The sequence below is a fragment of the Bubalus kerabau genome, chromosome 7 (genome assembly GCF_029407905.1).
Source record: "Bubalus kerabau isolate K-KA32 ecotype Philippines breed swamp buffalo chromosome 7, PCC_UOA_SB_1v2, whole genome shotgun sequence".
Taxonomy (NCBI): Eukaryota; Metazoa; Chordata; class Mammalia; order Artiodactyla; family Bovidae; genus Bubalus; species Bubalus kerabau.
The window spans coordinates 68,790,544-68,934,722 of NC_073630.1; the positions used below are offsets into that span (position 1 = coordinate 68,790,544).

The 144,179-nt window shown below is 36.4% G+C and overlaps 1 protein-coding gene across 1 annotated transcript; it reads right to left on the reverse strand.

Moving 5' to 3' along the window:
- Positions 1-18,909: 18,909 nt before the first annotated feature.
- Positions 18,910-106,660, reverse strand: GABRG1 (gamma-aminobutyric acid type A receptor subunit gamma1). Its single transcript, XM_055588468.1, has 9 exons — positions 106,036-106,660; positions 81,522-81,670; positions 57,787-57,854; positions 37,958-38,178; positions 37,040-37,122; positions 34,298-34,435; positions 34,023-34,175; positions 29,687-29,898; positions 18,910-20,093 (listed from the first exon to the last, which is right to left on the reverse strand). The coding sequence occupies exons 1-9, from the start codon at positions 106,137-106,139 to the stop codon at positions 19,824-19,826; spliced, it is 1,398 nt and encodes a 465-aa protein (XP_055444443.1). The 5' UTR covers positions 106,140-106,660; the 3' UTR covers positions 18,910-19,823.
- Positions 106,661-144,179: the final 37,519 nt, after the last annotated feature.

Below are 144,179 nucleotides of genomic sequence, written 5' to 3' on the forward strand. Positions count from 1 at the left end.
TCTCCCCACCCTCTCCCTCTCCCACAGAGTCCATAAGACTGATCTATATAAATATTATCTTTAAAAATATTTTGAAGTATATGTTAGCCCAGTTTTTAGACTAAAAAAAATGAACAAACAATGCTTATAAAGTTAAGTAATTTGTCCACAGCCACACAGAAGCAAGTGAAGGTTAGGATAGGATTTCAATCTTGTATTACATTAAAACAGTTTCTCTTTTTTTGCTATACAACATGGTTTTAATTTTCCTAATTATAATGACTATCGCTGATACAACTTACCTAGATCTAGTTTAAAAAGAAAATTTTGGAAGTAGTTTATCTTCTGTATAGCTGTATATTTAGATGTATAGTCATATATTTCAGTTCAGTTAAGTTCAATGACTCAGTAGTGTCCGACTCCTTGCGACTCCATGAATTGCAGCATGCCAGGCCTCCCTGTCCATCACCAACTCCCGCAGTTCACTCAGACTCACGTCCATCGAGTCAGTGATGCCATCAAGCCATCTCATCCTCTGTCATCCCCTTCTCCTCCTGCCCCCAATCCCTCCCAGCATCAGAGTCTTTTCCAATGAGTCAACTCTTTGCATGAGGTGGCCAAAGTACTGGAGTTTCAGCTTTAGCATCATTCCTTCCAAAGAAATCCCAAGGCTGATCTCCTTCAGAATGGACTGGTTGGATCTCCTTGCAGTCCAAGGGACTCTCAAGAGTCTTCTCCAACACCACAGTTCAAAAGCATCAATTCTTCGGTGCTCAGCTTTTTTCACAGTGCAACTCTCACATCCATACATGACCACTGGAAAAATCATAGCCTTGACTAGACTGACATTTGCTGGCAAAGTAATGTCTCTGCTTTTGAATATGCTATCTAGGTTGGTCATAACTTTCCTTCCAAGGAGTAAGCGTCTTTTAATTTCATGGCTGCAGTCACCATCTGCAGTGATTTTGGAGCCCCCCAAAATAAAGTCTGACACTGTTTCCACTGTTTCCCCATCTATTTCCCATGAAGGGATGGGACCAGATGCCACGATCTTGGTTTTCTGAATGTTGAGTTTTAAGCCAACTTTTTCACTCTCCACTTTCACTTTCATCAAGAGGCTTTTTAGTTCCTCTTCACTTTCTGTCATAAGGGTGGTGTCATCTGCATATATGAGGTTATTGATATTTCTCCCGGCAATCTTGATGCCAGCTTGTGCTTCTTCCAGCCCAGCGTTTCTCATGATGTACTCTGCATATAAGTTAAATAAGCAGGGTGACAATATACAGCCTTGATGTACTCCTTTCCCTATTTGGAACCAGTCTGTTGTTCCATGTCCAGTTAGTTGCACAGCAGTGTCAAATTGTTTGCAATCCCATGGAATGTAGCCTGCCTCGCTCCTCTGTCCATGGAATTCTCCAGGCAAGAGTTTTGGAGTGGGTTGCCATTTCCTTCACCAGGGGCTCTTCCCAACCCAGGGATTCAACCTGGGTCTCCTGCATTGCAGGCAGATTCTTTACCAATTGACCCACTAGGGAAGCCTTAAATTTCATAGTAGAATCCTCAAACATTGTTCTGGATGCTTTCCACTTTGCCCTCTAAAAATCTCCAGTCTTATGATCTCTGGTCTGTGTCCCAGAAAATGGACCTATATGGATTAAGTCAAATGTCCTTTGCTTTCTGGCTTCCAGTTAAGATTTGCCAATGAGAAGCAATGTTGTGGCAATCCAAGGGTGGGTTAGAAAAGAATTTCCAGACACAGAGTACTTCAAATTGAGGTGAGTTTATTAAGGGTAAGGAACAGAGATAATGAAAGTGCTGCAAATCCAATGGGCCAGGGAGAGCTGACTGTTAGGAGAGAGGGCCAGCTCATGTGACCCATGGTCTGTAGCCCACGAGACTTCTCTGTCTGTGGAATTTTCCAAGAAAGAATACTGCAGTTGGTTGCCATTTCCTACTCCAGGGGATCTTCCCGAATGAGGGATCACCCTACATTTTTTGTGTCTCCTGTATTGGCAGCTGGATTCTTTACCACTGCACCATCTGGGAATCCCTTTCTTGGATTAGTAGCCAATTTTTATAGCCTAGAGACAAAATTCCTATTGGAAGGGTGGTGTTAGGTGATTGGCTAGGGTGCTATAGGGTGAGTACTGGGGTGGGCATTTTTGCCTAATTTGGAGTCAGGAAGTTGCCTGGCAAAGATCAGGGGGCTTTTGGCAATGGTTACAAAAAGACTCAGTAAGTTTCAGAGGTGACTTGGTTCTAGGCTCCACGCGTGTGGCCTTGGTTTAGGACTCCACAAGCACTTAACAGATGATCAGAAGGAAGAAGGGAAATGATGTTATTCCACAGGATCCTCCAACAGGGTTGCCACGAATTGCCAGTGTCCTTAAATGAAGATCATAGCACCTATCAAATGTCCCTTTGCCTACAGTTTTCTTGCTCTCTGCAACTACTCCCTCCCCTCTGATCCGTCCACAAGAGCTCTTCCTTTTGGAATTTCAAGATTCTGAAAGATGCCTGGGGGCTTTCCTAATGCTCACATTTCTGTAAAGTGTACTTTTGTTAAACCCTCCTCAAGGTACACAATTAAACAATCCTATCATGCTCCTGGGACTATGAAAAACACATTAAAACACTTTTAGTTAAGAGTACATATTCTTTAATCCAGTGTATAGTCTTGCCTCCTTTGTCAAAGATAAGGTGTCCATATGTGCGTCGATTTATCTCTGGGCTTTCTATTTTGTTCCATTGATCAATATTTCTGTCTTTGTGCCAGTACCATACTGTCTTGATAACAGTGGCTTTGTAATAGAGCCTGAAGTCAGGTAGGTTGATTCCTCCAGTTCCATTCTTCTTTCTCAAGATAGCTTTGGCTATTTGAGGTTTTTTGTATTTCCATACAAATTGTGAAATTATTTGTTCTAGCTCTGTGAAGAAGTGGTGCTGGGAAAACTGGTCAACCACTTGTAAAAGAATGAAACTAGAACACTTTCTAACACCATACACAAAAATAAACTCAAAATGGATTAAAGATCTCAAGGTAAGACCAGAAACTATAAAACTCCTAGAGGAGAACATAGGCAAAACACTCTCCGACATACATCACAGCAGGATCCTCTATGACCCACCTCCCAGAATATTGGAAATAAAAGCAAAAATAAACAAATGCGACCTAATTAACCTTAAAAGCTTCTGCACATCAAAGGAAACTATTAACAAGTTGAAAAGACAGCCTTCAGAATGGGAGAAAATAATAGCAAATGAAGCAACTGACAAACAACTAATCTCAAAAATATACAAGCAACTTCTACAGCTCAACTCTAGAAAAATAAATGACCCAATCAAAAAATGGGCCAAAGAACTAAATAGACATTTCTCCAAAGAAGACATACAGATGGCTAACAAACACATGAAAAGATGCTCAACATCACCCATTATCAGAGAAATGCAAATCAAAACCACTATGAGGTACCATTTCACACCAGTCAGAATGGCTGCGATCCAAAAGTCTACAAGCAATAAATGCTGGAGAGGGTGTGGAGAAAAGGGAACCCTCTTGCACTGTTGGTGGGAATGCAAACTAGTACAGCCACTATGGAGAACAGTGTGGAGATTCCTTAAAAAACTGGAAATAGAACTGCATTATGATCCAGCAATCCCACTGCTGGGCATACACACTGAGGAAACCAGGAGGGAAAGAGACACGAGTACCCCAATGTTCATCGCAGCACTGTTTATAATAGCCAGGACATGGAAACAACCTAGATGCCCATCAGCAGATGAATGGATAAGAAAGCCGTGGTACATATACACGATGGAGTATTACTCAGCCATTAAAAAGAATACATTTGAATCAGTTCTAATGAGGTGGATGAAACTGGAGCCTATTATACAGAGTGAAGTAAGCCAGAAAGAAAAACACCAATACAGTATACTAACACATATATATGGAATTTAGAAAGATGGTAACCATAACCCTGTGTACTAGACAGCAAAAGAGACACTGATGTATAGATCAGTCTTATGAGCTCTGTGGGAGAGGGAGAGGGTGGGAAGATTTGGGAGAATGGCATTGAAACATGTAAAATATCATGTATGAAACGAGTCGCCAGTCTAGGTTTGATGCACGATACTGGATGCTTGAGGCTGCTGCACTGGGACGACCCGGAGGGAGGGTGTGGGGAGGGAGGAGGGAGGAGGGTTCAGGATGGGGAACACAGGTATACCTGTGGCAGATTCATTTCGATATTTCGCAAAACTAATACAATATTGTAAAGTTTAAAAATAAAATTAAATTTAAAAATAAAATAAAAAAAATAAGAGGATTTTCAAATTATAATTGGGAAAAAAAAAAAGAGTACATATTCTTATCCTTAGTGTTTTAAGGAGTTCCCATACTGTTCTCCATAGTGGCTTATCAATTTACATTCCTACTAACAATGCAAGAGGATTCCCTTTTCTCCACATCATCTGCAACATTTATTGTTTGTAGATTTTTTGATGGTAGCCATTGACTGGTGTGAAATGATACTGCATTGTAGTTTCGATTTACATTTCTCTAATAATGAGCGATGCTGAACATATTTTCATGTGTTTATTAACCATATGCAAAAGTAGGAAGTCCAGAAACACCTGGAGTAACAGGCAAATTTGGCCTTGGAATACGGAATGAAGCAGGGCAAAGACTAATAGAGTTTTGCCAAGAAAATGCACTGGTCATAGCAAACACCCTCTTCCAACAACACAAGAGAAGACTCTACACATGGACATCACCCGATGGTCAACACCAAAATCAGATTGATTATGTTCTTTGCAGCCAAAGATGGAGAAGCTCTATACAGTCAACAAAAACAAGACCAGGATCTGACTGTGGCTCAGATCATGAACTCCTTATTACCAAATTCAGACCTAAATTGAAGAAAGTAGGGAAAACCACTAGACCATTCAGGTATGACCTAAATCAAATCCCTTATGTTTATACAGTAGAAGTGAGAAATAGATTTAAGGAACTAGATCTGATAGATAGAGTGCCTGGTGAACTATGGAATGAGGTTTGTGACATTGTACAGGAGACAGGGATCAAGACCATCCCCATGGAAAAGAAATGCAAAAAAGCAAAATGGCTATCTTGGGAGGCATTACAAATAGCTATGAAAAGAAGAGAAGTGAAAAGCAAAGTAGAAAAGAAAAGATATAAGCATCTGATGCAGAGTTCCAAAGAATAGCAAGAAGAGATAAGAAAGCCTTCCTCAGGGATCAGTGCAAAGAAATAGAAGAAAACAACAGAATGGGAAAGACTAGAGACCTCTTCAAGAAAATTAGAGATACCAAGGGAACATTTCATGCAAAGATGGGCTCGATAAAGGACAGAAATGGTATGCACCTAACAGAAGCAGAAGATATTAAGAAGTGGTGGTAAGAATACACAGAAGAACTGTACAAAAAAGATCTTCACGACCCAGATAATCACGATGATGTGATCACTCACCTAGAACCAGACATTCTGGAATGTGAAGTCAAGTGGACCTTAGAAAGCATCATTTCGAACAAAGCTAGTGGAGGTGATGGAATTCCAGTTGAGCTATTTCAAATCCTGAAAGATGATGCTGTGAAAGTGCTGCACTCAATATGCCAACAAATTTGGAAAACTCAGCAGTGGCCACAGGACTGGAAAAGGTCAGTTTTCATTCCAATCCCAAAGAAAGCAATACCAAAGAATGCTCAAACTACAGCACAATTGCACTCATCTCACATGCTAGTAAAGTAATGCTCAAAATTTTCCAAGCCAGGTTTCAGCAATACGTGAACCGTGAACTTCCTGATGTTCAAGCTGGTTTTAGAAAAGGCAGAGGAACCACAGATCAAATTGCCAACATCTGCTGGATGATAAAAAGCAAAAGAGTTCCAGAAAAACATCTATTTCTGCTTTATTGACTATGCCAAAGCCTTTGACTGTGTGGATCACAATAAACTGTGGAAAATTCTGAAAGAGATGGGAATACCAGACCACCTGACCTGCCTCGTGAGAAACCTATATGCATGTCAGGAAGCAACAGTTACAACTGGACATGGAACAACAGACTGGTTCCAAATAGGAAAAGGAGTACGTCAAGGCTGTATATTGTCACCCTGCTTATTTAACTTATATGCAGAGTGCATCATGAGAAACGCTGGGCTGGAAGAAGCACAAGCTGGAATCAAGACTGCCGGGAGAAAAATCAATAACCTCAGATATGCAGATGACACCACCCTTATGGCAGAAAGTGAAGAGGAACTAAAAAGCCTTTTGATGAAAGTGAAAGTGCAGAGTGAAAAGTTGGCTTAAAGCTCAACATTCAGAAAACAAAGATCATGACATCTGGTCCCATCACTTCATGGCAAATAGATGGAGAAACAGTGGAAACAGTGTCAGACTTTATTTTTGGGGGCTCTAAAATCACTGCAGATGGTGACTGCAGCCATGACATTAAAAGATGCTTACTTTTTGAAAGGAAAGTTATGACCAACCTAAATAGCATATTGAAAAGCAGAGACATTACTTTGCCAACAAAGGTCCATCTAGTCAAGGCTATGGTTTTTCCTGTGGTCATGTATGGATGTGAGAGTTGGACTGTGAAGAAGGCTGAGCGCTGAAGAATTGATGCTTTTGAACTGTGGTGTTGGAGAAGACTCTTGAGAGTCCCTTGGACTGCAAGGAGATCCAACCAGTCCATTCTGAAGGAGATCAATCCTGGGTGTTCTTTGGAAGGAATGATGCTAAAGCTGAAACTCCAGTACTTTGGCCACCTCATGCCAAGAGTTGACTCACTGGAGAAGACTCTGGGATGCTGGGAGGGATTGGAGGGCAGGAGGAGAAGGGGACGACAGAGGATGAGATGGCTGAATGCATCACTGACTCGATGGACATGAGTTTGGGTAAGCTCTGGGAATTGGTGATAGACAGGGAGAACTGGCGTGCTGCGATTCATGGGGTCACAAAGAGTCCGACACGATTGAGCGACTAAACTGAACTGAACTGATGTCTTCTTTGGAAAAATGCCTGTTTAGGTCTGCTACGCACTTTTTGGTTGGGTTGTTTTGTTTTGTTTTTCTGGTATTGAACTGCATGAGCTGCTTGTAAGTTTTGGAGATTAATCCTTTGCCATTTGTTTCATTTGCTATTATTTTCTCTCATTCTGAGGGTTGTATTTTCACCTTGTTTATAGTTTCCTTTGCTGTGCAAAAGTTTTCAAGTTTAATTAGATCGCATTTTCTTATTTTTGTTATTATTTCCTTTACTCTAGGAGGTGGGTCATAGAGGATATTGCCATGATTTATGTCAAGGCGTGTACTGCCTAGGTTTTCCTCTAAAAGCCTTATAGTTTCTGGCTTTACATTTAAAACTTTAATCTATTTTGGTTTACCTCTGTGTATGGTGTTAGAGGATGGTCTATTTTAATTGTTTTACATGTGGCTGTCCATTTTTCCCAGCACCACTTATTGAAGCTGTCTTTACTCCATTGTATATTCCTGCTGTCTTTGTCAAAGACAAAGTGCCAACAGGTGCATGGGTTTATCTCTGGGCTTTCTAGCTTGTTCCATTGGTTTATATTTCTGTCTTCATATCAGTATCATACTATCTTGATGATTGTAGTTTTATAGTAAAATCTGAAGTCAGGAAGCTTGATTCTTTCAGCTCTGTTTTTCTTTCTCAAGGTTACCTTTACTATTTAGATTTTTTTTTTCACATTTCCATGCAAATTGTGAACATTTTTGTTCTAGTTCTGTGAAAAATACTATTGGTAGTTTGATAGGAGTTTCATTGTATCTGTAGATCGCTATGTATTGTATAGTCATTTTCACAATACTGATTCTTCCAACCCAGAAACATGGTATGTTTCTCCATCTGTTTGTGTCATTTTGATTTCTTTCACCAGTGTCTTGTAGTTTTCTGCATACAGGTCTTTTGTCCTTTTAAGTAGGCTTATTCCTGGGTATTTTATTCTTTTTGTCACAGTAATGAATGAGACTGTTTTCTTAACATGTCTTTCTGATTTTTCTTTGTTATTGTAAAGGAATGCAAGTAATTTCTCTGTGTTCGTTTTATATCCTGTGACTTAACTATATTCATTAATTAGCTCTATTAATTTTCTGATGGAATCTTTAGGGTTCTCTATATATGGTATTATGCCTTCTGCAAGCAGTGAGAGTTTTGCTTCTTCTTTTCCAATCTGGATTTTTTTTTCTTTTAATTTCCTTCTCTTCTCTGATTGCTGTGGTTAGGACTTCCAAAACTATGTTGAATAATAGTGGCACCCTTATCTTGTTCCTGACCCAACAATTCCAATACTGGGCATATGCTCTGAGGAAATCATAATTGAAAAATATACATATACCCAAATGTTCATTGCAGCACTATTTACAATAGCTAGGACATGGAAGCAATCTAGATGTCCATCAACAGATGAATGGATTAAGAAGTTGTAGTTCATAAATACAGTGGAATATTACTCAGCTATAAAAGGAATGCATTTGAGTTAGTTCTATTGAGGTGGATAAACCTAGAGCCTATTATACAGAGTGAAGCAAGTCAGAAGGAGTAAAACAAATATTGTATATTAACACATATATATGGAATCTAGAAAAACCGTACTGATGAACCTATGTTACTGATGAACCAGCAATGAAGACACAGATAGAGAACAGACTTGGACATGGTGGGGTAAGAAGAGGGTGGGATGAATAAAGAGAGTAGCATTGAAACATATACATTACCATATGTAAAATAGTTCAATTCAGTTCAGTCACTCAGTCGTGTCCAACTCTTTGCGACCCCATGAATCACAGCACACCAGGCCTCCCTGTCCATCACCAACTCCCGGAGTTCACTCCAACTCATGTCCATCGAGTCGGTGATGCCATCCAGCCATCTCATCCTCTGTCATCCCCTTCTCCTCCTGCCCCCAATCCCTCCCAGCATCAGTCTTTTCCAATGAGTCAACTCTTCGCATGAGGTGGCCAAAGTATTGGAGTTTCAGCTTCAGCATCAGTCTTTCCAATGAACACCCAAGACTGATTTCCTTTAGGATGGACTGGTTGGATCTCCTTGCAGTCCAAGGGACTCACAAGAGTCTTCTCCAACACCATAGTTCAAAAGCATCAATTCTTCAGTGCTCAGCTTTCTTCACAGTCTAACTCTCACATCCATACGTGACTACTGGAAAAACCATAGCCTTGACTAGACGGACGTTTGTTGGCAAAATAATATCCCTGCTTTTGAATATGCTATTTAGGTTGGTCATAACTTTCCTTCCAAGAAGTAAGCATCTTTTAATTTCATGGCTGCAGTCACCATCTGCCAGTGGGAATTTGTTGTATGACACATGGAGTTCAACCCTGGGCTCTGTTACAACCTAGAGGGATGGAATGGGGTGAGAGAGGGGAGGGAAGTTAAGAGGGAGAGGATGTATGTATACTTATGGCTGAGTCATGTTAATGTATGGTAGAAACCAGAACAGTGTTGCAAAGAAATTATCCTCCAATTAAAAATAAATTTAAAGAAAAGAGTATAGGTTCTTTTTTTCCTTACTCCTCCTTGAGAAGAGACAGGGAAGATGGGAGGGATTATGGACACAGTACAAATGGTTCTAATTCTTTTGTGATAGTCCTTAAAATCCAGTTTACATTATAAACACAGAACTTACAAGCAAAAATCTTGAACCTGACATGTGCCATATTATCAGGGTCACCAAGCTTATGGTTTCTAGTTAACCAAATGGAATGCTTACTATTGCTTATTCATGTGGCATAAGCTTTTTTACTTGTCAGCTGAGAGTATTAATTTTAAAATGTGTAGCAAAAGAGTATTCTAATACTAATTATTAAGATTAATGTAAAGTGAGGTTTTCACAGTTTCAAAATTTTATTGAGAATAATCTTTTAAAAAGACAAGCCGTAATGAAGAGTTGAAATTTTTGCATAGTAATTTGAAGGTAAACAGTAAAAAAATTAAAAATCTAAATCTTAATATGAATATAAACAATTTTTCAGTAGTGTACTTGAATCAGTATTCAGAGATTTGATTTATGGTAAATGTTGAATATGTCATTATTAAAGTTACCTATTATGTAGTATTATATTAAAGATGCTTTCCTATTTAGTCAGAGTATAGAACTTTGAACAAACTAATTTTTGTGACTATTGAAATTGTAAATTTTAATTATTGAAGTGCACATACTGAAAGGCAGAGAGAGAGCACATGAGTAATGTGCAAAGTAAATCAAATATTTATTCCAATAAAATTATTCAGAAAGAGCTGTTCAGATTTTGATACTGTGAAAAATGTTAAAAGCAAGATAATACATTGGCAAAAACAGCTTTAATGAAGAAACATACTTTATGCTGTCTAAAGGGGGAAAATATTACAATTACTTTAGTAGTTGCATTTATCACTTTTCTTTTACTTAAAGCATCATGTGTCAATTTTAGTGGTAGCAGCACTCTTCTCTCTAGATTAATCTACTTTATCTACTTCAGAAAACATTGAAATAATTATGAAGCATGCATTTGAATTAATAAAACAGATTCACAACAGTTTTTTAAGCAGATTAAAAAAAAAGATCATAGCTGTGATTAATGTCTCTGAGAGGAATTGAGACTGTAAAGTACAGTGAACAGCAATGAATTGCATTATTGGGTTGGCCAAAAACCTCATTCAGATTTTTCTGTAATATCTTATGGAAAAACTCACACAAACTTTTTGGCCAATGCAGTATTTTTTAAAAATTAAGAAAATGCATTTAAAAACATGTGGTGCCTTTTAAATAGCCCAATAAAGTTATTTCAAAAAAAGGAGGCAAATTTTTTCTGTAAAGTGCCTGAGGGTAAATATTGAGGCTTTATGGACCACTTGATCTCTGGTACCTACTCAACTGGGCTTCCCACCTGCCAGTGCAGGAGACATATAAGGGCTGTGGGTTTGACCGCTGGGTTGGAAAGATCCCTTGGAGGAGGACAGTATGGCAACCTATTTCAGTATTCTTGAGAATCTCATAGACAGAGGAGCCTGGTGAACTACAGCCCAAAGGTTTGCAAAGAGCTGGACACAACTGAAACTCTTAACACGTATGCACACACATCACTACTCAATTCTGACAATACAGTGGAAAAACAGCCCCAGACAACACATAAATGAAGGGGTATGGCTGTGAACCAATACCTAGTGCTGTGATAGAGTGCCACCTTCTTTTCTAAAAGGTAAATGTAGGCATAGCTCATTTTATTGTGTTTTGTCGATCTTGTATTGTTTACAAATTGAAGATTGGTGGCAACCCTGGGTCAAACAAGTCTGTTGGTGCAAATTTTTCCAACTGTATTTGCTCATCCTATTTCTGTGACACGTTTTGGTAATTCTCTCAATATTTTGAAACTTTCCACTGTTTCTTTTGGTAATCTGTGATCAGTGATCTTTACTGTTACTCTTATAATTATTTGGTGGTGCCACAAAACATCTCATATAAGGTGGCAAACTTGATTGTTGAAATGATAACAAAAAATTGAGAATATTACATAAACCTAGTTGACAAAGCAAAGGTAGGGTTTGAAAGATTAACTTCAATTTTGAATGATGGTCTTCTGTGTGTAAAAAGCTATCAAATAGCACTCCCTACCCTGCTTATTTAACTTATATGCAGAGTACATCATGAGGAATGCTGGGCTGGAAGAAGCACAAGCTGGAATCAAGATTGCTGGGAGAAATATCAATAACTTCAGATATGCAGATGACACCACCCTTATGGCAGAAAGTGAAGAGGAACTCAAAAGCCTCTTGATGAAAGTGAAAAAGGAGAGTGCAAAAGTTGGCTTAAAGCTCAACACTCAGAAAATGAAGATCATGGCATTTGGTCCCATCACTTCATGGGAAATAGATGGGAAAACACTGGAAACAGTGTCAGACTTTATTTTTCTGGGCTCCAAAATCACTGCATATGGTGACTGTAGCCATGAAAGTAAAAGATGCTTACTCCTTGGAAGGAAAGTTATGACCAACCTAGATAGCATATTCAAAAGCAGAGACATTACTTTGCCAACAAAGGTCCATCTAGTCAAGGTTATGGTTTTTCCAGTGGTCATGTATGGATGTGAGAGTTGGACTGTGAAGAAAGCTGAGCACCGAAGAATTGATGCTTCTGAACTGTGGTGTTGGAGAAGGCTCTTGAGAGTCCCTTGGACTGCAAGGAGATCCAATCAGTCCATCCTAAAGGAGATCAGTCCTGGGTGTTCATTGGAAGGACTTGATGCTGAAGCTGAAACTCCAATACTTTGGCCACCTCATGCGAAGAGTTGACTCATTGGAAAAGACCCTGATGCTGTGAGGTATTGGGGGCAGGAGGAGAAGGGAACGACAGAGGCTGAGATGGCTGGATGGCATCACTGACTCAATGGACATGAGTTTGAGTGAACTCCGGGAGTTGGTGATGGACAGGGAGGCCTGGCGTGCTGCAATTCATGGAGTCACAGAGTCTGACACAACTGAGCGACTGAACTGAACTGAACTACAGAAATATAATTCTTGAAGAGTAAGTTGATATGGGGAACTCCATTTTTTGTCTTACTTTAAGAAATTGCTGCAGCCACCCAATCTTTATTAAACACCCACCAGTTCAGTCAGCGGCCATTAACATCTAGGTAAGACTCTCCACCAGGAAAAAGATTATGACTTGCTGAAGGCTCAGATGATGATTAGTATTTTTCAGCAATATTTTTAAGTTAAGGTATATACCTTTTTTAATAAACAAAACTATTGTACACTTAATAGACTACAGTGTAGTGTAAATATAAGCTCACTATTAACTGTATTGGGAAACCAAAAAGTTTATGTGGCTCATTTTATTGCAATATTCACTTTATTGCAGTGGTGTAAAACTGAACCCACAGTATCCCTGAGGCATGCTGTGCAGTCTGTATTATATTTGATTAGATATCAGGGTAAATTTTTAGATCACTTTTAGCACCTGTTTAAAATGTATCAGCTGACATTAAGTCCACATTAGATAAAGATTATGTTCTTACTGAATAATATAGGATTTCTGTGCCTCAAACACAATTGAGTAGATGTTTTTTTCTTAAGTTGAAATGCCTCTTTCGGAAAGCAATCTTGTTCTAATGTTGAAATGTGAACAATTATGTTGTCATCAGAGTAGTTCCTTGTAATTGAAAGAGAAGCATCTGTACAACTTAAGGTACATATGTTTCTTTAGGTATGTGAGCTTAGAGAATGCATTTAACATATTGATCCTCAATTTTTCCATCTGTTACATATAGCTCTTTACTTTGAAGACTAGGCTATTCATATATAATGCACTTAAAGTTTTAGACACATGGCAAGTGCTCAGAAAACGCTAAAACCTCCCACATCTTATTCAGTTTTTTATAGAAACAGCATTGGACGTTAAAGAAGAATCACAAACTCCCCTCCTCCGTTTTTTAAAGTACTATATTTTAGTGGTAGAGAATGTTCCTTCACTAGCTGTTTCCTCAAATGAAATAATACATTTTCATATCAGGGTATTTGGAATGGCCTGGGTATTAATCCTAGCTAATATATATTGTTCTCATTGATTCATGTGGGGAATACTATCTGGCTGTTTTGATTAAGATGAAATCACAGGTTGTTAAAATAATCCAGAGATTCATTGTCTTTGCAGTGAGAATCATGCATAAACATTAACTATCTTTGCCTAAGCTTTTAGTTCATTTAGCTTAATTCATTTTCTGATCTCTGTGTCAAAGAGAAACTCTTAAATTTATTTCCTTAATTGGAAAAAATGAGAAATAACATTATCAGAAATTAACTTCTATGCTAAAATCATAATTACAGATTCAGAACCAAAAAAGTGACCTATCTGTATGAAAACTGCAAAAAAGACACACTGTAAGAGAATGTAACTTTTTGTTTCATAATAAGTTACTGCATTTATTTGCACTTAGAATCATTAAAGGACAGCAGGCTGATAAACTGAGATACTTTTGGCACACACTCACAAAATGCTCCCCAAAATGATGTCAGAAGCTGACAACAGAAGCCATTGCAATCACAAGCCATAAAATTTTATTATACAAAGTGACTACGTATGGACACAAATAACTGTTATTACAGCGGTTTATCAAGATCCAAACCATTTACATTTAAATCCTCTATACTTAAAAGTCTTTTAATTAGTAACTCTTTTCAGCTTAACTGCATTATAGTTATCACAGGCTCATCTTAACTATTCACACAGATTCAAAGGTACCAGGTACATTCCCTTGTCCAACAATAATTTATTTTGAGACAAATATTTCAGAAATTGTTTGAGATTCAGAAATCAACTTCCTGGATCTGTCTGGTCACTCAGCCACTTATTTCTACTCACGCTTCTCCTTCCTTCCTCTCTTTGTCCAAATATAGTATTTTTCCTTAGTTAGAAAGAAGAGAAAGTTACTTGAAGAGAAAGCCCTTTCAGTGAGAGAACAGATTTTTACAAAATAATAATAATTTGGACAGATTGTACTTCAGGAGATTATTCTTTTTTGCCATCCCTAATGTGGGAAAAACTTAGATCAGTAGGAAAAATAAGCATTTGATTAAAATGTTACAAGTAACAACAAGATCATAATACATCCAAAATTACCTTGTAATGTTTTACTGTCAGTTTACACTCACATACCTACTATGCAATACAGGATCCCCTTTCCTACCCACAGCACGTCACTTAGTTAATATTGTCTGTTAATCACAGCTTCTTGTTTGCCATTTTTTTTCCTTTTATTTCAGGATCTATCTTTCCCCCTACTCCACTGAATTTCTATTCCTAGCATACTGACCTTCATTCTCTCTCCTTCCATGTATTATAGTAGAAGCTTCCTAACTGGTTTTTCTTATTCTAAGCATCACACACCAGTAGGATGAAACTTTTATGATATTAATAATGATGCTTCTGTACTCACGTAACATCATAAACTCCTCAAGAATTGGTATCACCCAGTTAAGTTCAGTAGCTCAGTCATGTCTGACTCTTTGCAACCCAATAGACTGCAGCATGCTAGGCTCGTATCACCCAGCCCTCTGAAATTTGTATTCTTGCCTCTCTATCATGGGGCTAGACCTATCTATCTAGCCTCATCTTTGCTTGTCCCTGTATGAATTTTAACCTTCAATTAAAACGAACTTTTATGTGTACCCAAATAAAAGCAAACTTTTATTTGATTCTGCTTCTTTATTCAAGATGTTTACTCAACTGGAAAATGTGTTCTCTATTAACCTCACCTATTGACATATTGAATTCTCAAACTCCCATTTCTAAGCACATATTCTCCAAGAAATTTTCTCAGAGTTACCCTCCCTCCCTTAGATTATATAACTCATCTTCTGATGATATGATAATTTTCCTAAGGAAAGTTCATTTTTATACTCCCTCTTGTACCTCATTACCTTATACATAGGAAGTACTGCATAAATATTTGAATTAAGTTAGGTTATTTTCAAAATGAAAACACAAGAAAAGCAGACCTGACCTTACATTGACTAGAGTAGTGTGGTCAATAGTGTCTGGAAACAACATTTAGAAAATTTTGTTAGAAGGTTGGGAATGGACTTTACTATGGTAAACTAAAAGTAAAGTAAATGGACTTTACTATGGTAAAGTTTACTATGCTTTGTCAAGGGCTCTACAGCAGCAAAAACCATGATGACCAATAGAAACAATAGCAGGTAAGTCTGGACTTTGTTTGGTGTGACAGAGTTACATAAATTTGATGATGTAAAGAAAAATAGCTTGGTCAGAAATTATTTTCAAAATGTTATTCTTGGGACAAATGCTAAATCATTAAAGGTCTATGGAACCACTTCACTTAAACTCCAGCACTAAGATCAATGAAATATTGTAATTGCAAATGTGGTATCTTGCTGAATTTTTCAAGAGTGAAAATAAGCACTGGTATAAAACTTTGGGAACTTCCCAGGTGGTTCAGTGGTAAAGAATCTGCCTGCCAATGCAGGAGACACAGGGGGCACAGGCACAGTCCCTGAATCAGACAGATCTGGAGGAAGAAATGACAACCTGTTCCAGTATTCTTGCCTGAAAAATCCCATGGATAGAGGAGTCTGGTGGGCTACAGTTGATGGGGTCATAAAGACTCAGACATGACCAAATGACTGAGCAACAAAAAATAAACTGATGATTTTATACATGTGTTTGTTTATTTATTATGCATTTATTCAATTATTGGTAATCAATTTAAATTTTAAACTCAAACATATCATCTGATCTAAATCTCTTGCATAATCAAAGTACGAGATGCCTTTCTTCACAACACACTTGACTTGAAATACAATTTCACATCTTACAGTTATGGGCCCCTGATATGGGAGTCCTGTCAATCATTATTTTTGATGTTGAATCCTTAGAAAGGATGTAGCTCTCAATATGGGTCTTGTTATTAAGCTGAAATATAAGATATTTTATGATTAAATTTAATATCAGAATATGGGAACACACTAAAGGGGGAAAAAACCCTGGGGGTTGTTTCTATATTTACCCACATTTATTGTGAGAAGTGCAATGCTAGTCGCTCAGTCGTGTCTGACTCTGTGACCCCATCAACCATAGGCTGCCAGTTTCCTATGTCCATGGAATACTCCAGGCAAGAATACTGAAGGGGGTTCAGTATATTTCAGTATACTGAAATACTGAAGCTATTCCCTTCTCCAGGGGATCTTCCCAACCCCTGCCTGCAATGGGGAATGAACCTGAGTCTACCTCATTGCAGGCAGATTCTTTACAATGTAAGCCACCTGCTGCTGCTGCTGCTGCTAAGTTGCTTCAGTCGCGTCAGACTCTGTGCGACCCCATAGACGGCAACCCACCAGGCTCCACCGTCCCTAGGATTCTCCTGGCAAGAACATGGGAGTGGGTTGCCATTTCTTTCTCCCCATATTTATTGTACTTTAACCTAAAGTTAATAAGTTTTAAAAACTCCTTAATGAAATCTATGTCTTTAAAATATAATGTATCCAATGAATTGTCTAATTTCTGCTTATATTAAACACCTTCTATATAGCTAGATTTACTCTTGAATTATGCTCTTTCCCTACTGAATTCTCAGAAAATCAAAGTTCTTTTTTTTTTTTTTTCAGAAATGACTTGAAATTTTAGGAATTTGATTTCAATTGAGTCTATCTATGCAGTTCAAAAATAGATGAAATATTTTCATGCACCCATAAATCCAAGAGAATAAAATCATCCTAGTCACGACTTTCCTTTTCAATACTTCTAGATCCTGGTAACATATTTAGAGGATAGTGCTATGTGAATTAACACTTCTCCAAATTATTTTAAGTCCCTCTGGTCCAATTATCCTTTCTCTATCTATATCTTTTTTTTTTTTTTGGTGTATGTTATTCGGTGTATATTTAAACAGTCAGAAAACACAAGTACCAGTGAATCCAATAAAATCAAGATGTAAGTCACCTGGAGAAAGAGGAGGAATTTTTTTTTTTTTAAGAATTCTTTCTTAAGATAATAAAGCTAATACTTGAAAGAAGAGAGAAACGGGGTTTAGACTGCATTTCCTTTTAAAGTAAGATTTCCTTGATTTCTTTAAAAATAATCTAATTGCATCTTCTTTTCACTCTCATTTTTAAAAAGAATAAAATTTGTACACACTTCCTTTTCTGATATGCATGTTTAAATAGAACTTCTCAGAATACCACTGGCTTTGAAAACAAATCACATGTCTTGATGGTATATACAATGAATGTACATAGAAAAGTATCTGTCATATTTTTATCTAATTTTTATCATATTTTATTTTCTCTTATTCACAATGTGAAAATTGTTAATAGTGAAGTCAAGTTAATGGAAAACTTTGAGAAAAGCAAAGTTGTTCATATTAATTTTTAAGAATTTTGAAGTATGGTCATGCTCAGATAGACTTGAAAGAACAGCAGAATTAAAACTGCCCCCATGATAATGAGCAGGCCAGAGCTTAAAACATGGAAATACCCATGATACATTTTAGTGAAATGATTTATTCTTCATTGGTACTTCATTTTTCATTTATCTTTAAATGAATGCTTACTTTAAGAATATCCGTCAATATGCAATGTTATAAAAATGAAAGCATGAGCACTTTGTAAGTGAATATATACATGGCCAAAGTTTAATTTGGCTCTCCATTCAAAAAAAGCAGTGTCGGTGGATATTTGGGCAATATCACTTAATTCATGGTTACTTTTCCCCAAGATTTATAAGCAAAGTGAAAAAATTTAGATGTAGGCTGGTGATACAAAATGAAATATACTAGACTGAAAAAAACCCTATATATTCTAAAAACCTAAGTAATACCATGCCAGAGCATAATCATGTATTCATTAACCACATGGTGTCAAGTGCACAAGGGATAGCTTCCTCCACATACCATAACATGGGTCAGGACCATAAAACACTTTGTCCTGATGGTTGCTGTTGACAATGGAACCAATTTTTAAAGGCTACCCTCAAGATCACCCTGGTGATTTTCCAAATGATTAGGTGATGGTGAATGAATAGGGAGTTCTTATAAATAATTGATATGCCAAACTAGTTACAGGAATATAGTAATTAAAGCCTGAGTTTAACTCATCTCTTAACAAAACCTCAGAATTGAGAGTTCCATACACTCATTTTCATTAGAGGTGCCTCTAACAGAATTTCACCTTTAATATAATTTCTGTGCCTGCTCACATTTTCTAAAAAAGAGAATGTCATTACAATTTATAACAAACTCATAAACCTGCCCAAGTTGAAATTTAGGAACTGGAAAAGATGATATGCAACACAGGCCTGAAACTGTTTTTCCAGAATATTATTGGTCTGAAAAATGTTAATAGAATGTACTTAAGACAATATCCTCAAATTGAATTTCAAATCATTTGCTGGATAATATTCTTTAGCCACATGAGTAAATACAAGCCCTGTTCCTCAATGTTAGTTGTCGTTAATTTAAGGAATATAGCACTTTTGTAGAAGGTTAAGAAAAAGTCATTTAATTTCAGGTTGGTAGATCTAAACATTTCAGTATTAATCTCTTTGTTCTTCATAAATGCCATGAAACAGAGAATAAAATGGTTAAATGTAATATTTTTCATTTCTTTTCACCTTGTATTTAAGTGTCTTTGACAGTTTCCATCCTAGTTTGCAAGCCACCAAACCTAAATATTTCATCAGGAAATGAACTAGATTAAAGGTAAGCTAAAAATTGGCTTTTTCTTCTTTAAAAAATAAAAATTGTAAAATTAATTTGTTTGGAGGAGTAAAGCTTCTTAGAAATCAACCCAATGAAATCATGGTTTACTGTTTTCAACTAGTTCTATTCCAAACAAAGCATAAATATAAAAAGCAAAAAAAAAATCAAATTAACAATATTTTCTAGGCAAAAACAGATTACATATTATTAGGCATTAGATTAGGCTACCATTACAAATGATTGGTTAAATTTAAATAAAATTTGTAATAAATTATTCCATCTTTGAAATATGAATCACAGAACTCATAAATTCAAACTCCTAATAGGATATATGCAAAAATAAAGAAAATTAAAGTACAAATATACAATACTATTTTAATAGACTGAATTTTGCAATAATCTGCTTTTTATAAAGTACATTAAACTGAAAGCTGCTACTGTATTTACCTATGAAAGCCATAAAATAGGTAAAATAACTATTCACATTTAAACCATTGGTTTCTCTGCATTTTGAATTCAAACTTCATGCAGTATTGAAGGACAGTAGATTATATTGGATTTAGTCAGACTTCTTTTTCATTTTTCCTAGTAAGTAGAATTTATAAGTAAAGATAGCCAACCCAATAAACCAGATTGAACAAGGCAAAAGCTGTTGGGAAAAATATTCGAGAATAGGAATCAATTTTGGCAATGCGTATGTGTATCCTCCCTTCCCTCCACGATCCTGTTCTGCAGTCTTCAAAGCAACAGAAGAAGCTGGCACAATCTTTGCCCTCCAAACACTGGTAGCCATAATCATCTTCTCCTTGTGGCAGAGAAAGGCTATTCATTGGAATCAGAGTAGATCCAGGATGGAGTCCAGAGGACATCTGAGTAAGATAATAAATGAGTGTTGAGAAAAAAAATAGCATAAAAAAGATTAATATGTCCCCTCAAGGTAAACTCTAAGAGTGATATGCAGTAAAAAAAAATCATATTTTGCAAAAATAAAACAAATATTCAATCCTAACATCTTTTTTAGACTATAATTTACCTTGTAGCATATACCAATATTATTTTATATTCCAAAGATTTTGAAGGAAAAAGACATTAAAAAATGAAATATATTTTATACCTTTAAAAAGATGATCTACTAAATTATTTTTGACCATGAATCTAATTCTAAAATGAGGATAAACTATATTTTCTATGATATTGTACAGTAAAATATTTACAATACTATTAACATGTTGGTTTGCTGTGGTTATATTCTGTACTGTATTTTAGTCATAATGAGAACAAATAATAAAGATTGACAAGTTGGTATTAATTTTCTTACCACTTAATACCTATATAGCATATGTTCCAATGTTAATCAGAGTGAAAGTGGTTAAAATACAAGATTGTTAGTATCTGATTTTGATAAAGCAGAAAATTTTAAGAAGGTGTAAATTAATAAAAAATATTTGAGGTCTGGAGTTGTGGATAAGCACAAAGAGTTAAAAACTCAGCCTGGAAACAACTGATATTCAAAATTTTGCTCATTCTACCACAATCCGTCTCATTCCAGTCCTCCCCATAGCTGGGGAAGAATTACATTAATGAATGCTTAAATAAAATGGCAGGTAAATTATGAATGAAAATTGCCATCTTTAGTAACCCTTATTCTTCAGGACATCCACATATTTCAGGGGTTATTTTACTGTGAATCTCACAATATAATATAATCAGTGGTTTTATTTTGTAAACACTGAATACAATGCTGACATTATAACAATTGTTTTATCCTGATTTTAAATTTGAATGAAAATGTTTATAAAAAATTTTCATCCTAAATTCTGAAATAAATCTCAAAACTATGAAAATTAAACATGGAATGAGAAAGATGTAGAAAATTAAGCAGACAAATGAGAATTTAAAAACATTTGGACCTATATTCAAATCCACTTTATTTCTAAAATAAACATAGAATCTGAACCAATAAATATTAAACATTCAGTAGATACAAAAAGAAAATAATCACATTTAATGATGTTTTTAAAAGATAAATCCATCACACAAAGTATACTATCCATATTAGAAACAAATTGTGCAGTCCAAAGATAAACAATGCCCTAAAAACAAATAAATGTGTGACTGAACTTGTGCACACGTATCATGAAAAACAGAAGCAATATATTATTATATGTTAATGATGATCTTCTGAGATTGATACTTGGGCATACTTGACTAGACTCCTAAATTTTAGTGGAGCACTAACTTATGTAAAAAATTGAGACAAATTTGTATTAATTTTCTTATCACTTGATACTTAAATAGCATATGTTCCAATGTTAATCAGAGTGAAAGTGGTTAAAAGATAAGATTTTTAGTATGCAATTTCAAGGCTATAAGACATAAAGCACATTCCCTTTATCACTCAGAACTGCCATAAATGGAGACAGTGTGTTTGTTGGAAGATATCAATTTTGTATGAGAAGGATGATCAAACATAAAAGTGCACAAAAATGGAGGAAAACTGCAAATGTTTCACTTAAAATATGAACCAATCCCTGGTGGCCAAAATCATGGAGAACATCTATTGCAGAGACACTTCAGATTGATGGTTTTCTAGTTTCCTGCTATCTCCCTCAAAATGCCACTAATCATAAATTGAAACTGTACTTCATTGAATGATGAACGTGACTTGAAGTGAATTTTGTATGTGCTAAGAAAAATAACTAAAGAGTTGATACAGTATCAGCAAAATAAAATATTTGTGATATACAGATTTGTAATCTGGAACCACTGAAATATGAATTGGAAAAGTATAAACATTATAAACTTTATTTATCTGAAGTACAACTGCATAGCCTACCTTATAATTTCTCAAATAAAGATCCTGATGTCCACCCAAAATAACAAACATTGAGAAAATAAAATAGACCTGTTTAAATAATATAAAGAAAACAACAATCAAATAGAATTTTCTTTTACTTCAAATGATGTAGTTTTGAGAATATACCATCTTTTTGTTATTTCAAAAAAATCATTAAGAATATAGCTGAACTTAACATTTTGAGAAATCAATCCCATTCTATTAAAGATACATATGTATCTGGTTATATACTAAATACTCTATTACTAATAGTTTAATCATATAGTTAATATACAAAATATACTTTAAGCACCAAGGCCAATACTTACTATTTAGATCATATACTACTACCATTGATAATATTTAGTATTAGCAATTAGCAGACATTGCAGACATTATTAGGTCATGTTATTGACCTAATATTGAATATTGACCTAGTGAAATATTGACTAGTATCACTATTATTAATTTTTCATCAAAAAGTTACACATGAGAATACTTAGTTAATTATCAGTCAAAATTTCAAATATTATGAAACTATATTAGTGTTAAAATAGATGTGAGGTAGATTTTCGTCAGAGTTGTCAATCTTGGTACTTCAAGAACATAGAAGTTAATGTAAATAATTATCAGAGGAAAGTATAAAATAGAAAGTTAAAAAAACAAACAAATAAACCTAATTCTGAGGGTTGAGACCAAGGCTGATAAGCAGAGAACTGTTTTTTCACTTGTACATTTATACATTGTTTGATTTGTTCATTTGTTTCAACCATACGCAAGTAAGCTTCTTTACTGTATTTCAGATTTCACCAATATCAAATAATCATTTCTGGGAGCTTTGCCGAATACCATTATAGGAAAGAAAGTTTATAATTGGTGAAACTGTGTATTGATACAGCTTTTCATTATTTTTGTGCTCTAAAAGGTAGAGGATTGCTTATTTATAAAGATATGATATATATTAGCTGAAGAATGGGCTGTGGGTTGGGTACTGTGGCCAAAACAAATACACACACACACAAATACCTTTCACACTGTATTTCCACTCTTATATTCTAGTGACATTCTCAGTAATATATTACATCTTGAACTTTTGCAGTAGTCTTTATCTCCTTGCTTCTTTGGTAATTCAAAAGCATTCCATGCTACTTACAATTGTCTTTCAAAAATACAGAAACAAATATGCCATCTTTTTGAAAACATTCATAGCTTATCAGTGCTGACAGGGCAAAATCTAAATTTCTTAACCCTGTGCTGGAGACTTCAACATCTTGGCAATAAACAACTTTTCTATCCTCAACTTGGCTTAATTTCTTTCCTAAGATTCCTATTTTTAAACCAGCATTGTCCAGAAGTTTCTACTAGTTACATGTGGCTATTAAGCACTTAAAATGTGACCACTGCTACTAAGATTTACATTTTAAATTTTTGGTTGTTTTTAGTTAATTTAAATCAACCTAGCTAGCGGTTATTGCATTAGACAAAGAGCTTGAGAAACACACCAGTCTACTTTTTATTCTTATATGTAAACCTCAACCTGGATTACATGGTTCCTTCTCTCAAATGTTCTTACTAATTTGTTTCCTGAAAACTGCAATTTATTCTTCAGAGAACTACTTCAAAGATGTCATGCTTTCTTTGTAGTTTTCTCTATCAAATTCCCACTTGGAAGAATTAGTTTACATACACTTTGAATAAATTATTTACAGTGAAATGAGAGAAGCCCACCCACTACACTGTCACTCACAATGGTATAGCTCCTTCTCAACACTATGTGCTTGTTAGTGTTTTACAAACTACATTACATAATGTCTCAGGATTCCTTCTGTGCATGAGACAGGCCACTTAGTTTGGACTCCGTGGTGGCTATCTCTATTTCAGTAAGAACATCTTCAAATATGCTTAACTTATATATGTCGTAGAAAATATTTTGCTGCTGAAAAGGTATTTGAAACCAGTTATCTAACTTATACTTCCTTACAGTGTCTTTGTTTACTTTCAATTTTTACATTGGACTGTTATTTGTACTGTATTTCTTATCTTCTGTTTATATTTCTAATTCATTTTTCCACAACTAGATTTACAGAGCCCTGAAAGCAGAGAACACATTCTGTCATTATTCTCTTCATAGTGTCTTGTCCATTCTTAGTCACTCAGTTGTGTCCAACTCTATGCAACTCCATGGACTGTAGCCCACAAGGCTTCTCTGTCCATGTATTCTCCAGGCAAGAATACTGAAGTGGGTAACCAACCATTCCTATCCAGAGGATCTTCCTGACCCAGGGATCTAACTTGGTTTTCCTGCACAGCAGGGAGATTCTTACTTCAGAGCCACTAGGGAAGCCCATCTTGTCCACTGTTGGTGAAATAAACTTCAAACATTTAACATTTCCACCAACTGAGAGATTACAAATAAGAAAGTTCCATCCTTAAATGGGTATACCAGGCTCCTAATATAGGTATAAAATAGTTTTCTGGTATTTTTATCATCAAAGGGCTGAATATTTGAGTTTTAAAATGAACAACTCTTTATTTGGATTGTTTACTACCATTGATTTTCTGAGATCTTTACCTCTTTCATAGGGGATCTTGATTCTATAATTCAGTATATTTAGTATACTAGATTTAACTGAAAATGGATATTGATACAAACATACCTGAATCATATTCTCAATGAATAGAAATAAAATCCTATTAAAATATATTCAGTTCAGATGCTCAGTAGTGTCTGACTCTTTGTGACTCCAGGGACTACAGCAGGCCAGGCTTCCCTACTGTCACCAACTCCTAGACATTGCTCAAACTCATGTTCATCCAGTCAGTGTTGCCATCCAACCACCTCATCCTCTGTTGTCCCCTTCTCCTCCTGCCTGCAGTTTATCTCAGCATCAGGGTCTTTTCAAATGAGTCAGTTCTTCATACTAGGTGGCCAAAGTATTGGAGTTTCAGCTTCAACAACAGTCCTTTCAATGAATATTCAAGACTGATTTACTCTAGGATTAACTGGTTGGATCTCTTTTCCATCCAAGGGACTCTCAAGAAGCTTCAACACAATAGTTCAGTTCAGTCGCTGAGTCATGTCTGACTCTTTGTGACCCCATGAATTGCAGCACGCCAGGCCTCCCTGTCCATCACCAACTCCCAGAGTTCACTCAAACTCACCTCCATTGGGTCAGTGATGCCATCCAGCCATCTCAGCCTCTGTCATCTCTTTCTCCTCCTGCCCCCAATCCCTCCCAGCATCAGAGTCTTTTCCAATGAGTCAACTCTTCGCATGAGGTGGCCAAAGTACTGGAGTTTAGCTTTAGCATCACTCCTTCCAAAGAACATCCAGGACTGATCTTCTTTAGAATGGACTGGTTGGATCTCCTTGCAGTCCAAGGGACTCTCAAGAGTCTTCTCCAACATCCTAGTTCAAAAGCATCAATTCTTCAGCAGTCAGGTTTCTTCCCAGTCCAACTCTCACATCCATACATGACTATTGGAAAAACCATAGCCTTGACTAGATGGACCTTTGTTGGCAAAGTGATGTCTCTGCTTTTGAATATCTTATCTAGGTTGGTCATAACTTTCCTTCCAAGGAGTAAGCATCTTTTAATTTCATGGCTGCATTCACCATCTGCAGTGATTTGGGAGCCCCAAAAAATATACACAATGGTTACAAAGTATCAATTATCTGGCGCTCAGCTTTCTTTATAGTCCAACTCTCCCATCCATACATGACTACTGGAGAAACCATAGCATTGACTTGGGTTCATGTACTGTTGAAGCCTGGCTTGGAAAATTTTGAGCATTAGTTTGCTAGCAAGTGAGATGAGTGCAATCATGCAGTAGTTTGAACATTCTTTGGCATTGCCCTTCTTTCGGATTGGAATGAAAACTGACCTTTTCCAGTCTTGTGGCCACTGCTGAGTTTTCCAAACTTGCTGGCATATTGAGTGCAGCACTTTCACAGCATCATCTTTTAGGATTTGAAATAGCTCAACTGGAATTCCATCACCTCCCATAGCTTTGTTCGTAGTGATGCTTCCCAAAGCCCATTTGACTTCACATTCTAGGATGTCTGGCTCTAGATGTGTGATCACACCATCATGGTTATCTGGGTCTTGAAGATCTTTTTTGTATAATTCTTCTGTGTATTCTTGTCACCTCTTCTTAATATCTTCTTCTTCTGTTAGGTACATGCCATTTCTGTCCTTTATTGAGCCCATCTTTGCATGAATGTTCCCTTGGTATCTCTAATTTTCTTGAAGGGATCTCTAGTCTTTCCCATTCTATTGTTTTTCTCTATTTCTTTGCATTGATCATTAAGAAAGGCTTTCTAATCTCTCCTTGCTATTCTCTGGGACTCTGCATTCAAATGGGTATATCTTTCCTTTTCTCCTTTTCCTTTAGTGTCTCTTCTTTTCTCAGCTATGGTAATAAAGACCCAGTCAAAATGGCACTGACATTCACAATAAAAGATAAATAAGAAAGAAATAAAGAAATACAGATGTAAGAAAATGGTAGAAGGATGAAAAGAATGATGAAAAGATAGAAGGAAGGAAGGTGGGGGATGGAGTAAGAGAAACAGAGAAGAGGTCCATTGTATAATATCACATGGAGAATAAGGTAGAAAGCATTTTTATTAACTTATACTTTTCTTAGAGAGGTCATTGAAGCTAAAAATCTATTGTGTTCAAGTATCATCTCTTTCTCCTGGAGGAGGGCATGGCAACCCACTCCAGTATTCTTGCCTGAAGAGTCCATGGACAGAGGAGCCTGGATGGCTACAGTCCATAGCGTTGCAAAGAGTTGGACACAACTGAAGCAACTTAGTACTAATGCATGCATCATCTCTTCCTAAGTAAAATAAATTGAACTTTTCAGGAATTCTCAGCTAAGCAGTCAAAGAGATCTCAAGAATGGCCTTGAGTATCATTTAAATAGACACGTTGACCTTTCAATGACTCTAGGCAAGATCTTTGGTCCTGGCCCATTGCCATAAATAATTTGGTGAAGGAAAGGAAATGCTTGGTTTTAAACTATTCACAATTTGGGGCCTTATAAAATAAAGTAGAGTGTTGGCAGAACAGAGACATAGAGAATGAGAAAGGAAGATAAACTCACAAACTATTGAAACAGGTGTAAAGGCAATGTGCTGCAAGATTTCTGGGTCTAGGCTTGCCTTTGATTCTCCTGGCTGGAACAGAAGAAAAACACAGGTTCCACAAAGCCCTTAAATAGAACATTTTGAGACAACAGCAAACAGAGCTATCTATTCTTCATAGAAGTGTGTTCTGATTTACCTGATTAGTGAGACCATATGGTTGAACACTGAACTGGGCAGGGAGTCAGCTTTGATTAGTGATCCAGTTTTTCACTTAAAGTGTCATTTAGTATTGAAAGAGCTAATGAAGCATGTAACTGAACAGAAAGAAGATACTATAGAATTTTATTTTAGATAGGTCTAAATGTATTTCTTCTCTAGGTAGTCAATTACATGTTTAACTTTTTGATATTTATAATTTAATGCTTTTAAGCACTCATTTATTTTTTATTCCCTACTTTTTCAGCTTTAGTATTTGGCTTCTAGGGCTTGGTAATATATTATAAATATTCAACATATAGATAATTTTTTTCTTAAATAACTGTTCTAGAACAATACCTAGAACCTGGGTGTCCTTGATAAACATTTGATGAATGAACAATTATATGAACATCATAATTTTAAAGCTTGCACTCCAGTGTTTCAGCTTCCTGAGTGAGGCATCTGGTAAGGTGACTGAGAGCACATGACCTGGAGTCAAACTGATAATGTGTAGTCCTACAATAGCCTTAGACTATATTAGTATCTATATCACATATTCTTAGAATGAAATTCTAGAATCCTTGTGAGACTGTACATTGGTATCCTATAATGTCAATTATTTTTATTTTAAACATTTTCATTCACAATGTTCAGAAATAAAATTGTCAAGGTAGTAATTGAGCATAGCTGTGGATGAGTAAATGATGAAATGGAAAATCCAGAGAGGATTCTTGGCTTGGATTAAAGGAAGAAAGTAGAAAACCTGTGTTTTTCTTTACTTAAAAAAATAGCAAATGGGTATTAAACTTGAAGTCATTGCCTCCTGATGCTTTGTCCATTCAGAGACCATAGTAAATCTTATTAAAAAGCTAAAATGACATCAATTTGAGAGAATCACAGGCTAATTTTACCACGTAAATTCTGAAACATGGACCACCAACAATGTGTTCTCCTTCCTTGGAATATTGTGGAAATTTGGAAGCAAATACATAAGGCTTTGGTCCTTGGAGTACAACATAATATAATTTTAAAGCGTGGCAAAATTATATAAACAAACTGATGAAAAATGAGGGACAGGAGAAAAAGCATTATATCCTAGAACTTACAAATTTAATACATAACCTGAAAAATCCCATGCTTCATTATGTATCTGCTATGGTAAGTTTGGGCTTCCCAGGTGTTGCAAGTGGTAAAGAACCCATTCACCAAAGCATGAGACACAGAGACTTGGGTTCAATCCCTGGGTCAGGAAGATACCCTGGAGGAAGATTCCCCAGTCCAGTGTTCTTGCCTGGAGAATCCTATGGACAGAGGAGCCTGGCTGGCTACAGTCCATACGGTTGCAAAGGGGCAGACACCACTGAAGCAACTTAGCACACAAGCATGCATGGTAAGTTTACAAGCTTGCCACTCATGCATAACTGTTTTATATACTTTTCAAGTATATTGCTATTATGGAACAAATCTGCTTGGAGAACATTTAGTGAAATTAGCAATGAAGTGTCTTATTTTTCAGAATCTTTTAAAAACAGACAACATAAAGGAAGGGTTACAAGCTTGACCTCTGGCACCAAAAAAGACCCGGGTTTGAGTCTTGGATTCTTCACTTTCTAAGGCTGTCTTTGTGCAAAGTATTTATTAGGTGCCTATGAGCATAAATGAAATCATGCATGTAAAATAGAGGAGTTCCTGTCACACTCAGTAAAAGTATTACTTTAAGGTTGTTATAATGCCATTATAAAAAGAAATTATAGTTAGTCATCCAATACTTAATTATTTTAGAGTCAGTAGAATTAATTCTAATTAACAAACTTAATGTTTTATAAGTTAAGGTAGACATATGCTTACGAAGGGGGAGTGAGAGAGTACAACTGTATCTGTACAAAAGCCAAACAGATATCTTTTCTCTGACATAGAAAGCTGTGTTTTTCAAACACAGTTGAATACCACCATTAAAGAGGGATATTAATCTCTAAAAATTAGGTTTGTGGGACAACCATATTAGAAATTAAAGTCCTGTCACAAAAATAGATTAAAAGAGAGAGTTTAAATGAGGAGTTTTCTAGGGCAAAGAATTTACTGCTTGTGGAAAACTTCACAGCATAATAACCATTCTTTGCAGAGGTGATTCAAAAGTAATTTCTAGGGAAAAAATATAAGTATACTTCTGCTAGTAGGAAATATTAGGTACTCAGTTTCATTTTAGTATTTTTTATCTTTTGTCAGAGTACTTCTAGCATCTATATCAATCTAAGAAAATATAACAAGAGAACTCAAAAGAGTATCTCCAACAGTAAGTTGTTGTTTATAGAGATAATTTTTTTTTTTTCACATACCGAGGTCTTGATTTTTGGCTTTTTTTCTCTAGTAGTCTTAACTTTTTTGTTGCTGGTAAAATAATGCAAGGTGCCATACTCCATCAAAGCTGCAAAAACAAAAATGAAACAAACAGAAACAAAGAGATCCATCGCAGTCACATAAGAAACCTTAGGTAAGGACTTCCTGGCAATGGTACTCAGAGTAGTCATAGTCAGCACTGTGGTGATACCTGTGGAGGGAGGGAAGAAAAATAGATGATGAAAATGATCTTAGGCCATTTTTGTTCTTCCATTTGATATGGCAATATTGTTTGCATAAATAAAAAATAGAAACAAAAGAATATGATTATTCATGATTTACAGGGGAAAAAAATCTGGTAACCATAGCTACATTGTGTTCAGTGTGTTCTTATATGACTTTTAATCATGTAAATTCTCTGGACTGAAAGTAGATAACTCCCCATACCTGTCCTTGCCTTCTTCCAGAATAATAGACTATCCAATTTTTATCTGGCCTGTGCCTGCCAGGAGGTACACATTTCCTGTGCCTGCCTGGAAGTAAAGCCAGTGTCCTTTAGCTATGTGTGGTCACAGGCTGAAATGTAGCCAAGAAGAATCAAGTCAAGGGTGTAAACAAGGACCAAAAGATGACCTTAGACATTAGAGAGATAGGAAATGCCCTTCTTGTCCTCTTTCTCGATTGATTTCTGCTGGAATATGATGGCCAGACCATCAGAAGCCACGTTAGACCCCTGTTTAATTTAATCTACAGTGATTTAAGGTTTCCTGTCACACAGAGTTAAAATTAATCCAAACTGCCATAACATTTTTATAACGTACTAAAACTATTTTTTTAGTCTCACTAAAGAATACAGGCAAAATGATACCAAGTGACTATTTTTAAAAGACAAGAGTAAGTCATATTTTGAAGAAGTCAACATATAAAATGAGGATGTCCCCCTGGACCGAAGCCCTGTGTATGGATCCCTGAGGCTGTCTATTTCTCTTTATCCATGGCCTTCTTGTGTTCTTAGCACTGCTCATTTTAGCCCCCCTTACTGATGCACATGCTCTACCTCCTCTTATCTAAACCACCTTACTTCTCATTCTTTGTCTCATGAAACAGAGCACCATTAGTGGAATTGTTTTCTCTCTAAGAAGTACTAAATATAATGCCAGATGAATCTTAATTTGGCCAGTTATTTACACACTGGTAATATCTGGGTTGAAAAAAAAATAGCACCCCTTTTGTATGATGAAGTTAATAGCCAACTTTTTCCTTCATGTCTACATTAAAACACACCTTAATAATTTCTTTCATATGCCCATCGTTTTATTTTTGTCATCACTTAGGATTGAAAAAAATTAAGGATGATACAGTTATGATGGATTGGAAGTCATAGAGACAAGTTAAGTTCAAATTCTGACACTCCCACCTATTAATTCTGTGACCTCAGGGAAGATTCTTAACTCATCTGTGTCCCTCAGATAAAAAATTGACACAGAAATGTAATACATTATGTTTAATATATTTATAAAAAGTGTATTTACTTCACTTGGGTTTAAAGTAGATGTAAAATCTTTCTTCCCTTCTAATACTAGATTTTAAATCTATAATTTCCCCCTCTAAGCAAGGCTTTAGCTGCATTTTACAAATGTTTATATGCTAATTTCTTACTGAAATTCAGTTTGAAATGTTTTCTAATTTCCCTTATTTAACCCGGGGGTTATCTAAAAGATCATTTTAAAAAAATTCAAATAAATGAGGCCATTATTAACCTATAAAAAGTTTTATTAATTTTTCATTTACTTTCATTTTGCTCAGAAAATATATTCTGGAAAATTTTAGGCTTTTGAATGTTGTTGATACCTTGGTTAATGTTTTGTATGCATTTGAACCTGTATATTCTGTAGTTAGGTACAGTGTTTTATAAATATCAATCAGGTAAAGTAGGTTGATAATTTCATTTAAATTATATACATCTTAATTGATTTTTCCATGTAGCTATTCTGTAAATGAAAAAGAAAGGGTATTAAAATGTCCAATTATTATTGTAGATTTTTTATATTTCTCTCATTATTCCTGACAGTTTTGCTTCAATTATTTTTAACCCAAAATTATAATTAAAGGATTTTCATATAGTAAGTGTGAAATAATCTCAGTGACTACCACTCTTCTCTCTTCCTTGCTGAGTGCACTATTTTTTGTAATTTATTAAATCATAACATTCCTATGGTCAAAGGTAGATTTCCCAACGTATCCCTTGCTTCCATTATTATGTCTCATTCCAAGTAGATTGATTTCATTGTCAGTGATGAAATTAAATTTCACTTGACTAAAATACTATTACATATCTATTTCATGAAGTAAGGAAAACTATAGCAGAACTTAGCTTCTAGATATTTACCTATTTTATTTAGTATTTATTATCACAGAGTTTAGCTTAAAAATAATATGGTGGATTTCCTATTAAAATATCTCTGAGTTCATGAAATTAAGAAAACATTTAGAATACCAGATATCCAACAGAGACTTCATTAGGTCTCTGCCACCTCCTCAGAGAGGACTAATCTAACTCCACAAGATAACATAGCAAATGAGTATCTACCCACATACCTTGTCATTCTCTAGCCATTTACTTTGATTTTCTTTATAGCTGTTATTACTCACTGACATTTTATTATATGCTTTATACATGTGTACATCACATTTATACCCCACTAAAACATAAATTTTTCCTGTTTTAACATGAACATTAGCACTTTATAACATATGTTCACTGTTAACATTGCAGCACCTAGAACACTACGTATTTCACATAAAGCAGTTGAAAAATTTTGCTAAAATGCAATGTTGAATAAATATGCATGTATGGATATATAATTTTTAAAATATTCTTGCTCCTCCAACTACATAGGATCCACAATTTTAAGAGATATTTTCTAAGTAGATTTGACTATGGCTTATGTTTATAGTTGATACGGTAACATTATAAAATATGAATTCATGTAAAAATACAATTCCACAATTGTCTATTCTTTTTGACATTATGGCATAGGCTTTTGGCTTTGTAGAAACCTAAAGGTATAAAAAATCCATCCAAATTATTTTTGGGAAAATATGAAAATAATGTTTAAAAACAACATACAATATTTATTATACTCAGTTGTTGTTTAGTTGCTAAGTCATGTCCCAACTCTTTGTGATCCTGTGGACTATAGCCCAACAGGATCCTCTGTCCATGAGATTTTCCAGGCAAGAATACTCAGAGAAGCATACAAAAAGAATCTAAAGTAATTTATTTGCCTTGTAACATAAAATAATTTGAAATAATTACAGAAACAACATTCAGATATGAATGCATTGTCCCCAGCTGTATCTATACCTCTCTTTAGACCCTCTGGGAGTTGTAGTTCCAAGTACAGAACTAGGTACTTCCTGTTTTATCTTGCTACTTTTATGTGATTTGAATTTTACAATTTTTGTTACTATTTACTAAATGGAGTTATTTATTTACCAGCTGCAATAGAACCACAGGAAAACCTCTCTATTTTTGAAAATAGAAACTGTCCCAACTTTTTTGTTTTTAAGACACAATTATCAGTAGTGAGATTCATGCACTATACTGATATGGGGAAGTAATCAATTAATCAGTAATTTATCTTTGTATATCTATATAAGAGTTTAGGTTATCATTTTCTTTTAAACAAAATGTATAGTAATTAGGGACATTTTCTTATGCCTTACTACTGATTACACTGATTATTGCAACAGATTGCCAAAGAAAGAAAGGAAAAGTTTCTTTTATCAAGTACTAAATACAAATTACCCTTTTAATCAATGTTATTATATAGGCAACTCTCAAAAGTTCACAGAATAATAACACATTTTATAGATAACAGAAGCCCAGAAACTTCTTGTCCCTGTCCTTTGGAACAGTTGAATATTCATTAGTACCATTGTAAGAGCAGGGGATTTCAAAGCCTTCTAAATACACGCTAGTCAATAAATACTGCCTATTAGTGATTCAGCTAAAAAATAAAGTCTTGATGAAAAGTATTGACAATACTGACCACATTTAAGATGCATGGATTATGTATGATTTTCATGCATTAATTCTTATTTAGCTTTTATGCTTCCCTTGACCTCTATTAAAAACAATTCTGAGATTTCCATCTCTTTACAATTCTATTTCCTACTTGTTTACATATATTCACTTCAACATCACACTGCACTAGAGTATCTGTCCATTTTTGTCTGACTGTAGTTAGAGGAATATTTCTAATATATTAAATTATAAACTTTTAGCACATTAAAAGTTGTATGACACTATAGCATAATATTACATCATACCCAATGATGTTCTTGCAGGTACTGCATCTTTATTGATCCAAAAAGATACCCAAGAAAGTACAACTGTCAGAATACATGGAATGTACGTCTGAATAGTGAAATATCCCATTCGTCTACTCAGGTCAAAGAAAATTGTCATGATAATATAGTCCCCTGGAAGGAAAAAAAATATTTTGGATATAAAATACAAATAAGTATAGTATTTCAAGCCATAGATTTAAATACAAATGCCACTTGATGCTAGCATTAGTCATTGATTTGTGTTCCTTTCTTACCAGAGATTGTATGAGAGATTTCAGTTGTGTTCCGTAATCCTACAAATGCAAACTGATATAATCTCCAGTATTTAGGATCAGCCACTTCTACAGAAGGCTTTTTCCACTTATACTCAATTTCATTTTTAGGGTATCCATCTAGGTAAAAATTAAAATTAAAAATATATACATTAGCAGATACAAATCTGTTACTGTTGCAATACCAACATTATCAAAAGACAAATGTTTGGAAATTCTTTCTCATTTTTATATGTTGATATAGAAAAATACTGCATAAAATTGGTGAGTATAATATAAAGAATAATCCTAATGATTAAATAATGATAGTCCATGCTAATTACATTTAAATCAAGAAATAAAATCTTGCTAGCATTTAAGAAAAACCATGCATCCACTCCAATAAAGTTTTTCCCCGTTCAACCAGAGGTAACCACTGACCTGATTTATGTGATAATCCTCCCCTTATGATTTTGGCTGTATATATTTTTGATAAGCAGTTCTGAAAAATATAGTTTAGGTTCTTTTTGAACTCTGCTTGATTTTTGCCATGCTGGATGTATTATTTTATATCTTATTTATTATAATATAATGTTTATAATCATCATTCATGCTCTTTTATGTAGCAGCAGTAAATTTTTTTCTGTTGTAAAGATGTGCCAAAATTTATTCATCCATTTTACTGTGTCCACACTTGTAATCTTTCCTGTCGGCTATTACTAACACTGCAGTTTACAATATTATTGTACATGTCTCACAAAATACATATATGCAAATGTCTCTCTGGTATAAATACTTAGACATGAAATAGCTGGGTTGGGGATTACAAATACTTCCCACTTTATGAGATAGTGTCAATCTCTTTTCCATAGAGAATATATTAACCTCATCTCTCACCAGGCAGAGTTTGAAAATGCATGTTGATCCATGTTCTCATTAAAGTTTATGTGGACAGGCTTCTTTATTTTCACTGCAGAGTGTTTTTTTTTTTTTTTTTTTTCCTGAATACGAATGAAATCTAGAACAAATTTCACGTGCTTATTAGATTTTTGAGTTTGTTCTTTGGATCATTGCTTATTCAATTGCCCATTATTTTACTGTTTTTTTTTTTTTCCTATCTTTTCTTGGTCTGAATTCTTATATATATTTTGGATACTAGACCTTTGTTAGTTATCTGTGTTGAAAATATCTACCTTCTCTATAGCTGTCTAGAATGGAAGCGCATTCTTTTAAAAAATATATGCTTTTATTTTTGCTACATGTCCTAGAAATACACAAGGTATTTTGGACCAAGTTAAGGAAATTTGGGAAAATCCATGTTGGGTGGGCTTGTGATTAAATCCTCTCAAGGAGTTAATTCACTCAGGTATGCTGATTTAGACCTTAGTCAAATAAGACAGTGAGGTAGTTACTTAACCACTCTAAATTTCTTGATTTTGAGTCTTAAAATGGGAACTATAATGACATCTTCTAAATATATTTGTTGTGAGATATTAGATGGATAAGGCTTAATTCTCTATTGGACTCATATAGAGTGTGTGGAAAAAAAGATGGTTATAATTATTATGTTGATGTTAGTGACACCCAATTGCACTAACAGGGATAGAATATTCCCAGTAAAGACAATCAAAGCTAAAGAGATACTACACCAAGAATTTAGGCATGATACCTAGAGGAGAATACAGTATATCTTCAAATATTCCTGTATTAGCTACTCCTTGAATGTTCCTATTAATCAAGTCTTTGTTGTTAATTGACTGTTTTATTCATTGAAAGGTCATTGCTAGAAAATCAAAGTAGTGAGACATGAGATTATGAATTAAAAAGGGCATTTTAGTGAGATGAAAATTTTAAAAAGTCAAGAAAATCCTTAATAAAGGGCAACAAGAGATACATGGGAATATTTAAAGTGAAGAAGCAGGATAAAGACTTATGAATACTTATAATCTACTGTAAATAAATTCTAGAAAATATCTTTAAAAATCAATTTTAAAATAGGAAAATAGAATTATATCATTCATAGACATAGGCAATATCATTTTTAAAGGCGTTTTATGTGTTTTAAAGACTTGCTCAATTATATATTATGTAGAAAAATATTTTTATAAAAACATATGTGAGAATAAATGTTAATAAATATTAAATAAAACTGATATTGGTATAGAAAGATTATAGCTATTTCCTTGCAACAAATATTCAGTTTGTGTACCTAAATTATTTCTCTCTAGAAATTTATCTTTGTTTCATTCATTCTTTTGAATGAAATAAACTTATTTCTTCCTTGACTTTTCCAACTCATTAAAGTCTTCTTAAATATTTGCTATTTATGTGGTAAAATTCTTCACCATACCAATTAAATATATTTTCAAATACAATGTAATAAACTTAAATCTGGCCTCCTAGAAGATGAATAAAATTTCAATCAACTTTTTATTCATGGCAGTGTTAGAATATTTGAATACAAATCTATCTTCAGTAGTCCTTTAGTTAATCAAAATAGGAAAAGGATACAGATAGAACGAATATTTGTAAATAATAAGATATATATATATATTCAATATGCATTTATTATCACTTTTGAAAGTAAGAAATAAATGTTATTTATAAATTTAAGACAGTTAAACATAATTTAAACTTCTGATAATTGTATAAATCATGGTTTATCTCACATCATTTTACATTTTTCAATAAAAAGGGTCATAGACTATAAAGTTCTATGAAAATATCAAGCATTTTATCACTTACAACTTGAAAATTCCAATGGACATGAATGTTCATCCATAGGAAAGTTATGAAGCTGAAGATAACATTCTGCATTAATTGTCAGTCTATTTAGATGGAAAAACAAATATTAAATAATGAGACATAATTTCAGGCATTAAAAATATTTTCTTTAATTTTAAAACATAATTTTGTCCTACAATAATGGACTGTGATACAATATAAAATAATATTAATTCTGAAGTCTCAAATCTTAAGTATTATAACATTCAAAAATGACTAATAAAATTCTGACATTTTTCTCTCCAGCCAACTAACTTGCCTCAATTAGCCCAAGTGTGGTTTCTGTGTTTGTGATTAAAATTTTATACTTCAGAATCTCAACAAACACACAGGCGTACATACACAGGCAGATTAATAGAGTGTATTCAGTTAAGTATGGTAATTTTTTTTCTTTGGATCATAAACACCTTTCCATTAAAAGGATGATTTATAATGAGTCAATATGTTCAAGACAATGAATTAAATAAACCTGAATCTTACCTATCAACCCTCATTCAATCCTGTTAGGGATGTTTTACTACACCACTGAAAATCAAAGTATTTTAAAGTGTTATAGCAGGGTGGACTCCTAAAGAAAATCTTTGTCAATCGTTTGCCTTATAGGTTTAAAAATATAGTGTTTATGCCACAGCCTTTTCTGTTTCAAAACAGGGAAATCGAGGAGTTTTTCCTCTTTGCTCAGTCCTATTCACATACTGGTAACGCCAAGCTTAAACAAGTGTTTCCACAATATTTCACCTTTTTAAATTTTAGTGTATAAAAGAAGCTTCATATTTATTACTTTGCAACTTTGAAAAAGGGAAATTTATGCGCTTCAAATATTGATATGGAAACTAAATTAGAGCAACTACAAGTTTTTTTTTTTTTAAACAGTAATACCTTAGAGTATATAGAACTCGTCCATCATTCCATATTCGAAGAAGACGATTAGGAGTTGTTATCCAATGAGCATCAGATTTTCTTGAGTTTCTGAAGAAAGTGTCAGGAATCCAAATCTTCCCAACCATATTACTGTTAAGCATGAGCACTTTCATGGTACTATTGAATTTTAGACGACTATCAAACCAGGTTTGGGCAAAAATTATATCTATTGTGTATTCCTAAAAGATAAAAAGAGAGTAATGATTCATGATAGTAAAGCTTCTATTTTAGACATTCTCTTCAGAAGTTTGAATTTTTATATTTTAAAATTTCTGTAAGTAAATAGCACTTGAACTCAATCTTTTCATAGAAAAGTGTATGCCATTATCTTAACCTTTCTTTTCCATTGTTAACATGAGTCATGTAAAACAAAATCCAAGATTTCTAGCAATAACTGCTGTCCAGTGTCACTTCACACACTTTCTGTAAATTGTATTCAACATTTTATAATATGGTTACTAATATAAAGGTCAATCACTTTCATGTTAACAACTATATAAAAATTTTGTGATATTTATGAGTGATTAAGTCACACAAAAAGGCACAAACTAAAATATCAAAATTCAAGCACTCACCAAATTATCTAACAGCCATCAGATTATCCTTTGTCTAGAAAACTAATTTCAGTCATTTAGATTCAAATGTTTTAAAGCAAACAGACTCTCTCTCTCTCTCTCTCTCTCTCTTTCACACACACACACACACACAGAAATTCCATTAAACACTTATAATATGCTAAGTATTGTGTTGAGTTCTGCAAGTATCAAAAATTGAGAGAGAGAGATAAATAGAGTTTTGCATGTATCAGGGCTTCCCTGATAGCCCAGTTGGTAAAGAATCCACCTGCAATGCAGGAGACCCTGGTTCAATTCCTGGGTCAGGAAGATCTGCTGGAGAAGGGATAGACTACCCACTCCAGTATTCTTGGGTTTTCCTTGTGGCTCAGCTGGTAAAGAATCCACCTGCAATGGGGGAGACATGGGTTCTGATCCCTGGGTTGGGAAGATCCCCTGGAGAAGGGAAAAGCTTCTCACTCTAGTATTTTGGCCTGGAGAATTCCATGGATTGTATAGTCCATGGGGTTGCAAAGTCAGACACAACTAAGTGACTTTCACTTCCAAGTATCATGTCATTAAATCCTTACTACAGCCCTATGAAATAAGTACTACTATAATATTTATTTTCAGGAATGTTTATTAATAGAGACTGGAGAAGGCAATGGCACCCCACTCCAGTACTCTTGCTTGGAAAATCCCATGGACGGAGGAGCCTGTTGGGCTGCAGTCCATGGGGTCGCTAAGAGTCTGACACAACTGAGTGACTTCACTTTCACTTTTCACTTTCATGGGTGGAGAAGGAACTGGCAACCCACTCCATTGTTCTTGCCAGGAGAATACCAGGGACAGGGGAGCCTGGTGGGCTGCCGTCTATGGGGTAGCACAGAGTCGGACACAACTGAAGCAACTTAGCATTAATAGAGACATAAAATAATTCTCCCTACAACACAGAGTAGATGGTATGAAAACTGAGGCATTGTTAAGTTGAATCCCAAATCCACATACATAGCAATCACGTATAATGGTCATCATAGTGAGGCCTGATGGGTGCCATAATTAGAGAAAAGCCTCTGTTCATAATCAGAAAGACTATAAATAGGAAATTGCATGGTTATGAGAGAATTCTTAGAAGTAGGTACTTAGGTATAACCTACCTTTGTATCCTGACAGTTATGCCTACCATATTATAAAAGTAAAACTAATACAGTGTTTGAGGTTTAAAAATAAAATAAAATTTAAAAAAAAAATAAAATAAAGAAAAAAATAATAATTTGATAAAATTAATGAATAAGAATGCATAACCAATGCTACTGAGAAAGGAAAATAAGTGTATGTATGTGTGAAACTTTGGTGTTAGAAGGTTAGGAAAAGAATAAACTGAAAAGTATGAAGTTTTATATGAGTCATTTGAGGTGGGAGAGATTACTTGCTCACTCTTGATGTAATGCTAGCTCTTGTCCAAACTTACCCAGAAAGAAATATTTAATATAATAAATAGAAGTATGATTGAGAGTTTGATTAATGAAATAAAAATCTTTAAATGGTAGAGAGAACTGAACAGCAGAAACTGCTTAAGATAAAGTAAGAGGCTAACATACCCCACCAGGATTATGGATTAGCAAAGATACAACATTGGTTGGTAGAGGAAACCTTAAGCTACTTAGTAGGTATATTGGCTGCAGTATTCCTAACGAATAGGACATTAAAAATGACACTTGAGAACTAGCTTGTATAGGGCTGGGAAACAGCCCAGCAAACAGTTGTGGATCCTGCTTTTCAGCTGGCAGTTCTTTCTTTAGCAGACCCGTTTGTAACTGTGCTAATCACTGTTGGATGAGTTATGACTTCCAAAGGGTCAAATTTCCTCAAGCAGAGATTTTTGGGAAAATGGGAAGATTTTTTTTCTGCTCACAATTCCCTCAATCTAGGTTCAAGAAGAGAAAGATACAGAGCATGTGTCTTGATAATCCATCCTTCCTAAACTTTTTGCAGAGGTTAATACTTCCAAGCTGTTTTAAATTACTAATCCTTAATAAATGCTTCACTGAGATAAGAAGTTATTCAAGCCTGTGCCATTTTATACATAATTGAAAAATCCCATTTTATTTGCTCATTTGTATTAGGGTAGTTTCAAGAAAATGATCAAACCCTGTTCTTGTACTTCATGTTCCTATTTACAGGTTATAATTATCTACATAATAACTAAGCAAAAGAAACATGAAAAGGAACTTCCAGTCACTCAGAACAACAAGGAGAATAGCTTCTAGGATAAACATTTCAAGATGAGGAGCAGCGCATTTAGCATTTCAGATCATATGTACATTGTGAAACTTTGCCTCCTTGCAGTTAGCCCAGAAAATAGCATTAGTGGGTAAAGGTGAAGAAGTGAGCCATCTTGACTTCTAACTAAATCAATCAAACCATAATTGATGAAAGTGAGTGTCATGCCCTTTTCCTACTTCACTGTCAGCTTGCAATTATGTGCTGTGTCTAAAACTTAAATGCACAGGTTAACTCAGTATCTTTTTTTAGTAATGAAATTAACATCACACAAATGCAGACCTAAATAATTAACTTAGGTGCATAATTACATCATGAAATTGGGTTGATTCTCATCTGATCCTAGGAACCTGGCATTGATCTCTCCCTAAGCTATTGATTCACATGGCCAAAACAGTAAAATAGATCAGTGGTTAGCAGTGAATCAGATACTAAGGCTATAAACGTAGAGAAAAGGTACAAGTGTAGCTAATCACCAGCACAAATAGCTTTAGCGATGCAAGTTCATAGGATTCTTCCCCACTTTGCTCAATTATTATAAAAGCACCAACTTCTTGATACTGTCACAAGATAAGAAAAAGACTTGGTATTCCTTTCTTCAAATGAAAAAGAAAAAAAGGTTTTGTCAGATACTTAAATCATTGAAGTCAGTCATCAATACACTGACGGATAATATGACATAAATCCTCCATTCAGTTACCAACTGGGTTCTATTTTTATGTCTGTAAATTTAGATTGCCAAAAGTACATAATGCCATGTACATTCATCAAATAACTTTTTAACAAATATTTTTCAGTGTTCAAGTTACTTCTATATTGTTCTCAGTTTACAAAGATGAATGTGAAGTTTTTCCATTATGTATATTTACATAATAAAATTGGAAATTAATACTACTTAGGAGAGACAGAATTAAAGAGAAATAAAAACAAAAGAGATTATTTTCAGCTAGGAGAAATTAATAAAGACTTCATGATGGAAATTTTATTTAATCTGAATTGACTTTTAAACAGTTGCAGACTAACATTAGAGATTTTTGTCTCTAAAACAAAAGTTAATTATGCTGTCCAAGTTCAATTACTAACACAAACATAGAATCAGAGAATTTCTGGCGTATCAGTATGCTTCTAGAATAGCACTCTTTGCAGTATCATTGGAAGTGCTGGCTTCCAGTGTTTACTTATCACAAAATAGAGTTCTCTATGCAGATAAAACCAAAGCCTGTTGCAGGACTTGCACAACTTCTCCTAGAGAGATTTGTCATGATTTCTGTTATAGCAAAATGTTAAAAGTGGAGACTTTTAACAAGGTTTATCTACTTCAGATTTTATTTAAACTGATGTGAGTTAAAATCCATTGCCCATCGGAAACCTAAGGCTTTCATACATTATTTAAAAGCCTTTGGACTAAAAAAAAAAAAATATATATATATATATATATATATATATATATATATATAAATAACACAACTAAGGAATAGGACATTCTCTTTAACTGTATGCTGCTGCTACTGCTGCTAAGTTGCTTCAGTCATGTCCGACTCTGTGCGACCCCACAGACGGAAGCCCACCAGGCTCCCCTGCCCCTGGGATTCTCCAGGCAAGAACACTGGAGTGGGTTGCCATTTCCTTCTCCAATGCATGAAAGTGAAAAGTGAAAAGGAAGTCACTCAGTCGTGTCCGACTCTTAGTGACCCCATGAACTACAGCCAACCAGGCTCCTCCATCCATGGGATTTTCCAGGCAAGAGTACTGGAGTGGGGTGCCATTGCCTTCTCCACTTTAACTGTATACATAATTTTAAATACTTTTAAGATAAACTACAACAAATACATCAAATGTGTGTTATAGTGAGAAGTTACGATGTAATCTAAAGAATACTGGTTGAATGGAGACAGGAAATCATGTCAGCTCCCAATTCTGTGAGTTCCTAGAGTAGGAAGCTGATCAAGTCCTTTATTCTTTTTCAATGGAAAAATGAGTGCACTACATAAAATTATCATTCTTATCTTTCCTAGCTCTAAGTTTCAGTGATCATATTCTAAACATAAGAATAAAGGCCCTATCGACATTGTAGCACCCAGTGACTTATCCTCATAAAAATACTTCTGATTTAAGATATTGAGAGAGTCAATTCCTATGGGGTTGATAAGAAGTCCAGGGTCCCCAAGGAGGAGATTTTTTTTTTCTTTTTTCTCTACATTCCTCAGTGTTAGTCACATAAAACTTTGTTTTCTTTAAGCCCAGAACTGATGATTACACAACAAACAACTCAGTTTAAACTCTGCACTAGGGATTATATAACAACAATGTATCCTGCTTGAGAGTGATTTCTCCTTCCTGAAAACCTTCTGACGAATTCTGATACCTTCACTTCAGTTCAGTCAGATAGTTCAGTCCTTGGTCGTGTCTGACTCATTGCAACCCCATGAATTGCAGCACGCCAGGCCTCCCTGTCCATCACCATCTCCCAGAGTTCACTCAGACTCACGTCCATCGAGTCAGTGATGCCATTCAGCCATCTCATCCTCTGTCGTCCCCTTTTCCTCCTGTCACCAATCCCTCCCAATTCAGAGTCTTTTTCAAAGAGTCAACTCTTCGAATGAGGTGGCCAAAGTACTGGAGTTTCAGCTTTAGCATCATTCCTCCCAAAGAAATCCCAGGGCTGATCTCCTTTAGGATGGACTGGTTGGATCTCCTTGCAGTCCAAAGGACTCTCAAGAGTCTTCTTCAACACCACAGTTCAAAAGCATCAGTTATTCGGTGCTCAGCTTTCTTCACAGTCCAACTCTCACATTCATACATGACCACAGGAAAAACCACAGCCTTGACAAGACAGACCTTTGTTGGCAAAGTAATGTCTCTGCTTTTCAATATGCTATCTAGGTTGGTCATAATTTTTCTTCCAAGGAGTAAGCGTCTTTTAATTTCATGGCTGCAGACATCATCTGCAGTGGCACTTCAGTTCAGTTCAGTTCAGTTCAGTTCACCCTTTGTGACTCCAAGAATTGCAGTACGCCAGGCCTCCCTGTCCATCATGCACTGCCAGAGTCCACACAAAACCATGTCCCTTGAGAAGGTGATGTGATCCAACCATCTATCCTCTGTCATCCCCTTCTCCTCCAGCCCTCAATCTTTCCCAGCATCAGGATCTTTTCCAAAGAGTCAGCTATTCATATCAGGTGGCTGAACTATTGGAGTTTCAGCTTTAGCATCATTCCTTCCAAAGAAATCCCAAGGCTGATCTCCTTCAGAATGGACTGGTTGGATCTCCTTGCAGTCCAAGAGACTCTCAAGAGTCTTCTCCAACACCACATTCAAAAGCTTCGATCTTCTGCGCTCAGCTTTCTTTATAGTCCAACTGTCACATCCATACATGACCATTGGAAAAACCATAGCCTAAACTAGATGGACCTTTGTTGGCAAAGTAATGTCTCTGCTTTTTAATATGCTGTATAGGTTAGTCATAACTTTCCTTCCAAGGAGTAAGTGTCTTTAAATTTCATGGTGGAAGTCACCATCTGCAGTGATTTTGGAGCCCAGAAAAATAAAGTCTGACACTGTTTTCACTGTTTCCCTATTTATTTCCCATGAAGTGATGGCACCGGATGCTATGATATTAGTTTTCTGAATGTTGAGATTTAAGCCAACTTTTCACTCTCCTCTTTCACTTTTATCAAGAGGCCTCTTTAGTTCATCTTTGCTTTCTGCCACAAAGGTGGTGTCATCTGCATATCTGAGGTTATTGATATTTCTCCCAGAAATCTTGATTCCAGCTTGTGCTTCCTCAAGCCAAGTGTTTCTCATGATGTACTCTGCATATAAGTTAAATAACTAGGGTGACAATATACAGCCTTGATGTACTCCTTTTCCTATTTGGAACCAGTCTGATGTTCCATATCCAGTTCTAACTGTTGCTTCCTGACTTGCATACAGATTTCTCAAGAGGCAGGTCAGGTGGTCTGGTATTCCCATCTCTTTAAGAATTTTCCACAGTTTATTGTGATCCACACAGTCAAAGACTTTGGCATAGTCAAAAGCAGAAGCAAATGTTTTCTGGAACTCTCTTGCTTTTTTGATGATCCAGCGGATGTTGGCAATTTGATCTCTGGTTCCTCTGCCTTTTCTAAAACCAGCTTGAACAACTGGAAGTTCACAGTTCACATATTGTAGAAGGCTGGCTTGGAGAATTTTGAGCATTATTTTACTAGCGTGTGAGATAAGTGCAATTGTGCAGTAGTTTGAAAATTCTTTGGCATTGCCTTTCTTTGGGATTGGAATGAAAATTGAACTTTTCCAGTCCTGTGGCCACTGCTGAGTTTTCCAAATTTGCTGGCATATTGAGTGCAGTACTTTCATAGCATCATGTTTCAGGATTTGAAATAGCTCAACTGGAATTCCAATACCTTCAAAAGTTGTGTTCATAGTGATGCCTCCTAAGGCCTACTTGACTTCACATTCTAGGATGTCTGGCTCAAGGTGAGTGATCACACCATTGTGATTATCCAGGCATGAAGATCTTTTTTCTACAGTTCTTCTGTGTATTCTTGCCAACTCTTCTTAATATCTTCTGCTTCTGTTAGGTCCCTACAAATTCTGTCCTTTATTGAGCCGATCTTTGCATAAAATGTTCCCTTGGTAACTCTAATTTTCTTGAAGAGATCTCGAGTCTTTCCCATTCTGTTGTTTTCCTCTATTTCTTTGTATTGATCGCTGAGGAAGTCTTTCTTATCTTTCCTTGCTATTCTTTCGAACTCTGAATTCAAATAGGTATATCTCCTTTTCTCCTTTGCTTTTCATGTCCCTTCTTTTCACAGCTATTTGTAAGTCCTCCTCAGACAGCCATTTTGCTTTTTTGCATTTCTTTTTCTTGGGGATGGTCTTGATTCCTGTCTCCTGCACAATGTCACAAACGTCCATCCATAGTTCATCAGGCACTCTGTCTACCAGATCTAGTCCCTTAAATCTATTTCTCACTTCCACTGTATAGTCATACGGGATTTGATTTAGGTCATTCCTGAATGGTCTAGTGGTTTTCTCCACTTTCTTCAGTTTCACTCTGAATTTGGTAATAGGGAATTCATGATCTGAGCCACAGTCAGCACCCAGTCTTGTTTTTGCTGACTGTATAGAGCTTCTCCATGTTTGCCTGCAAAGAATATAATCAATATGATTTCAGTGTTGACCATCTGGTGATGTCCATGTGTAGAGTCTTCTCTTGTGCTGTTGGAAGAGGGTGTTTTCTATGACTAGTGCGTTCCCTTAGCAAAACTCTATTAGCCTTTGCCCTGCTTCAGTCTGTATTCCAAGGCCAAATTTGCCTGTTACTCCAGGTGTTTCTTGACTTCCTACTTTTGCATTCCCATCCCCTATAATGAAAAGGACATCTTTTTTGGGTGTTAGTTCTAGTAGGTTTGTAGGCCTTCATAGAACTGTTCAACTTCAGCTTCTTCAGCATTACTGGTCAGGGCATAGACTTGGATTACCGTGATATTGAATGGTTTGCCTTGGAAACAAACAGAGATCATTCTGTCGTTTTTGAGATTGCATCCAAGTACTGCATTTCGGAGTCTTTTGTTGACTATGATGGCTACTTCATTTCTTCTTAAGGGATTCCTGCTTACAGTACTGTAGATGTAATGGTCATCTGAGTTAAATTCACCCATTCCAGTCCATCTTATTTCGCTGATTCCTAGAATGACGATGTTCACTCTTGTCATCTCCTGTTTGACCACTTTCAATTTGCCTTGATTCATGAACCTAACATTCCAGATTCCTATACAATATTGCTCTTTACAGCATCAAACCTTGCTTCTATCACCAGTCCCATCCCCAACTGGGAATTGTTTTTGCTTTGGCTCCATCCTTTCTTTCTTTCTGGAGTTATTTCTCCGCTGATCTCCAGTAGCATATTGTGCACCTACCGACCTGGGGAGTTCATCTTTCAGTGTCCTAGCTTTTTGCCTTTTCATACTGTTCATGGGGTTCTCAGGGCAAGAATATTGAAGCGGTTTGCCATTCCCTTCTCTAGTAGACCACATTCTGTCAGACCTCTCCACCATGACCCATCTGTCTTTGGTGGCCTGACACAGCACGGCTTAGTTTCATTGAGTTAGACAAGGCTGTGGTCCATGTGATCAGATTGGCTAGTTGTCTGTGATTGTGGTTCAGTCTGTCTGCCCTCTGATGCCCTCTCTCAGTGCCTACCATCTTACTTGGTTTTCTCTTACCTTGGACGTATCTCTTAATGTATATTATGGGAGTAGGTCTGGTCAGTACATTTCAGTCACTAAGTCCTGTCTGACTCTTTGAAACCCCATGGACTGCAGCACCCCTGGCCTCCCTGTCCATCACCAACTCCCAGAGTTTACTCAAACCCATGTCCATTGAGTCAATGATGCCATCCAACCATCTCATCCTTTGTCGTCCCCTTCTTCTCCCGGCTACAATCTTTCTGAGCATCAGGGTCTTTTCAAATGAGTTAGTCCTTCACATCATGTGGTCAAAGTATTGGAGTTTCAGCTTCAACATCAGTCCTTCCAATGAATATTCAGGACTTATTTCCTTTAGGATGGACTGGTTGGATTGCCTTGCTGTCCAAGGGACTCTCAAGAGTCTTCTCCAACACCACAGTTCAAAAACATCAATTCTTCGGTGCTCAGCTTTCTTTATAGTCCACCTTTCACATCCATACATGACAACTGGAAAAAACATTGTTTTGACTGGACGGATCTTTGTTGGCAAAGTAATGTCTCTGCTTTTTAACATGCTGTCTAGGTTGGTCATAACATTCCTTCCAAGGAGTAAGCATCTTTTAACTTCGTGGCTGCAGTCACCATCTGCAGAGATTTTGGAGCCCCAAAAAATAAACTCTGCCACTGTTCCACTGTTTCTCCATCTATTTGCCATGAAGTGATGGGACTGGATGCCATGATCATAGTTTTCTGAACGTTGATCTTTAAGCCAACTTTTTCACTCTCCTCTTTCACGTTCATCAAGAGGCCCTTTAGTTTCTCTTCACTTTCTGCAGTAAGGGTGGTTCCATCTGCATAGCTGAGGGTATTGATATTTCTCCCCAGCAATCTTGATTCCAGTTTGTGCTTCATCCAGCCCAGTGTTTCTCATGATGTACTCTGCATATAAGTTAAGTAAGCAAGATGACAACTACAGCCTTGACGTTACTCCTTTTCCGATTTGGAACCAGTCTGTTTTTCCCTGGCCAGATCTAACTGTTGCTTCCTGACCTGCATATGGATTTCTCAGGAGGAAGGTCAAGTGATCTGGTATTCCCATCTCTTTCAAAATTTTCCACAGTTTATTGTGATCCATACAGTCAAAGGCTTTGCCATAGTCAATAAAGGAGAAATAGATGTTTTTCTGGAACTCTCTTGCTTTTTGGATGACCCAGCGGATGTTGGCAACTGGATCTCTGGTTCCTCTGCCTTTTCTAAATCCAGCTTGAACATCTGGAAGTTCACCATTCACATATTGTTGAAGCCTGACTTGGAGAATTTTTAGCATTACTTTACTAGCATGTGATGAGTGCAATTGTACAGTAGTTTGAGCATTCTTTGGCATTGCCTTTCTTTGGGATTGGAATGAAGACTGACCCTTTCCAGTTCTGTGGCCACTGCTGAGTTTTCCAAATTTGCTGGTATATTGAGTGCAGCACTTTCACAGCATCATCTTTCAGGATTTGAAATAGCTCAACTAGAATTCCATCACCTCCACTAGCTTTGCTTGTGGTGAGCTTCCTAAGGCCCACTTGACTTCACATTCCAGGATGTCTGGCTCTAGGTGAGTGATCACACCATCACGATTATCCGGGCATGAAGATCTTTTTTTGTACAGTTCTTCTGTGTATTCTATTCACCTCTTTTTATTTTTATTTTATTTTTTTTAATTTTATTTTATTTTTAAACTTTACATAATTGTATTAGTTTTGCCAAATCTTCTGCTTCTGTTAGGTCCATACCATTATGGCAGAGACATTACTTTGTTGAATAAGGTCCATATAGTCAAATTTATGGTTTTTCTGGTAGTCATGTGTGTATGTGGGGGTTGGACCATAAAGAAAGCTAAGCATCAAAGAATTGATGCTTTTGATCTGTGGTGTTGGAGAAGACTCTTGAGAGTCCCTTGGACTGCAAGGAGATCCAACCAGTCCATCATAAAGGAAATCAGTCCTGAATATTCACTGCAAGGACTGATGCTGAAGCTGAGGCTCCAATACTTTCACAACCTGATGTGAAGAACTGATTCCTTGGAAATCACTCTGATGCTGGGAAAGGTTTTAGGCATGAGACAAAGAGGCAACAGAGGATGAGATGGTTGAATAGCATCACCAACTCGATGGGCATGAATTTTAGCAAGCTCCTGGAGTTGGTGATGGACAGGAAAGCCTGGTGTGCTGCAGTCCACAGGGTTGCAAAGAATCAGACATTACTGAGTGACTGAAGTGAACTGAACTGAATCTTCTGAAATATTATCCCTTTGAAGTGATCTTTATCCATGATAAATCATCATCTTATGTGCTAAACTGCTTTTCCCTATTCATTGTTTTTCTGTTTTTTTTTTAAATATTATTAGCAACATATTACTATTTGTCACTCTCCTCATATAAATAAATTTTATATTAAGAAATGAAACAATCAAAGTGGTTGCTTAATAACTTTGAATTCATCACTGAAAACCTTTGGTAGGTACCATATAACTCAATTTAAATAAAGAGGTGAAAACTGTAGATTCAAAAGGTATAACTGTATTAACTATAACATTTGACAAATGAAATAGGGCCTTAAATTAGCTAGGTAGGAAGCAAAACTAAAAACCAGATTTTAATGACATTTTTCCCCCTAATCCTAACCTGAGGCCAGAACTGTCAAGCAGTACTAGCCCATTATAGAACATTCTATATCTATTAGTACATAAAGGACTCAAAATGATAACTAAGCTGGGAGGCATATCATTAAAAAAGAATTCAACATTAGACACCTCCAAAGACTAACCACAGTATTAGAAAATGAATTATTAAATATATATTTAATATAGGAGGCAATATTTAATATTTTTAAACAGGAATTAAGTGTAATAATTGGAGAAGGCAATGGGACCCCACTCCAGTACTCTTGCCTGGAAAATCCCATGGACGGAGGGGCCTGGTGGGCTGCAGTCCATGGGGTCGCTAGAGTTGGACACGACTGAGCGACTTCACTTTCACTTTCATGCATTGGAGAAGGAAATGGCAACCTACTTCAGTGTTCTTGCCTGGAGAATCCCAGGAACAGGGGAGCCTGGTGGGCTGCCGTCTATAGGGTCGCACAGAGTCAGACACATCTGAAGTGACTTAGCAGCAAGGGTAATAATAGCCATGATACAATACATGGAAAGATACCATGTTATAGTAAAAATATGCATAATAGTATAGCATTTGGGGAAGCCATGTACATAAAGTTATTAAAATGTTAAAATAGTAGCTAACAGTGGTGACCACTGTATAATGATAATCCATGATATTATTCAAAAATAGTTTAGAAAATATGGCATAGGGTCACCATTTGCAAATTAAAATACATATGGATTTATAACAGAATTTTTCCTGACCCTTCATCCTCTGTATTGATCTAATTTAATACTTTAAAAGCCATCCTCCCCACTAAGTTTTATGCTTCTCCAAAGAAGGCCATATATTTTCTAACTCAGTAATCAATGTATCAACTGTCACAATAGAAGTGTTACATAAATAAAAGACTAATAAGATCAGAGAATAAAAATTTTAAAGTGTTTTTTAACATTAAGAAATAGTATAAATTATTTTAATAATTTTTGCAGGTTTAGTTGTTAATTTAATTTCTTTATAAGAACTCTAACTTCCTATTCTTGGAGCAAATGAGCATTCTGGATCAAAGCAGCACAGAGATGAAAATAACACTTATCTATTTATAATTTTTATTTCTGTTAGTGTTGAGTCAAAAGTTACCTAAAATAGAGCCAGTGAAAAGAAATTGACTTTAAAGGATATAATGAAAAAATAAATCTTAATGTAATATGCAAAAAAAGAAATAAAAACCATGGTAGCAAGCTTTAAAATGTTGTACAAATGAAACAAGTAAACTTAATGTGTTGCTGTTTTATAATTCCTAAAAGTAATATAGCTGGCAAGGAGTGACTATTTCCTGTTAATATAGTAAAAGTAAAACATGGAGTTAATTTAATATTTAGAAGCTATGTTTAAATCTTTATTTCCTTAAATCTGGAAGCATCAGTAACAAAAAAAGAGAAGAAAGGAAGGAGAGGAATGGGAAGGAAAAGAGGAGAGAGGAAGAAACCCCGAGAAAGAGGGGCAGAAAGAGACAAAGACAGAGAAATGGAAGAACTTATGAACATTGGGTAGAGAAGGAAATGGCAACCCACTCCAGTATTCTTGCCTAGAGAATCCTGTGGACGGAGGAGCCTGGCAGGCCACTGCCCATAGGGTCGCAAAGAGTCGGACACAACTGGAGTGACTTAGCATGCATGCACGCATTGGAGAAGGAAATGGTGACCCACTCCAGTATTCTTGCATGGAGACTCCCAGGGACAGAGGAGCCTGGTGGGCTGCTGTCTATGGGGTCGTACAGAGTCGGACACAACTAAAGCAACTTAGCGGCAGTAGCAGCAAGAACATCATGACCAATTGTATGAACCATGCTAAAGAAATGTGCTCCTTGAAAGAAATTCATGATTCATGAAGAAAAAACTTCTCCCCAAGCACCAGCTTTCTCAGTATATTTGGAATGGTTAAACAAAAGTTATATGTCTAGGGATTTAATTATAAAAATTGAGTTTGATAAAATAAGGTAAAATTAAAAAAAAATCTTAAAAGTCAGTTCTCACCATTCTCAAATGAATTATTTAAATATACCTTACCCTCTAACTATACCTCATGGGCTTCCCAGGTGGCTCAGTGGTAAAAAAAAAAAAAAAAAAATCTGTGCTAATGCAGAAGCCGCAGGAGACACCTGTTCGTTCCTGTGTCAGGAAGATCCCCTGGAGAAGGAAATGCCAACCCACTCTAGTATTCTTGCCTGGAGAATCCCAGGGACAGAAGGGCCTGGCAAGCTACAGTCCATGGGGTCACAAAGAGTTAGACACGACTGAAGAGACTTAGCATGCACTCAGGCACCTTCTATACAGACATTTGATGCTTGCCCATTCTGCTTAAATGATAGAACAAAACTTCTTTACTGAAAAAATCTCTTATCCACCTTTTTTTATTTCCATGCAATAATAATTAATGTTTATAACTTTTGTAAGTTCACCTATGCTTTAAGATTATTTATACTTTTATAGGGAACAGTTGAACTTTCCTTTTCTGGCAAAAAGAACCTGAAAGGGGGCATTATTGTTAAATATTTCTATACTGGCAAGAAAGAAAACAACTTGTCTTTTGCTAAATACAATAAATCCTATTTGTGTACTGCTCAGATCCTGATGCTGGGAAAGACTGAAGGTGGGAGGAAAAGGGGATGACAGAGGATGAGATGGTTGGATGGCATCACCGACTCCATGGACATGAGTTTGAGTAAACTCTGGGAGTTGGTGATGGACAGGGGAGGCCTGGCGTGCTGCAGTCCAGGGGATCGCAAAGAGTTGGACATGACTGAGCGACTGAACTGAACTTCCCTGTGTTGTCACTCCAGCAGGTAGTTACTCTGGAATCTAGCCCAGCTGGTGCCCTGGCTTCTTTCTAATTTGCCCTCTTTATAACTGGTGCCTTCAGTCTTCAGCCCTGTCTCCAGTACCATAACCAATAAAAATTTCAAGGCTGAAGAATCTATCCAGCTTAGGAACCATAGTCTCAGATCATGTGACCTATGACCCTGGCATTTACAATGATATAAAGTTAAATTCTATAGACATGATTTGGGATCTTGTTCTTGAGAAGTTTTTTTATCACTGTTTTTCTCTCTGGTCTGACACTTTCAAAGTACCTATACTGATAATCTCTTAATATTGGGCTATATAAGGGTGTTGCTGCTGCTGCTGCTAAGTCGCTTCAGTCGTGTCCAACTCTGTGTGACCCCATGACGGCAGCCCACCAGGCTCCCCTGTCCCTGGAATTCTCCAGGCAAGAACACTGGAGTGGGTTGCCATTTCCTTCTCCAATGCATGAAAGTGAAAAGTGAAAGTGAAGTCGCTCAGTTGTGTCTGACTCTTAGCGACTCCATGGACTGCAGCCTACCAGGCTCCTCCGTCCATGGGATTTTCCAGGCAAGAGTGCTGGAGTGGATTGCCATTTCCTTCTCCAGGGGATCTTCCCGACCCAGGAATCGAACCTGAGTCTCCGGCATTGCAGGCAGACGCTTTACCGTCTGAGCCACCAGGGAAACCCATGTCCAAACTATAGCTGTAATTTTCAATGATTACTGTTCTGTACTTACTCCCCTTGTGTTGCTGCCGCTGCTGCTGCTAAGTCGTTTCAGTCGTGTCCGACTCTGTGCGACTCCATAGAGGGCAGCCCACCAGGCTTCCCCGTCCCTGGGATTCTCCAGGCAAGAACACTGGAGTGGGTTTGCCATTTCCTTCTCCAATGCATGAAAGTGAAAAGTGAAAGTGAAGTCGCTCAGTCGTGTCCGACTCTAGCGACCCCATGGACTGCAGCCTACCAGGCTCCTCTGTCCATGGGATCTTCCAGGCAAAAGTACTGGAGTGGGGTGCCATTGCTAGATACCCATTAATCATCTTGGATTCACTGGAGCTTTCACTGATTTTTATTCAGGGAATTCCCATAACCCTTGGCTGTTATATGTGCTACCAGAGGATAACTGCAATTGTTTAATTACCCTGAGATATTTACTCAAAAGAGTGAAAACACATAATCTCCTCAAAACTTGAAAAATTAAGAGGATGAAATACTTTAATTTCAGTCTAATAACCTCTATTAACGTTTTGTGCCTTCAGTTTTTATTGTATTTTTTTTTCTGTTTACATTTAGATAGTTTTAATTAGAGCATGCATAGTTGAATGGCCTCTTTCCAAGTTAGTTGTTTTTTTTTTTTTTCCAATTCTGATTAGTTGCATCTGTTACTCACTTTGCACTAAAATTTTCAAAATAAAAATTATGGGACAATCTATTTATTGACTAATTTATTCATTCTTTTAACATGCAATTATTGAATATCCAATGTTTGACAGTGACACCAGGATTGAAGCCATTAACCTAACCTTGAATTAAAAAAAAAAAGAAAAGAAAGATACATATGGTTGTAGAATGATACTGTTTTAGGTCTTATCAATAATCTACAGATACTATTTTATGCAGCCAAGTTTGAAAAAAAAAAAAAGCATTTGTACCAAACCACATTTTACTTCATTTGAAAAAGTAAAATTATTAAACTTATATAGTAGCTTTGATTCTTATCAGTACCTTAAGTTGTTTATATAGTTAAGAGGGGGAAAAGACTTGCTTGCTTAATTCTATTCAAGTCTGCTTGTTTTATTACAGTCACAGTCAAAGCAATTCTATTCATTTTATAATAATTGAATTCTAATGTTCCTGCATTGTTTAGTTAGAATAGTTTTCTCTGTAAACTGTTCCTTCGTTCCTAGTATGACATGCTTCTGTTTTAATAAACACTATTAAATATTCTAGTTTTTTTCTTATATGTGCTTTAGTATCACCAATTTTAATAGTAATTTCACTTAATTAGCTTAAAAAAAAAAACTATCACTGTCCAAGGTTACAAGTGTGTGATTTGCCCCACTGGAAACTAAATATTTAATACTATGAAACTTTTATGCAAGAATATCATCACAGAAGTCTCTTGATAGCTCTTCATGTGAAAGTATTTCTGGAATACTAATTCAGTCTTGAATTCTACTTCTTTTTAATAACCTCATTTTTTTTTAATGAATTCATTCAAATTGAAGACAAAAGGCTCAAATAAAAAATATACAATGCAGGAAAATTTAGACTTCCACATCCCCAAATGGGTTTACCTAAGTATTAGTAGAGACTGAATATTTTAAGATTCTTTTAAAGAGAAAATTAACATCTTAGTAAGGCATTACTTTATAAAATTTTATATTTGCATAATGTTAAATTAATACACACAGCTATATAAACTTCTTTATCTTTACGAAAACCAGTGGTTGTATACAAATTTGTTTGGAGTTAGAAGGAAAACTAAAACACTTTCAAATTTTACCTTCCCTCGCTTTATCTTCATTTTCTTGTCAACTTATCAGTTTAATTTGCTATATCAGCTTCATCTTACAGGTCCTTAAATGTATATATTCCTCAAGGTCTGATATTGTTTCTTTTTCCTTCTCTCTTTACTTTCAGACTTTCCAGTTCCTCAGAGGTTTAGCTAATCCCTGACAATATTTGCTTCAACCCTTTACCCTGAGAGCAGGCTCCAATTTTCAGATTATCAAATTCAACTTATCCACAGCCAGTTCATATTCATTTGCATTAAGGCAACAAAGATGTCCATTATTGTGTGGAAAGAATCCTGCCACTATGGTGATCAATATAGGCACTGTGAAAGTTAATGACAAACACATGAACATCATGTTGACTGAGAGAAAAACCGATCATGACTGTAATACTATAGGACAAAGTAGACACTGATAACTGTTAGGTATATAACGATGGTTATTCAGGTATAATAAAGGGCTTCCCCATTGGCTCAGTGGTAAAGAATAGCCTGCCCATATAGGAGGTGCAGGTTCGATCCCTGGGTGAGGAATATCCCCCTCAAGTAAGACATAGCAACCCACTCTAGTATTCTTGTCTCGGAAATCCCATGGACAGAGGAGCCTGGCGGGCTACAGTCCATGGAGCCACAGAAGAGTCAGACAGGACAATGACTAAACAATAACATTCAAGTATAAAATGGTTAAGACTAGAATAAAGGGACAATTTGTTGTAATAACGAATAAATGAAGTTGGGGAGAAAAATCATCAAAGCCTTAGAAAATTATCTTTGCATGGTATTATGCACTGAATTCAGAGAAGGCAATGGCACCCCACTCCAGTACTCTTGCCTGGAAAATCCCATGGATGGAGGAGCCTGGTAGCCTGCAGTCCATGGGGTCGCTAAGAGTCGGACACGACTGAGCAACTTCACTTTCACTTTTCACTTTCATGCATTGGAGAAGGAAATGGCAACCCACTCCAGTGTTCTTTCATGGAGAATCCCAGGGACGGGGGAGCCTGGTGGGCTGCCGTCTATGGGGTCGCACAGAGTCAGACACGACTGAAGCGACTTAGCAGCAGCTGCAGCATGCACTGAATGGTGTCCTCCCACAATTTATATGCTGAAGGCCTAACCCCCCAATATGTTAGGGTATGACTGTTTTGGGAGACAGGGCTTTTAAGGAGATGATTAAGTTAAAATGAGGTTGTTAGGGTGGACCTGAATCCAATCTGACTGCTGTTCTTATAATAAGGGAAAGTTTGGATATTTGGATGAAACTTGGATGAAAATTTGGATACACAAAGAGCACAAGGGAAGTGGATGCACTGAAGAAAGCCTATATGATTCAGCAAAAAGGCGGATATATGCAAACCAAGGAGAGAAGTCTTAGAAAAAAGTAAAGTTGCTGACACCTTGATTTAGCTTCTGTCCTTCAGAACTTGAGACATAAGTGTCTATAGTTAGAGCCATCCAGTCTCTGATACTTTATTATGGCAGCCTGGGAGGCTAACATGGGTGTCCATCAAAGGAGATGAAAATAACACATGATAGAACCCATTGAAAAGCAACAAGTAGTCTGACTCAGAAATGGGATTATTAGGGTTCGGATCAGTACATTTCAATCTACTTTAAATAATGTCTATGGGTTGTATTGTAGGTGTTAATTATGTCTTTTTAATGGTAAGGAAAACTATTCACTCTACATGTAAGAGATAAAGCATAGTTACACACTTTTATTAATTTTCAGCCTAAATGACCTTCCCTTGGCATTTTTTCATATTCTCTCTCTTGCCCATAGGTCTCTTACACTCTCTTCCCTCTCTATCACCAACTTCTTATCTCATTCTCTTCTAAGTTAAGTTTCTTAAAATAGTAGTTATAGTGTAAGTCAATTTTCTCAAAATAGTAGTTCATAAAATTAACCTGCATTCCCACTTAATCTCCATCATCTTTAAATCAGCATATGATTTCATGTCTGTGAACCTGTATTTCAGGGCTCTGTGCCAAGAAGTTGGGTATGAGACCAATTATGAGGCTGGAGCAGACATATGATTCAGCTGTTATTCTTTTCTTACTTTCAGCATTCCTCTGAATTTTATCTGAGAGAATCAGTACCAGACTCTAGCTAATACCAGTAGGCCCAATTTAATTCATTTATCATTGGATTCTCATGTACATAGACAATTGTTTATTAATTCCTTCTTCTTCATCCTCTTTTCTTCCTCAGATACTTTAATATAATCTTCTCCCTGCTTCTCTTACCCACTGACGTTTCTGAGTATGTCCCTTTTCTGCACTTCTCTGTTTTTCCACCTGTAGTTTATACACATTGGCCTCAATTTACCATCTGATTGTCAGATCTGTATTCTTAATATGCATCGTCCTTGGATCACTTCTCAAGGCTTCAAGCTATATCTTATACTGCTTGTTCTTCCTCCTTTCTCAATTTATATCTATTTCCAAATCATCTCCAAATCAACTTATTCCCTGAACTTAAAATCCAAATCATTGCTGGACCGTTCCTCCTAAATGTGCCTTTAGCATTTGAGGGCATATGTGACTATATTTCCAATCTCAAAAGATGACTGCTGTCCACAAAGTCATCTCTATACCTTAGAGTCAGCCTATGCACAACCGGAAAATCACTTCACCTTTTCACCCCGAACTCATTCAGAATTAGCTCTGAGAAGTTGCTCACATATTCATTCTATTGCTGTGGTATGTACTCAAGAACTTTATGCAAATAGTAATTTTTAATATCATAACTCACCATATTTATGGGATCAACTGGTCCAATGCTGTTTACATAAACATCAGTTTCAATTACTGTGGGCCTCACTGCAAAATACCAATACAAAGAACGTTCAAAGATATAATCAGAGGTGGTGTTAAATCTTATTTAAATAAGTCTTTACTAATCATTAATACTTTATCATTTTAGTTATAAAACATTTTGCACTATGAAATGAAGGAGCATGATTCATTATATAAACACAACAATCTTTTAAATCAATTATGTAACTAAAAAAGACCATTTTTGACTAAAAATATTTCAGCACATAGCCTAAAAATGTTAAAACTGTTCAAACCTTCCATGAAAATTAATAAAGTTAATTCAGTTAAAATTGTTAGATGACTTACTCTGCAACAGTTATAGAATTTAGGATCGGATGGATTTTAGAGCCTAAACACTGTTATGTGAGCCTGTGCATGTGCACATGTTCAGTCGCTTCAGTCGTGTCCGATTCTTTGCAACTGTATGCACTGTAGCCTGCCAGGCTCCTCTGTCCATCGTATTCTCCAGGCAAGAGGGAGTGGGTTGCCATGCCCTCTTTCAGGGGATCTTCCCAACCCAGGGATCAAACCCATGTCTCCTGCATTACAGGTGAATTCTTTACTGCCAAGCCACCTGGGAAACCTGTTAATCTATTTAGTGCATATCAGTGGTGTGCTAGCAAATGTTACCAAGCTTACTCTTAGAGATGAGTAAAAAAGCCCTGATTTGTATCTTTTGCTGATTTCAATGTTGCAAATACTCCCACAATAACTGATGTAGAGATACCACTGTGAAGTCACTGAGTGCAGAGTGGGGACAATATGTAATTAGTGGCTATTGTGAGCCAGTATAAACCAGTTCCAGCAATACTAGAATTTGAAGCACAGTTATGATGATCAAAGGAGGTGATGAATGTAAAGCATCTACCTCTAGGTCTGATTCTTATCAAGAGCATAATCGGTGTATATACACCCCTTTCTTCCCTTGTTAACAATATTCCTTTGGATTGTTTACAGTTGGCTCCAAGGAAAGGTGTATTTTCATCTAACTCTCAGAGTATACTATATAGCCACCACTGTGAACTTCATCTGTTGTATTTTGTACGCAGCCATTTGTGCTTTCTGAGTTAGTCTTTAAATGTCTATAGTCTTATATTCTATCAAAATGTGTAGCACGGGTCAGCCTTTTAAACATTTACTGAATTATATGGTTAACTAATACACTCTATAGTAAATATTTTGTGATTGCTAAATAGCGATTGTGATTTAGGCTTTCTACCTTTGTCAGGTATTTTTGGCTTCCTATAATGAGATTTACCATAGTAATGATAATTTACATTCATGAGATTTTTTTGTTTACTATGAAAAACATTTTCACATAGTTTCTTTTTATTCCCTACTCCCCCAAAGGTTCATTTATTGATTCCACAAATACTTGTTGAGGAATACATGTAAGGGTTTCATAAGTAGACAAGAAGGGAACAAACGTTGTGAGAAAAAATCTATAATAGATCTCAAAGAGATTTACATAGAGATAATGCAAATTAAAGCAGAAAAACCACCTTATACATTAAAAGTTTCTAAAGTAAGCATGTTTCTAGTAATATTTATTCAGTATCCTTTCTGGATAACTTTATGTGATTTCCCTTTCTGGCCCAGTGTTTATCATTCTTACAATGCAAACACTATATTAGACCTGGCAGGATGAATCTTCTTGAATATGTAGCTGAGTCTGCCTGTCTGATTCCCTTGCCTGTCCCAAATCTCCCTGTCTTGGTAACCTACTCTGGCAGAGCTTCGAGGCTGGTAAGCTTCCATGGAAAACTTGAGGCATTTTGAGAAACAGTGCTTATATTATTTTAAAACCATATTTATTTTTAATCTTTGAAATTATAAATAGTTTCAGCAGGCAAAACTACAGGTTTCTGTACTTGAGTGCTCAGTTGCTCAGTCCCGCTCTTTACATCTCACTCTGCGACACCATGGACTGTAGCCTGCCAGGCTCCTCTGTCCATGGGATTTTCCATGCAAGAATACTGTAGGGGGTTGCAATTTCCTCCTCCAGGCGTAGGCTTCTAGATTTACACAATACATGACAATGTAATTGGATCTACTAACCAACAATTAGATTTCTTAAATAAAAGTAGGTCTTGTAAAGTAGAGAAGGTTTTATAGCTTAACTGATGACTTCTAAATGAGTTCTCTCAATCAGCTGCCATTTATTTTTGACTAGCTATGAGTTGTAAGTGTTCCCTGGTGGCTCAGAGGATAAAGCATCGGCCTGCCATGCAGGAGACTCGGGTTTGATCCAGGGGTTTGATCCCTGGGTTGGGAAGATCCCCTGGAGAAGGAAATGGCAACCCACTCCAGTATTCTTGCCTGGAGAATCCCATGGATAGAGGAGCCTGGCGGGCTACAGTCCACGGGGTCACAAAAAATATCATATTATTAAGCTAATTATAACTATATTCAGAGTGGTTTTATGCAAGTCAATTAATAACAAGACAATAGGTTGATTAGTTTCATTTGAAAGTACATTTTTTACTAGTTATAAGCAATTAAGTGCAGTGTACATGTCTTATTTGATTGGATTTTTGGTTCACCTGATAAACCAACAAACACTGAATACCTGCTCTTTATTGCATGATACTTGGGGCTGAATTTAGTCTATACCAAGAACTAAATGATTCTTGAGGACATTATTGGACTTCCCTGATAGCTCAGTTGTAAAGATTCCACCTGCAGTGCAGGAGACCTAGATTCAATTTCTGGGTTGGGAAGATTCCCTAGAGAAGAGAAAGGCTATCCACTCCGGTATTCTGGCCTGGAGAATTCCATTGACTGCACAGTCCATGGGCTCACAAAGAGTCAGACACGAATGAACAACTTTCACTTTCACTTTCAATAATTAAAAATGTGAGCATCTTTTCATCCGCCTGTTGACCAGCTATACGTATTCTTTGGAAAAATGTCTATATACGTCTTCTGCCTATTTTTGGATTGGGTTACTTGTTTTTTTCAATATTGAGTTGTAGATACTGTTTGTATATTTTGGATATTAACTCCCCATTGGACACATCACTGCCCATATTTTCTCCTATTCCATAGGTAGTCTTTTTGTTTTGTCAGTAATTTCCTTTGCTGTGCAGAAGCTTTTAAATTTAATTAGGTACCAATTATTTATATTTTGCTATTATTTATTTTTCCTCAGGGTACTAATCTAAGAAAATATTGCTACAATTTATGTCAGAGAATGTTTTGCCTATGTTCTCTTCTAGGAGTTTTATGTTGTCATGTTTTTCGTTTAGGTCTTTAAGCCATTTTGAGTTAATTTTTCTGTAGGGTATGAGGGAGTGTTCTAATTTCACTGATTTATAAGTAGTTGTCAAGCTTTTTCCAATACCAGTTTTTGAAGAGACTTAAGTCATTTAATATATATACTCTGAGATGAAAAGATAAAATGCTACTTTGCACTGTACATTTTGTTGTTGCTGTTCAGTTGTTAAGTCCTGTCCGACTCCGTGACCCCATGCACTGCAGCATGCCAGACTTTCCTGTCCTTCACTGTCTCCCAAAGTTTGCTCAAACACGTGCCCATTGAGTCACTCAACCATCTCATCCTCTGTCACCCCTTCTCCTCTTGCCTTCAATCTTTCCTAGCCTCGGGGTCTTTTCCAGTGAGTCAGCTCTTCATACCAGGTGGCCAAAGTATCAGAACTTCAGCTTCAACACCAATCCTTCCAATGAATATTCAGTGTTGATTTTCTTTAGGATTGACTGGTTAAATCTCCTTACTGTCCAAGGAACTCTCAAGAGTCTTCTTGAATGCCACAGTTTGAAAGCACCAGTTCTTCTGTGCATACATGACTACTGGAAAAACCATACATGACTATATGGACCACCCAACATCCATACATGACTACTGGAAAAACCATAACTTTGACTATATGGACCACTGTTGGCAAAGTGATATCTCTGCTTTTTAATATGCTGTCTAGGTTGTCATAGCTTTCCTTCCAAAAGAAAGTGTCTTTTAATTTCATGGTTGCAGTCACCATCCAAAGGAATTTTGGAGACTGAGAAGAGAAAATCTGTCACTATTTCTACTTTTTCCCCATCAATTTGCCATGAAGTTATGGGACGGGATGTCATGATCTTAGTTTTTTTGAATACTGAGTTTTAAGCCAGCTTTTTCACTCTCTTTTTTAACCCCCATCAAGAGGCTCTATATTTAAATAAAAATTAATTAAGTAAGCTTGAATTTAAATGTGCTTGCTTAGCCATACTAACATAATTCAATACTCAGTAGTCAATAACCATTTTCAATATTCAATACTCATAAATATAAGGCTATTATTAATATATATGACATATAATTAATACATATAAATTTAATTATTGAGAGTGTCTTATTAGAGGAAAAAACACTGATCTCTAATTCTGAATAAATGTCTCCTTAGGCAGAAGGCTGAGCAACTTATCCCTGGGCTTATACCTAATCAGGGGTAAAGAAAAAGAGGACTGGTAAGATTTAAAGAAAGAGAAGCAGTGGAGTCTTTACACACTCACACTTTAGAATGGCTCAGTTCAGTTCAGTTGCTCAGTCATGTCCGACTCTTTGCAACCACATGGACTGCAGCACTCCAGACTTCCCTGTCCATAACCAACTCTTGGAGCTTGCTAAAACTCATGTCCATTGAGACAGTGATGCCATTCAACCATCTCATCCCCTGTCATACCTTTCTCCTCCCGCTCTCAGACTTTCTGAGCATCAGGGTCTTTGCAAATGAGTCAGTTCTTTGCATCAGGAGGCCAAAATATTGGAGTTTTAGCTTCAGCATCAGTACTTCCAATGAATATTCATGACTGATTTCCTTTAGGATTGACTGGTTTGAGCTCCTTGCCATCCAAGGGACTCTCAAGATTCTTCTCCAACACCACAGTTCATTTCTTAGGGGCTTAGCTTTCTTTATACTCCAACTCTCACATCCATACATGACACTGGAAAAAACATAGTTTTGACTAGATGGACCTTGGTTGGCAAAGTAATGTCTCTACTTTTTAATATGCTGTATAGGTTGGTCATAACTTTCCTTCCAAGGAGCAAGCATCTTTTAATTTCATGGCTGCAATCACCATCTTCAGTGATTCTGGAGCCCCCCAAAATAAACTCTGTTATCATTTCCATCATTTCCCCATCTAATTCCCATGAAATGATGGGACCAGATGCCATGATCTTAGTTTTCTGAATATTGAAATTTAAGCCAATTTTTCACTCTCCTTTTTCACTTTCATCAAGAGGCTCTTTAGTTGTTCTTCACTTTCTGCCCAGAGAAGGCACTAGCAACCCACTCCAGTACTCTTGCCTGGAAAATCCCATGGGCGAAGGGGCCTGATAGGCTGCAGCCCATGGGGTCACAAAAAGTCAGACACGACTGAGCGACTTCACTTTCAATTTTCACTTTCATGCATTGAAGAAGGAAATGGCAACCCTCTCCAGTGTTCTTGCTTGGAGAATCCCAGGGATAAAGGAGCCTGGTGGGCTGCGTCTAAGGGGATGCACAGAGTCAGACATGACTGAAGCGACTTAGCAGCAGCAGCACTTTCTGCCATAAGGGTGGTGTCATCTGCATATCTGAGGTTACTGATATTTCTCTGAGCAATCTTGATTCCAGCTTGTGCTTCATACTGCTCAGTTTTTCTCATGATGTACACTGCATATATGATAAATAAGCAGGGTGACAATATACAGCCTTGATGTATTCCTTTCCTGATTTGGAACCAGTCTGTTGTTCCATGTCCAGTTCTAACTGTTGCTTCCTGACCTGCATACAGATTTCTCAGGAGGAATGTCAGGAGGGTCTTTGCAAATGAGTCAGTTCTTTGCATCAGGAGGCCAAAATATTGGAGTTTTAGCTTCAGCATCAGTACTTCCAATGAATATTCATGATGGTCTGATATTTCCATCTCTTTAAGATTTTTCAACAGTTTTCTGTAATCCACACAGTCAGACTTTGGCATAGTCAATAAAGCAGAAATAGATGTTTTTCTGGAACTCTCTTGCTTTTTCCATGATCCAGCGGATGTTGGCAATTTGATCTCTGGTTCCTCTGCCTTTTCTAAATGCAGCTTGAACATCTGGAAATTCACAATTCATGTACTGTTGAAGCCTGGCTTGGAGAATTTTGAGCATTACTTTGCTAGCATGTGAGATGAGTGCAATTGGGCAGTAGTTTGAACATTCTTTGGCATTGCCTTTCTTTGGGATTGGAATGAAAACTGACCCTTTCCAGTTTGTGGCCACTGCTGAGTTTTCCAAATTTGTTGGCATATTGAGTGCAGCACTTTCACAGCATCATCTTTTAGGATCTGAAATAGCTCAACTGGAATTCCATCACCTTCACTAGCTTTGTTCATAGTGATGCTTCCTATGGCCCACTTGACCTCACATTCCAGGATGTCTGGCTCTAGATGAGTGACACACCATCGTGATTATCTGGGTCATGAAGATCTTTTTTGTACAGTTCTTCTGTGTATTCTTGCCTCCTCTTCTTAATATCTTCTGCTTCTGTTAGGTCCATGCAATTTCTTTCCTTTATTGTGCTCATCTTTGCATGAAATGTTCCCTTGGTATCTCGAATTTTCTTGAAGAGATCTCTAGTCTTTCTCATTCTATTGTTTTCTTCTATTTCTTTGCATTGACCACTGAAGAGGGCTTTCTTATCTATCCCTGCTATTCTTTGGAACTCTGCATTCAAATGGGTATATCTTTCCTTTCTCCTTTGCCTTTCACTTCTCTTCTTCTCTCAGTTATTTGTAAGTCCTCCTCAGACAACCATTTTGTATTTCTTTTTCTTGGGGATGGTCTTGATCACTGCCTCCTGTACAATGTCACAAACCTCCATCCATAGTTCTTCAGGAACTCTGTCTATCAAATCTAATTCCTTGAATCTATTTGTCACTTCAACTGTATATTCATAATGGGTTTGATTTAGGTCATACCTTATTGGTCTAGTGGTTTCCCCTACTTTTTCAATTTAAGTCTGAATTTTGCAGTAACAAATTTGTGATCTGGGCCACAGTCTGCTCCCGGTCCTGTTTTTGCTGACTTTATAAGCTTCTCCATGTTTGGCTGCAAAGAATATAATCAATGTGATTTCAGTATTGACCATCTGGTGATGTCCATGTGTAGAATTTTCTCTTGTGTTGTTGGAAGAGGGTGTCTAGGATATTTTATTTTCTTATGGGTACCATTCACATAAAAGGAACATACCTGGACCAGATACAACTTGCCAGTTTTTTGGCCACTAGCAGTACATATATCCAGACTAAATTGTTGATGAAAGTAGGTAACACAGGTGAAAGATATAGAGAAGCATCCTCAATTCCAAGTCAAGGAAATGAGCAATTTAAAATGCCTATGAACAACAGCAAAAGCATTCCTATACTCCTATCTATAAAATAATCATTATGTATATGTTTGCTTCTCAACTTAAAAATGCAGATGTGAGTTCTATGCTATTCTTTGATCACTCTTCCCCTTGGTATATATGTTCTGTCATTGTACAGCAATAGTGTCTAAACAAAATACAGTGGCTTAGAACTTGTACCTGCCCCACAGGGAATTAAATCAGACAACCCATAATCAACTCTCCCTCAAGGCATGTACTAATTCCTAAATTGTGTATGTGCACATGTGATGCTGAGGAAACAAATATTAAATCAGCTTCTGAACTCTAAATTAATATGTAGAGATCTCAGCTATTTAGAGAAGTCTAGGGCCACCAAGGAGAGGGAATCCTAGTACAACCCCCAGGCTATAAGTTGAGAAATTTCAAATGACTGTGCTCTAGGAGAAATAAAAGTTTTACAAAATGAAATACACCAATTTTGGCCAAATGAAGTTTGGCCAAACTCACCCTGACTACACAAGCAAAATTACATCAACTTTGCAGGAAATAACATCATCTAGAATATCTATTGTTTTTAATATGTCATGGCATTCAATAAAAAATTAACACACATTTCATGAAAGAGAAGTAAATCACCTTTAACCAAGACATAAAATTTTCAAAAAATTTTTGAAAGTTACACAAATAACAAGTTATTGTGATTATCAGAGACTTTAATACAACTATGAGAAAATAGATGAGATGATGTCAAATTTGATAAAATGCCTAAAGTTGATTTAAAAGTTATTAATGTAAAAAAAAAAATAAAAAAAAAATAAAAAAAAAAAAAAATAAAAGTTATTAATGTTTAAAAGTGATTTTCAACAGAAATAATCAAAGAAAATGGAGTAATGTGTATAAATTTGAAAAGGCAATAATAGCCATTCTGGGGTTCGCATACATTGAAAATATGATTAAAAACTGAAGGCCACACAAAAGTATTTTCATATAAAAACTGAAGTAAATTTTTGCCAGGAGACTTACACCAAAAGAAATACTATAGGGCATATGTTTCTAAATGGAAATACAGTACTGAAAAGAAGAAACAATATCAGAAAGAGTAATTTCTTGGTTAAAGTTAATTGTTGTTCAACATTTAAAAATAATAGTTTCTTTTAGTATTTCAAAATATAGACTGAAAATATGTGAATGTAATAGCAAAAAAAATAAGGACTAGAGTTTATGTAGTAAATGGCTTGCGAGGTCCTTAAATCATGTTAAGTTACTAATGTATGAGTAAATCTAATAAAGAAGGCATATTTTAATCACTAAAATTGATAAACAATTGTACATATAATAAGATAATGTCAAAAGAAAATAAAATTATAACTAGATGATGAATTCAAAAGAGGGAATGAACTGAGGGAAAATAAAATCTGGATAAAATTGATCGTACAACAACAACAAAAAAAAACAGAGCCAATATATTGGAAACCATGCAACCCCTCACTCACCACCAACCAAATATACACCACCCACAACAATGAATCCATTCAAAGTTGAGGTTTTGCTCTACTGACATAAGAAATACTGATAAACTAGTAATCTTACAAAACACTCATAAACAGCAAAAAGAAATAGGAAAACAGCAAGGAAAGGATCCATACCAAAATGTTGAAGAAATAAGAAATCAAGATCCAATGCAAATTAACTGTGGAAAATCCCCTCAATACACATAAGCAGGAAGTTAAAAAAAAAAAAAAAAAAAAACAAGTACACATAGTCAAGCAATCACTCTGTGATAAGAAAAACTTCCTTGTATCAGAAATTCAGAAACTAAAAATGTGCCATTCCCCAAACACAAACACATACATAGGAAGAGATGAATAGGAAATTTATTGAACTTAGGAAAGAAATGGAATACAATATCATAAGATATAAAAATAAATAAATAAACTAAAAATAATGAATAAAAAACAAGGAAAATATCAAGAGAATATAAATGAGGTAAAGAGAGAATTCAAAGAGAATGAAAGAAAATAGAAAGCTATGATTAACACATCTGTAATTGTAGCTTAAAAAGAAAACCAAAACAGTTAAAGAAAATCAATATTCAACACTATAATGCAATAAATAAATAAATCTATCCAGAGATGAAAGAAAACCTGAAATTGCATTTTAAAAAGACATTGATTACCCAGAAAAAATGTTACCCAAAATGAAAAACTCTAAGATACATCTTAACGAAAGTATCCAGCTGAAAGGCAAAGAAAAATCCATAAAGTCCTCTAGCTTTCATAAAACAGAGATTGAATCAATAACCAGGGCAAGAAAATTGTATTGGCATCAGATTTTCTCAAAAATGACACTACAACTCAACTTCAAAAACAATAAACCTAATTAAAAAACAGACAGAGAAACTGAATAGATGTTTTTCCAAAGAAGACACACATATGAAAAAAATGTCCAGCATCACTAATATCAAGGAAATACAAATCAAAACCATACTGAGTTATCACCTCATGTCTGCAAGAGGGCTTTATCAAAATAACGAGAAATAACAAGTGCTAGTGTGGATGTAGAGACAAAGAAGCCCTAGTGTATTGCTGTAAGTGTGTGTGCTCAGTCACTCAATCATGTCTAACTCTTTGTGGTCCCATGGACTGTAACCCACCAGGCTCCTCCGTCCATGGAATTTCCAGGCAGGAATACTGGAGCAAGTTGCCATTTCCTACCCCAGGGGATGTTCCCGACCCAGACTTTGAACCCATATCTCTTGTGTCTCTAGCATTGGTGATAGGTTCTTTACCACTAGCACCATCTGGGAAACCCAGGGAACTATTTGTAGGAATGTAAATTGGTAGAGCCACTTTACAGGAAATAGTCTGGAGAGTGTTTAAAAAATTAAAGATAGTTATTCTGCCCATTTTTTAATTGGTTGTTCATTTTTGATGCTGAGTTATATGAGATGGTTATATGTTGGATACTAAACCCTTATCAGTCAGATAATTTGCAAATATTTTTTTTTCCTATTTAGTAGTTTCCCATTTTGTTTTTGATTTCCTTTGCTGTGCAGAAGTTTTAAGTTTAATTAGGCCTCATATGTTTAGTTTTTCTTTTATTTCCTTTGTTTTAGGAGACAGATCTGAAAAAATATTGCTATGATTTATGTCAAAGACTAACATACTTGTGTTTTCCTCTAGGAGTTTTATAGTTTCCCATCTTACATTTAGGCATTTAATTCATTTGGAGATGTTCAACATCACTAGCCATGTTGCCATTTGCAACAATATGGGTAGATTTTGAGGGTATTATGCTAAGTGAAACAAGTCAGAGTAAAACAAAGTAAATTTAATCTCATATGTGTAATCTAAAAAACAGACAAACAACCCCTCCCCCCTGCCAAATGCTGACTAATAGATACAGAAAACAGTTAATTGGCAGAAAGGAGAGTGGTGGGTTAGGGACAAAATAGGTGAAAGGGATTAAGATGTACAAACCTACATTTATAGAACGAATAATTCATGGGTATATAATAGAAAGCATAAAGAATATGATCAATAATAGTTTTACATTTTATGGGACCAGACAATTGCTAAATGTATGATGGTGACCATTTCATAATGTAAAGAAACTCCAACCACAAAGTAGTACACTTGACACAATATTGTACCTCAAATATATATATTTTTAAAAGAAACACACAAAGCACGTCAACTCTGAAACAGTCTAATAAAAGAAAACTCAGTGAAAGAAAGCCTGAATGAAGAATATCATATGCAGCCAATGTGTCCTTCAAGCACTGGGTCAATGAAAAAAGAGTTTTCAACGCAGAAAAACTTCTAAAAATATATACTAGATTGGAGAGAACTGGGAAAATAGCAGGAAAAAAATGCTAATGATGAGCCTTTTAACACATATCCATGCAGATCAAATACTAAAACAAAGATTGAGACAAGGATGTGAGACTATTTACAATTGTTATATGTTGTTGTAAAGCAGAAAATATGTTAACTAAAAATAATAAAGCATTGGAGAGGAAAAATTAAAACCTAGAAAAAGCTGGCTGTTTCTTGGATAATAGGTGGGAGTTAAATTATACCAAAATCATCTGATAATAGAAAGATCAAAGACTTTTAAAAAGGGGACTAAACCCATTAGGAAAGTTAAAACTATAAAGGTAAAGTAGAACAAAAATATAAAGCTTTGAAAATACTAAAATATAAACATTATCAATTAAAGTGCAAATAATCCAATCTCATATAGAAAGACAGTAACTATGACTAAAATGTTATGAAAGAATTGAGAACAAACCTATCAGTCATATTGACAAATATAATGGAATCAAATGATCTGTTAAAAGAAAAAAAAAACAAATTGTCTATATCTTGGACTACAGAACAAGACCTAATGACATGGTGCATACAAACGACATAGCTAAAACAAAGTGATCAACAGAGGCAAAAATTAATGAGGACAAAAAGATACAGGCAAGTGGAAACAATAAGAATACTAGGATTAGCAATATCTTGATATCAGATAAAGAAAAATGTAAGTCAAAAAGCCTTGTGATCTGCTATGCTCAGTCATGTCTGACTCTTTGAGATCCCATGGACTGTAGCCCATCAGGCTCCTCTGTCCATGGGATTTTCCAGGCAAGAACACTAGAGCAGGTTGCCATTTCCTCCTCCAGGGAATCCTCCCAACCCAGGCACTGAACCCATGTCTCTTGTGTCTGTTGCAGTGGCAAGCAGTTTTTATTCTTTACCACTGAGCCATCAGGGAACCCCCAAAAACCTTATAGGCGTGACAAATAGCTGACAAATAAGTTCTCTTTTCAATGTTTAAATCCACAAGTCAGTATGAAGCTATAACACAAAATATTTCTACACTAAATAAAATGCAGCCACCTTTGCTTCTCTGGTGGCTCAGCAGTAAAAGAATCTGCCTGCAATTCAGGAGATGCAGGTTCAATCTGGAAGGGTCTGGAAAGGCCCCTGGAAAAGGAAATGGCAACTCTTCCCAGTATTCTTGCCTGCAAAATCCCATGGACAGAAACCTGGTGGGTTACAGTCCATGAAGTCACAAAAGAGTCAGACACAATGACTAAACAAAAACAAACAACATTTATGAGGTAAAATATACAGGGAAGAAGAAGAAGAAAAAAAAAAGGAAACACAAATAGTAACACGCCAAAACTTAAAGAGGGGAAATAAATCATTAAATTTCAAGCTCAAAAAACACAATACAAAATAAAATAAACAATATAAAATGAAGGTTATAATAAAGACAGAGTAGGAATTATGACGTAGTTAATAGAAAACCACTAGAATGCATTTGCTATTATAATAAATGGAAATCCTGAAAAAATCTACTACTCATAATTTTCATGATTAGAAAAAATGGGGTAATAATACAAAATATGAAGTAGGAAATAACAAATGGGAACTAAACATTGAAGCAGAGAAAAAAAATGATCAAAAGATTAACTATTTCCAAATAGCACAAGACCTGGATGAATTTATATTTAATTCTACCAAATTTCCAAGAGTCAGACAATGCCAACACCTGGACAAAGAAAGTGTTAGACCTTTGTTGAGCATCTTTTCACATGCCTCTTGGCCATCTGTATGTCTTCCTTGGAGAAATGTCTATTTAGATCTGCCATTTTTTTGATTGGGTTGTTTGCTTGTTTTATATTGAGCTCCATGATCTGTTCATATATTTTGGAAATTAATCCCTTGTTAGTAAATTCATTTGCAAATATATTCTCCAACTCTGAGGGATGTTTTTTCGTTTCGTTTATGGTTTCTTTTGCTGTGCCAAAGCTTTTAAGTTTAATTAGGCCCCATTCAACATCATTGTTTACTAGAGAAATACAAATCAAAACTACAATGAGGTATGATCTCACCCCAGTCAGAATGGCCATCATCAAAAAATCTACAAACAATAAGTGCTGGGGAGGGTGTGGAAACAAGGGCATATACACTGTTGGTGGGAATATAAATTGATACAGCCACTGCAGAGAACAGCATGGAAGCTCCTTTAAAAACTCAGAGGGTAACAGGCAGGAAGGCCAGGGGTCTCCAAAAGGAGGAAATAGGCTGCAAGTGTCAGACATTTTTATCTCTCTTAATCAGCAGGAGGAAACAAACTAGCGAAATTTTTTTCCTTCTCTATACAAATTTAAAAGGAGGTTTCTCTTAAAATACTGTGTTGCCATAATGATACCTGGTTTCACCTGAAGTTAACTATTCTCAAACCTTGAGTTAACCAATGCATTTTTCTTATGGGAGTGTTTGTCTTAAGCTATGCTAATGTACTATGCATTTACCCCAAACTCTGTCTTCAAGTCAGGTTCCTCCTGGCTTAGAACCTACTTGACAAACCAATATGTTATACTCGGATATTATTCCCCTAATCTATGTAAACAAAACTATTTGTATGGTAATCTGCCCTTCTACAAGATTCAAGTCAATCATTTTATGGCCTGAGATGAATCATCTGGTGCCAAGATTATTCCAAAATGCATTTTATGGATGAGGGGCCTGGTGCCATTCTGAGTTTTAAGACATTCCTTTCTTTCATTAACAGACTGCTAGTCACTATATAACATCCAGTTGAAGACTAGCAGGGGGGTACTATTTCTGCCTCCTTCTGATGCTATGTCAGAAGCTTTCTCTATCTCCTTTATACTTTAATAAAACTTTATAACACAAAAGCTCTGAGTGATCAAGCCTCGTCTCTGGCCCCAGATTGAATTCTTCTCCTCTGGAGGCCAAGAATCCTGGCGTATTTTCGTTCAGCAACAACCTTTCAAATCCGAAATAGAGCTACCGTACGATCCAGAAGTCCCACTCCTGGGTAGATATCTGGAGAAAAGCATGATTTGAAAAGATTCATGTAGCCCAATGTTCTTTTCATTTTTGTTTAGTTGCCAGATCATGTCTGACTCTTTTGTGACCCCATGGACTGTAGCCTGCCAGGCTCCTCTGTCTGTGGGATTTTCTGGGGAAGAATAACTGGAGTGGGTTGTCATTTCCTTCTCCAGGGGATCTTCCCAACCTAGGGATTGAACCTGCATCTCCTGCATGCATTTCCTGCATTGCAGATGGATTCTTTTAATGCTAAGCCACCAGGGAAACCCAACCCCAATGTTTAGTGCAGCACTATTTACAACAGCTAGGACAAGGAAGCAGTCTAAATGTCCATCAACAGGGCGAATGGATAAAGAAGATATGGTACATATATACAATAGAATATTCCTCAGCCATAAAAAATAAATAAATAAAGCCATCTGCTGCAACATGGATGAATCTAAAGATTGTTATACTCAGTGAAGTAAGTCTGACAGAAGGAAATAAAGATTATATGATATCGCTTATATATGGAATCTAAAAAGAATGTACAAATGAACCTATTCACAAATAGAAATAGAGTCACAGATGTAGACAACAAACTGATGGTTCCCAAGGGGGAAACAGGTGGGAGGGATGGAGGGATAAATTGGAAAAAATTGAAATTCACATATATACACTACTATCTATAAAATAGATAACTAATAAGAATCTAATAAATAGCACAGAGAACTCTACTCAATACTCTGCAATGACCTATATGGAAATAGATCTAAAAAAGCATGGATATATGTATACATATAACTGACACACTTTGCTGTAGAGCAGAAATTAACACAACATTATAAATCAACTATACTCAAATAAAAATTAATTTTAAAAAGTGGTAGACCTTTGAGAATGAAGGAAAATACCCTTTCATGAAACAAATGTAAAAGGATAACAAAACATATGAAAATGTTACTCAAAAATAAAATGGAAGATGAATATCACTTATAAATACCAATGCAAAATACTAAATAATATATTAGTAAGCAGAATCCAACACCTTGATAAGTGTCTTAGTCCAGAATTCAAACATCTTTATCTTTAGTAAGATCAGTATCTTACTAAAATATCAATATTTAGTAAGAATTTGTAAGAAAGTAAGAATTAGTAAGAAACTATTGATCCAGAATTCAAATAGTTTCAATTACTATTATATACCATACTAATAGATTTAAGGAGGGTAAAACTCAAACTTATGTCCATAAATGTTGAAAAAGACTGAAAAATTTCAACATTGATTCTTGATTTTAAAACTAAATCAAGTGAATCAAGGGATAAGTTCTTAATGTGACTATTCATATAAAGGAATACTTGAATCATTTCCCTAAGAATGAGAACAAGGAAAAGTTACTCATTATCTCCATTATAATTTATTATATTAGACTATGAGACATTGTAATGTTTTTAGACAAGAGAATTCAATTCGTTTCATATGAATTGGTAAAGAAAAAAGATTTTTTTGCATATGGTATGATAGTAAAATTTTGAAAAGAAATAATGCTTAAACTAATAAAAATTGATTAAGGTGAAAACATATAAAATAAACATTCATAAATCAATAGCACTGAAATACAAAGACAATAATCAGAGGATATTATGTTTGAGGAACTATCATTTACAGAAGAAAAACTTAAATGTTTAGGATTCAATTTAACAAATGTGACAAAAATCAATGACTAAATCTTAAAACATTCCAGAGAGATAGAAAATAAGCATGAAGATTCAGAAAGACAGCCCATGTTCCTGTTTTAAATGACTCAATATTATAAAGATGCTAGTTCTCCCAAAGTTAATTCATAAGTTTGACAGAATCTCAATAAAAATACCAAAAAATCTTTTTCAAGTGGAACTAAACTTGTTGTTCCTATATACAGGAATAAACCATATATATATATATATATATATATAAAGACACACAATAGCCAGGAAAACTTAAAAGGAAAAACAAACTAAAGTGAAAATATGAGGTGGGGCCAGCTTTAGGGCAGGCATTAAAATACTTTAAAGGCATTACAAGTACCAAAATACTGTTGAATCTCTACTGTTAATGTAGTGTAGTGGCAAATAAATAGAAAAACAAGTAAGAAAATGGAATAGAAAGGTCATAAATAACCAAAATACATAAGAAAATACATTATACAGTTGACATCTCAAATAATGGAAGCAAAGATTGACTCTTTAATAAATCATGCTGAGTCAACAGAAAAGCCATTTGAAAAAGATAAAAATTAGATTCATACTTTACACCATACACAGGATAAAGTTTGAGTGCATTAGGGAATTAAATGAAATAAAACCATACAAATGCTTAAAGTAAACATAGATGGATTCCATTCAAAGTGGAATATAATCAGTAACACTGAAACCAAACTGGAAAAAAATGGGTAAAATAACAACACCGAATGGGGATAGGAAAGAACAGAACTAAGTAATTTTGGGGAACAGTGTTTTCATTACATACTTCAAAGATAAACACAAAACTAATTGTATATGAATGTTTTATTCATGTTAGTTAATTTTTAATAGACCTATTAAAATTATAGAACCACTTTATGTATTTATTAGAATTGAACAAATAAGAAAATATACGATGTGAAGATGAGAACCAGGTACCTATTTGTTGGAAAAAAGAAGTTACAAATAAGGAAAAGTGAAAGGTTTGGACTCATGGTTCATAAAACATGTACACATGGATACACACAGGAATGTGTGAATGTGTAGGTAGAACATATATTTTCTCCATCTGTCCAATGAAGTCAAGAAGCAATGACCCTCAATATTAATGAATATACGAAGGACCCTTGTAGGGGTGTCTGACATTGGCGACCCCATGGACTTATACAGTCCATGGAATTCTCCAGGCCAGAGTACTGGAGTGGGTAGCCTTTCCCTTCTCCAGGGGATCTTCCCAACCCAGGTCTCCCATATTGTAGGCAGATTGTTTACCAGCTGAGCCACAGGGGAATCCCAAGACTACTAGAGTGGGTATCCTATCCCTTCTCCAGGGGATATTCTCAACCCAGGAATCCAACCAGGGTCTCTTGAATTGCAGGCAGATTCTTTACTAACTGAGCTATCAGGGAAGCTTCCTTCATAGCTCAGTTGGTAAAGAATATGCCTGCAAAACAGGAGATCCAGGTTTGATTCCTGAGTTCGGAAGATTCCCTGGAGAAGGAAGAGGCTACCCACTCCAGTACTCTTGCCTGGAGAATGGTATGGACAGACGAGCCTGGCAAGCTACAGTCCATGGGGTCGTGAGAGTCGGATGACTTAGTAACTAAACCACTACCACCACCAAGAACCCAGATCTTGGTTTCTAAATATCATTCTACAAAAAGTAGAATCAGGGTCTTCTGTAATGAGTCGGCTCTTTGCATCAGATGGCCAAAGTATTGGAGCTTCATCTTCAGCATCAGTCCTTCTAATGAATATTCAAGGTTGACTTCACTAAGGATTGAATGGTTTGATCTCCTTGCAGTTCAAGAAACTCTAAAGGGTCTTCCCTAGCACCACAATTCAAAAGCAGCAATTCTTTGGTGTTCAGCCTTCATTAGGGGGCTTCACTCTTTGCTCAGTCGGTAAAGCTGATAAATCAGCCTGCAATAAAGGGGATCAGGGTTCGATTTCCAGGCAGGTAAGATCTCCTGGAGAAGGAAATGGCAACCCACTCCAGTATTCTTGCCTGGAGAATCCCATGGAGAGAGGAGTCTGGCAGGCTACAGTCCATGCAGTCACAAGAGTCAAACATGACTTAGCGACTAAACCACCACAGCCTTATTTATGGTTCAACTTTTTCATCCATACATGACTACTGGAAATGTCAAAGGTCCCTTTGACTATAGGGACCTTTGTTAATAAAGTGAGGTCTCTGCTTTTAATAAACCGTCTAGGTTTCTCATAGCTTTTCTTCCAAGGAGCAAGCGTCTTTTAAATTTGTAGCTGCAGTCACCATTTACAGTGATTTTGGAGCCCAAGAAAATAAAATCTGTCACTGCTTCTACATTTTCCCCTTCTATTTGCTGTGAAATGATGAGACCAGATACCATGATCTTAACTTTTTGAGTGTTGAGTTTTAAGCCAGCATGTTCACTCTCCTCTTTCACCCTCATCAGGACACTCTCTGCTTTCTGCCATTTGAGTGGCACTATCTGCATATCTAAGGTTCTGATATTTCTCCCAGCAATCTTGACTTCAGTTTATGATTCATCCAGCCCAGCATTTCACATGATGTATTCTGCATGTAAGTTAAACAGGGTGACAATACACAGCTTTGTCATACTCCTTTCACAATTTTGAGCCAGTAAGTTGATGCATGTAAGGTTCTAACTATTGCTTCAGGCTTCACAGGAGACAGGTAAGGTGGTCTGTTATTCCCATCTTTTCAAGAATCTTCCAGTTTGTTGTGACCCACATAGTCAAAGGATTTAACATAGTTAATGAAGTAGAAGTAGATGTTTTTCTATAAATCCTCTGCTTTTTCTATGATCCAATGAGTGTTGGCAATATGATCTCTAGTTCCTCTGCCTTTTCTAAATCCATCTTGTACATCTAGAAATTCTTGGTTCATGTACTGCTGAAGCCTAGCTTGAAGGTTTTTTAGCATAACATTATTAGTATGTGAAATAAACACAATTTTATGGTAGTTTGAACATTTTTTGGCACTGCCTTTCTTTGGGATTGGAATGAAAACTGACCTTGTCCAGTCCTGTGCCCACTGCTGAGTTTTCCAAATTTGCTGACATATTGAAAGTAGCACTTAAACAGTGTCATCTTTTAGGATTTTAAATAGCTCAGCTTGAATTCTATCACCTCACTGGCTTTGTTCATAGCAATGTTTCATAAGGTCCAGTTAAGTTCATATTCCAGGATGTGTGGCTCTAGGTAACTGAGCACACCATAGTGGTTATCTGGGTCATTAAGACATTTTTGTATAGTTCTTTTGTATATTCTTGCCACCTCTTCTTAATTGTTTCTGCTTCTGTTAGGTCTTTACTGTTTCTGTCCTTTATTGTGCCCATTCTTGTAGGAAATGTTTCCTTGATATCTCCAGTTTTCTTGAAGAGGTCTCTACTCTTTCCCATTCTATTGTTTTCCTCTACTTCTTCGCATTGTTCATTTAAGAAGGTCTTCTTTTCCTTCATGTTGTTCTCTTGAATTCTGCATTCATTCAGATATATCCTTCCCTTTTTTCCCTTGCTTTTTGCTTCTCTTCTTTCCTCAGCTATTTGTAAAGCCTCCTTAGACAACCACTTTGCCGTCTTGGATTTCTTTTCTCTTTGGGATTGTTTTGGTCTACCAGATCTAATCTCTCTATCAGATCTAATCCCTTGAATCTATTTGTCACTTCCACTGTATAACTGTAAGGCCTTTGATTTAGATCATACCTGACTGGCCTAGTGATTTTCCCTACTTTCTTCAATTTAAGTCTGAATTTTGCAATAAGGAACTGATGATCTGAGCCACAGTCAGTTCCCAGTATTGTTTTTGCTGATTATAGTGCTTCTCCATCTTCGGTTGCAAAGTTTATAATCAATCTGATTTCAGTATAGACCATCAGGTGATGTCCATGTATAGATTTGTCTCTTGGGTTGTTGGAAGAGGGTGTTTGCTGTGACCAGTGCATCTCTTGGCAAAACTCTGTTAGCCTTTGCCCTGCTTCATTTTGTGAGCACATGTGCAGAAAAGCACAAAATATCAGTCTGTGGTATTCTTGGCAAAAATGCATAAGCACAATTTAATAATGAAGATATCAGACAAATTGAGTGGTTTACTGCCGGGAGCCGGCATATTGCATATTGAGTGCATATTGCATATTGAGTGCAGCACTTTCCACAGCATCATCTTTCAGGATCTGGAATAGCTCAACTGGAATTCTATCACTGCCGGGAGCCAGCGTGAGGAATTCCGCCCATGACAAAGGTCATGAGGAAGGAGGTTCGGCATACGCAAAGGCGGGATCGAGCCTCAGGAGTCCCCCTGGAAATTCTCGAGCATCTACCCCCCAAACCAGAGTCTGCCTACTTTCTGCTTTGTGCTCTTACCTACGACCTCTGACTTTACGGGGGGCTGTCCCCCACTACCTCTCTCTGAAAAAAGAGTTAGCTTACAGCTCCAGTTAATAATTCCTGGGTGTGACAGTGTTTAACCTACAAACTCCTTTGGAAATCCTCTAGCCTGCCTGAATAGGTTTTTCCGGCCACATGTGATTGTTCAGAGCCTCCCAACTGTGAGAGGCAGGAGATGTTCTAAACTGTCTAAACACAGATTCCTTTGAGTAGTTAAAAGATTGATTAGAAATTGTATTGGTGAAGGGTTTTTCACTTATTGAGCCAATGTTTGCTGCTAAGTCTCCATACTCCATACCTACTGTGTCCTTGGCAGTGTATTGATTGATATAATGGGTGTATAGAAATGTAAGTAGTAGCCTCAATGTTTGTAACGTTGGACCCTTGAGTTAATTCTTTTCTTGATTGAGCCCACCTCACCTTTGCCCTATAGGAATGCAGCTTTGTCCAATGCTTTTTTGGAGGCTGGTGCCTGACTTTGGAATAATCACCTTTAGAGAAAGATAAGTTTCTTAAAATGTTAACAGGCCTCCTGGCCAGAAGATGATGTAATTCACCTGAACTTTTGCATATGATAAGTTTGAAAAGCCTGGCTTCGATTAGGACCAGGAACTGCTGTCCTTGCATGACTCCACCCCTTCCCCCATTATCCTCTATGCATTACTTAAGGTATAAAAACTACTTTGGAAAATAAAGTGCGGGCCTTGTTCACTGAAACTTGGTCTCCCCATGTCGCCCTCTCTTTCAAATTCTGGCTGAGTCTCCATCTGGAGCGCGGAACCCACCATGCTTGCTAATTATGCCTGGGCTTCTAAGATCCGACCGGGGAGGCCTCAGTGTCTCCTCTCCTTCGGGAGAACAGAAGGATGCCTGCGGCCTACGTAAGTGGTGCAAACTTCTTGTCTTGAAGTTTTATTGGTCTCCCGCGTAAACCAAGCTACTCAGCCTCTTTTCTCCACTGAATTTTCCTACTGAGCTATCCTCATTCTATTACTCTTTATATCTTTGATGAATAAATAATTAAATAGGTCGCCAATGCCGTCCCCGCTTCGAATACCGTGGATCAGCCGGGGCTGGACCCCGGCAGTTTACTCTGGCTAATATACTTTAAAGTTATCAAGTTAATGTACCAAAGAGAAAAACTGAGAAACTATACCAGATTGGAGGAGAGTATGGAGACATGAGAACAAAATGCAATGTGTGATCTTGGTTAGGGTTCTGAACTAGAAAAAAGTGTCATTAGTGAAGTATCTAGCATAATTTGAATAGGTCTATAGATTAGTTAATATTATTGTATTGATACTACTAGTTCATTGATTTAGGTAATGGTTCTATGATTACATAAATGTTAACAGTACATTCAAAAGGTTTATGGGAATTCCATGTATAGATAGCATTTTGTTGTTGAGTCACTTAGTCATGTCTGATTCTTTGCAACCCCATGAACTGTACCCCTCCAGGTTCCTCGGTCCATGGGATTTTCCAGGCAAGAATACTAGAATGGATTGCCATTTCCTTCTCGAGGCAATCTTCCTGACCCAGACAGCGAACCCACATTTCCTCTATATGCAGGAGAATTCTTTCTACTGCTGAGCCACCAGGGAAGCCCAGGTAGTATTTTACTAAGTCTAAATTCTATTTTGAAATGAAATATTTAAAACAATGTAGGAACACAGGAAATTAAATAAACAAAAAATAAATTAACATAATAAACAAAATAGTGACACTTAAGAAATTTGACAGAGCCAATATTTGATTTTATGACAACTGATAAAAAGTTTTAAGTCCTTCAAGATTTATTCATAAGTGAAAGAATAGTTTATCAATATGAGTGAGAAAGGGGAAAAATCCGTAGTGCTAAAAATCACTAAAAATATCACAAAAGCTTTATGAAACAATTTAACATTAGTAAATTTAAATTCCTTGAAAGCCCACTAAAACTGATTATTGAAGTAATTGAACTGTTAAAAATTTTTCCTAAAATGCAAAGTCTAGGTCAACATGATTTTACCAAATAATCTTTTCAAATTTCTAAAAGAAACAGTATCCATTTTAAATAACTCTTTCAGTGAAGAGAAAAAATGGGGAACCATAACTCATTTGTAGACGCTAGCATAATCTTGACTCTATAACTGAAAAAAAATTTTTTAAGCAAAATAACTAATTTTATTCCTGAACATATATATAAAATTCTAAAACAAAATATTATCAAATTGAATCTAGTGATATTTTAAATATCTTACCATGTCACAACCAAGTGACATATAAGTATGCAAATTTGGTTGATGTTTTAAAAATCAGTCAAATTTATAAAACAAATGGTAAGTAGAATAAACAGCAAAATATGATCAATATGATTGCTTCAAAAGATGCACAGAAATCATTTTAAACATTAGGGAGGAAGAAAGAACCCTAGTAAAATTTTTGAAAATGAAGTAAAAATTCATTAGTTGAAAAATGGACACTATTTGCAAAGTAGTCATTATTTGTAATAATCACCAATCAATAAATAAAGCTGATAAATTCAACAAGGCTGCTGAGGCTACAATAGATAGCAAAATGTCTATCATATTTCCATATGCTGCTAATAAAAACTTACAAAATAAAATTTTTTTAAAAATCTGTTTATGCTTATATAAAAACTCCAAATATAGATAATTAAACCTAGCAAAATATGTTCAGAACTTCTTTCAGAAAACATTAATAAAAATAGAATACCTGTAGAAGGATATATGATGATCATGAATTTGGTTTGGTAAAAATTCAATATGGTAACATTTTAATTTCCCTATATTGATCATAGATTGAATGCAATTTCAATAAAAATTTTTGCTGACTTATTAATGTATTTTGCTCCTTTGTTTTAAATTGTCACAGGAGAAACAGAAGTTAATCATGTTATAAGATGTATACCAAAATGCACAGAACTGAGACTAACAATTTTGACAAAGAAGAACAAAGTTGGATTACCTACACTAAATATACTCTCAAGGCTTATAATTCTACATTATCTAATACAGCGCAGCAGTACTTTACAGAATTAGAACTCTTAGTTACATTTGAAATATTCTGTTTAATGAAATATCTCATCATTTCATCAAAACTTTGATGGCTATTTTATCAAAACTTTGCTAAGTCACCCTTTGTTGTAGCAGTTGTAAAATAATGACATCAAAAATATTTAGATATCTTTCTTCCCACATCAAACTGTGAATCTCTTGAAGCAGTACCAGTCCAACTAATAACTGTCAAATCTAGCAGTTTATAACATTTGTCAGAAAATCAAAAAATATGAGATATGATTAAAGTAACATCAGTAAGTGTGGCTTTCATAGGCACTAAAATCCCAGAATGATTACTCAAACTTACCTCCTATATCTGGGCGAAGTTTATTGTCATAGCCTTGAAGCAAGGAGTTGAGAATTTGTGTTATATCTCCTTCGTGAATCTTTGGTGCCAAGACCCAAGTTTTGTTCACTGTTAAGTCCTCATCATCTTCATCATCTGCTTTATCAACACTAAGGAATTCAAAGAAAAATTAGTATGATAGTTCAGTCAAAGAAGGATTTTAAAAAATAGTTTAAGGTTGTTATAACTGTATATGGGAGTAATAAGAGGTGAAAAAAAGCATTAGAAATATCTTATACTAAGTAAGCCTAATACCTAATACCTTCATCATATGAACTGTCCTGTTTCAATTATATTCAAAAATGAAGAAATCAATACAAGGAATAAATATGTATATTAATGTAATAAAATAAAATTTTCCCATCCCACAACTGTCATTTACAATGACAGAGATCATGCAGATAATAGTGTAAGTAGTGGCCCTAGATTTGTGCAGACCACAATCTGTAGAGTCATATACAGTGATTCTAAACCAGACAGTAAAATAAAAATTAAAAGGTAAATATATATAGGAAAAGTTACAATAATTAGTCTAGTAAATGTATTTAAAATGCAAGTATAAAAAAGAAGACAAGGAAAGATGAGTGAAATAGAGTTCAAAGAATAAAAGGAAGAAGTATTAAATACATCTGGTCACAGCAAACACCCTCTTCCAACAACACAAGAGAAGACTCTGCACATGGACATCACCACATGGTCAACCGAAATCAGACTGATTATATTCTTTCCAGCCAAACATGCAGAAGCTCTATATAGTCAGCAAAAACAAGACCAGGAGCTGACTGTGGCTCAGATCTTGAATTCCTTATTGCTAAATTCAGACTTAAATTGAAGAAAGTAGGGAAAACCACTAGACCATTCATGTATGATCTAAAGCAAATCCCTTAATATTATACAATGGAAGTGACAACCCTTACAATTATACAGTGAAAGTGATAAATAGATTCAAGGGATAAGATCTGATAGACAGACTGCCTGAAGAACTATGGACAGAGATTCATAACATTGTACAGGAGACAGTGATCAAGACCATCCCCAAGAAAAAGAAATGCAAAAAGGCAAAATGGTTGTCAGAGGAGGCTTTACAAATAGCTGTGAAAGAAGAGAAACAAAAGGAAAAGGAGAAAAGGAAAGAAATACCCATTTGAATGCAGAGTTCCAAAGAATAGCAAGGAGAGATAAGAAAGCTCTTCTCCATGATCAATGCAAAGAAACAGAGGAAAACAACAGAATGGGAAACACTAGAGATCTCTTCAAGAAAATTAGAGATACCAAGGGAACATTTCATGCAAAGATGGGCAAAATAAAGGACAGAAATGGTATGGACCTAATAGAAGCAGACAATATTAAGAAGAGGTGACAAGAATACACAGAAGAACTGTACAAAAAAAAATCTTCAAGACCCAGATAATCACGATGGTATGATCACTTACCAGAGCCAGGAATCCAGGAATGCAAAGTAAAGTGGGCCTTAGGAAGGGTCACTATGAACAAAACTAGTGGAGGCGATGGAATTCCAGTGGAGCTATTTCAAACCCTTAAAAATGATGCCGTAAAAGTGCTGCACTCAATATACCAGCAAATTTGGAAAACTCAGCAGTAGCCACAGGACTGGAAAAGGTCAGTTTTCATTCCAATCCCAAGAAAGGCAATGCCAAAGAATGCTCAAACTACAGCACAATTGCACTCATCTCACATGCTAGCAAAGTAATGCTCAAAATTTTCTAAGCCAGGCTTCAACAGTACGTGAACCATGAACTTCCAGATGTTCAAGGTGGATTTAGAAAAGGCACAGGAACCAGAAATCAAATTGCCAACATCTGCTGGATCATCGAAAAAGTGAGAGAGTTCCAGAAAAAATATCTACTTTTGCTTTATTGACTATGCCAAAGCCTTTGACTGTATGGATCACAACAAACTGTGGAAAATTCTGAAAGAGATGGGAATACCAGACCACCTTACCTGCCTCCTGATAAATCTGTATGCTGGTCAAGAATCAACAGTTAGAACTGGACATGGAAAAACAGACGGTTCCAAATTGGGAAGAGTCCATCAAGGCTGCGTATTGTCACTCTGCTTATTTAACTTATATGCAAGAGTACATCATGAGAAATGGTGGACTGGATGAGGCACAGGCTGGAATCAAGACTGTCAGGATAAATCTCAATAACGTCAAAAATGCAGATGACACCACCTTTATGGCAGAAAGCGAAGAAGAACTAAAGAGCCTCTTAGTGAAAGTGAAAGAGGAGAGTGAAAAAGTTGGCTTAAAGCTCAACAGTCAGAAAGCTAAGATCATGGCATCTGGCCCCATGACTTCATGGGAAATAGCCAGTGAAACAATGGGAACATTGACAGACTTTATTTTGGGGGGCTCCAAAATCACTGCAGATGGTGACTATAGCCATGAAATTAAAAGACACTTGCTCCTTGGAAGAAAATCTATGACCAACCTAGACAGCATATTAAAAAGCAGAGACATTACTTTGCCAACAAAGGTCCATCTAGTCAAAGCTATGGTTTTTCCAATAGTCATGTATGGATGAGAGAGTTGGACTATAAAGAAAGCTGAGCGCCAAAGAATTGATGCTTTTGAACTGTGGTGTTGGAGACGGCTCTTGAGAGTCCCTTGGACAGTGAGGAGATCCAACCAGTCTATCCTAAAGGAAATCAATCCTGAATATTTATTGGAAGGACTGATGCTGAAGCTGAAACTCTAATACTTTGGCCACCTGATACAAAGAACTGACTCATTTGAAAAGACCGTGATGCTGGAAAAGATTGATGCTTGGAGGAGAAGGGGATAATAGAGGATGAGATAGTTTGATGGCATCACCAACTTAATGGGCATGAGTTTGAGTAAGCTCCAGGAGTTGGTGATGGACAGGGAAGCCTGGAGTACTGCTGTCCATGGGGTTGTAAACAGTCAGACCCAACTGAGTGACTGAACTGACCAAACTGATGCTTCTTCCTTCTAAGTCAGAAGAACCCAGACCCCAGACATTTATTCCAACAATTTGGTTGAAGATTGTCTTTTCAAATCATAAGTGAATGACTCACTCTTCATATATGCATGATTGAAAACTCTGATTATCAAATTATAGGACTAGAATTTAGACTTTAGGGATCAAATAACCCACTGCCTTTATTTTGTAAAGAGGAAACTGAAGTTTGTAGGGAACTAAAGAAAGCACAAACTCATTTGTTTGCAAAACTGAAACTCAAACCCTGGTCCTACAGCTAATGCTTCCTGCTATACCTGTGTGTTTAACAAGCATAAAGTTTCAACTTACTTATGAATTATATTAGAAACATATTGCGGTAGTAATGTGTGTGTGTGAGTGGGTGGGTGTGTGTGTGAGCTCAGTCTCTCAGTTATGTCCAGCTGTTTGTGACTCCCTTGACTCTAGCCACTAGGCTCCTCTGTCTATGGAATTTTCCAGGCAAAAATACTGGAGTGGGTGGCCATTTCCTACTCCAGGGGATATTCCCAACACAGGGATTGAGCCCAAATCTCTTGCGTCTCCTGCACTGGCAGGTAGATTATTTACCACTGTGCCACCTGGGAAGCCTCAGTTGTAATATATTTATCTTTGAAAAGTCAAAGTCACTCACTTGTGTCCTACTCTTTGCCAGTCCATGGTATAGTCCATGAAATTCTCCTAACCAGAATACTGGAGTGTGTAGCCGTTCCCTTCTCTAGGGAATCTTCCCAGCACAGGGATCTAACCCAGCTCTCCCACATTGCAGACAGATTCTTTACCATCTTTGAGTGAAATCATCCTAGACTTACACTCATCTTTAGTAAATCTTAGTCCCCAGTGAAAATATATATATAAACTTTTATTGGTAAAATTAGGTAAATCTATAATACATTATTTACTTACATATGTTTCAGAGATGGGCTTCCCTCCCACAATTGATATTGAAGTTTATCATAATAGCTTTAGTTGTCATTTCTACACTATTCATTCAGCTCTCTTTTGCTGTGGACCTAAACATCTTAGCTAATGCAGTCCTTAACTCGTTTATCATTTTTTTCCAGTTTTATTGATACATAATTGACTTACAACATTGTATATATTTAAGGTGTACAACACAATGATTTGATCTATGTATACAGCAAGATGACTACCACAGTAAGTTTAGTTAACATTCACCCTTTTTATCCTTTTAAAAATTAACATTGTAAATAAAAACTTAACCTTTGAAATATGTGTGCCTCATTTCATCTTCACTGTTATTATATTGATAGTTATTAACAGATAATCGGATGTATTAGTCTTCTCAATATTTCTCATCTTCTTCCTGTCAGATAATTATAGTTTTCACTTCACTGGCTTCTAACTTGGTCATGTGACCTGAGTTCTCCTTTCTTAAAGAGAATTATACATCCCTGACCCACTAAACTCAAGTTTGGCTCAGTAGTTTGTTTTGGCTAATGGAATATGTAACATGTGCCACTACCAACCAGAAGATCTAATGTCAATGCATGTTCACCATATCTCTCTTGTCCTTCTGTGAAAAGATCCAGACACACTCAGAGGCTACTACTCCATGACTTGTCTATCAGAGTAAAGGCAACCTGAACAGAGCCACAGTTGACCTACAATGGACACGTGGCCTGAGTGAGAAATAAACATTTAGAATTGTAAGTCACTGAGATTTGGGAGTAGTTTATTTACTAGAGTATATAATTTTATCCCTTTTGTAAGCTACTGAGACTTGGGGGTCTCAGTATACAAATTATTATATATTATATACTGTATTCTATTGTATACTGTATATATTATATTATATACTGTATTATATTGTATACTGTATATATTATATACTATATATTATATACTGTAATATATTATATTGTATACTATATATTACCACAGTATACAAATTTTATACTCCTGGTATATTAACAGATTTTTAATGTTCATTCATAATTATTTTGCTGTATTTAACTTAAAGAGTATATACTACTGAAATACAGTTATATGATTTCCTTCAAATAATTTATTTTCTCTCAATAAAAGGTGTATATATATGTACATAGATACATTCATTTATGAACTAAGGAGTTGAAAACACTGAAGTATTAGGAATCCGTGCTGGTATGTCCTCCAGCAAAATTTTATGAAATTAGAATTGCTGAGATATTGTCAATAACCAAAACTTTAGGGCATACATCTAGCTTTAAAACCTGGTTTTATAAAAAAAAAAAATTTGATGGATAGAGAAGATCATTACACATATAAGAACTTGATTTTTCTTTGCAATACGATTGTAGTCAAAAGGATGTTCTCAGAAAATATAAAAGCTTTCCCTAACTTTTAGGGCAACAAAATCTTGGTAATCCCAAAAGTACATGCTCACACTGATGTATATTCCCATTTTCCCAGAAAGCTCAGAGGTAATATGAAAATTTACCTCAAAGATATTACAAAGCTAACTTCCCTCATTTTTGGCAATAACAGAAAGGAACTTTCACTATATTAATAGTTCATTATTCTACATTTTCTAAATTGCCTTCAGAATATTAACTACTTTAATATCATATTGGTATTATTTTGTGGATTAAAAAACACTTGTAATAAGTTAAACATAGTTTGTATAGCATATCAATGTCTCACTGTCTTTCATAGGCTGGAAGATCTGTAACATTTACGTATGTTGAGTGAACATTCATTTGGGGGAAATAAGTAGTATTTTCTTATGAAATTTCCCTGGGAATTTCTAGACTCATTCTCAAGCACTTCTTTTAAATAATGTGAATAAATATAATTTTATAATTACTGGAAATACATAGACTCCTCAGTATATAATTTTATAATTTGTTTATTTTAATGAGTGATGTTTTCATTTTTATTAACAACTGTTGAGGGCCAGTAATGCACCAATAAGTTCCTATCATGTTTTCAGAACTGTGTGTAAGGTTTCTTCTATATTAAGTTATGTTATTTAATACAGAGTAGTCCTATTTAATAAATATTACTATTCCTATTTTACAAATGAGAAAAAATAGATATAGAGAATTTCCAGGACCCACACTATTAAACAATAGAGGCAGAATTTGAAACAAGATTGATGTAGATTGAAGGCTCATTTTCTCTTTGAAGTTTCCATGGTATCCTATCATTAAACAATCCAGTGTGGTTGAATTTTGAGTCTTCTAATTTATAACAACACAACACTTGTGGTAAATAGTTAGCAAGTGCATTCGGATTGTGCATGTGTAGGATGCTTAGTCTCTGCCTTGTGTTCTGAGAAGTTAGAATGATAATTTCAAAGAATCACACACGCTCTCTCTGATGAAAAAGATTTTCTAACAGGTATGCTTACTCTTCAATCCAATGCTTTCATTCATTTATAGCAGAAATAACAAGTGCTACAAACATGTTAACTACAGAAAACATAAAGACAAATAAAACTGTATTCCTGATCTAAATGATCTTCCTGTTATTTAGTCACTAAGTCGTGTCCGATTTTTTGGAACCCCATGTACTATAGCCCACCAGGCTCCTCTGTCCGTGAGATTTTCAAGGCGAGAATACCAGAGTGGGTTGCCATTTCCTCCTCCAGGGGATCTTCCCAACCCAGGGATCGAACCCGAGTCTCCCACACTGGCAGGAAGATTCTTTATCACTGATCCACCAGGGAAACCCCTAAATGACATTATTTTCTATTAAAGGAGATAATTATTCAAACAATTGGGCTTCTGTGGTAGGTCAGCTGGTAGAGAATCTGCCTGCAATGCACTGCGGTATTCTTGGGCTTCCCTGTGGCTCAGACAGTAAAAATCCACCTGTAACGCAAGAGATCTAGGTTCAATCCCTCGGTCAAGAAGATCCCCTGGAGGAGAGCATGGCAACCCACTCCAGTATTCTTGCCTGGAGAATCCCCATGGACAGGGGAGCTTGGGAGGTTACAGTCCGTGGTGTCTCAAAGAGTCAGACATGACTGAGCAACTAAGCACAGCACAGCACATTCAAACAATACAGAAAACCATTATATACAAAGATGCTTATCACAGTGTTATGTGTAGTAGCACAAACTTTAAACAGTAAGATCATGTTTAAGTAAATTATTATATGCCTATAGCGTCTAATGGATTTATCCATTCAATTGGTGATTGTGAAGTGTCTTGTAAAAATATAAAATTAGTTTCATAATTGAATGTTATATACAAAGTAACACATAATAATTTGCTTTTATCAAACCCTAGGTATAAAATAACTAAAATATTTAACAAGAAAGTAGCATAATGAATATATTAAGTGTTCTATACTCATGGAGCTATAGAAAATTTAATTTTTTCTGTATATTAATAGTATGTGGCTATAATTTTGTAATATAAATACATGAAAAGCAGTTCATTTGACATTAATACCTACCTAAAAATGAACTGCCTCTTCCTATATACCAGATAATGCCCTGAAATAAATTTCTAATCATAAAAATTAAATAATTAAATAGAGGCTTTTATGAAGAGAAGTAGAGCTTTATACTCTACCAGGAAAATGAATATGGCAGCCCTAAAATGTTGCCACTCGGCTTTCCTGGGATGGGAATATGGTTTACTGACAGCCCAGGTGCCAGTTCTCTGGACCAGCACTGTGTCTGCACCAGATCCAAGCTCCCCTGGGCAGCTTTCAGGCAATAACTCCACACTGTGGCAATGGTTGGAGAAGGCAATGGCACCCCACTCCAGTACTCTTGCCTGGAAAATCCCATGGACAGAAGAGCCTGGTGGACTGCAGTCCATAGGGTCACGAAGAGTCGGACACGATTGAGCGACTTCACTTTCACTTTTCACTTTCATTCATTGGAGAAGGAAATGGCAACCCATTCCAGTGTTCTTGCCTGGAGAATCCCAGGGACGGGGGAGCCTGGTGGGCTGCCGTCTATGGGGTCGCACAGAGTCGAACACGACTAAAGCGACTTAGCAACGGCAACGGCAGTGGCAATGGTAGTACAGACCCATTCCTGCAGGACGAGGGACCTCTCTACAGGGCAGCTATGGCTGGATGAATCCAGAAGGCCTGACTAAAGTTTGTTGAGAGGGCATTCTATTCTGAGACTCTTTTGAATCAAACATCTTCTTTGCCCTATACTTTCATAGGGGTCAGATCTCCATTATTATCTGAAGGCTCTCTCTGCTTATTTCTACTTTCTCTCCTTTACCCTGCTGGGCATTTCTCTCAAAAATCTCTTACATGTCTAATCCCATCTTGGCATCTGCTTCTCTGAGGCTTTTGCTTCTCATATTCCTTAATTGACCCTTGTGATCAGATACTAAAGAAAGTTTTTTGAGTCACCTGCATCAATATTGGGCTTCCCTGACAGCTCAGTTGGTAAAGAATCCACCTGCAATGCAGGAGACCCTGTTTTGATTCCTGGATTGGGAAGATCCACTGAGAAGGGATAGGCTACCCACTCCAGTATTTTTGGGCTTCCCTGTCGCTCAGTTGGTAAAGAATCAGTCTGTATTTATGTCTTACTAAGCTATTTTAATACATTTACAAGTCTGATTATAGTAAATACATAGTAAATTATTCGATGTAAAAATACTTTAATGAGTATATTACTCTTCCTAATACAATAAGTAAAAGTTTAAACTTATGATAACTAAGAGATAAGTATAGACAAGATATGCTAATGCATATAATCATGAAAGAGTTCATCTCTACAGCTAGAAATATATATATATATATAAAAAGTCAATCAATCAATATAATTTTTCATAAATAGGGTAAACATTCATCAAGATTTGCCCAGGACAATCTTGATTTATACCTGTTGTCCTAGAATAATTATATTTAGTACCCTCTTTTACTCAAAGAAAGCCTAATTTGAATTATAAATTGTATAGCCACCCTGTATATAGTTCATATAAAGTTGACTTCAATGCAGGTGTCCTTGTTCTGACATCTGAGGAAGACCCTTCCATTAATCTGTTAAGACAGTGCAGATGAAACTCAAAAGCCAGGCCTCATCGGTAAACTGTTGCTCATGACAAATTAGTGTTTTTTTATAAACATCAGATACATTTCCATAAGTCAACTGACAGATTCCAGGGAAGAAATATAATGTTCTAATGCTTCTAAGTAGACTATATCTTAAAGTCAAAGCTTACAGGAGCTAACTTTTAAAGAGTATTTATAGGCACTGATTTTAATTTAAAAGTCAGAGAAAATACAATTTTAAAAATTCAATTATTTTTCTTCTTTTTACCTTTATATTCTCACCACTTATTTCTTTATTATAGAGTTCTTTGTAGGGTACTGATGCTGACTCATTTTCATTGTTCATAAATGTTGGTAGGGAAGCAAAATAAGTAAGAGTGATAGATAACAATGTTACAGATTTGAACCTTCAGAGGTGAAATGATAGTCCACTCAATTCTGTGATTATCTAATAAGCACAAACGAATTTGGGACCCATCATTTAAGGCACTAGAGAGGAATGCTTTGGAAATCTGAAGAGGGAGAAGGGAAGCATGCCTAGAGTATTAAGTAAGTGTGTTCCACCCTGTGCTTTCAGTCTATTCAGTGCTTAACTCTACCATAAATTAATCACACTGCATCTTATTCAACTACTTTATTTGTTTATGGTGTTCTATAAGCTCCTTGAAAGCCGGGGCTAAGATTTTCAATATGAAAACATTGTTGCTTAGCCTGACATTTAATGTGCACAATAAAAAAAAAATTCACTAAATAAATGAATAATAATGTAAAGAATATTAGAAATCTTCTTGATGTTCATAGGTAAAATTATAGTGAATAAAGAAAATAAACAACTAAGAACTGTAAACATTGGCCTTAATCAGATAATTCATTATTGTTCAGTTCAGTACAGTCACTCAGTCATGTCCGACACTTTGCGACCCCATGGACTGCAGCACACCAGGCTTCCCAGTCCAGCACCAACTCCCGGAGCTTACTCAAACTCATGTCTACCATGTCGGTGATGCCATTCAACCATTTCATCCTCTGTCGTCCCCTTCTCCACCTGCGTTCAATCTTTCCCAGCATCAGGGTCTTTTCCAATGAGTCGGTTCTTTGCATCAGGTGTCCAAAGTATTGGAGTTTCAGGTTCAGCATCAGTCCTTCCAATAAATATTCAGGACTGGTTTCCTTTAGGGTTGACTGGTTGGACCTCCTTGCAGTCCAAGGGACTCTCAAGAGTCTCCTGCAACACCACAGTTCAAAAGCATCAATTCTTTGGTGCTCAGCTTTCTTTGTAGTCCACCTCTCACATCCATACATGACTACTGGAAAAACCATAGCTTTGATTAGATGGACTTTTGTTGGTAAAGCAATAAAAAATGTCTCTGCTTTTTAATATGCTGTCTAGGTTGGTCATAGCTTTGCTTCCATGGAGCAAGCATCTTTTAATTTCATGGCTGCAGTCACCATCTACAGTGATTTTGGAGTCCCCAAAAATAAAGTCTGTCACTCTTTCCACTGTTTCCCCATCTATTTGCCATGAAGTGATGGGACTGGATGCCATGATCTTAGTTTTCTGAATGTTGAGTTTTAAGCCAACCTTTTCACTCTCCTCTTTCACTTTCATTAAGAGGCTCTTTAGTTCTTCTTTGCTTCTTGCCATAAGGGTGTCATCTGCATATCTGAGGTTATTGATATTTTTCCCAGAAATCTTGATTCAGCTTGTGCTTTTTCCAGGCCAGCATTTCACATGATGCACTCTGCATATATGTTAAATAAGCAGGGTGATAATATACAACCTGATGTATTCCTTTCCTGATTTGGAAACAGTCTGCGGTTCCATGTCCAGTTCTAACTGTTGCTTCTTGACCTGCATACATTATTGTAATTTTTACCTAATATAAAATTAATTTTAAAAACACAGTAGCTTTCTCATCCTAGTACTAATCTATCATAAAGTTCAGAAAAAACAATGCAATACAATCTAAAAAACAGTTACAAAAATATAGCAAAAAAGGTGTACATCTTATGTGAGGAAACTAAAAAACTAATTGAAGCATATAAGAATAGAAAAAATAAATGCAAAGCAAATATTTTGGCTATAAAACAGTCATATTAATATATAATTCTCAAAATAGTTTATAAATCTAAGAAATCTATATTTTAAAATTTTTGTTGACATATTGCAGAAACTAAACCAATATTGTAAAGCAATTAACCTTCAATTAAAAATAAATTAACACAAAGAAAGCTTCCTATGTAAAATGTTAAAATCTTATACTGTAATTAATCCTCAATATGAGGATTACAAGAAATTTTTGAAAAATATATTGTGAGATGAAATTTGCCTTGCCAGAATAAAGAGAAAAATAGTAAAGTTACTGTAATCAAAACCATATTGTGATAATACATAAAGAAATCAGTGACAACGAAATCAAACATTCAAAGTGATATACCAAATGTCCAGAAATTCAGTATATGATAAATGTGACTAGTCAGCTTAGAAATGAGAGCATGAATAATTCAGTAAATGCCTGTTAAAACATTTAGAAAAAATAAATTACTACTTACATAATAAATTACTAATATACCCAGGTGGAGCTAGTGGTAAAGCACCCGCCTGCCAATGCAGGAGAAACAAGAGATGTGGTTAGATCCCTGGATCTGGAAGATCCCTGTAGAAGGAAATGGCAACCCATTCCAGTAGTCTTGCCTGGGAAATCCCATAGACAGAGGGGCCTGGAGGGCTATAGTCCATGGGGTTGCAAAGAGTCAGAAGCAACTGAAGCGACTCAGCATGCATACTAAAGATCAAAATATAATAAAGTATAAAACAATTAAAGAAAATATCAAAAATATTTATTTTCTAACTTTTTGGGGTAAGGAGTTCTTTCTACACAACATGTTGTCAAACCAGGAGAATAAAAAAACTGACAAAAAAAAATAATAAATTATGGAGGACATTAGACAGAATTCAGACAAAAACTAGAGACGAAGGATAAAAACAAAGATATTTACAACATAACTTGTACAGGAATTTCAAAGGGAAGAGAAGACTAATAAATATATGAAATTATGCTAATATTTACTGGTAGCAAGGGAAAATAAGTTTAAACTATGGCAAATTTTAGCCATAACACTGGCAAAACATTAAAAGTTTTGGTACTCGTATATTCAGTACCAGCAATAATATAGATAAATGGCATTTTTATAACCATTTCTGTTCAGTCACTCAGTCATGTTTGACTCTTTGTGACCACATGGACTGAAGCACACCAGGTTTCCCCATCCTTCACTATCTCCTGGAGTTTCCTCAAACTCATGTCCATTGAGTTGATGATGCCATAAATAGAATAAACTACTTTAATAGAATAAATTGGGTAACTTGGAAACACTGATGAAGTAATAAAATTAAAACACGAGAATCCCATGGACAGAGGAACCTGTGCAGGCAACAGTGCATAGGGTTGGATGCATGGAGTCAAACATGACTAAAGTGACAACACACATGCAAGCACATGTGTATATATGAACACAGTAATAAAAAAGCCATGTTCCCTGGAAGAAAAACTAGGACCAACCTAGACAGCATATTAAAAAGCAGAGACATTACTCTGCCAACAAAGGTCTGTCTAGTCGAGGCTATGGTTTTTCCAGTGGTCATGTATGGATGTGAGAGTTGGACCGTAAAGAAAGCTGAGCACCAAAGAATTGATGCTTTTGAACTGTGGTGTTGGAGAAGACTCTTGAGAGTCTCTTGGACTGCAAGAGACCAAACTATTCAATCCTAAAAGAAATCAGTCCTAAATAGTGATTGGAAGGATTGATGGTGAAGCTGAAACTCCAACACTTTGGCCACCTGATGCAAAGAAGTGATTCATTGAAAAAACTCTGAAGCTGGGAAAGATTGAAGGCAGGAGGAGAAGGGGATGACAAAGGATGAGATGGTTGGATGGCATCACTGCCTCAATGGACATGAGTTTGAGAAAGCTCCAGGAGTTGGTGCTGGACAGGAAAGCTGAGGTGCTGCAGTCCACAGGGTCACAAAAAGTTGGGACACGACTAAGCAACTGAACTGAACTGAGATACTTAGTCCCTCCTTTTAATGATGATGTGGTATTCTATGTTACAGAAGTATCATAATTTATTCAGTTAGTATGTAAACAGTGAAAAGGAACTAAAAAGCCTCTTGATAAAGGTGAAGGAGGAGAGCAAAAGAGCTAGCTTAAAACTAAATATTAAAAAAATTAAGATCACAGCATCTGGCTGTGATTCACTTCAGTCAGTTCAGTTCAGTCACTCAGTTGTATCCAACTGTTTGCAACCACATGAATCGCAGCACGCCAGGCCTCCCTGTCCATCACCAACTCCCAGAGTTCACTCACACTCACGTCCATCGAGTCAGTGATGCCATCCAGCCATCTCATCCTCTGTTGTCCCCTTCTCCTCCTGCCCCCAATCCCTCCCAGCATCAGGGTCTTTTCCAATGAGTCAACTTTTCGCATGAGGTGGCCAAAGTACCAGAGTTTCAGCTTTAGCATCAGTCCTTCCAAAGAAATCCCAGGGCTGATCTCCTTCAGAATGGACTGGTTGGATCTCCTTGCAGTCCAAGGGACTCTCAAGAGTCTTCTCCAACACCACAGTTTAAAAGCATCAATTCTTCAGCACTCAGCTTTCTTCACAGTCCAACTCTCACATCCATACATGGCCACTGGAAAAACCATAGCCTTGACTAGACGGACCTTTGTTGGCAAAGTAATGTCTCTGCTTTTTAATATGCTATCTAGGTTGGTCATAACTTTCCTTCCAAGGAGCAAGTGTCTCTTACTTCATGGCAAATAGAGGGGGAAAAGGTGGAAGTAGTGACAGATTTCCTTTTCCTGGGCTCTAAAATCACTGTGAATGGTGACTGCAGCCATGAAATCAGAAGACATTTTCTTCTTGACAGGAAAGCTATGACAAACCTAGACAGTGTGTTGAAAAGCAGAGACATTACTCTGCCGACAAAGACTGTAGTCAAGGCTATGGTCTTCCCAGTGGTCATGTATGGTTGTGAAAGCTGGACAGTAAAGAAGGCAGAGCAATGAAAAATTGATGCCTTTGAACTATGGTGCTGGAGAAGACTCTTGAGAGTCCCTTTGACAGCAAGGAGATCAAATCAGTCAATCTTAAGGGAAATCAACCCTGAATACTCATTGGAAGGACTGATGCTGAAGATGAAATTCCAGTATTTTGGTCATCTGATGCAAACACCTGACCAATTGGAAAGGTTCCTGATGCTGGGAAAGATTGAGTACAGACAGAGAAGATGGTATCAGAGGATGAGATGGCTGGATGGAATCACCGATGCAATGGACATGAATTTGGGCAAATTTTGGGAGATGGTGAGGGACAGGGAGGCCTGGCATGCTGAAATCCATGGGGCTGCAAAAATTCAGAATGGGCTTCTGAACAACAACAACAACTAAGTATATATATAAATCTAGAAAAATACCTTTGATATTAGTTGTGTGACAAAAACAAGTGTTAGATTTCATTTGTACAAAAAATGTACACACAAATGTGTATACACATACTTGTTTAAACTTACAGAAAAATCTGGAGGCATAGGCTTTAAATGGCTAAGTAATTTTGATAAGTAGAAACGTAATAAGTATTATTCTATTATTATTAACATTACATGGTCAAAAACATTATGACACTAGGGAAAAAAGTTTTATTTTTCCCATGTACTTCAACAACATATAGGAGAAGGAAATGGCAACCCACTCCAGTATTCTTGCCTGGAGAATCCCAGCGACAGAGGAGCCTGGTGGGCTGCTGTCTATGGGGTTGCACAGAGTCAGACACGACTGAAGTGACTTAGCAGCAGCAGCAGCAACATATATGTATATCACTAAGAGATTATTTAAATTATTTAAGAAAATAAAGAAAAATAAATTCTAATTATCTGTGGAAAAAACCTTAAAATATTTTATGTCCACAGAATAGAATAGAAATTGGATTAAATATTAATGATTCTACAATTTGAGATGTGGAATATTAGTCTAGAAGAAAAAATAAAATATGATATCTTCATACACTGTGAACTTTATGTGACTTTCTTGATAAAGTAGGATACATAGAATCTGTCAAACTACATTAAGGTTAACAAATTAATGACCATAGAGATTGCTTGGGCACACAGTGCTTCATTCTTAGTTTCAAAAAGGAGTATAACAAATTCCTAAATCTAGTAGAACATAATTTGATCTGATTAGACTAGATATAGGAATGTAGAGTTATAATAGTTAATAAGAAAAGGGAAAGACTCATATCAGAATATATTTTTAAAAAATTAATTAGTATAGTGACATATATTTAGAAAGAGAACAAAAAGAGAAAATTACAAAATAAAGCAGCTTATTTTTTCTTAACATCTTTGCTCATAGTTATGAAATTCTCATGGTTTAGTGATTGATCCAAAAATACTAATAATAAAACAATGTTTTATGCAAGTTTTTGGATTTTTTATTTGCTTTGTTTGACACACCAATTCTATTTTCTTGAAACAGAGTTTGTAAAATTGTAAACCATGATTCCAAAGAATAATATTTAGGGGGGATTATAAATGTTTTTTGAGCCTGTTTCCAAGTGAATATTTTTTTGAGGAAGGAAAATAAACCATAATTTTCTTCAGTCTATTAAAAAATTACTGCTGGATTGAAAGTATATTAGAATGAACACCAAATTTTTCATTATTTCATTTTATATTCATAGAACACAACATAACATAAATTAGACTTAGAAACAATATAACTCTTCATGACATTCACATTCTCTAAGACTTTGATGCTCAGATAAATTATATAAGGCTGCTAAAATTTTTGCAAAATTGAGGCATAATATTGAGGTTATTAAACTATAAAAGATATGAAAAGATCTTTAAATGGAAGAAATAAATGGGAATTTGTTCTTCTGAATGCAAAAAGGTATACTTTTTCCTGAGTCTTGAGATCGTAAAATAAGAGGTAAAATATTTTCACTGACATAAGTATCTTCTCAGAACTTTCACTTTAAAAGGGAGAGAATACAAATGAGTAGAACAGAAACAACAAAACACTCTCATCAACTACAGTTATGACAATCTGAAGGTTTTCAGAAAGAATTGTTACTAAGGAAATGACAGGAACAAATGTACACTCATAAGTCACCTGCACAGAGTAAGAAATCAGTTTAAAGAACACAGATGTCTGATTAAAACTTAATCTAACCAATAGAGCTACCTTGTTTCAGTCAATATGACTCTTTAGTATAAAAGTAATCCTTGTTCAAAACCCTCTACTACATGTGTTGGAAAATTATTCTGATAGTTCTACACATCTAGGATGACTGACAGAGAAGGCAATGGCACCCCACTCCAGTACTCTTGCCTGGAAAATCCCATGGATGGAGGAGCCTGGTAGGCTGCAGTCCATGGGGTCACTAAGAGTCAGACATGACTGAGCGACTTCACTTTCACTTTTCACTTCCATGCATTGGAGAAGGAAATGGCAACCCACTCCAGTGTTCTTCCTGGAGAATCCCAGGGACAGGGGAGCCTGGTGGGCTGCCGTCTATGGGGTAGTACAGAATCGGACACAACCCAAGCGACTTAGCAGCAGCAATAGCAAGATGACTGAGAGGTGAATGATGTGCCTTTATTAAAGCAGTTCTCAAATTCTGCAAACACGAATCATGGTCCTAGTAACATACCCAAAGATTAACTTGTTTTCCAGAACCCTTGATTCAATAGTCTTATAGTTAATCATACCCTGATCACAACAATGCTAAAATTTTATATTAAACCTAATTTTCTAATCATAAGCCTTCTGATATGCCCATCCATCTACAGGTTGAAGTTCAGAGTCTTTGTTAACTTTCTTTCTATATCCCTGTGTTACTCAAAATATTTGTCTAAAAGTAAGGAGAAATGTTAAATCTCCAAATGGATTGTATTTAGGAGAAAAGGATTCCTACAGTTCAGAAATTTACTATTTAACTAAATTATATAGATTTTAACAGGATGTTAGAAAGTGAAAGTCACTCAGTCGTGTCCAACTCTTTGTGACCCCATGGACTATACAGTCCATGGAATTTTCTAGGCCAGAATACTGGAGTGGGTAGCCCTTCTCTTCTCCAGGGTATCTTCCCTACCCAGGGATAGAACCCAGGTCTCCTGCATTGTGGGCAGATTCTTTACCAGCTGAGCCATAAGGGAAGCCCAAGAATACTAGAGTGGGTAGCCTATCCCTTCTCCAGCAGATCTTCCCCACCCAGGAATTGAACCAGGTTCTCCTGTGTTATAAGCGGATTCTTTATCAACTAAACTGTCAGGGAAGCATTGCCATTTTAATGAAACACATTAAATGACCAAAGTAAAGAATATCCTGGGAATATAGTCTTCAAAAGGCTCACCAAAATGTGAGGCCATATCTCTGGCCACAGAATATAATGTTCTCTCTCTATGCATATTTTTTACTAACACTAACGCTGTCATATGAACTTATGCATATGACAGCTAAGAATATTAGTCTTTTCCTAGAGTTGCAACTGATGCCAGTCTCCTTGATACCTCCTTATAGCTCATCTAGAATTCTGAGGAAGAGTTATAGTATTTTACTGTTTTTGCTTTTATATTGACAGACCATCTCAACACTAACTACTAGAATTTAAGTCCACGGGGGTTGGGGCTGTGCCTTCTTTGCCCAGCACATATACTATCACATATATGTCCTGTCTAAAATATACAAACATTACTAAAAGACTATGTCTTGCTTACCACTGTATCCCAGTTCCCAGACTCTGATTAATAAATATTAGGCACTGAGTAAATATTTGTTGAATGAATGCTAATGTTTAATAACTGATTACTAAATTAATAGCTAAGACTCTTTCCTGAAACATGGGGCTTCAGTTGGCTAAACTATTTTAGTACAGATAGAATTAGATCCTGAGCTATTTAAAAAGAAGAAAACCATAGATTTCATCTCCTGCTAACAAGTTTCTGCTAAAAGTCTAGTGATAAGGCATCCATTACTTTGTTGGAAGACTTTTGTATGGATGAAAATCTGTCTTCACATAGCTTTCACTACTTAGTTATGGATTGTTTATAACATCTATAATTAGTAAATTCAAGCATGATTTTCTCTGGCATCCTTAAGAATATAAGATGCCTCAATACAAGTTTCCTGAATTCCAAATTCTCACTTTTAACTCTTTATCCAGTGGGGTTTTTTCCTAGATCAAGAAGTCCAGTTTGTTGAAGTTTTTTTCCCTAAAATAATTAATCCAGCACTGCACATAATATTCTAGATTATGTGTCAGGTACACAGTGGATAGTGTACCTACTGTGCTTCTCTCAATCACACTCAAGTGTCTCCTCCCCTCTCTTCTCTCTGCTCCTCTCTTTTTCTCTACTTTCCCTTCCTCATCCTTTCCCTCCATCCCTTGCTTTCCTCATCCACAGTTATGTTAATGGCTTTGATTTACATGGCATTTGTAATCTTAGAGGAAAGGTGATTAAAAATTCAGGTTCTGTGCAGAGAGCACATGGATCTGAGTCATGGATTCAGCATTATCAGCAAGATGATCTTTGCTGCTGTTTATTTAGTGGCTCTACTATGTATTATTTTGGGCTTCCCTGATAGCTCAGTTGGTAAAAAGAATCCGCCTGCAATACGGGAGACCTGGGTTCATCCCTGGGTTGGGAAGATCCCCTGGAGAAGGGATAGGCTACCCACTTCAGTATCCTGGTCTGAAGAATTCCATGGACTATACAGTCCATGGGGCTGCAAAGAGTCGGACACGACTGAGTGACTTTCACTTTATTTCTATGTATTATTTAGTGCCTACTCTGTATTATTTAGGGGGGCCCCCAAATCACTGCAGATGGTTACTGCAACCACAAAATTAAAAGACCCTTGTTCCTTGGAAGAAAAACTATGACCAACCTAGATAGCATATTAAAAAGCAAAGGCATTATTTTTCAAACAAAGGTCCATCCAGTCAGAGCTATGGTTTTTCCAGTAGTCATGTATGGATGTGAGAGATGGACCATAAAGAAAGCTAAACACTGAAGAATTGATGCTTTTGAACTGTGGTGTTGAAGAAGAAGTTTGAGAGTCCCTTAGACTTCAAGGAGATACAACCAGTGAATCCTAAAGGAAATCAGTCCTGAATATTCATTGGAAGGACTGATGCTGAGGCTGAAACTCCAATCCTTTGTCCACCTGATGCAAAGAACTGATTCATTGGAAAAGACTCTGATGCTGGGAAAGATTGAAGGTGGCAGGAGAAGAGGATGACAGGATGAGATGGTTGGATGGCTTCACCAACTCGATGGACATGAGTCTGAGAAAGCTCTGGGAATTGGTGATGGACAGGGAATGGATGCAGGGTGTGCTGCAGTCCATGGGGTTGCAAAAAGTTGGACATGACTAAGCGACTGAACTGAAGTGAACTGAACTGAACTGAATTTAGCTATGTAGTTGTGTTAAACTCTTTTGTGAACCCATGGACTGTAGCTAGCCAGGCTTCTCTCTCCATGGGATTTTCCAAGCAAGAATACCGGAGTGGGTTGCCATTTCCTCCTTCAGGGGATCTTTCAGACACAGGATCCATGCTATGTCTGCAGCATTGCAGGAGGATTGTTTACCACTGAGATATCTGGCATCTTTCATGAGTTCCTAAAAATTGATGTGCCCTGATTTTTCCATCTGTAAATTTGGGAGAATAATGGTATCTAATCTTTATTTTCCCTTCATGCTTGATTGTAGTTCCACTAAGTAACATTCTAGGTTGAACATGTCTCTTTATTTTGGAGACATTTCCCCCATGGTTTTCTGGTATTGTCAATGAGTAATCTTATGGTGTTCTAATTTTCTTGCCTTGACTGTGATATTTTCTATTAGTACCCTCCAGCCTTAAAAAATAAGCAGGGTGACAATATACAGCCTTGACATACTCCTTTTCCTATTTGGAAACAGTCTGTTGTTCCATGTCCAGTTCTAACTGTTGCTTCCTGACCTGCATACAGGTTTCTCAAGAGGCAGGTCAAGTGGTCTGGTATTCCCATCTCTTTCAGAATTTTCCACAGTTTATTGTGGTCCACAGAGTCAAAGGCTTTGGCATAGTAAATAAAGCAGAAATAGATGTTTTTCTGGGACTCTCTTGCTTTTTATGATCCAGCAGATGTTGGCAATTTGATCTCTGGTTCCTCTGCCTTTTCTAAAACCAGCTTGAACATCTGGAAGTTCACGGTTCATGCATTGCTGAAGCCTGGCTTGGAGAATTTTGAGCATTATGAAACTCCAATACTTTGGCCACCTCATGCAAAGAGTTGACTCATTGGAAAAGACTCTGATACTGGGAGGGATTGGGGGCAGAAGGAAAAGGGGATGACAGAGGATGAGATGGCTGGATGGCATCACCGACTCGATGGACATGAGTTTGAGTGAACTCCGAGAGTTGGTGATGGACAGGGAGGCTGGAGTGCTGTGATTCATGGGGTCGCAAATAGTCAGACATGACTGAGCAACTGAACTGAACTGAACTGAACCTTAAAAATTTAGACTCCTCTGTTTATCTTTGGAGTTAAGGTATATTTCCTTATTTTGACTACAAGATGTTTCCCTTTGAGTAATATCATAAATCACAGCCTTAGCAGTGAGTATAACAGTATTACTCATCTAAAACACTGGACACAAGTACTTTCCATATGGCTAGTACTCATGTCTAGTTTATTCACCACTGTAAACCAGCAAGTTGTACTGTGTAGAACATAGCCGGTATTCAGTAAATATTTGTTGAATGAAAGACTGATATTTCTCATAATTCAAAACTGAAAGTGTAAAAGTGTTAGTCACTCAGTAGTATCCAACTTTGTGATCCCATGAACTGTAGCCCATCAGGCTTCTGTCTGTTGAATTCTCCAGGTAACAATATTGGAGTGGATAGCCATTCCATTCTTCAGCGGATCTTCCCCACCCAGTCTCCCGAAATGCAGGTGGATTCTTTACCATCTCCGCCATCAGGGACGCTTCTGATGGCTTTATGGTATCTCTAATTCAAAAGAGATTTAATAATATGAAAAGTAGTTTCATAGTTCAGTTCATTGTAAGATATTTAATAATAATGCACAATAATTCAAGGAGCTTGACTTTAACTAGAATAAATAATTCTAGAGTTACTGTGATTCTGAGAATATCTGTTATGTCATTTGAGTTAAAAATTTAGGTGACATTACTTTGCACAAATTTTCTTTCTTGGTCTTGAAACAAGCTCGAAACGTAGATGTCATTTCTGCTTTTCACAAATGAGGACTCTGCCTCAAAGATTTGTCTGAAATGACCCTAGTGGGAAGGGGTGTAGCTGAAACTAGTGTTATATCTAATGATCAGGTCCAGGATTCTCAGTTGGTAGCATGCATATATGTGAATTAATCTCTAGAGGCCTGTGGCAGTCATTTTATCATATTTTGATAATATCTCAAGAGCCTTTTTTTTTTTTTTTTTCAGTTTTCCACCCTGCCTTGCCTCCTCTTGTTTGGGACCCCATTGTCATTATTATTTTCTTAGATAAATCTTAATCACCTGTATATAAATATAAAACACCAGATTTGTCTATTCCATTTTTAAATGAAAAATCAGACATTTCCTTTTGTTGCTTAACCAAAAATGTGTCTCATAGTATATAATGGGATAAAAGGGAAGAAGAGTATACTTGAAAGACTCTATAAACAGGGGATTTATTAATAATGCATTTGCATTTTAGCTTCAAAATTATTTTGTCTCTCATTTCTTCTTAAAATGTCTAATTGTTATAGAACATTATTAGTCATTTTGCCTGTAAGTTTGCACCCATATTTTATTAGAGAATGAAGCAAAAAATCTAAATGTCTAAAGAAAAACCATGTATTATCATCTTCACAAAATATATTACTAAAATTATTTGAAAATAATATATTTTAAAAGCAATTATACTTGAATATTGTCATTTAGGCAAATGATTGCTATACTGTAGGATTATTGATTAAGAAATTGTTTTTAAAAGTAAAAATGAGTTCTCTTCCTTGAGCTCTCTCAAAATATAACTTCTTAGTCAAAGCTCACTGAATTAGTTTAGAACAGCCAAAATCTCACACCACTTTTTCAATTCTTTTACGAAGTCTGATCAAAATGAGGTTGTTTTCAACATTACAAATAAGACAACTCAAGCTTGAGAAAATTTAACCAACTTGCCAAGATGCCACAGAGCCTCACTGAGAATAAAACACAGGAACTGTGACTTCAGGTTTTAGCTACAACAACAGGATCAGTTTTCATAATTCAGCAATATAAAAATCAATAAAATGTCTCTTCTTTATACTCTCGATGAAAACTAATGAGGAAACAAGCTACTATCTCTGATTAGATACAAAAAAAACAATGGCTTCCAATTTGGTAAATTCCAAAATAGGTGACTTTGAAGATTTAATTTAGAAACTGGCATCAGACATCAAAATTCTTAGAAAGAACCATCTGTGGTTAGCTTTAGGAAGGTCTCTCAAAAAAGGAGAAAGCAAGAATAAAATATGAACATAAGTGGTTTATACATGGTTACATCAATTATCTTCAACTAAATATTAAAAGGATGAAAAGTTCATCACAACTGTAGCTACTTTGAAAAGTGAATACATACATTCTCATCATTAAGACCCTAAGAGCTAATTACAACAGCAACATATACCTTTATTTTTTTTTTACTATGTATTTATTCACTGGCCAGAAAAATTTATATTCTGTTTGGTACTATGATAAAATAATTCATTTACTTTAGCTGTTAACACATTTGTCTCTCTCTCACTTATCCATAATGGCAAAAAATGCACATGACATTCCTAATTAAAATTTCCCTCTTGAAAACTCCTAAGAAAAGCCAATGACATGACTACTGAGTTATTTTGTTTCAGTTCAAATCTTGGACATATTGTATATGAAAACCTGAAGAAATCATAAATGATCTACTACTCTCCTTCATTTTCTAAATGAAGACACTGTGTTCAGAGAAATTAAGGACTCTTGACACATAGAATCATGTCTCCAGACTACCAGAGTCCATCTCTGTCTACACTACCACAAAACTCTCTATTTCTGAGCAGCTTGAAAGAGAGTTCTGGAACCTTGATAATGCAAATATCCTCAAGAAGAAAATATATTATTTAAAACCAAACATCTCTTTAGAAAGACAGTATGCCCTTTAGTAAGCAGCTTGTCTATTAGGTCGCAAAAGAAACTTGCACATGGAGTGATAAAGGAGCATACAGGTTGCTATTTTAGAAAACCACTGGGAAATCTGTTTTTACTTATGAGAACACAGATTCATTTGCATTATTATGAAGATGCAGGACAGCACTGATATATGGCCTACCAAGGTATCTTTCATAATTTTATAATAGATTCAAAGAAATAAACCAATATGACACACTTAAATATAAGAAGTTATTAATTACATAATATGTTTGTGCCCATACAGAACATTTACGTTTCTAAGGGAAAACTAAAACCGTAATATTTAAAAAACAATGTCAAACATATTCTGGCAAGACTCATATTACTTAGCATACTTTATTCTCTGTTTTTGGAGAGAAAATACAGTTCTGAAGGCCATTAGTGGCAAAAAAAAAAAGCACTCTAGCTATATGCTAAAAATAATCATAATCATAATAAATTTTAGCAGTGATGCAAGTAGTTATAAAGGCATGTTTCCATCTCTATAGTGATTACATTTTACTCTTGAGTTCTAAACACTGCCCCTCCTTCCCTTTCTGTCATACACATGCGCATACACACACACACACACACACACACACGCGCGCGCGTGCACACACATGCATCCAGGACATTCACATCAACATAACACTTTCATTTACTTGTACACAGCCAATTAAAATAAAAATCATTCAAAACTGACTCAATAAATTATGCACAATTAATTTCTAACAAATATAACACACTTGCCACCCTGATGGATTTTTTTAGCCATATTTATGATCTTTCTTGACTAAAACTTTGCTAATTTTTTTAGAATAACAAAAAAGAAAAGATAAGGGAAAGAGCAATATTAGTGTATAGAAAAGCATCATACATTCCATGCTGTGTAACAAGTTTCTAAAATAACTTTGTCTTTAAAATGAAGAATCATTCAGAAAGTTCAACAGTGGCATTCATTCACTAAATGCAGTTACAAAATCATTTCTCCCCTCCCTACTTCCAGTAACTGAGTCTTTACTAGTTTCCACTGCGCTTCAAGTCAAAACCAACTGAGCTAATTTCGGTGCTTCACACATAGGCTCATTTCATTCTATCAGAAAATGAGTAGGTCTAATAAAAAAAAAAAAAAATAAACTGATGGTAAAATATCCCAAATGTGCCCGGGGAAAAGCAAATTATTTAACCCAGAATGATTTCTAAAGAGAAGCGAGGAGGGAGTGGGTAGATACCAGAGAATAGTTTGAAGTCCTTGATTTTACTCACCAGTTTCCCAGATGCACGGTCAGTAACAGGAACATCAACCTCACCCCTCTCCTTTGATTCCACAGAAGAAAAGGGGAGAAGAGAAGAGCTTTCCAAGAACCCATGGGGATCGCTTTTTCCTCTTAGTTCTCCAGCCAGGACTTTTCCTCCCACCTCAGCTGTAGACTGGTGAGTACAGAAAGGAGAAGGTGGAAAGGCTGTACACCTCCCAACCAGGTAGGATGCGACTCCCAGCGGAATTGAGCAAAGAGAGCCAATCAGACCGAGAGGATGCTGGTAGAAATTAGCTGAAAAAAAGTTGGGCCAATCAACAGCCCAAGGAGGCGGAGCTTCCCCTACTAGAAATCGAGCCCAGTAGGGAAAAGGGCTCTTTTCTTCCTAAAAGAAAAACAAACCTCTTCTCCCTGGCAGCCTCAGAGAAACAGTTGAGTGGCTCTGACAGATTTCTCTCCCTAGGGAAAGGCGGCTTCCTTCTTTTCCCCTAGCCTTCCCCCCTGACCGACTCTATTTCGGGAGTCTCTTTCCTCTCCCGCGTTTGGATTCTGAATCTGTCTTCCAAGAGGGATCCGTGGGGAGCTTGCCATGCCTAATTGGTTTTCCCCAGGCTCGCGAAGGTTCTGCTAATTTTGGTAATTACTGTTGTTACTTTGCGAGGGGCGGTGTCTCATTACTTTTCAGACCCAGCACCTGGCATAATGCCCCACACAAATATGTTCTCGGGAGGTATTGAGATATATAACTGTATGAGTGAATGAGCCAGCTGGGTGCATTCCTGGTAATCACGTTTCCTACCCACCCTACTTCCGTTGCAGTTACAAGTGAGAGGATTTGCTGTCTCCTCGCTCTGGGCACCAAATGATACTAATGAACAATACCAGGCAAGAATTATCTCATTTTACAAAAACATAACAAAAATCCGATTTTAGAGAGATTATTTCAGTCCTAGGAGCTGTAGATCGAATACATGTGTAATCCTTGTTCTCCCCTTTGCGTTTGTTGAGCTCCAGTGTTTGGTACCTAACTTCAGAGGCTCTGCTTTGAGTTTGCAGCAGAGCCCAACAGTTGCTATGGCAACTAGAAAGCCTCTGGCAGCCTGAACAACTGTACAGGCTGACAGTGGTGGCGGTGGAAGCAGGCTCGCTCTGCCCAGCCATCTTCCTCCTCTATGCCCTCCCAGATCGCTGCTTCCCGCAAAACCCGTGGGGTTGGAGCCTTTGGCTGTGTCCTTAATCATCTCACAACTACCTGGAACTGACCAGATTCAAGGATGAAATGCAATTTACCATGGAGTTACCTTAGAGTATTTGTCTCCCCAGCAAATAGTTCAAGGTAGAAGTAACAATGTTTGTGTATGAGTATCTGTTGCTACCCTAGCTTCTGAAATCACTTAAAATGAACTGGATGGGGTAACAAGGTTACAGATATTTTCTTGCCCAGAATAACAGATAGTGAAATACAAGGGCTTTTCTCCTCTTTGGTTCTCCATCTCTTTAGTCTTCTCTGAATATAGGTATTGACTTGCTTATTTTTCTTCTTCTACCCATTAATTACTAAGCATTATTCTCTTTCATCAAACCACATTAGTCAAGGTACCTCATACTAAATAATTTGAATAACAATAGTTTCATTATAATAAATTTTGAGAAGAATTGAATACAGTTAAAGGTTGATTTCAAAAGGAATCTGGGTAGTAGTTGTTGTTTTTCTGGCCAATTAAGAATGCACTTTGCATAGCTGTTTAACTGTTTTATTGGGTGCACACACTCATTCACTGCTCTGGTTAGCCAGCAAACTTAGGAATGAATTTATTAGAAGTATGTGGTGAATAACAAATACTTGTCTAGGTGCTCTTTGCATTTTTCAAAGATTAGGTAACTTTTCTGCATATAATCAATATGATATCAATTTGACAATATGATATTGCATATATTTATACAACGGTAGTTGAAAGTTCTCCCATCAAAAATTTTACTCTTATTGTTCTAATGCATAACTGAAAGATGCTGAGAGCCATTACAAAAAATTAATGGAGAGGAAAGCTGAAGGATATATCCTTAGGCTACTATACATTGTTTATTGTTGTAAAAGATAAAGGACTGGAATAATTTCCAAACTGGGAAATTTTCTGTATTTTCTGAAATACACATTTTTGCCAATTTGGGGCTGAAATATTTCAAATTTATTTAAATCCTTTCTTTCAAACAATGTCATGTGACTTTTTATTTCTATGTCTCTTTCTTTGATTTTTCTTTTCCTTTTTGTAACATTTGTCTTCTGGGAAAGGGATCCTATTCTGCTGTCATAGTTAATTATAATTCCCTGTAAACTATGTTAGAGGGATCTGTGCCCTCCAGAACCTGATTTTGTATATCAGCCATGTCTTGACCCTGACAGTCTGTCTCATTTGATTTACTGAATCAGTTGTGTGTGTGTGTGTGTGTGTGTGTGTGTGTGTGTGTGTGTGCGCGCGCGCGCGTGCGCATAGTGGGAGTTGGGGATGACACACAGTGTGAGCTCTGAAAAAAGCCAAGAAGTAAAACGGTGCTCATCAAACCAACCATAGTGTGTCATAGAAGAGCCTTATGGAGAAACAGATTAGGTGTTTTACACAAATCTAGATTAGAAGGCCAGAAGTTGCTATAGGGTCTAGACAAAACTCTCTGTCTTCCATTAAGGCCGTGGTTTCCAAACCTGGGCATCTTTACCTCATAAGACATGTATAAGTGTCTGGAGACATCTTCGGTTGTCACAGCTTGGAGGGCGGAATGAGCTATGGGCATTGAGTGAGCAGAGTCCAGAGTTGCTACTACACGTTGTAAAATGCAAAAGAGAGCCATCCCACAGCAAAGAATTACTGCGTTCAAATGGTCAATAGTACCAAAGATGAGAAGCCCTGCATTATGTATAAAAATAGAAAGAGTAGACTGATTCCCTTGCAGCTGATGATTTCCTAATATTATCATTGAAATCATCATACCCCTTCTCCTTCCTTTGACATGCATGTTAAGTCGCTTTAGTCAAGGCCAACTTTTTGCAACTGCATGGACTGCAGCCTGACAGCCTCCTCTGGGCATGGGATTCTCCAGGCAAGAATACTGAAGTGGGTTGCCATGCCCTCCTCCAGGGGATCTTCCCAACCCAGGGATCAAACCTACATCTCTTAGGTCTTCTACATTGGCAGGCAAATTCTTTACCACTGGTGCCACCTGGGAAGACCTGATGGCCACAAATTCTATACAGTTAAAACTGTAATTGTAGCTTCCTAAACTTATCATTCAATATCATAATTTTGTGTTTGTTTTGTCCTGTCATATGCTATTCCTTCAGCTTATGGGGCCCTTCCTTCTTCTTCATCTGCCTAGTCTCTCATTATTCTTCGAGAATGTTTAAGTGTCATTTTCCTCCAGGGAGTCTTTATTGATTGTTCACTACTTGCTAGTCTGTGGTACAGTTCTGTCATCCAATAATAGTTAATGTTAATTGAGTGTTTGCTGTGTCACCAGGCATTATTCTTAATGGTTCTGCATTATAGATGTATATAATACTCTCACAGCTTAAAGTAACCATTTCATATTTGTATCACAGAACATAACACATTTTTTAAATGTGCTAAAGCTATCTGTATTTCTACCCAAATTATTAATTCTGTGTTTTTAGATTTTACATATAAAAGATTTCTAGTACTTCCTAGACCTGTTATTATATATTTTTTAATATTATTGTAGTTTATCTATCTTTAATATCATATGTATATTCTATCAGTACATTTCTCTCCCTAGAATTTAACTCCATGAAGTCAAAGATTTCATTTGTGTTCATCAGTCACTCCTTTTGTCCAAAGCAATGGCTAGTAAGTAGTAGGTACTTGATAAATATCCATAGAATGAAAATAAGTGTTCAGAGAATAAATAAACACATGCATGGCTTTAATCCTTCTATAAATTTCTGGAGCCATTACGGGACCTCTTTCAACAGCATAGGTTCCAAGTGCCCATCTCTAATTAGACAAAATCCAGACCTTGTTGCTTGACTTATTCCTTCTTATCACACCATGGGAATTAATTATTTTTCTCATTTACATATTGCCATGATAAATCTTAACACACTCAGGCACTTTAATTTATGCAATCAGATTATTATTTAAATCAAACAGAAGAGAGGGCCAGCATACAGAAATTTCACAAAACTGAAAGTACACACCCTTTCTTTGTCAATCTGTTCGATCTCCTTAATCCTGTACCTGGCCTCTGAAGTACAGCCAAGAGAGGGAATACTGATCATTGGTGGCAGGTAGCCATGGATTTAAAGCTTCTAAATCCATCCCATTTTTTGGTTTATATATTGTAGTTTCCAATAACCTTTTGCCACTGGTATCACTATTCTTTCTCATATCTTCCATGCTTTCTTTTCTAGCTGATTTCCTCTCAGTATGCAAATATGTCCGTAAAAGTGAAAGTGAAAGTGAAAGTCACTCAGTTGTGTCCGACTCTTTGCCACCCTATGGACTATACAGTCCATGGAATTCTCCAGGCTAGAATACTGGAGTGGGTAGCCAGCCTTTCCCTTCTCCAGGGTATCTTCCCAACCCAGGAAGTTGAACCCAGGTCTCCTACATTGCAGGCAGATTATTTACCAACTGAGCCACAAGGGAAGTCCAAATATGTCCATGTAGAACATTAAACTTTGTACATGTGCTACATTAACCTTATTACCTCCTCTGCTTTTTATGCCTATTCCTTACTCCCACTAATAGCCATTCTTCTCTATTTTGTCACCACCCATTCACTCACCAAGCTTTGTGGTCTGGCCTCTGCGCCATGACACTGATGACTCCAGGTTGCTAAATTCAGTAGGAGTTTCCCACATTCACCTTGTATTTCATTTCCACTGATCCAGTTTATTCTCTTTCTCAAAACACTTGGCATCATGATACCATGCTTTCCTGGTTTGTTTGTTTTTTACATCCTTTAGCTAATTTATTTTAGGCTTCTTTGCATGCTTATTCTACCTGACCCCAATATTTCTGAGTTCCTCAAATATGAGTTCAACTTCTTTTCTTTTTTGCATCACACTTTCACATTGAGTAAACTCACCTATTTCCCAAGCTATTTATATAATTTTAAAACCTGAAGTGTATCCCCTCAAATTTAAAATCCAAGAATTTCTATTGGGCCATAGATACATATATCAAACCAATCCCAGCCAGGTAGTCAAATGAGAAACCTCACATTTTTTCTAGATACGTGTATTGTCTAACCTGTCATTAATACTTCAATATTTGCAAAGCATATTCCCAGTTGCACGTGAGTGTGTGCTAAGTCACTTCAGTCGTGTCCAACTCTTTGCAACCCTATGAATTGAGCCTGCCATGCTCCTCTATCCATGGGGATTCTCCAGGCAAGAATACTGGAGTGGGTTGCCATGCCCTCTTCCAGGGGATCGTCCCTATTCAAGGATCAAACCCACCTTTCTTACATCTCCTGCATTAGCAGGCGGATTCTTTGCCACCAGCACCACCTAGGAAGCCTGTATCTCCCATCAACCAATGTAAATAGATTTCAGTGGCCATGGTTTCATATATAAAATAGCCTGGGTTCAAACTCAAGATCCTCTACTACTAATTGTGTAAGAATAGGAAGTTTACTCATTTTTCAGTGTCTTAATTTGCATTAGATTGATGTGAAAATTAAGTTAGTCAATTTGCATAAGGCTCTTAGAATAATGCTTGGCATATAGTAAGTGCTCAATCTTAACAATTATTACTATTGCTATTACTATTGCTATTGTTATTATCATAATCCAACTAGTTCTCCTGCCAATTAATCCAAGCAGCCATCATCAGTTACATGGACTAAGTGCCTACCATTTTCAACCTTGCCTACTCCTAAATTATTCATTATATAACTACCTGAATGGTAATTTTAAAGTAGAAATCTGATAATGTTTTGCTTATACATTCAGTGATTTTCCTGTTGTACTTAGGACAAAAGGCAAAGTTTTATCCTGGACTTTGAGACCCTCCAGCTTCTGGTCCCTACGTCTCTCCCCTGCACCATCTTTTCAGTTCTTCCCTTCTCTCAACGTGTTCCTACCAGAATGAACTTACTTTTTTGTTTTTCCCATTGCCAAAACTCATGGTTAATTTTGGGCTTTACAGATGTTTTCCCTTTATCTTGGTCACTCCACCTCACACTTCACCCTATATCTGGCTATTCCATTACCCTCTTTTCAGTCTCAGCTTGACTGGCACATTCTCAAAGAAGCCCCAATTCCAAATTTAAATTATGTCCTCTGTTATGCCATCTAGTAGCATTCAGTACTTTTCCTTTCTGACACTTGAAGTATAACTCACTGATTTATTTAATTCAAGAAATAGTCATTGAGCACCAAAGTTTTAAGCATTGTTGGATATATTGAAGGTTTTAAGCATCCTTTGATATAGTGAACATATCATAATGAATACAACAGAGAGTCATGCTGTCATGGAGCTTACATTTTATTGACCTTTAATAAATGAATGATATATTTTTCATTCTTAAATATATTTTTCACAATCAATTATTTTTGACTCTTTAAAAAATTATCTTTAATCGGAGAATAATTGCTTTACAATGTTGTGTTTGTTTCTGCTGTACAACAACTTGAACCAGCTATAACTATACAATCGTCCCCTCCCTCTTGAGCCCCTCTCCCACCCTCTCCGCCATCTCACCCCTCTAGGTTGCCACAGAACACTGAGCTGAGCTCCCTGTGTTTTATAGCAACTTCCCACTAGCCGTCTGTTTCACACATGGTACTCTCTAAATTCGTCCCATCCCCTCCTTCTACCCCACTCTGCCAGGGCTCACCTATTTGCAGGACAGGAACAGAGGTACACAGATGTAGAGGACGGGCTGGTGGCCACAGCAGGGTAATGAAAGGGCGAGACACATTGAGAGAGTAGCACTGAAATACATAAATTCCCTTTTGTTTAATTTTTACCTCTTATCTACACTGTAGCTCCTTGATGACAAGAGATTTTGGCTTTTTTTTTTCTTTTGTACATTGCCCCCAATGTCTGTGATTCTGCCCCTATCATATCCATTTGTTGAGTGAAGAAATGAAGTACATTTCTACATTCACCGTCTCTAAAACTTTGAGCAGCATACTTCATTTCTGTAAGCTTACATTTATTCTCTATAAAAAATATACAGGATATCAATATGAAGTTTGCAGAGTTGATGTAGTAGTATTAGATAATACAAAAATGCCAAGTACATAATAGACCTCAATATATGGCTAAGATTTGGAATCAGATGGGTAAACTCTTGTTAACATCATAAAGTATATGATTAAATTACACTGGTAAAAGTAAGGTGTGTAGAGTCAGCTTCAGTCAGTTCAGTAGCTCAATCATGTCCAACTCTTTGCGACCTCGTGAACTGCAGCATGCCAGGCCTCCCTGTCCATCACCAACTCCCAGAGTCCACCCAAACCCATGTCCATCAAGTCGGTGATGCCATCCAACCATCTCATCCTCTGTCATCCCCTTCTCGTCCTGCCCTCAATCTTTCCCAGCTTCAGGGTCTTTTCAAATGAGTCAGTTCTTCGCATCAGGAGTCAGCTTACATAAATTTAAATCCTGTCTACACTAATTATTTTTGTGACCTTTGGCAAAACACAACATCTCTCTGAACCTCAGATTTCTCAATTACAAAGTGAAAATGAAAACCCCTAAAAAATTGGTATGAAGATCAAATACAATAATCTTATTATACTTTTAATAAACAAATAATGTAGAAATATTAGTTATGTTACTAATAATATCAGACAACAGTAGTATCACTGTTATTCTTCAATGATCAGTACAAAATGACAGTAATTAAAGAAGATATGACAAAGAAATGTGAAATGACAAATGTCAAGAGCTCACCATTTTTTAATCCTCATGGTTTTCAATTATTCCAATTATTATTGGAATTCTTTATTTGGACATCTTAATTTATTAAAAGCCTGAAACATTTCTGTGAGACAGTTACTATTGTAATTCCTTTATTTTACAGATAAGGAAATTGATCTAGTAGATTTAGTAACTATTCATGTCAGACAGCAAGTAAGTGACAGAATTCGGATTTGAATCCAGGGAGTCAGCATTCTGAGCCCACATTTGAACTACTATGTGATATTGTCTTCAGCATGACAGATGAATCATGATTTCTTCTTTAAAGAAGATAATTTATATATCTGCCATGACACCCTTTCCCACCTCAGGTCAACCAACATTGTTATTTTAGTGACTACGTACGAGGGCATCACTGTCATGAAAACCTTCTATATTTTACTTTAAAAGCCCACCCCATAAAAATGTCGAAGGTGGAAAAGAGCTTTTGAAGAATGACGCTTAAGCAGCCATGATTCAAAGGAATACAGTCCTGTTCAGCATATGAGACACTTACAGGAAGAGATCCAGGACTTGGAGATATATCAAAGCCTGACATTTAATGAAAACCTTAAAGGTCTTGATGAGGCTTTATTATATCAATTAATCATTCACCTTGTATATAGCCCAATATATTTTATTTTAAAAATGTCTTGCTAGCAGGACTGGCATTGAAATAGCAGCCCCGAGGGCATCTCTGAATGTGTCCTTATCTAGTACTTAACTCACTACTCATCTAGTTAATAGCCCACAATATGTCTATTTATGTGGTTTTGACTAGCAGCTAAAGAATCATATAGTTTCATATGGCCATTATAGTCCACAGAGAGAGAACCTCCTTCTGCTTGCATATTTACTCCCTTATTTGTCTCACAGTAACTCTTGGTCCAACAAAGCATGCAGTGATTACATGTTAGTATCAGAAAACCATTTATAGTCCTCAAATCTCCTTTTAGACCCATGAACAGATGCCATGCATACCAAAAGAATTGTTCTTAATCACTCTGGGGAGCCTTTGTGAGAATAAATTCTAAGCCGACTAGATCAGAGTAGAAGAAATATAATGCTGAATTGTCAACATGTGTTGCAACAGGTACATTCACTAAGTGAAGATTCTGGATTCAATATGTTTAATCAAAAGTGTTTCTAACAGTTGGCTTCAATGGTTGACTGATCCTTTACCCAAAAGTAACAAGTTATGAAGTTAAAATATCCATGGTACTGGAAAGTAGGTATCCAGAATTTTTAGAAGGGCTTTCTCTGGTGGCTCAGATGGTAAAGAATCTGTGTGCAATTCAGGACACCCAGGTTCTATCCCTGGGTTGGGAAGATCACCTGGAGAAGAGGATGGCAACCCACTCCTGTATTCTTACCTGAAGAATTCTATGGGCAAAGGAGCCTGGCAGGCAACAGACAGTCCATGGGGTCACAAAGACTCAGACACAACCGAGCGACTAACACTTTCACTTTCACAAAGTTTTTAGAAGAAATGGACTTTAGCTTATGGATTTGTCCAGCTTACCAGCTCCAATATAATGGCCCCTAAATTTGTCCAAGCACACTCCCTTAATTTTAATGTATTCACTGGGGAAGCTCCAGCCACCTTGAACCTGTTGGGTGTCTGTTACATGTGGGCCAGAGATAATAGTGGGAAATGCTGCCATCAAACTGGATTCCCCAAATCAGTGGGGATAATGGGAACTCAGGGATTCTCTGTATTCAATGGGCTTGATAGAATTCTAGAATGTCAGGGGCCTAGTGACAACACTTGTAATCAGGGTTAAGGTGGGCATCAGTACAGAAATATATACCAGAGGCAACATGATAATCAACCTGGTTTGATCCACAGAGACCTTTCCTGTTGCTGCTGTTTAGTCGCTAAGTTTTGTCTGACTTTTTGTGACCCAGTGAACTGTAGCCTACCAGGCTCCTCTGTCCATGGAATTTTCCAGGCAAGAATACTGGACAATTCCATTCACCATTGCAACGAAAAGAATAAAATACTTAGGAATATATCTACCTAAAGAAACTAAAGACCTATATATAGAAAACTATAAAACACTGGTGAAAGACATCAAAGAGAACTCTAACAGATGGAGATGGATTGGAAGAATCAATATAGTGAAAATGAGTATACTACCCAAAGCAATCTATAGATTCAATGCAATCCCTATCAAGCTACCAACGGTATTTTTCACAGAGCTAAACAAATAATTTCACAATTTATATGGAAATACAAAAAAACTCGAATAGCCAAAGCTATCTTGAGAAAGAAGAATGGAACTGGAGGAATCAACCTGCCTGACTTCAGGCTCTACTACAAAGCCACAGTCATTAAGACAGTATGGTACTGGCACAAAGATAGAAATATAGATCAATGGAACAAAATAGAAAGCCCAGAGATAAATCCACATATATATGGACACCTTATCTTTGACAAAGGAGGCAAGAATATACAATGGATTAAAGACAATCTCTTTAACAAGTAGTGCTGGGAGAACTGGTCAACCACTTGTAAAAGAATGAAACTAGAGCACTTTATAATACCATACACAAAAATAAACTCAAAATGGGTTAAAGATCTAAACATAAGACCAGAAACTATAAAACTCCTAGAGGAGAACATAGACAAAACACTCTCCGACATACATCACAACAGGATCCTCTATGACCCACCTCCCAGAATATTGGAAATAAAAGCAAAAATAAACAAATGGGACCTAATTAAACTTAAAAGTTTCTGCACAACAAAGGAAACTATAAGCAAGGTGAAAAGACAGCCTTCAGAATGGGAGAAAATAATAGCAAATGAAGCAACTGACAAACAACTAATCTCAAAAATATACAAGCAACTCCTGCAGCTCAATTCCAGAAAAATAAACGACCCGTTCAAATAATGCGCCAAAGAACTAAATAGACATTTCTCCAAAAAGACATACAGATGGCTAACAAACACATGAAAAGATGCTCAACATCACTCATTATCAGAGAAATGCAAATCAAAACTACAATGAGGTACCATTTCACGCCAGTCAGAATGGCTGGGATCCAAAAGTCAACAAGCAATAAATGCTGGAGAGGGTGTGGAGAAAAGGGAACCCTCTTACACTGTTGGTGGGAATGCAAACTAGTACAGCCACTATGGAGAACAGTGTGGAGATTCCTTAAAAAACTGGAAATAGAACTGCATTATGATCCAGCAATCCCACTGCTGGGCATACACACTGAAGAAACCAGAACTGAAAGAGACATGTGTACCCCAATGTTCATTGCAGCACTGTTTATAATAGCCAGGACATGGAAGCAACCTAGATGTCCATCAGCAGATGAATGGATAAGAAAGTAGTGGTACATATACACAATGGAGTATTACTCAGCCATTAAAAAGAATACATTTGAATCAGTTCTAATGAGGTAGATGAAACTGGAGCCTATTATACAAAGTGAAGTAAACCAGAAAGAAAAACACCAATACAGTATACTAACGCATATATATGGAATTTAGAAAGATGGTAACAATAACCCTGTATATGAGACAGCAAAAGAGACATTGATGTATAGAACAGTCTTTTGGACTCTGTGGGATAGGGAGAGAGTGGGATGATTTGGGAGAAGGGCATTGAAATATGTATAATATCATATATGAAAGGAGTCACCAGTCCAGGTTCGATGCACAATACTGGATGCTTGGGGCTGGTGCACTGGGACGACCCAGAGGGATGGTATGGGGAGGGAGGAGGGAGGGGTGTTCGGGATGGGGAACACATGTATACCTGTGGCGGATTCATTTTGATATATGGCAAAACCAATACAATATTGTAAAGTTAAAAAATAAAATTAAATTAAAAAAAAAAGAATACTGGGGTGGGTGGCCTTTTCCTTCTCCAGGGTATCTTCCTGACCTAGGGATCGAACCCATGTCTTCTGCTTGGCAGGCGGGTTCTTTACCACTTAGCCACCTGGAAAGCTCCGCAGAGATCTGTACTGTTAGCTAAATGGTATCCATGTCCTTGGAACTGAAGTAGATGATCAGCCTATAGAATCTTATTGATTTGTATAATCAAAAAGTCACTAGGTCCAGTGAAGATGTGATTTGAATTATCACAAAAGAGTTCAAGTCCCTCAAACCAGTTTCTAGTTTTGAATCTAGGGCCTCTTAATGAAGGGGAGGTGAGATTTGCTTAAAGAAGTTTATAGATACACATACAAAAATTAATTCTATAAATTTATGTCCTGGCCTTCCTCAAAGAAGTCCTGCCACCATTTATAAGAGTGACTATAGAAGCTGAATAAACAGATTCCTTGAGACTAAAGGCCCTGGTTCTAACTTACAGCAATTACTGGAGACCCCAAATGCCACCATGGTCTAAGGTAGCCACAGTATGCATCAATAGATATAAGGCCATTTATCATCTGGGATACTCCCAAAACAGGCCTACGTGCACCTTAACATATCATGTGGTTTTTTTCCCAGTTATATAAGACATAGTTGGGAGGCACATACTTAGCAACTGGTAGAATATTGGAGAAGGCAATGGCACCCAACTCCAGTACTCTTGCCTGGAAAATCCCATGGATGGAGGAGCCTGGTGGGCTCCAGTCCATTGGGTCACTAAGAGTAGGACATGACTGAGCGACTTCACTTTCACTTTTCACTTTCATGCATTGGAGAAGGAAATGGAAACCCACTCCAGTATTCTTGCCTGGAGAATCCCAGGGATGGGGGAGCCTGTTGGGCTGCCATCTATGTGGTCGCACAGAGTTGGACATGACTGAAGCGACTTAGCAGCAGCAGCAGAATAGTGGATTACTTCTGTGACCTGTGGGGGAAAAGCTCAATTAAAAGTCACAGAACAATGCAATACCACATCTCTGCCACATCAAAGACATGAAAGAAGACAGAGTGGTGCTTCTTACTAAATAGAAATTTAGCTTATCTGTTTGGCTTATTCATAAAGCAAATGGATATAAGAGAAAAGAGTGGATTAGCAAAAATCTAATTGGGTAATGATTCCAATTTCAGCTCTTTTCCTAGATGTGATTTTATTGCTGGAGTGAATCTCCTCATAACTGGTGTGTAGAAAATAGATCAGTAGTGAAACTCAGTAGAAGTTTACTTTCAGACCAGAGAGTCAGAATACACTGTTGCTGACTCATCTCAGGGCCATATCAAACATCCAGCCCAGTGACATAACCTAGTCAAAAGAGAGCTTCTGTGTGTGCTAGTTGCCCAGTCATGCCTGACTATTTGTGACCCCATGGACTGTAGCCTGCCAGGCTCCTCTGTCCATGGAATTCTCCAGACAAGAATACTGGAGTGGGTAGTCGTTCCCTTCATCAGGGCATCTTCCTGACCCAAGTATCAAACTCAAGACTCCTGAATTGCTGGCAGTTTCCTTACCATCTGAGCCACCAGGGAAGCCCTTATTGTATAAGACATCATACTTTTTCATTAAATTGAACACACTATTCTGACTGGATCTGGTGACAAGAAGGAACTACTCTAGACACCTTGATAAGACACATGCATACTAAAATGTGGGAAAAGAACTCCACAAAAATGAGGGGCCTTATTTACACCTTGATGAAATTCCTAGGGGTTCAATGACCTTGGCATGGAGATATTCCTGTGAAGGTGAAGGAAAACTTCATGCATAAGGTCCTTTCTATTATGAAAGAAGGAACATACTGTCTCTTTGGATTTTAGAAGCAACATATCCCTTGTTTAGGTTTATTTCTCCAGCCCATTTACCAAGTAACTTTAGAGTATCCATTTTTATTAGGGATTTTATTATTTTTATTAGGACTTAAAAACATAGAAAACTCTGCAATAGATTTATACTACTGCACAAGAGCCTCTACCACTTGAGCCAAAAGTGAATGCTAATCCAATTATGTCTGAAAGGATTTTAGCAGATAGGGATACTGTATGGCACTTATGAACAGACTTCTGTTGGTGAAACACAAAGTAGACTTTTAAAATTTTAGAGCAAAGCTGTACCATCCTCTTCAGATTAATATTCTCCTTTGAAGAGAGAGATTCTGGCTTGCTACAGGTCTCTAATAGAGACTGAACACTTACCATAAGCCACCAAGTTACCCTACAAGCTGAGTTACCCTTCATGAACTGGTATTGTCAGCATGGACAGAAGTCCACAGTCAAATGGTAGCAACAAATAAGAGATCAGGCTTGAATGAGGCCTGAAGGCATAGATTAAGACATACAAGCAAATGGCTAAGATGTCTATGCCCCTTATTCCCTAGCTCCTTTGTGTCACTCTCAGTCTTCATGTTCAGCATCACTTTGTTGTTTTTATTCAGTCACTAAGTTATGACCAACTCTGCAACCCCATGGACTACAATACACCAAACTTCCCTGTCCTTCACTATCTCCTAGAGCTTGTTCAAACTAATGTCCATTGAGTCGGTGATGCCATCTGGCTATCTCATCCTCTGTCGTGCCCTTCACCTCCTGCCCTCAATCTTTCCCAGCATCAAGATCTTTTTCAATGAGTCAGTTCTTCGCATCAGGTGGCCAAGTACTGGAGCTTCAGCTTCAGCTTTAGTCCTTCAAATGAATATTCAGGGTTGACCTTCCTCAGGATGACTGGTTTGATCACCATGCTATTCAAGGGACATTTAAGAGTTGTTCTGCAGCACCAAAATTCAGAATTATCATTTTGTGTGTGTGTGCTCAGTCTTCTTTACAGTCAAACTTTCATCTGTACATGACTACTGGGAAAACCATAGCTTAGACTATATGGACCTTTGTCAGCAAAGTGATGTCTCTGCTTTTTAATATACTGTCTAGGTTTGTCAATAGCTTTCTCCCAAGGTGCACTTGTCTTTAAAATTTCCTGGCTGCAGTAAACATCCACAGTGATTTTGGAGCCCAAGAAAATAAATCTGTCACTGTTTCCACTTTTTCCCCTTCTATTTGCCATGAAATGACAGGACTGGATGCCATGATCTTAGTGTTTTGAATATTGAGGTTTAGGCCAGCTTTTTCTTCTTTCACCTTTATCAAGAGGCTCTTTAGTTCCTCTTCATTTTCTGCCTATCTCAGGTTGTTGCCTATCTCAGGCAATCTTGATTCCAGCTTAATTAACATCCCTTGTGATTAGAGAAATGAAAATCAAAACTACAATGAGGTATCACTTCACAAGGTTCAGAATGGCCATTATCAAGAAATCTACAAACAATAAATGCTGGCGAGGATGTGGAGAAAAGGTAACCCTCTTGCACTGCTGAGAATGTAAATTAACATAGCCATTATGGAGAAAAGTATGGTAATTTCTTTAAAACTAGGAATATAACTACCATATGACCCAGAAATCTTACTACTGGGCATATACGCAGAGAAAACCACAGTTCTAAAAGACACATCTACCCCAGTGTTTATTGCAGGGCTCTTTATAATACCAGGACATGGAAGAAACTAGATGTCCACTGACAAATGAATGGATAAAGAAGTTGTCGTATATATGTACAATGGGATATTACTCAGCAATAAAATAAGTGAATTCAAGTCAGTTCTAGTGAGATGGATGAACCTAGACCCTATTATACAGAGTGAAGTAAATCAGAAAAAGAAAAACCAATATTGTATGTCAACTCATATATATGGAATCTAGAAAAATGGTACTGATGAACCTATTTGTAGGGCAGCAATAGAGATGCAGATATAGAGAACAGGCTTGTGGACACTGTAGCAGAAGGAAATTATGGGACGAATTGAGAGAGTAGTACTAAAACATATACATTACCCTATGTAAAATAGCCAGTTGGAATTGGCTGTATGATGCAGGGAGCTCAGTCTGGTATTCTGTGACAGCCTAGAGGGTTAGGATTGGGTAGGAGGTAGGAAAGAGGTTCAAGAGAGAAGGGGTATATTTATACCTATGACTGGTTCATGTTGATGTATGGCAGAAACCAACCCAATGCAATTATCCTCCAATTAAAAATAAATAAATTTTAATAAAAGAAAAAATAATCTTCACCTAGAGTTTCATTAGGCATTTCCTATGAGTAGTAAACAGAGAATGAAAAAAAAAAAATCAGGCCTTATTTACATATGATTCGATAGAATCGGCACCCCAAAGTAGATAACTTCAGCTTAACAAAGTATTATTCCAGGTCCTCCCAAGTAAATTGAAAAAATCTTTTTCCAGGAGGCAGAATGTTGAGTAGTAAATAGTTTTGTTGGATTTTTTTTAAATAAGAGATCATTAGAAATAGAATCTACATTAATATATAGGTTGTGTAAAGTCAGAGACATGGAAGAGCCATATTTGGAAAATCAGTGACAAGAAGAATGGGGAAGAGATATTTGAATAGATCTCTCTGAAGGAACAGAATATCAAGTTATTTTTCATTCCATCTCTGATTCTCACCAAAGATACCCTCAGCAGAATAAGTCCTTTATATTCACATGAACAAATGTTGTGCTATATGACTACCCGCTTTCTCCAACCACCCATGTTCTTACAGACTGTAATCTTACACAAAGTGATGAAAGTTACACATAGATTCAATAAATAACATAGATTCACTGAGAATGGTCTGACTTGGAAATTTTCCAACCAGTCAATATCAGATGCTAATACTTAGCTCCAAACATTATACCATTCCTTGAGGGCATTAATAAGCCACCCAGTAGCAAGTGGATTGAATTGGACCCTACCATGGATGCCATTTCCTTCAGCAAGTTAACCTGAGTTTCAAGATTGGAAGTTGTGAGAAACACCCTCGTTTCCAGTTTTTCTTCACTCTTCATCCCTTTGCAGCCAGCTTTCTTCCAAAATTTCTATCCCTGCTGTCCTATAGCCATTTTTTACCCACCACCACCCATGACATTCTATAGCAGTCTGACTCATTTTGAACAAAAATAAAGGGTGCTCTGAGAGAAGTCCAAATTACAAAGTCTCCAAGAATATTAATGTCTAAATATTTGAGAATAAGCATGGGCTAATGTGTTATCCACCCAGTCCATTCTAAAGGAGATCAGCCCTTGGTGTTCTTTGGAAGGAATGATGCTAAAGCTGAAACTCCAGTACTTTGGCCACCTCATGCGAAGAGTTGACTCATTGGAAAAGACTGTGATGGTGGGAGGGATTGGGGGCAGGAGGAAAAGGGGAAGACAGAGGATGAGATGGCTGGATGGCATCACCAACACGATGGACATGAGTTTGAGTGAACTCCGGGAGATGGTAATGGACAGGGAGGCCTGGCGTGCTGCGATTCATGGGGTCGCAAAGAGTCAGACACGACTGAGCAACTGAACTGAACTGAATGTGTTATCACTATGTAAAACATATTTTTAAATTAAATTTTTATCGACAGACCCCACATGCACACAATCATCAGATATTGCCATATATTTTCTGTATTTCTACACTGTGTATGTGTTCCATTTTAGCCATTAGTATTTCATATTATAGTGTTTGTCATAATACCATATGGCAAATTCTCTGTAGCAAAGACTCTTTTGTCTGTGCTTCTAATAATACCTAGCAACAGTAAGTACACTAGTTGTTGGATGAAAAAGTAAATTTGTAAATTATCTGTCAGTCAGTCTATCTATCTAGATAACTAGCTATAGAAATAAGGCTAGCATTTACGTCAAGAAAGCATAATGAAGAATTGAAGACTTGTCATAAATCTGAGTGCATGGGATGAGATGTCAGGGTTAATGCAGGGAGATATTTCTCAGTAGAAATTGAGATGGTACAACGGTCTGGTACAAGTTAAGTCTTTCAGAATTGTGATATATTGCATTTTTATTGATTCAAACAAAAATTAATAGTTAATCAGGTGAATTGTATCACATCTTATGGGTAAAAGAGAAGAATATATTTGTCTGGATATCAAAGGTTTTGATAAAGAACAAGAGTATGGATAATTAATCTCTGAAACAAATTATGAGACACAGAAATGAGGAATAAAAAAGCAAATAATGTCAAACAAAATATTTTACAAATGGAGTAGATGAAGAGGAGGAAGCATCTACAAATTTGCATAACACATATGCATAATAATGTAAGTATACCCACTCCAGTATCCTTGGGCTTCCCTTATGGCTCAGCTGGTAAAGAATCTGCCTGCAATGCAGGAGACCTGGGTTTGATCCCTGGGTTGGGAAGATCCCCTGGAGAAGGAAAGGCTACCCACTCCAGTATTCTGGCCTGAAGAATTCCATGGATTATAGTCCATGGGGTAGCAAAGAGTCAGACACAACTGAGCAACTTTCACTTTCACTTTCCCCAAGATTAAATATTTGGTTAATACAGCTGATTCCTAGAAGTCTTCATAACATTTTCTGTCATATTTTCACATCAGAAGAATTATGAACATCAGTGTGCTATTCTCTGAAAATGAATTTTTTTTAGTATTACTATATTGTTTCTTCAAATTCAGTAGTTCACTTGGTAAAGATTTCTTCATTATTGCTAAATTTTTTTAATTGAAGTTGCTCAATCGTGTCCGACTCTTTGCAATCCCATGGACTGTAGCCTACCAGTCTCCTCCGTCCATGGGATTTTCCAGGCAAGAGTACTGAGTTGGTTGCCATTTCCTTCTCTTGGGGATCTTCCCGACCCAGGGATCGACCCCGGGTCCTCTGCATTGTAGACAGATGCTTTACCATTATTTTGTCATTATTGCTAAAGACATGCATAAATATATTTCCAAAAATAAAAAATAAATAATCCTTAATTATTTATAAATAATCCATATTTAATCCATAAATAATCTTTCCCAGAACAAATGTTTGAAATAGTTATGAAGGCATGGAATTAACTGCCATTGTCTTTAGGAACAAATTTGTTATCAATATTTTTTTTCCACTGAGAAAGTTTAACTTAAAGAACATGTTAGATAATTTCATTCCTTTACAAACATTGAAAAATAGCACAGGACTTAGTAAGTTTTGAACCACATTTCCAAACTAGGCTATTGAACAGAAAGACCTAGTGGAGGCTTTAAAAATAGAAATTTCACCACCCTATACTACATGATTCAGTTTCACTAGGTAAAATCCTGAAATTTACATTTTTAACAAACTTCTCAAGAGATAGTAATACTGACACAAAGGATATATAGACCTGCATTGAAACCACTGATACCATATACAATTACAAAATGTGGTCAATACATATTTGCTCACTGAATATATAAATGACCAACTTTGCAGCTTGGCTAAATGTATCACATTCCTAGGGATGTTAAAATATTTCCCAGAGCTTAACAAGTATTTATAAGCCAACATCATGGTGATCCTTCTCTTAGGGTTTGGTAACTTCTTAAATGAAAAGATGAATGGGATTCATTGTCTTTGAACTCCATTTTACATAAATAATATGTATGTATTTTTTTCTCTAAGAAGAAGCTCCATTTCATTCTCACTGATTCAGCAAATATTTGACTATCAATAAGGGATTCTTTCTTCCATCTCCCAAAGGTTAAGAACCATTGCCCTAAATTACTCATATTGCTGTTGATTTGCATGCATGCTAAAATCTTTCCTCTAGGCTCACAACCAACATCATTTGAATGTTAAACAAAGTGCAATTACCAAGAATCCATATGCCCTTAGAATAAAAAGGAAAGAGTATGATCAGGAAACAAGGCCAAATAACATCATTTTTTCCACAGTAATTTACATGTAGAATAGCCTCAGAGATTTAAGCTATTTCATATTAGAATTCAAGACAGAAATCCGTGCTCTGAGATAACTTCATCAACCCTCTCTATAGCTCAACTGGCTACATTGCAGGAACTTGCCTCTGACAGACATAGTAAAGGGTCATGGCTTTGAAGTCCTTAGGGTGCATACTGTTTCAGTCTGTTTAGTAGCTGTAGTCTGTGTGGATTTAAAGTTGGTTAGTCAACCAAACAAGGACACTATAGATTTAATTGATCAATGTCACCCTGAAAGAAAATTAAAAAGTATTTTTTGCAAGGTAATGAAAAATATGAAGCTAGGAGAGAAAGCTTTCTTATCTACCGCATGACAGAATTTAGCTTTCGGAAATCTTGACACAGTTAAAATCTAACAGAAACGAGTATAAAGAACATTGCTTATATTTCATGATTATTGAGATATATTTTACAAGTGTTAAAATTTACCCTGTTTAGGAGTTTGATTCTGTAGGTTTTGACACTGTCACTATGAAGAAGTAAAATATTCCCACTATCCCAAAAGTTTCACCATGTTCCTCTGTAGTCAATCCATCTCATACCGAGTCCTGGTAATCACTGTCTTGATACCTGTCTCTATACTTGGCCTTTTCCAGAATGTCATATAAACAGAATCTTGAAGTATGCAATCTCACATTTTTGTGTCTTTCATTTGGCATAATAAATGTAAGATTCTGCTTTATTAGATGTTGTCAATATTCTGCTTCTTTTATTTGGGAAAAATTTGTAACTGTATGGATGTTCCAAGATTTATTTATTCATTCACCAGTTGATATACAAATTTTCTTTTTTCCAGCTCCTCTATAAGCCTTTGTATACAGTCTTTTGTGGGCGTATGTCTTTATTCTTTTTGTTAGATGCCTGGGGTGGGGATTACTGGGTCGCATATGCTACATATTAAATGATATTATATAACATAGATACATCTTATACATTGTATAAAAACAGCTAAATTGTGCTCTAAAGCAAATGACTGCACCATTTGCTTTCCTGGAAGGAGTGTATGACGGTTGCTCAGCGTTCGTGTCTGCACTAGATATTGCCATTTTTTAGCCATGCTAATATATGCATAATGAAATCTCATTTTGGTCTTTATTTGCATTTTCCTAAAAAATAGGGATGTTGAACCTCTTGAAAGTGCTTGTTTGCTATCCAAATCTCTTTTATGGTTAAGAGTCTGTTCAAAAGATTTTTTCCCCATTTTTAATGGATTTATTTTTGTTACTATTATTACAATTGAATTGTGAGAATTTATATGATTTTTAATGGATATATGACTTGTAAATATTTTATTCAATCTTTAATTTGTCTTTTTATTTTCTTCAATGTGTATAAAAGACCAAGGGTTTGTAATTTTGATTAAATACTGATATCAGTTTGATTTCTTTTATGGATTATACTTTGCATGATAAAGAAATTTTTTCTTAATCCAAGCTCAGAAAGATTTTCTCTTATGACTTCTAAAGTTTTGTAGTTGTAGGTTCTGTGTTTAATTCTATGATCCAATTAGTGTAGATTTTTATGCCTTGTGCAAAGTATACATAAAAGTCTCCTTCTGTTCATACAAATACCCAACTGGTACATCACAACTTGTTGAGATGACTATTCTTTCTTAACATTGTATGACCTTGTCAACTTTTTTTGAAAATTAATTACTAACATATATGTAAACCTATTTCTGTACACTGTTCTGGTTCAATGATCCTTTTGCCGATATCACACTATCTGGATTACAATAGATTTGTTGAAAAAGTCTTCAAATCAGATATTGGAAGTTCTGTTACTTCTTGTCTTCAAAATTGTTTTGACTTTTAGGTTCTTTGTGCTGTGCTTAGTCGCTCAGTCGTGTCCAACTCTTTGCAACCCCGTGGACTGTAGCCACCAGGCTCCTTTGTTCATGAAGATTCTCGAGGCAAGAATACTGGAGTGGGTTGCTATGCTCTCCTCCAGCGGATCTTCCTGACACAGGGATCGAACCCAGGTCTCCCACACTGCAAGCAGATTCTTTACCGTCTGAGCCACCTGGGAAAACCTTAGGTTCTTTACCAGTCCATAAATATTTTAAAACAAGCTTATCAATCTGTAACAAAACAAAAAGTCAAAAATACCACTGGAATTGTGTTTGATATTGTTTTGGATCCACAAATCAATTTGGGGATAATTGATATCTTAATAATATTGGGTCTTCCAAATCAACTTTCCATGTATTTAGGTTTTCTTTGATTTCTCTCCTTGATGTCTTAGTTTTCATCATATTCATCTTTTATACACTTTGATAAATTTTTCCCTTTTAGTGCTTCACATTTTTGATCCCACTGTTAATAATATTTCAAGTTTTTTGTTTGTTTTCAGCTTCTTGCTGTAAGCATAATTTTTGTTTCCTCATTTAGTTTTTATTTTTAAAATCTTGACTACATTTGGTTAAAATTACTCCTGTAGATGTCACTTTATATGATATTTTAAGTAATAAAACTTAAAATTCAATTTAAATACTTTATCACCAATATACATAAAAATTATTTTTAATGTACCTAAGTACATCAAAGTATGAATAACGTAAGTTTTAGTTATTTCTTTCTCATCTCTGTACTTTTAGATTTTGTTTGTTTGTTTTGTTTGCCTTATTTTTCTTAATGACTTTTATTATGAGTAATAATGGTTACAGAGTACATCACTGCCTTATTCTCCATCTTAGCAGGAATTAATTTCTCAATATTATATCTATAATATCAACTGCAATTGTTTGGTAAATACCTTTAACCAGGTTGAGATTGTTTCCTTTTGTTCCTCCTTTGCTAACAGTTTTTATCATAAATGTCAAATTATTTTTGGAAAAGGCAAGGAATGGAGTATTTGTAAAAGCCTCTGGAGAGTGTAGTTTTGCCAACTCCATGACTTATACATAGCTCAACTGGTAAAGAATCCACCTGCAATGCAGGAAACACCAGTTCAATTCCTGGGTTGGGAAGATCCCCCGGAGAAGGGATAGGATGCCCACTCCAGTATTCTTGATTGACCAAACCTGTCAATCCAAAGGGAATCAATCCTGAATATTCATTGGAAGGACTGATACTGAAGCTGAAGCTCTAATACTTGGCCAGCTGATGTGAAGAGCTGACTCATTAGAAAATACCCTGATTGCTGGGGAAAGATTGAAGGCAAGAAGAGAAGGGGATGACAGAAGATGAGATAGTTGAATGGAATCACCAACTCAGTGGACATGAGTTTGAGCAAGCTCTAGGAGATGGTGAGGGAGAGGGAAGCCTGGAATGCTGCAGTCCATGGGGGTCACGAAGAGTTGGACATGACTGAGTGACTCAACAATAGCAATGTTACACCAATTCACAAAGAGTTTAAGAAAATTAAAACAGTTTATATAATTCCAATTATGCACTCTAGTCCATTCTGTTATTTTTCTCATAATTTTACTTTTATATATAAGGCCCACATTATATTTGTTCACTTTTACTTTAGAGAATCAAATATATTTTAAAGTATTAACAATAAGAAGGTGTGCAATTTCTATCTGCATGGATTTTTAAAAATTTATTTCCCATATTCTTTTTGCTTTGCCTAGATTCAAGTTTCTATCTGGTATAATATTTCTTAACATGGTCTGAAAATTTTCTTAACATGATCTTCTGGCAGTGAAAAATGATCTTTATTTCATTTTATTTTTTGTAAGATATATTCTTTGGATGTAAAATTCTGCTTTGAGGGTTTTTATTTCTCACCCTGTGGTTTGAAGATGTAAAACTGTCTTCTGGCTTGCATAATTTCTGATCAATAAGATTATTTTTAAATTTTTTGGTGTGTAATGTTTTCTTTTTAGTCTGATAGTATTAAAAATTTAAAATACTTTCCCACATATTTTGACTATGATGTATCTAAGTGGATAGTTTTTTTGTTTATTTCTCTTTGAATATATACACATTAAGATTCTACAGGCATCTTGATCATTATATCTTCAAATATTTCTTCCCCATCCCAATTTTCTCTTCTCCTTCTGGAACATTTATTATACATGTAACTTGACTATTCCATGTTGTTTATCTACTCTTCAACTCAGTTCAGTTCAGTTCATTTCAGTCGCTCAGTCATGTCCAACTCTCTGCGACCCCATGAATCGCAGCACGCCAGGCCTCCCTGTCCATCACCAACTCCCGGAGTTTACCCAAACTCATGTCCATTGAGTCAGTGATGCCATCCAGCCATCTCATCCTCTGTTGTCCCCTTCTCCTCCTGCCCCCAATCCCTCCTAGCATCAGGGTCTTTTCCAGTGAGTCAACTCTTCGCATGAGGTGGCCAAAGTATTGGAGTTTCAGGTTCAGCATCAATCCTTCCGATGAACATCCAGGATTGATCTCCTTTAGGATGGCCTGGTTGGATCTCCTTACAGTCCAAGGGACTCTCAAGATTCTTCTCCAACACCTCAAAAGCATCAATTCTTCAGTGAGAAATATTAGAAAGTAAGAATCATTCATATAAGCAGTATAAGCCATGGTCTCTGAAGCTTAAAGTTATTCTTTGATAATAAAATAGATGCTTATTATTATCTCATATATATTTGAAGTTAGAATGATGTATAACACAAAGTAGATAAGTGTTCTGTCAATTTGTAACCTCATTTCCTGATAATACATAATTTCCAGTTAGAGGACATGGTCTCCAGTGAAGTTGGCAGTAAATTCTGATAATTTAAACTTCATAGTTTGAGCTTCATTTCATGTATGACCATGTGATATTGACAAGTAAATAAGTAAAAAGTTGGATCCTGAGTTATTGTTGATGATGAGTCACTGAAAGTGTCATCAATGCAAATGAGGGCTCTGTTTATAGTTGAACAGAGGAACTCCTGTAGCCAAAGAAATTGAAAGTAGAACCTGTCTTTAGTCACCAGGTGGAAGAACATTGATACTTTGGGAAAACATGAATTCATTGGAGACTCCAGAGATACCATAATTCAGACTGGAGATAGACATCAGTCATTGCAGTTGGTCAGTAGGGGGCAGAGGGCAGGGATGTGAAGACAAAATTTTATTAACAAAGGCCATGAAGTAAAATGTGAGATTCCCAAAACAGACCAGAAGATGTGGAAAAGAACAACATGGTGAATGCCAGGAAAAAAAAAAACACAAATTGGATGACAGCTTCTACTTTTATAAATATTAAAGGTTAAATGTTATAGACTGTTACTTAAAAAAGAGAAACTAGAAATTAGTGATAAAAGCCACCTCACTTTAGAGTCCATTATGTATAAGTATAGTATAGGTAATTCTACGTAGTTTTCAAAAGTGAGTGCAAATTTAGTTATACTCAATAAATCCTTTAACTTCAAAATTTTATGAGTTAAATGAAGAAGTGAAGTGAAGTAAAAGTTGCTAAGTCTTACCTGACTCTTTGCAAACCCATGGACTATACAGTCCATGGAATTCTCCAGACCAGAAAACTGGAGTAGGTGGCCTTTCCCTTCTCCAAGGGATCTTCCCAACCCAGGGCTTGAACCCAGGTCTCTGACATTGCTGGTGGATTTTTTACCAGCTGAGCCACAAGGGAAGCCCAAGTTAAATGAAAACACTTTAGTATTGTGTCATATTGATATAAGAAACATATGAATGTTTTCTAAACTTTAGAATTAAGATTTTTGTACTTAGAATGAACAGAATGAGAAATAAAAGGCCTTTCTCAAACAGTCCTGCCTTAAGTCTTAATAGTGTTTGGATATGATATACCTCATAGTAGCATTTACTCCTGTATTCTGAAATCTGTATTTACTGTTTGTCTCCTAAGTAAATTGAGATTTCAGAGGGAAAGAAATCATGCATTACCCATCTTCATGCCTCCAGTGCCTAATATATGCATGGAATAAAGGAGAGGCATAGTATGTTTACTGAAATAAACTGAATTAAGTAGAATAAATAAAGACTAATGTAGAGAGAAGAGATGTGCCATTACATTAAGAGGACTGGTGTGTGGATTAGAAAGTGATCTTAAATGGTGAGCCTGGCATTAATTAAATGATGTTTAAAGGATTGAGTTCTTTCAGTGCAGATCTTGAACTATATCAATTATTTGTAAACATTTGGGTTTTGTTTTGTTTTGTTTTTGTAGTCCTATTCTCAGATGAATACTTATCACAAATCCCAATTGCAAAAAAAACTAAAAATAAATATGAACTGGATAAATCAGGGATGCAAGTTATGGAACCCTGCTTGGTTCCTCCACTGCTGTTTGTTCTTATCCCATAGCATCCAACAATAAGAATCATTAATCGATCTCCTAAAAGTGTTTTGTAAACTCAGCCTCTGTTCACCAAAGCCGAATAGAAATGTGGAGACAGTTTTGGGTGAAGTAGAAAAGAGTGGCTTTGATTGCTTTGCCCAGCAAAGGGGACCACAGTGGGCTGAAGCCCTCAAAACTGTATGACCCCCACTGGAGGGTGTAGTGAAGAGTTTTATCATGTTCAAGAAGCGTGATGTTATCAACTTGTGAACAATTCTTGGATTGATTAACATCAAAGTGTAGTTTCAAGCATCATGGACCTCTGGTTTCAACCAGTCTATGTACTTATGGTCACAATTTTCATCTGGTCTGCTTCCTGTAAAAACAACTTAGGAATGTGTGTCAGGCCTTTATCTATATCTCTTAGGGAACTGTGTGTTTGGTAATTCTGCTATGTGACAGAATTATAGTCTAAATTGTTGCCAGTTCCCCAGCCCAACAGCTACTCTTTGTTTCTACATCTTTATATTTCCCAATCATTAATTCTTGAGTCAACATTTTACTTCAAAAGACAAGGACACGGGGACTTTTACACAGTTCCAAGAGTTGAAAAAAGTGGAGTTTGAAAGCCAACAATTCGACTATGTGATCTTTAAGAAAGGAGTAGGTATAAAAAACACTATGCATATAAATGTGTATTTGTAAATAATAAAATATGTATGTGTGATACATAAATAAAATATATAACATAAAATATAAAGTAAAAATATAAAAATAAAACTGATAAATATATTAAAATAGGGTTTCATAGTTAAGCTAACATACCATCACCATACCCAGCTCTTGTCATGCCTGTCTTGCTATGATTGAACCATTGTCAAGACTTTCCTATAAAAACAATTAAAATTATCAAGGAGTTAGGATTAAAAGGGTTTCTCTACTTGTCTTTAAACAAATTTGTTCTTGTTTTTACAATTCTGTATGACTCCTTTTAATATACTTTCTTTATAATATATAAACTAGCTGTAACTGCTAAAGATGTATATAAAAGAACAAGGTGACTCAGTATCCTTTTTCAGGACTCTTTCTCAAGTGTGATTCATCTTGAATTCCATATTTTACTCCTCAGTGTTTGGTGAAAAACAATTTCGCTAATCTAATTAAATTATTGCCATTCTCATGAATTTGATGAGTGCAAAATGATATAGTAAATATTTTCTATCAATTACATCTTTAAAATATAAATGAAAAATTATTTTTAAATTGCTATAACAAGTTTATCATTATTTAAATTGGTATAGGTTATGTTTTACTTTGTAAATATCAAAGTAATCTGATAATTACTTTGTCATCTTGGCTTGAATATGATCATACATATTTCATATTTTCTTTGTCTCTATTAATGCTCTTTATGCTAATAATTTGTTCTGATTAATATATTTTAAAAGTGCCTAAGTTTTTATGAAAATGCAAGATACAAATTCTTCTAAAATTATTCACTGCCAAGGAAATAGAATAATATCTCTGTTGTGTGCTTCAAACCTACATTTAAAACCCAACATAGGTTTTATAATTTATACTTGTAGATAGAAACAATTATTTTGATTATTTCATATATTCCTTTTATTTTTATATGTTCAGTAAGAGAACATTTGTGTAGAAGATTAAGCCAAGAAGAAGTCTTTGCTTTTATGGAGGCTAGTTATAGAATATGCAGAAAGCAAAAATTCTATTAACAATAATACATTGTTTCTTGAGTGTTTAACTTCCTCCAGTCTCTGATCTAATATATTTAAATATGTTAAACAGAAGAGAGTTTAGGAACAGACTCACAGCTAAGCCTCTTGGTAATGACTCCATGACCCTCTGTCACATCAGGAAAGTGAAGGATCAAGAAGCTGCTTCTGCAATCATTAGCTCCAAAAGTGCATAATTGGTTTGCAGTTATAATCAAGATTAGGACACTCCCTCCAGAATATTGGAATCAGAGTCCTATCATTAATCCTTCAGTAGCAAAAAATAAAATAAAATAAGAGTCTTTTTAACACCTCTAACCCCAGTTAGCTCATTTCCAAATTCAAAGTTTATACGAATTCATCTGATTGACAAAGCTGAACTCAAATCCAAGATCCTAGATTCTAAGAAATCTGTGAAATACTTCCAGCAGGAAATTGGAATAGGAGTTCAAGTAAGCCAGGCTATTAAATCCAACAACCACAAATGTTATTTTTGTGTGCTAAGATTGTGAATCATTTTACAACTTGAGATTGGTTATTTTAAGAATTGCATTCGGTAAGTGTTGCGAGAGGGCATCAGAGGACAGACACACTGAAACCATAATCACAGAAGACTAGTCAGTCTAATCACACAGACCACAGCCTGTCCACCTCAATGAAACTAAGCCATGCCCTGTGGGGCCACCCAAGATGAGCGGGTCATGGTGGAGAGGTCCGACAGAATGTGATCCACTGGAGAAGGGAATGGCAAACCACTTCAGTATTCTTGCCTTGAGAACCCCATGAACAGTATGAAAAGGCAAAATGATAGGATACTGAAAGAGGAACTCCCCAGGACAGTAGGTGCCCAATATGCTACTGGAGATCAGTGGAGAAATAACTCCAGAAAGAATGAAGGGATGGAGCCAAAGCAAAAATACCCAGTTGTGGATGTGACTGGTAATAGAATCAAGGTCCAATGTTGTAAAGAGCAATATTGCATAGGAACCTGGAATGTTAGGTCAATGAATCAAGACAAATTGGAAGTGGTAAAACAGGAGATGGCAAGAGTGAATGTCAACATTCTAGGAATCAACGAACTAAAATGGACTGGAATGGGTGAATTTAACTCAGATGACCATTATATCTACTACTATGAGCAGGAATCCCTTAGAAGAAATGCAGTAGCCATCATGGTCAACAAAAGAGTCCGAAATGCAGTACTTGAATGCAATCTCAAAAACGACAGAATGATCTCTGTTCGTTTCCAAGGCAAAGCATTCAATATCACGGTGATTCAAGTCTATTCCCCAACCAGTAACACTGAAGAAGCTGAAGTTGAACGGGTCTATGAAGACCTACAAGACCTTCTAGAACTAACACCTAAAAAAGATGTCCTTTTCATTACAGGGGACTGGAATGCAAAAATAGGAAGTCAAGAAACCTGGAGTAACAGGGAAATTTGGCCTTGGAATATGGAATGAAGCAGGGCAAAGACTAATAGAGTTTTGCCAAGAGAACACACTGGTCATAGCAAACACGCTCTTCCAACACAAGAGAATACTCTACACATGGACATCACCAGATTGTCAACACCGAAATCAGACTGATTATATTCTTTGCAGCCAAAGATGGAGAAGCTCTATACAGTCAGCAAAAACAAGACTGGGAGCTGACTGTGGCTCAGATCATGAACTCCTTATTGCAAAATTCAGACTTAAGTTGAAGAAAGTAGGGAAGACCACTAGACCATTCAGGTATGACCTAAATCAAATCCCTTATGATTATACAGTGGAAGTGAGAAATAGATTTAAGGGACTAGATCCGATAGAGTACCTAATGAACTGTAGACTGAGGTTAGTGACATTGAACAGGAGACAGGGATCAAGACCATTCCCATGGAAAAGAAATGCAAAAAAGCAAAATGGCTGTCTGGGGAGGCCTTACAAATAGCTGTGAAAAGAGGAGAAGCAAAAAGCAAAGGAGAAAAGGAAAGATATAAGCATCTGAATGCAGAGTTCAAAAGAATAGCAAGAAGAGATAAGAAAGCCTTCCTCAGCAATCAATGCAAAGAAATAGAGGAAAACAACAGAATGGGAAAGGCTAGAGATCTCTTCAGGAAAATTAGAGATACCAAGGGAACATTTCATGCAAAGATGGGCTTGAGAAAGGCGAGAAATGGTATGGATCTAACAGAAGCAGAAGATATTAGGAAGAGGTGGCAAGAATACACAGAAGAACTGTACAAAAAAGAGCTTCATAACCCAGATAATCATGATGGTGTGATCACTCATCTAGAGCCAGACATCCTGGAATGTGAAGTCAAGTGGGCCTTAGAAAGCATCACTATGAACAAAGCTAGTGGAGGTGATGAAATTCCAGTTGAGCTCTTTCAAATCCTGAAAGATGATGCTGTGAAAGTGCTTCACTCAATATGTCAGCAAATTTGGAAAACTCAGCAGTGGCCACAGAACTGGAAAAAGTCAGTTTTCATTCCAATCCCAAAGAAAGGCAATGCCAAAGAATGCTCAAACTACCGCACAATTGCACTCATCTCACACTCTAGTAAAGTAATGCTCAAAATTCTTCAACTCAGGCTTCAGCAATACGTGAACTGTGAACTTCCAGATGATCTGCTGGTTTTAGAAAAGGCAGAAAACCAGAGATCAAATTGCCAACATCTTTGGATCATCAAAAAAGCAAGAGAGTTCCAGGAAAACATCTATTTCTGCTTTATTAACTATGCCAAAGCCCTTACTGTGTGGATCACAATAAACTGTGGAAAATTCTGAAACAGATGGGAATACCAGACCACCTGAACTGCCTCTTAAGAAACTTATATGCAGGTCAGGAAGCAACAGTTAGAAATGAACATGGAACAACAGACTGGTTCCAAATAGGAAAAGGAGTATGTCAAGGCTGTATATTGTCACCTTGCTTATTTAACTTATATGCAGAGTACATCATGAGAAATGCTGGGCTGGAGGAAGCACAAGCTGAAATCAAGATTGCCAGGAGAAATATCAATAACCTCAGATATGCAGATGACACCACCCTTATGACAGAAAGTGAAGAGGAACCAAAAAGCCTCTTGATGAAAGTGAAAGAGGAGAGTGAAAAAGTTGAATTAAAGCTCAACATTCAGAAAACTAAGATCATGGCATCTGGTCCCATCGCTTCATTGGAAATAGATGGGAAACGGTGGAAGCAGTGTCAGATTTTATTTTGGGGGGCTCCAAAATCACTGCAGATGGTGATTGCAGCCATGAAATTAAAAGACGCTTACTCCTTGGAAGAAAAGTTATGACCAACCTAGACAGCATATTGAAAAGCAGAGACATTACTTTGCCAACAAAGGTCTGTCTAGTCAAGGCTATGGTTTTTCCAGTGTTCATGTATGGATGTGAGAGTTGGACTGTGAAGATAGCAGAGAGCTGAACAATTCATGCTTTTGAACTGTGTGTTGGAGAAGACTCTTGAGAGTCCCTTGAACTGCGAGGAGATCCAACCAGTCCATTCTAAAGGAGATCAGCCCTGGGATTTCTTTGGAAGGAATGATGCTCAAGCTGAAACTCCAGTACTTTGGCCACCTGATGCGAAGAGTTGACTCATTGGAAAAGACTCTGATGCTGGGAGGGACTGGGGGCAGGAGGAGAAGGGGATGACAGAGGATGAGATGGCTGGATGGCGTCACCAACTCAATGGACATGAGTTTGAGTAAGCTCTGTGAGTTGGTGATGGACAGGGAGGCCTTGCGTGCTGCGATTCATGGGGTCACAAAGAGTCGGACACGACTGAGTGACTGAACTGAACTCAAGCGAAATTAAGGAAACAATTCCATTCAGCATTTCAATGAGAAGAATAAAATACTTAGGAATAAATCTCCCTAAAGAAACAGAAGTCTTATATGTAGGAAACTATAAAGCACGTGTGAAAGAAATCAAAGATGCCAAATAAATGGAGAAATATACCATGTTCATGGATTGGAAGAATCAATATAGTGAAAATGAGAATACTGCCCAAAGTAGTGTATAGATTCAGTGCAATCCCTATCAAGCTACCAATGGTATTTTTCAAAGAACTAGAACAAATAATTTCACAGTTTTTATGGAAATGCAAAAAACCTTGAATAGCCAAAGCAATCGAGAAAAGAATGGAAATAGAGGAATCAACCTGCCTGACTTCAGACTATACTACAAAGCTACAGTCATCAAGAGAGTATGGCACTGGCACAAAGACAGAAATATAGATCAATGGAACTAAATAGAAAGCCCAGAGATAAATCCATGCACCTATGGACACATTATCTTTGACAAAGGAGGCAAGAATATACAATGGAGAAAAGACAATCTCTTTTACACGTGGTACTGGGAAAACTGGTCAACCACTTGTAAAAGAATAAAACTAGAACACTTTCTAACACCATACACAAAAATAAACTCAAAATGGAATAAAGATCTAAATGTAAGACCAGAAACTATAAAACTCCTAGAGGAAAACATAGGCAAAACACTCTTTGACATAAATCACAGCAGGATCCTCTATGACCCACCTCCCAGAGTAATGGAAATAAATACAAAAATAAACAAATGGGACCTAATTAAACTTAAAAGATTTTGTACAACGAAGAAAACTATAAGCAAGGTGAAAAGACAGCCTTCATAATGGGAGAAAATAATAGCAAATGAAGCAACTGACAATTAATGTCAAAAATATACAAGCAACTCCTGCAGCTCTATTTCTGAAAAATAAATGACCCAAACAAAAAATGGGCCAAAGAACTAAACAGACATTTCTCCAAAGAAGACACACAGCTGGCTAAAAAACACATGAAAAGATGCTCAACATCACTCATTATCAGAAAAATACAAATCAATGAGGTACCATCTCACGCTGGTCAGAATGGCTGCTATCAAAAACTCTACAAAATATAAATGCTGGAGAGGGTGTGGAGAAAGGGAACCCTCTTACACTGTTGGTGGGAATGCAAACTAGTATAGCCACTATGGCTCAGAGGTTAAAGCATCTGCCTGGAATGCAGGGGACCCAGGTTTGATCCCTGGGTTGGGAAGATTCCCTGGAGAAGGAAATGGCAACCCACTCCAGTATTCTTGTCTGGCGAATCCCATGGAGGGAGGAGCCTGGTGGGCTACAGTCCACGGGGCTGCAAAGAGTCAGACATGACTGAGCAACTTCACAACACCACGAGAAGAGTCACTATGGAGAACAGTGTGGAGATTCCTTTAAAAACTGAAAATAGAATGCCATACGACCCAGAAATCCCACTGCTGGGCATACACACCAAGGAAACCAGAATTGAAAGAGACATGTGTACCCCAATGTTCATCACAGCACTGTTTACAATAGCTAGGACATGGAAGCAACCTAGATGCCCACTGGCAGACGAATGGATAAGAAAGCTGTGGTACATACACACAGTGGAATGTTACACAGCTATTAAAAAGAATGCATTTGAATCAGTTCTAATGAGGTGGATGAAACTGGAGCCTATTGTGCAGAGTGAAGTAAGTCAGAGAAGAACACCAATACAGTATATTAATGCATATATGTGGAATTTATAAAGATGGTAATGATGACCCTTTATTCAAGATAGCAAAGAGACACAGATGTAAAGAACAGACTTTTGAATTCGGGGAGAAGGCGAGGGTGGGATGATTTGAGAGAATAGCATCAAAACATATATATCACCATATGTGAAATGGATTCCCAGTCCGGGTTCAATGCATGAAACGGGATGCTCAGGGCTGGTGCACTGGGATGACCCTGAGGGATGGGGTGGGGTGGGAGGAGGGACGGGGGGATTCAGGATGGGGAACACATGTACACCCATGGCTGATTCACGTTGATGTTGGCAGAAACCACTACAATATTGTGGAGTAATTAGCCTCCACTTAAAATAAATAAATTAATATATATAAAAAAAGAAAAGAGCAATGTTTGACAGTAAATAAAACTGTGTGATGTGTTATGAAAAAAAAATAAGAATTGCATTAAGACAGATTGAGAAAACCTGTATCTCTCCTCCAAACCTATCACCATGATTTGGTGTAAATGCTATTTTTGTTAAAGGAAAACTGTTAATAGCCCTGGAAAACAAAAGTGCATCATAAATAGGCCATATATTTTGAAAAACTTCTAGGAGATAAACAATATTTAGGATTATAATGATGAAGAAAGATTGAAGAAGGCCCACCACAATATAAAATATGTATAAGAGCAAGTCAGTGAAAGGTTATTGTAATTTCATGATAGTTTAAATTTAGCAACAAGAAATAAGTAATCAAGAGGCACTCCTCAGTTAATTCTCAGTGTCTTAATTAATAATACACATTCTTCTGAAGTTAAACTTATTACAATAGCACAGCTGTTTATAATAGTTTATAATATTATGGCAGCAGGGGATTGCTATTTAGATACCTATATAAATAATTCTGCATTTTCATTCAGTAAAAAAATCACTTTTTTTCTTTTTTTAGAATTGGAGTATATTTAATAGACCTAAGGAAAAGGACCAAAATTAATGATCAAAATAACTGAACTCAAAAGAAACAGAATTCACCAAAGAAAATTCTGAGTACTAGAAATTCTCAGAGCAGTTCTGGGGAAAAATTAAACCATGATAAACAAGGCTATTGTAAGAGAGGAGAAGATACTAAACAGCACAACACACTTGGTATTTTAAAATGTAAACTAAGTAAGTCTAAATTTGGCCAAAAATAAAATTCATTGTCTAAAAGGGAAAATCAGAGAACTCTTCAGTACCTAAAAGATCAGTCCACAGGAGATATTTAGACATTTATGTAATGTGTTCTCTTTAAGATGAGAACAAAGAAAATGGACGAGGAGAAATGTGTGGCCTTTTTGCTCATTGTCCTTATTTGTCTTTTAAGAGGATAATTTCCCTAAAACTAGTCCTCAGATTGAAAGAGGCTATCAAATTCTGAGGAAAAATTAGTTCATTCTTTCCTTAACTCTGACCTATTAATACACTGGAAAAATTATAAAAATCCTAAGATAAAATTAAAAGCTTTGAGAGGGAAAGAAAATAGTATCTCTAAAGGAATAATAACAAAATTGCATTACCTTTCTCTTTTCCAATATTAGACACTAGAAATGTAATAATTTCTTTATATATCTGAATGAAATTTATTTTCAACTCAGAGTTGTATTCACTGTAATACTTAAAATCTGGAAAATGAACGGTTTTTTAAGTCAAAAATTACTCACCAAATAATGATTGGTAGTTAGTCAGTTTGTCATTTGGAGAGTCTTGAAAGAATTTTATGAGAATAGAAGGCAGAATTTTTTACAAATGTATTTAAATAAAGAGATAGATGTATAATACAATAAACATTAGTTAAAAAATAAAATGGCTAAAGCAATATTGAAAATCTAAATTGTTTCTTATCATAGGAAAGACATTAAGATATCGATCAGTCTGTATATTTTAAAAGTTAATGATTATAAGATGAAGTCTAGAACTAATTAACGTAATAATATTCTATGACAGTATGACTGATTTCATGAACAAATTTCAAGATCAATTATCCTTCTTGAATAATGGTGAAAAATTCCATGATAATCTTGATAGATAATGAAAATGCATTCAAAAAATTTAACATGCATTTGTGATTATAAATGACTAGTAATACATTTTTATGTTAAAACAAATTTTAGTTAATAAGATATATCTATCAGAAATCTATCAAAAACTTCAAACTTAATGGTGAAATATTAGTTACATTTTCAATTATAGTCAAGGACTAGACAAGAATGACCCTACTCTTCAATATTATATTACTAATTTTTTATTGACTTTGTTTTTTAGAGGTATTTAAGATTCACAGCAAAATTGAGGGGGCAACTGAAAGTACTTTGATAAATAACACTCACATATTGTATCTTTTGAAAAGGAAGCAATCTGTCATTGCTGCTGCTGCTGCAGCTAAGTCGCTTTAGTCGTGCGACCCCCATAGACGGCAGCCCACCAGGCTTCCCCGTCCCTGGGATTCTCCAGGCAAGAACATTGGAGTGGGTTGCCATTTCCTTCTCCAGTGCGTGAAAGTGAAAAGTGAAAGTGAAGTAGCTCAGTCGTGTCCGACCCTCAGCAATCCCATGAACTGCAGCCTTCCAGGCTCCTCCATCCATGGGATTTTCCAGGCAAGAGTGCTGGAGTGGGGTGCCATTGCCTTCTCCGCTAACTGTCATTAATATATCACAGAAGTCGGATATGTAACCTCCATAAAAGCAAGGATTATTTTGTCTTCAGAGACTAGAAACTGCATTGCACCTGAAAGAGAAAGTTCTTCAGTCATGTCCGATTCTTTGTGACCCCATGGATTATACAGTCCATGGAATTCTCCAGGCCAGAATACTGGAGTGGGTTGCTGTTCCCTTCTCCAGGGGATTTTCCCAACCCAGGGATTGAACACAGGTCTCCTGCATTGCAAGTGGATTCTTTACAGTCTGAGTGACCAGGGAAGCTATGGTAGGTACTTAATACCTAAGTAATAAAGTGCCTCAGATATGCAGATGATACCACCCTTATGACAGAAAGTGAAGAGGAACTAAAAAGCCTCTTGATGAAAGTGAAAGAGGGGAGTGAAAAAGTTGGCTTAAAGCTCAACATTCAGAAAATGAAGAACATGGCATCTGGTCCCATCACTTCATGGGAAATAGATGGCGAAACAGTCGAAACAGTGTCGGGGCTCCAAAATCACTGCAGATGGTGACTGCAGCCATGAAATTAAAAGATGCTTACTCCTTGGAAGAAAAGTTATGACCCACCTAGATAGCATATTGAAAAGCAGAGACATTACTTTGCCAACAAAGGTCCGTCTAGTCAAGGCTATGGTTTTTCCAGTGGTCATGTATGGATGTGAGAGTTGGACTGTGAAGAAAGCTGAGTGCCGAAGAATTGATGCTTTTGAACTGTGTGTGATGTTGGAGAAGACTCTTGAGAGTCCCTTGGACTGCAAGGAGATGCAACCAGTCCATTCTGAAGGAGATCAGCCCTGGGATTTCTTTGGAAGGAATGATGCTAAAGCTGAAACTCCAGTACTTTGGCCACCTCATGCGAAGAGTTGACTCACTGGAAAAGACTCTGATGCTGGGAGGGATTGGGGGCAGGAGGAAAAGGGGACGACAGAGGATGAGATGGCTGGATGGCATCACCGACTCAATGGATGTGAGTTTGAGTGAACTCCGGGAGTGGGTGATGGACAGGGAGGCCTGGTGTGCTGTGATACATGGGGTCGCAAAGAGTTGGACATGACTGAGCGACTGAACTGAACTGAATAAAGTGCCAGACAAAATAAGGATTGATAACATTCTTATACAGTGTATGGAAAATTAAACCAAAATATTAGTAACAAACTTATGGAAAATCTAGATATAAAACTTGTAACTGTGTAGAATCCATTTAAAGCAATTCTGACATTTTTATTAAGAATGTAAAAGAAAACAAGGATAAATTTAGAATATTTCATATTATGAAATAGGAAATGTTATAATGTTTATAATATAAAGATATGAATATTTATAAACATTATTAAGCTTAATATAAAAAGGAAAATGACAGACTGTAAGAAAATAATTGAACATATTGAATCATTAGTAGCAGAATGTATAGAGTTAATTTTTTTAAAAAATAAGTCAATGAATTAGGACAATTCACCAAATAAATAGCCAAAAAGTATACAGAAATCCTCTCCCAAGTTGAAAAGTAGTAATAAAAGGAAGGAAATGTAAATTACAACAGCAGTGAATATTATGTCTTACAATTTAGAATGGAAAAATTACTTTAAAATTTGTTAATACTCTTCAGTGGTGAAGGCGTGGGAAAGAGTTCCAGCATGGGACTTGCAGGTAATTATGTCAAATGTCATGTAACAAGTTTAGAAATGTGTACAAAAAAGTGGGAGGGGAGAATAATGACAGGCAACATGTATGAATCAGATAGATGGTTGAGTGTGGGCAGCAGTGGGGACTAGATATGCCTAAAACAATGAAAACAGACAAAACTCAAAAAATAAAAAATGCATAAAAGAAAGAGGCTAAAAGATGCAGTGAACAGGATTAACTTTTCCTAAATAGACAATCTATTGTACATTCCATGGAAAGAGCTTGTTGATCAAAGTGAAAGAAGAGAGTGAAAAAAACTGGCTTAAAACTCAACATTAAAATAACTAAGATCATGGCATTTGTTCCCATCAATTCATGGCAAATAGATGGGGAAATAATGGAAACAGTGACAGACTTCATTTTCTTGGGCTCCAAAATCACTGTAGATGGTGACTGTAGTCATGGACTCAAAAGACACTTGCTCCTTGGAAGAAAAACTATGATAAGCCTAGACAACATTTTAAAAAGCAGAGACATTACTTTGCCAACAAATGTCCATCTAGACAAAGCTATGGTTTTTCCAGTTGTCATATATGGATGTGGGAATTGGACTATAAAGAAAGCTGAGCGCCAAAGAATTGATGCTTTTGAACTGTGGTATTGGAGAAGACTCTTGAGAGTCCCTTGGGCTGCAAGGAGATCCAACCAGTCAATCCTAAAAAAAAATC

Excerpts from the sequence above, each read along its gene's own strand:
- GABRG1 (XM_055588468.1), bottom strand. The coding sequence starts at position 106,139 with ATGGGTTCTTGGAAAGCTCTTCTCTTCTCCCCTTTTCTTCTGTGGAAT. Across the intron at positions 37,123-37,957 it reads CGAGTTCTATATACTCTAAG|ACTGACAATTAATGCAGAAT; the intron begins GTATTACTGTTT and ends CCATCTAAATAG. Across the intron at positions 34,436-37,039 it reads TCCATTGGAATTTTCAAGTT|ATGGATACCCTAAAAATGAA; the intron begins GTAAGTGATAAA and ends ATTTTTACCTAG.